At 39.3% G+C, this 111,539-nt stretch overlaps 5 protein-coding genes across 6 annotated transcripts; 2 read left to right on the top strand and 3 right to left on the bottom strand.

Moving 5' to 3' along the window:
- Positions 1–4,682: 4,682 nt before the first annotated feature.
- hsf4 (heat shock transcription factor 4) lies at positions 4,683–26,174 on the bottom strand. The gene is made up of 13 exons (XM_062421017.1): positions 26,049–26,174; positions 23,650–23,758; positions 23,414–23,541; positions 22,832–22,956; positions 19,509–19,584; positions 17,100–17,167; positions 16,211–16,310; positions 14,351–14,469; positions 13,850–14,080; positions 13,586–13,703; positions 13,335–13,400; positions 8,152–8,244; positions 4,683–7,274 (listed from the first exon to the last, which is right to left on the bottom strand). The coding sequence occupies exons 1-12, from the start codon at positions 26,172–26,174 to the stop codon at positions 8,185–8,187; spliced, it is 1,326 nt and encodes a 441-aa protein (XP_062277001.1). The 3' UTR covers positions 4,683–7,274; positions 8,152–8,184.
- A 1,931-nt stretch (positions 26,175–28,105) lies between these two features.
- On the bottom strand, positions 28,106–36,299 carry LOC133982149 (cytochrome P450 2D15-like). Its single transcript, XM_062421083.1, has 11 exons — positions 36,065–36,299; positions 35,536–35,698; positions 33,687–33,851; positions 33,415–33,575; positions 32,701–32,769; positions 31,779–31,883; positions 31,556–31,694; positions 31,359–31,444; positions 31,140–31,241; positions 29,255–29,396; positions 28,106–29,067 (listed from the first exon to the last, which is right to left on the bottom strand). Exons 1-11 carry the CDS (start codon positions 36,224–36,226, stop codon positions 28,880–28,882), a joined length of 1,482 nt encoding a protein of 493 aa, XP_062277067.1. The 5' UTR covers positions 36,227–36,299; the 3' UTR covers positions 28,106–28,879.
- A 1,632-nt stretch (positions 36,300–37,931) lies between these two features.
- LOC133982150 (cytochrome P450 2F2-like) lies at positions 37,932–47,850 on the top strand. Its single transcript, XM_062421084.1, has 11 exons — positions 37,932–38,190; positions 39,304–39,466; positions 41,028–41,180; positions 43,714–43,874; positions 44,200–44,268; positions 44,384–44,488; positions 44,578–44,713; positions 45,873–45,958; positions 46,294–46,395; positions 46,606–46,747; positions 46,860–47,850. Exons 1-11 carry the CDS (start codon positions 38,032–38,034, stop codon positions 47,045–47,047), a joined length of 1,464 nt encoding a protein of 487 aa, XP_062277068.1. The 5' UTR covers positions 37,932–38,031; the 3' UTR covers positions 47,048–47,850.
- Positions 47,851–49,257: 1,407 nt separating this feature from the next.
- On the top strand, positions 49,258–60,495 carry psme3ip1 (proteasome activator subunit 3 interacting protein 1). 2 transcript variants are annotated; one of them, XM_062421086.1, is made up of 8 exons: positions 49,258–49,330; positions 52,514–52,650; positions 52,811–52,909; positions 54,332–54,454; positions 56,783–56,921; positions 57,500–57,582; positions 59,310–59,510; positions 60,064–60,495. In XM_062421086.1, exons 2-8 carry the CDS (start codon positions 52,524–52,526, stop codon positions 60,066–60,068), a joined length of 777 nt encoding a protein of 258 aa, XP_062277070.1. In that variant the 5' UTR covers positions 49,258–49,330; positions 52,514–52,523; the 3' UTR covers positions 60,069–60,495. The 2 variants fall into 2 exon arrangements, with proteins under 2 accessions (XP_062277070.1, XP_062277069.1); XM_062421085.1 differs by lacking the exon at positions 49,258–49,330 and adding an exon at positions 52,235–52,383.
- A 3,742-nt stretch (positions 60,496–64,237) lies between these two features.
- On the bottom strand, positions 64,238–105,774 carry cpne2 (copine II). Its single transcript, XM_062420140.1, has 15 exons — positions 105,598–105,774; positions 97,964–98,143; positions 97,739–97,813; positions 96,761–96,832; positions 96,007–96,090; positions 95,640–95,729; positions 95,423–95,521; positions 92,958–93,044; positions 91,305–91,364; positions 80,045–80,178; positions 79,167–79,221; positions 78,675–78,726; positions 75,901–76,034; positions 67,578–67,814; positions 64,238–64,345 (listed from the first exon to the last, which is right to left on the bottom strand). The coding sequence occupies exons 1-15, from the start codon at positions 105,772–105,774 to the stop codon at positions 64,238–64,240; spliced, it is 1,644 nt and encodes a 547-aa protein (XP_062276124.1).
- Between the last annotated feature and the right edge of the window lie 5,765 nt (positions 105,775–111,539).

Here is a 111,539-nt window from a genome sequence, read left to right as displayed (position 1 = left end):
GCTTCTTTATATTCAACTCAGTGTGTACAGAAAAAATGCCTGAATGTAAGGAATTGGGAGTTTATGTGTGTGTGTGAATTCATGGGTTTGACAGATGTGCATGCGTGCTGTTCTGGACCTGACGTCTGTGTGTTTGTGTGTGTGTGTGCGTGTGTGTGTGTGTGTGTGTGTGTGTGTGGCCGGTGCTGTCTGGGGTTTTGCCGGGATGCTCCATGGAGCGCGATGAGAGGAGAGGTACTCAGGGACAACACAAGCCATTCCAAATAGCACTCAGTCTGAATAATGCAGCAGTATAGAGGAGGGAGGAAGGGGGAGAGGGTGGTGAAGAAGAAGAAGAATTGAAAAAAATGGTGTAAGAGACACCGGGGTGCAAAAGAGTTGCAGAATGAAGGGAGCATAGTGAAAGGCGGAGGACATAAGAGACGAAATAAGAAGAGGAAGAAATGGAGGGAGAAGCATAAGAGAAGAGGAGAACAGGAGTGGAGAGGGGTGTGCAACATGTAAAAGAATGGAGGAGGATGGATGATAACAAGAGGAACGGATGAGGGAGGGATGAACAGTACAGAACAGAGGGGAGGGAGGACAAAGGGAAGCCAGGAGAAAGACATACCCACTGACATATAACATATTTTAGAAGTGGGGATCATTTCCTACTTGGCTGTAGTTATGGTGTTACAAGAAAATGAATTCTTCCTTCAAAGCCCTGCTTTCCCATTGGAGGAGCTGAAATCCCATGTCAGCAGTTTTGACCAACAATAGCAAATATCACCCTATGCACTTTGTACAGTTACTGTAGTGGCAATCCTGTCAGTGCCCTCATGCTAATTGCTTATACTGTGTTGTAACTCAGCCTGGCTCTCGATATAATTGTTCCCATTTAAAAAAAAAATCTGGTTCTGTTGTCAGACCACAAAACTAATATGAAATAGTATTTTAATCGGAGCCCATAAGGACTACATTAATACATTACAACACCAGCAGTCATTTCCAAACTTCTGCACTGCCCTGATAACATCCTTATTTTATCATTCTTGGTGTTGTCGGACAAAATCAACATAAATATAAGTTAATGACAAAAGCTGTGCTGTTGGTCCTGCTGTGTGAATATTTAAAATGATCAATCACAGAGAAAGTTTGTGGAAACAGAGTCTTTCTTTACTGACATGCAGGCTCTCACTGTCGCTGGGCTACATAGTAGCAAAAGCTCTGTTTGCAAGATGTATGATAATTATCGTATTTGTACGTTCGTTTCGCCCTATGTACGATGTGCAATCAATAATACCAAAAGTCTAATAATGTACGATCATTTTATCATTTTGTGACACTTAGCATTAGTAGTTGTAATCAGTTAATTAATTTCCCAACACAATCAGGATAGTAAAATATGGATCCTATGTCTCGGTTTATGTATCTCTTTTCAGGTGACGTCTTCCCCGCCAATAAGCGCTAAACAGGAAGAGCTGAGGTATGCTATGCTTTTGTTTTCAATGTTGGTACATTATTATTTAAGTGAGTCCCAAAAGACTACCCCCTTCCACACATCATATAACTATGTCAGCAATTTTTTTAACATAATGGCTAGATTTGTAGGTGGTGTCAGATCTATTTGTTCTCCTGGATATGACTCACGTTCACGTATGATCATTTTCTTCAAAGTACCATAACTTTAAAACTTTAGTACGATACTTCTTATCTGGCAACGCTGCCTGTACACCAATTAACACATTTAAAAGAGTTAATGTGAACCCAAGATGGTGAACACATAATGACTTGTTCATCATAAAACATAATCAGTTAAAACATATTTCCAAACATAATCATAGAGTAAAAACTGTAACTATAATCAAGAAAGACAAGTGGAAACAAAACATCTCCTGTTTTGAAGCCTTGAGTTTGCATTTTGACCATTGCCATCTTGGATTTTTGGAGCCAGTTTTGACCATATTTGCACAAAGGGGGGGAGCTGACCTTAACACTAGCGGCTAGCTTGGTTAGCACGGTGCATTTACCATCTACGATTAACAGTAGCGAGCTAGGGAAAAACAACAGGCTTAAAACCATTCAAACAAAATGTACTTACTTACTTAAAAACTGAACCTACAACTCCTTAGAGGATCTTTTGATTGAACCAAAAACTGAACAAGACTCTTTCTGGCGACAAAATGTTACAATTAACTTTCATGAACTAAAAAATATACTGAAATAGCAATAGTTACGATTACGCCCTCCGTGAATCTGGAGTTAGCCATACCCTTAATTATGCATAACTGTAAGCTTTCATAAAAATGTAAATAGGTGAGTTATATACAAATTCACCTCCCAACTGAACAAAACTGTTTTTTGTAGCAGACTGCATTTTCACACGGGGGTCTATGGGCATTAAATCACTTTTGGAGCCAGCCTCAAATGGCCATTTGAGGAACTGCAGTTTTGGTGTTTGGTTCATTTTACAGCCGTGCAGGTTGCCGCTTGTTTAAGACACTGCAGCCCTTAATAACCTAAGCTGCTGCTACTCGTGTAGCTATAACACCAAATCTAGAAGGCCCAAACAACCAGCCAAACACAGCACAGATGAATCTAGGTTGTACTTTTTAAATATTTGCCACACTGCTGCTGAACAAATGCTCCAGCTCCAACAAACTAGTTCATTTTGAAATGCTAGAAAAAAAACAATGATTTCTATGTATGAATCATTCAGAGCGAGTACATGAATGGCATAATTTAAGGATAAATAATGGGCTGCTAAAAGTAACAAACATAAACATTGATAATAACAGCTAATGAGGGTGCTCTTTTGAAAGGTTCATTTGATAAAAGCATTAAACAGCAGCAGCTACAACAAAGATATCAGCAACATTAAAAACAAGATAAATGACAGCCTGAAGTGCACAATTTAGAAATTTCAAATTTATGCATGCAAACAAAGGAACAATTAGAAGATTTTCTATTTTGTCACAGCATATCCTAGGAGGAAAGCTTGCTTCATACCTGACTTCGACTCTGATGTGCCAGTCATCAGAGAGAGAGCAACATTTTCTCTGACATCATTGTTGTAAGAATATTTTAGACAGTGATTTCACCACTAACACTCTCAGGTTGATGGCTGGTTAAAAGGGCTGAAATCTAATTTGGAAGATTCACAAAGGGAATATCTGCTACATCAGAGGTGTAACTGGAGAGGAGTGCAGCTCAACCAGCATGAAACAAGACAAGAAGAAGAGAACCTGAGAGACAAGTTCAGAGGAGAGATAATGATATTTATAGCAGCTGTACCTCCGTGTGTGTGTGTGTGTGTCTGCATATACACACATGCACATTGGCTCTAAAGCCCTAAAAATGTGATGCACCACACAGTATAATTTCTAGTATAAGTAATCTGCAAAATTCACTGGATCAGTGTTAATGTCGCATGAACTGGCTGATGTCCTGATTTGAAATCAATGAATCAGTTTAATGTAGCTGCTATTCCCCCCCCCCCCCCCCCCCCCCCCCATCTCTCCCTCCCAAATTTGTTTGATTGAATCAGCACATATAGTCACACTCCAATCACAGCCATCCTCACAACAAGGCGGTCCATTTAAATATGACTCCCCTTTACACTGTTCCTGCTGGCAAAGCTTGTTTCAAGGTATGAAAGCTATAACATTGAGCCTCTACTGCGTTATCTCATTGCTTACCATCTCTGCGCTTGTCATGACGCTTTTTGGGTTGGATGATGGATCTGTTATTGGATGATGTGTATTTGAAGAGAGCAGTACTGTCCGTCGTCAGCTGTATTTTGTGATGATCGTAAATGCTGCATTTAAAAGTGGTTGGCTGAGTTTCATTGCCAATATACGTAGTAAGACCTCTCCTGGGTTGCGTGCTTGCATCCTTCTCAGAAGCAGTTCGTACAGCTATGGTCTTCAGCATGCTTGCTGCTACACATTGATTTATCCATAGTCTGGCTGATGCTTAGCATGGGCGTTATCTAGGCTCGGCGTTGGGTTCCATGGTTTTGAGGGTTTTTGCATTGCTCTCCCTGTTTTAGCTCAGAATGCTGCTGGCTAATCCAGAGAGCATCTTAGAGTGGAGCCTTCAAGCTAAACTGTATTTCCATTTGTTGCAATAAATGGTTTGATCTATGACAAGAGTGTTCCTGACTGAATTATATCTATTTGAAGGTAAGCAATGCCACATTTATAGGATTGACTTGTGTTGATTTATAATGTTAAATGTCTACTTTTAAACAAGGAACTGTACCAGATTGTATTGAATACTACCAAATCAAATCATACCGAATTGAATCACACTCAATCATTCCATTTTGAGATGTATCGTCCCTGAATCGTATCGTACCTTCATGTATCTAGATACATATTGGATCGTTTTATATTGGAGAGATGCACACCCCCAATAAATGGTAATCCATGGTTGGAAATGTGAAAGAACAGCAGCCTCCTCATGGTCATAGTTAATATAGCTGCTAGATGGCATGTGTCACTCAAAGGTAACTAAATGTCGTTTTTGGGGCGGCTGACTTTACAACCTGTTGTGTTGTTTGTCTTTGGAAAACAGTCTCTTCCACAGATAGAACACGCACATACAAATGAATCCAAATATCTCTTTCAAAAGTCTTTCTTTCATTTTATTTATGTTTTTTTTTTTTTTTTTTTATATTTCATTCACAGTTGGAATACATATTCAGTTTATTTGACTCTCTGTAACAATACACTTTAGTCTTTGCAAAAAGCCATTTAAAACAATTCACATTTTCAGCAGATCGTGGCCCACTTTCAAAAGCATCTGAGCACTAAGATCGTGTCTTTGTTGCAACAGGAAAGGGATTTTCTTTTTTTTTGGTGATATATGTTAAATATGATGTGTATATACAATGTATGTAGTGGGCAGCTCTCTTTGTTTTTTTTATGTCCGTTCATAGTGCAGAGTTGCTTTTGAGATGCCAGGCTTTGTTACAGCAGAGATCTATTCACTCATGGAACAAAAATACTTTGTTATCTATCTGCAATCCTGACAAGCATAAATGTCATTTGAACACACATCCGTTCATTTCCAGTGCAAATGATTAAATGGAAAAACAGAATAAATTAAGAACACAACAGCAACTGAATGTGTGTATCCATCACTCTTTTGGAAAAAAAAAAAAAAAATCATGAACACTCATATTATTGTGAGGAACAAGGATAAATGCTATGTCTAAAATGTACTGTATACTCTCAAATATCATACAACTGTGATTTTTTTAGTGCAATTTCACGTGTCTTACACCACAGCTCGCTTTCTCTCCCTCCTCTCCTCGAAACATGCACAGAGAAGGAGGCTCAAAAATGTTACCTGCAGTGAGATAAATGCAGGGGTGGCAGTTTGCATTAGCTTTTTAAACAGAATTCAAGATAAACTTTGGCTAAATCTACAGAATATTAACATACTCTATGTAATATAGTGGCTCTTCAAGCTACTTTAATCATGTCAGTATCAGATTAATCTCCTTTTTGACTTTTAAATGGGAATCGCACGGTCTTGAAAGTTGTAATAGTTGTGTCAATATGAAAAAGCAGTAATAATAGTACTCAGATTTTTAGCTCTTTTCAAAAAGCTAATGAAAATCGCTGCCCTGATTCTCAGCCCTGCAAGCAGCAACACTGCAGGTCTGTGAGCAGAGCTGCCGGTCGGAGCTTCAGCCATTCGGCTCCAATCGCTTTGGTCCGACTCAGTGTCGCAGGCTAGCAGGGCTTTTCCACTCGCAGGGCTAACATTATTCCTCTGCAGTGCATCTCACTATGGTGTGTTCCAGTCCACCACTCACAGTTGCTGTTTCCTACATTCCTATGGTCATCCATGTATTGCAATTATGTGAGTTCTCACAGTTCTGTACAGTATTGCACAATTCAACTCATCTCCAGGAAGCTTTCCCAGAAGTATATTTAGCACTAAGTTCACCTTTAAACTGTTGCCTGCAACCAGTGCTGAGGAGTAATATATTACATTGAATGGCATCATCAGTTACAGTTATCAAGCATTATTTTTTTTAGTAATCCAGAGAATAAATCTGCATTTCTTTTAGCAGTTTTATAACAGATTCAATGCTCATGTAACCACCTCACCATACATTTAATGAAACACAGTCAACCGTAATGAAATTATTTTCAAAGACTGGCTGGTTGAGGTTTTTTTTTTTCCTTTTTTCTTTCTTTCTTTTTCTTTTTTTTTCTCTTTTTTTTTTAAACAAAGTATGAAAGGCAGTACTCCACTCTGTTGACTGTTTATGAGGGTTTCTCATTATCAGATTGATTAAACCCTGCCATTGAGGCCAGTGTGTGTCTCTTTTTTTTCTTGACATGCAGGTGTAGAATGCTGGTCATTTACAAACAGAAAATGAATGACCTTTGTCATAACTGTATATAACTAGTGATACAGATTGTGCAAAAATGCAGTGGTGTTCTTGGTTTTGTCAAATGAGAAGCGTATCATTTCATATTGCCTTAAAACTTCACATTTAAATGGACAGAAGTAACTCTGAAGAGAAGTCTCTGGCTACATGTCAGGCCTGTGCAAAATACATTAGATGGGTGTTTAAATGTGTTAAAACCTCCTATCATGTTGTACTTTAAAAACTAAAAAAAATAAAGGTTTCTTAATGGATTTTAGAGTGGCTTGAATCCATAGTTTTGCTAGAAGAACCTTTCATATTACTGAACTCACCTCTCATCTATCTTAACACATTTAAAATGATTTGAAATGCATGAAGTATATGAGGAGCCCTTCAATTTTCTACACCCTTACACAGACGGAAAGAAAATAAAAATAAAAATAAAATCACATAACTTGTAATATATGCTACAATGCCCCTCCAAGATGGTTTTCCACAGCGACTATTGTGCCAAAGTTTGCTCTTGGGTACAAGTACAGTATTTCTGTGATAAGGATAAAATAATAAAAATATTCACTTGTATACATCCGTAATAGATTCTTTATAGGAAGAAAAAGTCACTTCCACAAGCAGGAACTCCCTCTCACACAAAGACTAAAGTGCTGGAGCCAAGAATGCACTGTCTGCATCCAGCTGGCTTAAATACTGGAGTCTTGATATAAGAACTTTGATCAGTTCGTTTAAAAAAAAAAAAAAAAATCTATACAGGCTTTTTTCATTGCTGCATTTTGTAGGTATGTGGATGTAAAAGAATGAAAGTGAAGCCACGTGTGTGAAACAGCCTGGCAGGGCCGTGGGATCAAACTCATGCAGGGTGGAATGAGGGACCAGCAGCTTCTGTGGCCTGAGGAGAGAAGTACAAAGGGATGGTGGTGTCAGTGTGTGGGCATGAAAAGAGTCTCCATATGTACAAATATACTATGGCAAGCAACAGTAAGCAGAATAATATGTAACTCTTGAAGAAAATACAGTAAGATCATTGTGTTTTTTAATCAGTAATGGTGACCTTTTTTCATGAAGGAGGCTTTAAGTTATAGTTTGAATTAAGTTAAGTTAGACCAGATTTATTTCAAGTTTTTCTAAATATAATACTTACATGCATTACATGTAAATTTACAATAATATAAAATCTGTAATCATCCATCCTTCAACACTAGCCATGCAGCATCTTCAACATAAAAATAATTCACAGCCCTTTCAACCGAAGCTAATGTGAAAAAAACAAAACCATCAATGAATTGATGTTATTAAAAAGTACTGTCTGTGCAGCCAGTCATTCACATATATTGATTCCACTGTACCATAAAGCTCTATCTTTGTTCAAAAGCTATTACAGAACACATCAGTGAACCACAATGTTGCATTGGCTGACATGGTTTTTCATTATAATGAACACATACCATGTCCTGCTGCAAATACTCATTAGTGTATTAATCCATGACTGAAGATATTCCTCGTCTAATGAAATATTGACACCTGTTTGATGAATGTTTGTTAAAATAGCAGTGTTTTAGGTCATAATTATTCGATTTTGTGGAGAAAAACAGGACTGTGGAAAAGTATTTAAAGATCGGCTAACACATAATTGTTTTTTTTATTGTTTTTATGTGACATGTTGACATTATCACTCTCAACCTTTAATGACTGTCCAAGTAGTATGTCCTCCATCTGTTGAAATAGTGACCACTTCACTAACAGAAGTCTCAGGATTGTTACCTTACACTTCAGAAAGGACAGTCCACAGTTCAGATCCATCACTGTTCCTCGCATCCAGCAGCTGGGAAAGCCTCCGCTTCCTGGTTCTGGAACATGTACTGCGGGAGAAACACACACACACACACACACACACACACACACACACACACACACACACACACACACACACACACACACACACACACACACACACACACACACACACACACACACACACACACACACATACACATTTAGTACCTTAACCCCAAACCTTTCATTTTATAATTTAAAAAATGAATGCTTGTGCCTATAGCGGTGGTTCCCAACCTTTTTCCATAAGGGAACCCTATTTTAACCATCAAGCACACTGACGACTCTACCCCCCTGTAGGCAAGTCATTTCTTAATGACGTCATCGTTTGTGGGGTAGAAAATCAGCCACAGGGAGGAGAGACTGCATCATATTCAGTAAAAGCACCAATGCATTATAATCCCTCCAACCCCCATGTCAGGTTTTCCTCATGGCCAAAAACAGATTTAAGTTGTGCTGAGGCTCCTATGGTTACAGACAGTATGACTTTGGGTAAATATGATAAATTAGCAGAATATGAGGCAAATAAGCCACACGCAGACTGTGACTGGAAGTGGAAAATTCTGCATCACTCTCTAATTACTGGGAGTAGTATTGACTGCCAGCTGCACAAACAAAACCAGTGAGTAAGGAGAAATGAGCTCTCTTTTAGATAAGACCACACTCAACATTGAGAATCGTGAGTTTTATGCAGAAAATTAAAGGAGCAGTGTGTAAAATTTAGGGGGAAATTGAATATAATATTCATATTCATAAGTATGTTTTCATTAGTTAAATCATCTGAATGTAAGAATCTTTATGTTTTTTTAAGCTTAGAATGAACCTTTTATATATACATAGGGAGTGAGTCCTTGTTATGGTAGCCCAGAACAGACAAACCAAACACTGGCTCTAGAGTGGGTTTTTCACGAGTTTCACAGCTACCGTAGGTTCTCCTATATTCTTGGAAGGGAGGGTAGAGGGCATGGGTTATCAGTTGATTGCATTCTGCAACATCACCACTAGATGCCACTAAATCATACACACCAGTCCTTTAAAGCTCTGAATGATGGATGATAATTGTACATTTTGTAGGTATACGCAACAGTTGGTGGTGTACTGGGATGAATTATATTAACTGGTGTTCCTAATATTTTGCCCCCCTCATGTATGCTAATAAGGTGGACAAAATATTAGGAACACCATTCAATATAATGGGTTAGGGTTAGGTCTACTACACCACCATCTCCCACTATGACCTCAGTAATAAAAATAAAGTAGAATTATCACCTTCCCGACAATGTTAACAAAAACTGAAAATGTATAAACTTCATTAATATAGAATTTATAGCAGAGCTGTTGTATTGGATTGAATTGGATTTGACAGGGGTACCTAATGAAGAGGCCACTGAGTGTATATAAATTGATTGATTGAATTGATTTTGCAGTGCTGCAAAAAACCTGATGTATCATTGCAAAAACTTTGGCTATTCTTGAAGTTCCCCTCCACTCAGAAATGTGTTTTGCTTATTGTTACTTCACTTTCAATGATTGAGCTTCTCTGTGCAAAATGATCAGAGGTTCTCTGTGCTTCATTTAAATCTGAGTATAAAGATCCCATCCATACTAGATTGTTTTTCAACAGAAAGTATAATTATTGTGTTAAAATGTATTCCTTCTCCCTTATTAAAAGTTCAAGTGGTTTCCAAACTAGTTGTGATGTCACATATCATAATCGTAAGTCCACCCTTTAAAATCTGATTTCCAATGAGCAAAAAGAAACTTCCCACTACCAGGAGAGCAAGATGAAAACAGCTTTCTACTGTCAAACTCTGCACATCCATCATTCTGTACAGCGTGTCTCAAACATCCAACTGCAGTAACAAGAAGAAAAACACAGTTTTAAGAGGAGAACAACTTGTGTACAACAATGGGCATGATTTGTGACATAGTCTGCAGTCAACTGAGGTCCAGTGTGATGTGGAAACATAAAACCAACAGTGCACATACACTGAGAAACCTTTTTTTAATCACTTTACTGAGCGTAACTGGAAAATTGATGTTTATTGCCCCTTACTATTGACTTATTGACATTTGTTACTACTAATTTAATGGCTAATTAGAAAGTGAAAAACTCATTAGCTTGTTAATGATGGGACTATTAATGGTTAGCCGGAAAGAGATTTTTCACAATCTGGAAGTGTAAAGGCTCCTATTAAATGCTCTGATTGATTTATAAAGCACTAATGAATGTTGCTTAAAACTTAATAAGGGGTGCTGTATGAGAAAGTGGAACCAAAACATTTTTTGGGAGCTTACCTTGCACTGCTCATATCCTTAAAGGAATAGTTCAACATTTTGGGAACTATGCTTATTTGCTTGCATGCAGAGAATTAGATGAGACGACTTTAATGTCTGCTGCTTTTTAAAAAAAAAAAAATTTTAAGTTTGTTTTATTAGGACTTCATTTCAAAATACAATTATTTTCAATACAGGTATAATCGTGTCCAGTTTAGGACTAATGTCTGCTTCTTAAGTATGAAGTAAGAGCTGAGACAGGAAAAAGGGGGAAACAGCCAGCCTAGCTATGTACAAACTTTTAATGAACCTATGGACACTTATTTGCTTCCTCTTAGACTTCCCCAACCACTGGCAACACACTTCCCTATTGAGCATCTACTCATCATGCGGTCAGATAAACGAAGCAAGATAAACTAATCTTAAGAAATACTCCATGTCTCAGTCCATTTCACTACCTCACCATTTGACTCATAGTATTTTTAAGTGCATCAATGACAAAAAATATTCTCCAATCAGCAAATATCTCAAAGGAGCAACAGGAACTGAAATATGAGCGCATGGTGGGGAGGATTCACCGTCTGAAGCCACAGGTGTCGCAGCCCATTTCCACGACTCAGGAGCCGTTACACAGGAAGAGAAAATATCGTCAGGAAACGGCTGAAGATAAGAGTGCAGCTGCCACGTTTCATAACGCAGTGCTTTATGTCGCAACTGCATAATCAAAGATTCGAACATTACAAAACAGGAAGAAGTATTTAAGGAACTAACTGCTGCTTTGGGGGACATCTCACATGGCTCATATGGCACATGTATACCATGAATTGAAACCAGTTTGCAAATTAGCTAACCTCTCTCTGCAATTTTAAAATGCTGATGCAAAGCTTTTTTTTTGTTTTTTTGGAGAGGATCCGTACAGTATGTTCTCCGGCACTTCCTGTGAAAGTTCCTGCTGATGTGAGAGCTTTTCAAAAGATGAATTACATGAAAAGTTATCTAAGGTCATGTCATACAGACTAACCAGCTTATTTGTTCAATTCAAGGTGGTCAGAACATTGATCTACAGTTAGATTATTGATTACTTTAGTAGCAAGCAAAGGGCTCTCTGACAATGGTGGTAAAAAACATTACGTTTTGCAAGATAAGACTCAAACTGGACAATCTGATATTCATCCGTAACTGCTCAGGAGACAGCATTTATAGTAGCTCCTCAAAAAGCAATCACACATTCCTCAGACATTACTTGGTAACATTAATGATGTAGTTCTGTTTATTTCGCAGCTGTTGAAATGTGAATCATGTAATAGTGCTATTAGCTGAATCTGACAATCCTTGACACTTGTGATCTGTCACTCAAACTGGACCGGCAGCAAAATATGCACAGCCCCATGTGTTTGTTTTAACAAAGCGCTATTTTAGGTCTGAACAAGACCTCAAAGTGAAGGCCTGGCAGCCACATTGATGTCCACTCTTATTCATTTAACACCGGACCCGATAGAATGACTTCTCAAGGGATTGTGGGGGCAGCAGCTGACACGTAATTGGCGTGACTGTGCAAGAGAAAAAGGCTGGGTCCAAAGTTTCTATTTTCATTTTAACAGCAGATCAATAAGCTTCATGTAAGGTGAAAATCGCTGACGTTATTGTCACCGTTTGGGGTTTTTAAAATTAAATTTTAACTCACCGTTTTGATTGACCACACAAAATTGCTCTGTTTTCATTTACTTTCACCTTTTCTCGTCAACATTGTTTCCAGCAGGTGGCAGTTTTCAGTGAAAAACTCCAGCTCAGAGTTAGGATGTAGCTTGTGAACATAGTTGAGCATTTAGCACTTTAAGAGTGAGATATTTTTCTCAGCAGTTGGTGGAGACCCAAAGCAGAGCTAAAAGGAGAGCGAATATAGGACTCATATTCATCATGTGTCCAGAAACAAACACTCCAAATGAATGCTAATGTTGCAATAAGCAACTGACAAGTTTGCCATATCAACTTTAAGTGGCGATGTCAACTGTTACCGCAGGTTAAAAGAAAACAACTTAATGCAAATATATATATATACTCATAGGTCTCTTCATTAGGTACACCTGTGCCATCTAATTCCAACCAATACAACAGCTCTGCTATAAATTCTACATTTATGAACTTCATAAAAGTAGAATTTATAGCAGAGCTGTTGTATGCATTAGATTGTACAGGTGTACCTTATAAAGAGGCCGGTGCCTGTATGTAAAATAAGACCCTCTCCCAACAGTTGGAGTTTTCCTCCTTTGCTACTGAATGTAAGCATTCAACAAATAGTTTCTACCAATAAGAGTGCTGTTGAATTTATGGAGAGAACAGTCACTCTTCTCTGTGGTTTGTCATGAAAATTGAATTTATTATTTATGATTATGGCAAATTTTCCTGCAGTTTCAACGAATGCCTAATGCTTTTGTTTTCTGGTAAGAACTACCCCCATCTAGTCTTTAAAAGCTTGAAATAACCCGAGGGGTTAACAGCAATTGGTATACAACCCTTTCCATGTTCAGACTGAATGTTAAGTGAATTTTAGATATGGAACGATTACATACAAAGTCAATGCAAAGAAACAAGAAAGAAGAAAGTTGCCTGGAGCAGTGCACATTGATTCAAAGATGCGTTCAAGTTGAAAATGTATAAAAAATGAATGGCTGCATGAGTCTGCTTCATGAACATACGCAGGGAAATAACAGAAAGAAGCAGAGTTCTGAGTTCAGTCAGAGGCTGGACTGAACACAAACACACACACAGAAACACTCTTACAGAGCATCTTCCCTTAAGCTTTGTTCACATGTTATCTATACAAAGTTATCACACTTACTGATTTGAGGTTGGACTCCATTTCTGTGAAGTTCCACTCAGTCAGAGGCAGGCTTAAACTGAAGGGCTGCAGAAAGAGAGAGAGAGAAAGAACAGAAATGTATTCATTTAGATGAGTGTTTATTCAACGGCCACTGTGTGAAATTTCAAATGTGACACATATCTGAATCTAGAAAAACACACACTGACAGACGACTTGGTGAAGTGCACATATACGTGTGTGTGATGGTGCGTCTGTGTCGGCCTACTGACATCCATAACGGCGCTGGTCCCAGCTTCCACAGTGCTCTGTTGGTGGCTCCTGAGCAACAGCTGCTGCAGCTCCTCCAGGCTCATATCCACGTTCTCCACTGCATCTGAAACCTCCACTCTGCACACGCACACACACACACACACACACACACACACACACACACACGTAGTAGTGAGATACACAGGATTGCTTGCCTATACAGTTCCTTCTGTATGCGTTTGTATCCACTTTTGATCTCCTGTCATCTGTATGTGAGCGCTTACCTGTCCAGGGCAGGTCTCTTACTCCTCCTCTCTATCATAGAGGCCGTCGAGCCCCTCCCCTCCAGAACAGACTGGACCATTGCGACGGGGAGGACAGGAGGTTCTGAGGAGCACACCTCACAGGAGGAGGTCAATGCTACAGCCTCTCCTCCTCCTACACTTCCTCCTTTCCCTCCTCCTCTCACTCCTGGACTCACGGGCTCTTCTTTGATAAGCATCAGGCACTTCTCCCTGTTAGCAGAGTCAAAAGCAGAGCTAACTGTATCAGCTTTCTTCAAATTGTCACATCACACACATCTATATAAAACCTGTGATCGATTTGATGAATCAGCACATACTGTATCATCATACTCATAGTACTCATTAATAAACCTTCTAGAAAAAGTTGATGCTGGAGGTTTATAATGGGAGACATGAAAGAAATCTATTTAAATGTGGATTTTTTTCTATTGTAGCTGTTGTAGCAAAATTAATAATATCAAAGGTATTATCATTGCTCACCTGGTGTCATCAGGCTGCATCTGGAGAGCCATGCTGGCCTGAGACATGTCAGTTACATCTGATATGATTGGTCCTCCTGTCAGCCCACTGGTGGAGCAAGAAGCGGTGTCACTGGATGGCTGTGGAAGAAGAGGAGACTGTGATTCATGTCTGTTCAAGGCTGTAAAAACTCCTGTGCTGCCCTAAATGTTTTAAATAACAGATTTACAGGCCTAAATGTGTTAAATACATCATTTGGTTGAAGTTGAGTAGAAATTGAAAAATCAGAATCGGATATTTTTTACTTCTGTTTCACCATATGAAACAGTTATATCGTAGAGTTATATAATTTCCATTAAAACAGCATAACATTTGCAAGTAACTAGAAAATGGAGTTAAAAATCATGTCAAATCGCTGTAACTGCTCTCTGGCTGTATGCTGAAGGCTTACTTCAATCTGCTTGTGCAGTGCTGCTCAGACTGTAATAAATGTTCTATCTTGGTTATATTTGGGTTGTAAATCCCCCCCCCCCCGCCATCACAGTTACTGCACTCTCACAGAGGAACAGACGACTACACCAAGGATCATTTCTCCTGTTCATACTGGCTATTAAAAGATCTCCTTCAAATATGCTTTCAGTGTAAGTGAAAGAATCCACAGTGCGTCCACACTTTCCAGTCATTTTGTGCAAAAACGCATTTAAAAGTAGCTTTGAAGCTTCTGCAGTCTGAGTTAGTCATATCAAGAGGATATCTGACATATTTACAATCTTTTTAGCATCAAATTCCTTCTTAGTGTTTCCCTGTTGAGCTGTGGTGGAAGTATAGTAACAAAAAAAGGGACTTTGGCACTAAAAACACTGTAACGATGAAACATATCTACTTAATTTGACTCATTTAGATGACTGAAGCTTCATATTAGCTTCAGATAAAGTTTTAAATACATTTTTGCACAGAAGGAGGACTGTGGATTTTATCCCCCATCACTTACATTGTAAGTGCATTATGAAAGGATCTTTTTAACGGTCAGTATGAACAGGAGGAATGATTACAGCAAGAAAAACACTGACTGAAAAATGGTGAATCTGTTCATTAAAAGAATAAAATGAAGACATTACAGCCTTTCTATGTGTATGCATTGTTTCTGTAGTTGCTGCTTTGTAAGGCAGTATGTTTCCCTTGTGTGACTAGTGTTACAAACTAGGACACAAAAATAGTCAATTCATTTCAATCCAAGTCTTTGTTTCTCACACACCAGCGCCCTCCAAATCTGTCCCTGCGCACTGCTTCCCTCTAGTGTTGTTAAAACACAACGACTACCCTGATGGCAGCAGGCTGTTAAAGGAGATTTATGTACAGATAATACATTAACTATGATGTAGTGGATACGCCACGTTTCAAGTACACTTTTAAATTTTGATTTGAATAAATGTCTTGAGCCGCTGAAGAAAGCGATCGCTTCCGTATCAGGAATGCTGTGGGCGCTAAATCAAGTGGCTTTAAAAGATAAATTTTGAAATCCAAACATGGCAAAGCACTCAGAAAGGCCAGGCAGGAACTACAAAGTTGATGTTTACTGCAAGTGGCTGCCAGCACCATTTGTGCTGAATGTGGAAGGTCAGCAGCACAGTAGAGTACTAATTATAGTTCCCAGCGAAATGACAGAGTGTCATTAAAAAGAGGCTGCAGAACACCGATAAATCTACAAGAGCTTCATTTTTGGAAAAGAGACACATTTACATGTTGTTAATTTGTAAAAAGACCTAAATTAAGATCATCATCGTGTAGTATCCATAGGGGCTTCAGTGGTTATGAAGCAACTACGATATATTTTATCACCATAGTAAACACATTAGGTGTGTAATTTGCATATTTTCTCACCGACTGGATGTAGAAGGGCTCGTGCATGGCCTCCATTGGGTTATTATGACTGAATTTGGAGGCAGGAGGGCTGGGAGAACCATCGTCGAGCATCAGGGGCCTGGAGGGATCATTCATTTTCAGTTAGTCATCCTGAGTCATAGCGGCTATGCAAAGTCAATCAAGTACTGACTTTTAGCATTTGTCCTGTTTTTTTTTGAAGGTGCTGAATGGTCATTTGAATGAATTATTAAAAGTTGAATTATTAAACAAGATGTAAGGACGTGACAACAAATGAGGAGAAAGAAAGGGGTTCTAGTTAATCTGAAATGTTGTGATGTCAGCTTAAATACTGTAAAACTGAAAAAAACAAACACAGTATCTAACTATCGATAGATATCATGTCTGTGATATTCAAAATAACTGATGTGTAAGTTTAATAATATGGTAACTATCAGTAGGAATATATAGTATAATATAAATATAATCGCACCTTCACCAGGTAACACAACACTGACCCTGAAATACATGTTTCTTTAGTACTTTTGTGTTCCAGCGTGCCTTTCCTTTCTCATATCGGCCTTGTTCACACTCAGCAGCAAAGCTGAACCAGCATTTTACACACACAGGCTGTAGCAGGGTCATGCACTCTGCTCTGCCTTCACTGTGTGTGAATGTGTGTGTGTGTGTGTGTGTGTGTGCGTGTGTTTGTGTGTGTGTCCGACTGACTGATTCAGCACTTGTCTCCATTCACTGCGCTTGTTGAGTTAGATTGTTCAGTTTGTCAGCTGAGCCAGCCCTTCCCTCTGCCCCACTGTGGCCCTATTTGTCTCACTTTTGTTGATTGCTCCCCTGTGTGTGTGTGTGTGCGTGTATGTGTGTGTGTGTGTGCGTACGTGCATATACTCACAGCTTTCTCTTTAGGCCCACAGTGCTGGGTGTGTTGGACTGCATCTGGCTGAACAGAAACTGAATCAGCTGGCAAAGAGAGAAAAAGCACAGCATGAATCAGCATCCTCTTCACATACACACTCGCACAGAAAACACACACACATACTGTCCCATTATTTCCTTCTTGGAACATAAAAAGGAAAGTTAGGAAAGTAAATCGCATGACCCATAAACCGCCCCTCCATCCCTCCCCTGTGTCATCTTATAAAATGATGATAGGTTGACCATTTGTGAGTGATACAAGGAAGGAAGTCACAATGAACTCCAATAAAATCTCGGGATAAAATCCAATGACTGATATCTGACAGTGAAATGATGCTAAATTTCACACAGTGGCAGAGTTAGTCGAGTTGTAACTGAAGCAGTGTGTCAAGGTAACATAAGAGTGCTCCTCATCTCTGCTTGAGGCTGAACTGTGGCCTTACAGTTGTATTGTGGTTAGAGATGTGCCGGTACATTGTTTTAACTGTGTGATATTAGATGTCTATGTTAAACATGGTTCAAAGTTCCAAAGCTTGGAATTGTATTTGATCATGTCAAAAGTCTACATTTCAACCTGCTTTCAATGCGTAGTTTGTGGTGTTTTTTTTTATACCGTCCCTTCAGCTCATCAAGCACGTCCATTAAAAGCCATCTGTTCCGTAGCCTTGGTAGCTTAGGTGTTGTTAAGGTTTTTCCGTGCGTTGTTGTCATTTTCCGCTTTCATATTTTGGATCAGATTTTAGCTCGAGCTTGTTTGGATGTATTTGAGAAGTTAACATTTTGAGTAAAGAACAAGAAAAACCTAATGAAATCATTCTGCTATAGTTGTTTCATAGTTTGTTGATGCAGCTGGTGGATGTCTGCTAAGGGTCATCTTCCAAGATCTGGTCAATCAGGACAAAGTGTGGAGGGGGGGTCTTGTAGAAGCAGGTGCTAAAACGGCCTGTTTCAGACAGTGGCTGAACCATCGACTGTATATAGGAAGGATTTAGCGAGGTGTGATGTCACCCATTGGTTTGCATTGGAGCCAGTTTATCATTGTTTCCTTTTGGAGTCAGGACCTTCCTAAGAAGGAGTGCTACGTACTTGCATGTATGACACTGCCTATAGGGCACCAAGTACCAGAGGGGGCAATAAATATATTCAGTGGTCCTGCACTACCCCGCTACCTTGAAAACACGGAGAGGTGCACACTTGAGCTAACATTAGCCATTAGGGACTTTAGCTAAATTATGCTAATACAGCAGGTATCGTTATCAACTAACATTAAACTCACCAAAATATTGCGACAATAGCTCAACTCAGTGCAAGAAAGACAGAGAAATTGGTACTATATGAATCATTTGGAGCCAGGGATTTTTTGGAGCCTGCATCTAGCAGACGTTGGTGGTATTGCACTTTAAGGAACCTATGCAATGTGTCTTCAGTCTCAAGTCATGGTAGTTATTTAGGAGTTTTTTGAATTGTAAATCATGCAAAGATATTCCACTAGAGCCCCAGATTAAAATATAGACCCGGAGATGTGCCTAATATGTCTCCTTTGATGATCTGAATTGATGTTTAGCTAGTTTATGAGCACTGAATCGATGCATGCAGTGAGAGAGAGATGAAGCTGCATTTTACGTGACTGACCCTTCATCATAGGTCAGGTGAGTGGATGTGGTGTTTGTTAGCAGTGATGTGGAGAAGCTGTGCTGACGGGCTATAATGTAGATAATGGAAACTTGAAGCCTCCAGTGCATTACCGTGACTTTACTGAGACGTAGGAAAGCAGACATCTTGTGTCCGATAATTAAACTTTAATTAAAATTAAAATTATTATTGATTTATATATGTATGTATAGATTCTGGACTTTATAATGAGGGGAAAAAGAATAGATGTTATGTAAAGGATTTTAATGAGATAATTTCACTTTGCTTGTGGAAAAAGGTATCAGGCACAATTATTATTAAAAGTAGAGCATTTTATATTCATGTTAAGAAATGTCAGGAGGGGATCTTTAAAGTAAGACATTAGTTAGAAAGTAAGTCATTAATAAAGTGAAACCAAGTGTCTCACAGTGTTTTAGGGGTGCAATGCTAAATCAGTGGACTCTTTTAAAGATAGATATACTGGAGGACCAGATATACAGATATGCACCCAGCGCACGCTGAAGAAAACCTGCACAAATCTGCACCCTGACTGTAGGAGTTCCTCCAGATGTGAGGCTCTAACTACAGTGTAAAAGGCGTAGAAAGAACAGCAAGATCAGATATGTCTTATTGTTCAGGGCACACACACACACACACACACACACACACACACACACACACACACACACACACACACACACACACACACACACACACACACACACACACACACACACACACCAGATAGACTGACCTTGTTCATGACTTTCTGTTGCTGTGTGTGGTTCTGTCTCAGTGACACCACCTCTCTCCACAGCACCTCATTTTGCCTGCAAAGAAAGACAGAACATGTAGACAGTTGTTAATTATAGCAGAAAATTGGATTTGTTGTAAAAGTTAATTTCATTTTGGTAAAAAAAATAAAATAAATCTGGAGCGTGTTAATCTGAACACATTTGGTTTTACATCCTTTTACCGCTCATGCTAAATGAGCTCATGCAAAAACACCCTTAACTTCTCATAGTCTCTGTTGTCCCTGAATTCCTACTCATATTAACCCAACATGAAGGAATTTGTGGCTTTAATAAGATTTGAATTCTTCCTTCTTTCCTGTAATATGTTTGAACTGAGTTAACAGAAATCACTGCACAACATTTAATGAGGATTCAAGTAAGTCAGCCGATAAGAATTAAAACAACAGTCAAACTAGATCCCCCTATTTTTTTTTCTAAAACCTACTGTGCACAAACACATAAAAACGCACACAAATAGTGTGTTCACAATTCAGCCTCTAACCTGACACCAAAGAGTGTATCCATCACACCAACCGCTACCCTGCACCACAGAAAGTATTTCATTAAAGGCTTCAAGGATCAAAGAGATCACTGCATGTCAGTTGCTATGTTACGTTTTGACTCCAATATGACATAGTGCTTTATGTTCATTGCACACACACACACACACACACACACACACACACACACAAGGACATTTCACCCCTCCTAGCCTGACACTCAATCGTCCCTCTCCACTGCTCTTTGATATATAAACCTCATCCACTTGTCCTCCCAAACAGAAGATGACAGTGTTGCTATGGATGGATTCATCACAAGAGAGTGTGAGCTTTTACTCTTGCTGTCCAGAGTTGGTTATAACAGCCAGTTTGCAGCAGCAGCCCTTTATTGTATCTGTCAGACAGAGGCCAGAACTGTTTGAGGAGACGACCGTGTGTTTATATAGTGTCTACTGTGCTCAGGACACCCTCTGTCAACTGTCCTTCTATCTCAAGACAGTCCATCCTAAGGTAGTGCACATGCAATCTTTTCTGATTTCACTTTATTTCCATTGCAAAGCTTGAGAGAAGCGCCCAACACTTATTTTCTAGGATGTGCATGTACAGCCAGAGCCTCTCAGTGTAATGCAAAGTGACTGGACTTTCAGGAGGAAGTGAGGAGAAAACAACTTATGTCATGAACTGAAAAATCAACCCAGAGCTCTCTGTGTTTGTGCACAGCTCTTCCAGCAGCTAAATGCATTCTATTGCCTGCCTATGTACATAGATAATTGTTATTATACATGTCTGTAGCTGTGAGTACTGACATGGAATATGGTGAATGGGTAAAGCTTTACTTTAGCATATATAAGAAGAATATTAACTGCTTATTAATGGTTAATAAGTGGTCAAGTTATTTTACCATATGGTAAAAGAAAAATGAATTGTTGACACCCACTAAAGAGAGTACTAACATTTTTGAATAAGGCCCTTGATTTTTTTATGTGTTAAAATAATTTATTTATTTTTTGTAAATTTTTAAATCAATTAAAATTTGACCACAATGTGCTGTGGTAACTTGAATCAGTATTGTGAATATTGTTGCTGATTTGCCTTGGCTAATTGCCTATATAACCTATACTATACTATATTATACTATAGTGTGTTGTAAACAACTTATTAAATGTTTATACTACTACAATGTTTATAGAAATGTTAAATAGCAGGACTTCAAGTATAGTGTATCCTGTCTATAGCACAACCAATGCTGGATATGAGTATTCAAGGCCCGCCACACACTGTTGCATTGCTGGACCCTTTGTGAGACTTATCCAGCATGCTCAGTGGAGGGGTAGTGACATTGTGCTCGCCACCTTCTGCTCTTTCTGAAGAGGCAGGTGAAGAAATGTTTTAATTCAAGACGATAACATAAGACGATTTACAGTAAATCAGGCTTGTTTACTGTCATGCTGGCTGCCCCTCCTCCTTCTGCTTGGCAGGTTGGACGGGTGGAGAGTGGTAGCTTGCTCTGAGTCTTTATGACAAGGGTGGAGTTAAGCTTAAAGACACCAGTAAGATGGTGACAACCTCTGTTATAAGGAAAAGCAATTTAAAAAAACCTCCGTTGACTTTGAGCATCTCAATGTGTGAATTTAGATTTGGGCTTCATATCCATTTTTTAACTAAGATCTCACATAAAAAAAGACAAAAGTTTGCAGTGGAATATTTTTTTAAGAGCATTGTCCACACGCAAGGCCATACAGGAGCACGTGTCCACATCTGGTCATCCTTTTCTAAGAATGTCTTTAGTCAATATTGGCGTGTGCATGTGTGTGAGCGCGTGCGTGTGTGTGTTAGTCAGGTGAGCAGGTGAACATTCTCTCCTCTCATTAGCAAACAATACGGAGCACAAAGCAGCTCCGGCACACAATGGAGACACAGCAGCTATTTTCAGCAACAATAGCCTCTAGAGAAAAACTCAGTGGGTGATTTGTTCCAACTTAGCAAGAGGAATAACAGACACACAATTTACTATCTTTGATTTTTTTTTTTCAGGTCATGCAATTTCTATTGGTGTTCAAACCCAACAAAGCCATAGTTACAGAGGACAAATTTAGGTCTGTTTGTGAAGTATGTATTGAAAAAATACTTAAATACGAGGGAATGCAATGATTTTTTAAAGAAAAAAAAGAATGTCCTGATTTACTGCCGCCGATTTCACCCTGTCACTTCCAAGTTCCTACTAAATAAAATGAACACTTTAGACTACTGTTCAAATATTTGCCCAGACACCCAGAAACCAACCAGTAATTCTAAAAAATACTTGGCACCAGGTTTTGTCTGTGGCAAGAAATGAGGAACTATTTAATTAATCACGTCCTTATTGATATATAATATGTACTAATGCTCACACATGGTCAACATTACAACCATTACCCTGCTAGTGTTGCTCATACATCAACAGTAGGTGATGGACATGGATTCTGTTGGAAGGCTAACTGCTTGTGGGGTCATGGCACACACACACACACACACACACACACACACACACACAAACACACACACACACACAACCACACACACAGGTTCACTTTAGTCACTTTTGAAGGACTCGCATAGACTTACACTAATTTCCTGGAAAATTCCCCTAACCCAAACCATAACCACTGACCCAAAAATCAGCGTTTTACCAACTGGGTACACAGATACCCCCAATCCCCAGTCTCCAACTGGTCTTAAGTCCCTGCCCTCGACCCACCCCCACCGCCCACACACACACACACACACACAACCTCTCAACTCACTGTTTCATGTCCTGCATCTGACACTCCATGTTGTCCTGTTGTGTTCTGAGAAGCTGAACTTCATACAGCAGTTTACTGAGGTCCTCCTGACGAACTTTGGTCTCTTCACTCTTCACTATGGATACCTGCACAGTGCACACACAAAGTACAGTCCGGTCTGTCCGCTTTGTTCTCAGCAACTACTCCCCCTTACTTTTCCTCTAGCACCACTTGCAGTTGGCATTTGTGGTTTTAGGTGTTATCGACTGCTATTGTATCGATCATGTCCCTTTCGAGGCAATCTGAAAAGTTGCTTTTCTGTGGGTTTTTAATTATATTTAACCCTGCTAAAGAAAGTCCACCTTTTCTGTTTAGGCCACTTGGTTCCTTCCAGTTAGAAAGAAGAGTGAGGTATGAATAGCTCACCGCACAGCTACACCTTATAAGCACAGTTGTATGTGGTATATACTATCAAGCCCTGTGATTTGTGATTATGACATTTGACAATTGCATTATTGTAAGACATCGTGTATGTGTGCATTTGTGTTTGTATGTGTATGTGTGTGGTTGTGTGTGTGTGTGTGTGTGTGTGTGTGTCCATACCTTCCTCTTGATGTGCTCCAGCATGTGTTCGTGTCCCTGGAGGAAGTACAGATGTTGGAACTCTGTGTCATCTCTCTCAGGCTTCACCAGACCGCTCTGCTCGATGTTCACCACCTTACGGAAACCATCTAGATACACACATAAAAGCAAAGCACACAACGTAGAAATACATACTGTGATGAAGAGAAGAGAAGAGAAGAGGAGGAGAAGAGAGACGAAGAGAGGAGTGTACTTACACATGTTGAGCTGTCGAACGAAGCTCGCCATATTGTTATGTTTAAAGTACTTTGGCAGAACTTCCTTTGCAAAGCGTCCCTGGTCGAACACATGGAAACTCGTCCCGGTCTGAAACAAAGAACATAGTTAGGAATAGAGTTAGTTCAAATGTTGACATTTCTGTTAATATCTCACACTTAAAAATGTGGATCCTGGTCTTGACACACACAGTTTGTGTCATTGTGACACAAACTTTTGCCCCCCCCCCCCAAATAAATTTTAATTATCACATGCAGGGACAAGAATAGCCAGGTTAATTTTTCAAGGCTCATAGGCCAAAATTGTGAGATGAGTCATAACTGGGTTACTAATGTTCATGTCAACATAAAAAGAGAGAATTGTTTGACTTCAGCACACTCTACATTAGCTTTTCTGAGTCACTTTGTTATCATTTTTGCCCTCACTGTTGTTTAACCCAGTACAATATGTCAGTACAAAAAAGTCCCTATTTTTATCTCTGCCTGAAGCATCTCATTTAATAACAGCATGTCAGTGACAATGTCCTACATCACCGTCATAAACATGACTCGACGCCTATCGACTGCCGAGGAAACACATGTCGGATGGAAGCAGGTGAAGTCATGTGAAAAGCAATCTGAACGCTAAAAGTTGTTTTGTGAGGAAGTATTTTTCCTACAGTGCAGTATCTACTCATCAGCAGCTAAATTCAGCTCAGTCAGCCAATCAAACATACTGTGAGTGATGAGTCACGCTCTCTCTCCAAATGTTACACTCTACTAAACAACTGCAGTAGCTTTGTTTTGCTCTAAAAAGCAGTTTGGATGTAAATGCTTTACATATCATCTACATCTAAAGAGAGGTATAACAAAGCCCGTTTGCACAACAGGTGATAAAATGTATAAAGTTTAGACAGCTGTAATAAGATGTTGCTGTTACCTTGTATATAGTGATGCATACTTGCCTACTAATAGTCTGACAATGCAACAGCTGATGCTGCACACTCTAACTATAGATGTCATGGGACTGGACAGCATCTGTCTGTGTGTGTTTGTCTCCCTGTGAAGAAGAACAGCTGTCCTCTTACAGCTCATCACCGAAGCCTCGGCTTTGTGTCACATCGATTTTTTTGCATGCCTCATACCCGAGGACAAAAAAAGAGTAAACACACAGTGTCCAAAACAACATAAACAGCTGTAAATGTGCTTTTTCTTAGGTTTTCTAAGCAATGCTATCAACATTTATAGATGTTTCTTAATGTAAAAAGAGGAAAGTTTGAGTGAGTACTTGTAATTGGGTTAAATTTATCTGATCATCCTGGGTCAAAGGTCAAAACTAAAGTATGTCATGCAGAGGTGAGGTCATCAGGGTGCCAAAGAAAGCATTAGACTTAGGCAGAGGATAAAAACCAGTTAAATGTTATAGTAGATTATATAGCCCAGCCATTCATAAATAAGTGTACCCTTCATAAGTGGCACTGTGATGCTTATAATCTATCATATACAGAATGCATCACATAGGCGTGACACAGGTGTTCAGATACACCCACTTTATGTAGGATAGGGTAACTTCATTGATACCCCTAGGGGAAAATTCAAAATTGACACAACAGTATTTTTTAAAAGAGATTAAAAAGTAAAATAGAAATATACAATAAAAACAATCTCCAAATACTATCAACAATAAACAATAAATATACAATACATTAGTGGGAGTGGGAGGTACTGGGAGCTGTGGTGTTGTACAGTCTGATTGCTGATGTTATGGAAAAAGCCCCCCAAGGGCTTTGAGGCACATGCCTTTATACAGATAATTGGTGCAAAAATCTTAGAACCACCAAGGCAACCTGAAGTCTTCTTGTAGGACTCTTCTGAAGTTCATCTTTCTAATCTGAAGACCCCAACATACCAGGGGTTTACCATCAGAGCAGCAAGACTGCTAAAAGCGTCTTCATAAACTGTCTTTTGTACAATTAATCCTATTTTTGACATATGTATTGCTCTATTATTCTGTATTCATAGTTCATATTACCCTGATTGCATCATAATTACATGTTACTTGTTTATATGTTGATAATCAGTGTCTAATGTTCAAGTTGAATGTGTTTTTAAAAAAATATATGACACTTTTAATAGGTTAGAATTAGGCTTTGTAAGTGGTGTGATAACATCAACACATACTTATCATTTTCTTACTGTGTGAAAAGTAACCAAAACTAATCCTAAATAGAAAAGAGCAGGAAGGATGATACCAGAGTAGCACTCGGTGTGTTCACTGACAATAAATACTGTAACTCTGAGTTGTTTTTTAACTGACGTGACTTTTGACAAATGGAAAACAGATTGACAGGATTGTAATGCCACAACTGTACTGTGGATGTTTTTTTTGCGGACTGACTCACAGCGCTCCAGCAGATGAGGTGGTTTGTATCTGGATCCTCCACCAGCGTCCACAGCTTGGTGAGAAAGGCTGGCACGTTGCTGGCGTAGCTGCCATCTACCCCCATGGCACCTGGAGACTCTTGCATACTGAAACCTGTCCACTGCCAAGGCCAACAGGAAACCAAATGTGGGTATATATGTGTGTGTGTATGTGTTTGTGTGTGTGGAAAGTGTGTGAATGTGTGTGTGTGTGTGTGTGTGTGTGGGTGTGTATGTGAGTATGTATGTGTAGACTCCCAGATTAGTCCATGTTTGTGAAACTCCTCTTCTGATGATCCGTTACTGATAATCCCAAGTTTGTCTCAGTCTCGTTGATTCCATTTCAGTCGAACTGTCTCTGTGCGTCCTTGTCCAAACAATCTCACCGTCTCTGTATTTCACTTTTTTTTCTTTTCTTTACTACTTCTCCTCACTGGACTTGCCTGTTCGACATATCCTCCTGTGTGTTTGTGGCTCTTTCAGTTTCTTTTTCTCTTTCCCTCTCCTCTCTCGGCCACACCGGTCATCCAACTGAATGTCATCACAGAAGGTCCATGTCAGCACACACACATACAAACACACACACACACACACACACACCATTCAGGCCCCCCCCCACCCCCCCACCCCCCTTACCCCCGGCCTCCCGCTGACAATCAAGAGACCGCCCAGTAAAACAATACAGCATCCACACAAAAGCTTCAATAATACACTGATGTCCAACCATCAAAAGGCCACTGCTTAAACTGAGGGCAGGGTTCAGTATGCCTGTGTGTCAGGTAGAAAATAAATTAGTAAAAGCATTATCATAAATGTCTTGATGTTGTTATGAAGTGGACATACCACACTGTTTGTACTGTAATACCACAGCAACTGTGCCATAACCACGTATTCAACAGTTTAGTTAACTGTTATAGGGTCTCTCAGTGTGGGATGACTCTGTGTGATAATGTGAGGTTGTAAAGTGGAGATAACACCCTCAGTGAATCCATCACTTTGGTCTAAAACAAGCGATATTGACAATTTCAGTCACCATAAGATTTTCTGTGTCTTCTTATGAATCTGCAGAGGATGAATGCAGATGATTTTGATGATGCCCTGATTTTTTGCTCTAATTCATATTCATGTTGGGTTTTTTTTCGGTAGATAAACACACTAGCTTTAGCAACACCCTCGGGCCATATTGCAAAGAAATTAGGAGACGATATAAAAGGAGTTTCATGAAATTAATATGTACAGTGTTCCATAACTTACATCATACATTGGCATACACTGGATCAAACTAGGCTTTGAGGTCATTGTAAGGCCACACCAAATCTTGGTGTCTCCCCTTGAGACAGTAGGTCTGCTACTGTCTAGGCTAGGTCTAGGCCTTTTGGGGAAAACAGGAGGCACCATGATAGTGTTGCTATGACAGCAAAGGTCAGAGATGTATTTGCCTGTCTCTCTGAACGGAGGTTACTGTAGTCAGAGGTTGCATATTTTGGACAACGAGGACAAGGGTGCTGAGCTGCTTTCCCAGACATTGTCCTCATCTGTAGACCAATAGACTAAATTCTATATACTATAGATGTGTTGGATCCAGTGGCGTGCACAGACTTTTTGAAGGGCAAAATAAAAAAGGGCACATACAGCGCGTTCTCTCCACTGAAGAGGGCACTTTGGCGCACGTTTTTGGCTCCCAAGAGGGCACTTTAGCGCACATTTTGGCTACCAAGAGGGCACTTTAGCGTACGTTTTGGCTACCAAGAGGGCACTTTAGTGCACGTTTTGGCCACCCAAGGGGGCAGTTTAGTGTGTTTTGCCAACCAGGAAGGCACCTTAGCACTCGTTTTGGCTCCCAAGCGGGCACTTTAGCGTGCGTTTTTCAACAATTGGGCCACAAGGGGGGGCCACCACTTTCACTTATGACATTATCTGCATGGCTTACTATAAGACTATCCTCAAAGGACCGAAACTCCACAAATGTACTGATTGTTATTCATTCTTCTTGATCAAGTCACAATAAACTTTTTCAGCAACATCTTGGACGAGGCACTTTCTTTACAAACCATTCTTTATTGACCAAAATGACAAAGTCAAACATGTTCTGATGATGTTACATTTAGTTTCAATCCCACAAATTCATTTTGACACCGGCAACGTGAGAAAAAGTGAATTTTGGGAAAAGCTGTTTGTAGTTTCATGTGATAAGATATAATTTTATGGTTCACACCACAGTTATGAGTCACAATTAGCAGCTTTGTTGCATTCAGTAAAAGTCACAGTGTGGTTTATAGAAATCTTTTTTATGATGTTTCAAGATGAGTTATTATTGTTAACATGCTATGAGACTATTTCTCACCCTGCAGACACTAAGCAACATTAGCACTCATTATAGCGTTTAAATATAAATGAGCTATCCACTCTTTCCATATGTTTTGGTCTCCTGAAACTCTTTAGAATAATATCTGGATCTTTAGCTGCTAAATGTTCCGCTACCTAATCCCCAACTTTGTCTGCCATCTGGTGCTGGGCAGGTAAACAGCTGCTGGAACACTGTGCAACCACAAATTGATATCAGTGGTGAGACTGAAGTAAAACGGTGAAGCTGCGGACTGTGAAATCAAAACAATTTTGTGAAAGACGTGAATATTCTTCGTAGAGCTGAGGGGAGCTCGCTATAAGCAAGGCCATACTTCATATACAAATAGCAATTAGTGCGTCCAAAACTGGTTTTATATCAGAACATTGAATTTCATTTGATATGTCAGTAGGCCAGTTATAGTATCGGGGGGAAAGCTTTGTCTTGGAAGTGTGTCATCATGACCTATCAGGTTGTTTTTCTGAACTGGACCTTCATGAGATAGGGTTTGGGCGTCTGGGTCGTCCCATAAACAGGAATGTAGTCTGGCTCTCCTGCATCCTCAGGCCAGATGAACTTGAACCTCCTCAGCAGAGTCACCAGGAAGAGGAAGAGCTCCATACGAGCCAGACCCTCTCCGAGACACATACGAGGACCTGTGTTTAAGAACACAAGAGTGAACTACTACAACTGTCTTTTCTACTGGAGCTACGGTGAATGTAAAATTTGATTGTACGTGTGGTGATTTTCTTTACTTTTCTTTTGCCTGGTGATATTTTCTCAATCAAACCTTCTCCATCAATCCTCTGTGTATCTGTGAATCTAATAATCAATGTCACGCACCTGTAGAGAAAGGCATGAAGGCCTCTGGTTTGACAAACTCTCCTTGGTCATTGAGGAAGTTTTCAGGGTTGAATTCATGAGGGGATTTCCACTGTCCCTCCTCAAACAACACTGACGACAGGTTGGGAATGATGACGGTTCCCTGAAGAACAAACAATGAAGAGGAAAAGAGGTCTAATAAACCTGTGAACACATCAGATAAACCTTGTGGGTATCAGTTATGTGGAAAATGTGAGCCTCCAATCAATGAAGGCGTAGAATATGACACATGTGAAATAAATATTGTGGGTATGAGTAATAATAGATAATCAAAACATATATTTTTACACCAACACAATATTCACACATGAATAAATACTCACAATTAGGCCTGTTGTAATAATCATCGACTTATCGTACAATAACGTAATTATCAACATCATCACTTCTATATATGAACCTATTGTATGATGCATTGACATGACCTTGATCATTTTTTTACCTCAATATTACCACACTTCACATTAGCCGCTAAGAGGCTATTCATGTCACATTGGCTAAGAAAGTAGTGTCCTCCATTCCTCACTGTGTACGTCCTGAGTGGAAACTGCAGAAGTGAGCAGCGCAGCTTATATGGAATTAAAGGTAAATAACTCTGTCCTGGCCTATAATGTTAGTCTGTGTTTTTACAGAAGTGTAGCACCCACTCTCCAATCCCATGCCCCACCCCCCGTGCCTTATTATGCTATTATATTATCATTATATAAGTGGTATAAAATTACAATAATATCGTTTATCGCGATTATTTCTGAGACAATATATCGTCTAACAAAAGTAGTTATAGTGACAGGTCTACTCATAACTTTCCTATAAGTAAACTACACAGGAACCTGCTAATACTCTACAACTAAAACAATGAGAATGATAGGAAACGTCTGAGAATTTTTTTCTGTCATTGTTTTACGTGACATGGTGTTAAAGTTTTCCTCTCTTCAGTGGTTTTCACATCATCACAATAAGACACTCGGTATAGACATAGTTATAGTCGTCTGAAGACATAACATGACATCTTTTCTCAAATAATTATACATACAGTTAAATGTAGAGCAGCTGAAACTCTGAGACAAGAGGAAGACATCAAATAACAATTCATTCTTCCATTCATAAACAATGTTGTGCTGGGTTTGCCAATTCACAATGTTCAATGCAAAATTGATCAAATTGTCATTAATAATGAAAATGTGACATATTTATGCTGCAACAACACTTCATATCAGTGTTTGCACTTTTTTGTGCTGGAGTTAAAATGTTGAAATAATCAACTATTATACTTCTACAGAAACCACTCTTTTGTTTTTTAAAGAAGAAGAAGAAAAAATATGGGTTTGAGATTGCCACACAAAATGTGCATTAATGTGTGTAAAATCACGAGTTAACGTCATAAACTCTCGACTTTACCCTTAAACGCATTATACAGTACATTTTCTTTACATTTAGAAATCTTTTCACAGTATCATACAAGGATACTCCATATCTGCTCGCTCCAACACTTCATTGGAGCCATATGATGCTTAAACTGAATTATATATTGTATTCAAACCCAAGAAGTCCTGTTTTCATGGCTGCAAAACTACATCAACAGTCAAAAGGTCTTCTTGAATCATTTACATGATCTCTACCTGAACTTCACATGAAGTTCTCTGGCTTTGAACGGTGCTGAGAACCTGAGATGGGAAAAATGTGTATAAATCACTAAAAAAAAGTTCCTAAATGTTTCCCTCGGAAGTGATTTTGATCTGTAAGTGCTCAGAGGAATATTAGTACGATATAAGTAGAAGAAGTTTTCTTTAAAAATATATATATATATATATATATGATGGCACAAATGATTTTTTTTTTTACTTACCCTGGGTATGGAGTATCCCATCAGCTCTGTGTCATTAGTGGTAGAGTGGAAAACAGCTAGAGGAACAGTGTTAGCCATCCTCTGGATCTCATGAATGACAGCCTGCATGACAGAGACAGCTGTTACAATATGTTACTGTAGCATTGCAACATCTCAGATATACAAAACCATTTCTATGATGATCTAATAATTTTTGTTGTATGTGATTTGAATCCCTACCTGCACGTAGGGCATCTGATGTCTGTCTTCAAAACTGGCTTGATCCTTCCCATCCAGAACTTTGTCTATTTCCTGCTGACAGCGCTCTGAGCAATATAGAATGAAAGAGAGTGTGACAGGAAGAAGTAAACTATGCAAGATATGTCTCAGTCTGTCATTTGAGTGTTTCTGCATGTGTCAGCTGATTCCACAGGTACCTTGTATCTGCGGATAGTTCATCAGATAGAGGAAAGCAGTGAGCATGGTATTGGCGGTCGTGTCAGTCCCAGCAAAGTGAAGATCCAGAATAAACGCACAAAGCTGGTCCTCTGAAAAGGATGAGCCATCATCTCCTCTCTTTGCAGCCAGATAAGAGAGAAAAAGAGAGAGGAAATACTACAAAGTGCTCCCTCATCATCAGCTCCCAAGAGACATACACACCTTATCCATTTCATCCAAGTAGCAGTCTATGAAATGTCGTGGTTTACCAGGAACTCTGCTCTTTTTGTTCTCAGCCAACAGCTCCAGACGTCTCTCATGTGCCATCTGTGAGGAGAAAAAAGGTTAAAAAATGTTTTTCAATGAATTTTGACTTAAGATGTAATGTCTCTCAAGGGCACAGATGTCTTTTCTTTTTCTATTCAGTATAAGTAAGGCTTTATTGTCCAAAACTGAAACTTACTTCTTTTCATGCTCTGCTGATTAATATGAATTACATTGACAGAGACACACAGCTCCACTTAATGGCCAAAATATCTTGATATAATTATATCATAGTTATTATAGTACATTATAGGTGAAACTATAAATGATTTTCATTATCAATAAATAACATGTAATAACAAATTAAATTAACACATTTGAGAAGTTGAAAACAGCATTTTTGCTCATTTTGGACATTTTTGCTTAAAAAACTATTATTCATTATTATTATCAAAAGAATAATTGATGAATTCACTATCAATCAATCTTTATTTATATAGCATCAAATCACAACAAAAGTCATCTCAAGGCACTTTACGCACAGAGCAGGTCTAAAGTGACTGTGAAGTTTTGCTGTTGATGGCATTTTAGATCATACTTCTACTCATGTGTCATAGTTCTTAGTCAAAAAATGTATCTTTCTAATCACCTTGTCACAGCCCTGTGGCCTGTTCAGGTGTCGAAGGGATCGTTCATGTTGCAGTGTGCATACAGTTTATATATTGGCGCTGTAGACGTTCTAATTTTATTCATTCTTTCCTTCTTTCCCTCTTACTGTCATTGGTCAGGGCATTTCTTCTGCTATAGCCTACATAGTGGTCCACCTACTTAACTCATACATGGTTGCTGGAATTGGAAATAAAAGCTTTACAAAACATACCTTAAACAACTTAAAGGCTTTCTGGAAGGGCAGTGGCAGGTTTCGCACCATGGGAATAGAGTCATAAATCTGTATGAGAGAGAAAAATCATTAAAGATCCCCTCCAGGCCTGTTTTAACACATTTAAAAGACAATATGATTTGAATCATAATTGGCGTACAACAAGGTTTTTCCATAAAAAAGTGAGATTAACTCGTTAGAAATTCTTAGAATCTCTCATTGAAATCCAGAATTTATGTTTAATATTTAATTAAAAGTTTAACTGCTGGACACAAGATGGGACTTTAATACTTGAATACATTTATTAAACAATAATAAAAGGTACAAGGTAATGTTTTAATCTTCTAGGTCATCCACATTTGAAATAAAAACTTCAATCAGGAGGACAAATGAAAGTCTTTCTGAGATGATTATTGTCAGTACTGTAAGGAAAACTTCAGACAGTCTAGATTACACAAATTTCCTAGATTTTATTAATCCTATCTGTTTCATCAACTAAAGTACATGTCAGTTGTATGACTGTGTTGGGAAAGGAGCCACAGCTGTTCAATTCATCCCATGCCAAGTAGTATTAAAACATGATCCATCTCCAAATCCACTTCTTTTTGTTCTTACATGTATGATACATAAACTTATCCTGTTATACTATCTCCACAGCTATAGTAGGGATGCCTTGTTGTTTGATTGGTTTTTGGAGTAAAAAATGTGACTCACCATACCCCAACGCCCATTGATTATTTTAGAGGTCTCGTGAAAAAGGTCAACAAAAAACTTCATGAACTCATCGTCGTACTCGAACTGCCTCGCAAACAGAACTTGGCAGATGATGTTGGAGGCTGCATTGTGGAACAGCAATTTAGGGTTTATGGTCTTACCTGGAAACAAAACAAAAAAAACATGAATTAAACTTGACCCGAAAGAGTTGTTAAAGGTGTGAAGTGTAATAAGATTATGAAAAAGATATAATAGGAGAGAAGCTGACATACCGACACTCTGCTCCAATGGCTTTATGATGCGATGTATCTCTCCCAGAATCCTCTGCTCCATGGACAGTTTCCCTAGACCAAGGTTTCTCAGGGTCATCAGACCAAATCGTCGTTGCTCTCTCCAGCCGGGGCTATAATCTGCTAGAATCACTCCTGGAGCGTTAGCTGCACACAAAAACATGGACTTAAAACTGAGATAGAAGTGCATCCACATTCAAATCTATGTTAAATGAATGAATTTGCAATGATTTCATTACAATTTTATTATATGTTGAAGCTGCTAATGACCTCCTGTTATAAACACATCAGATTATACTGATGGCTCGAGTGTTGTATGTGGAAAAAGTCTATCAGTGTCATTATTGATGCTACCACTAGATGGTGCCATAAAAACCAACATGTGGTCTCTAAGAGTGTTTCTGTGATTCATTAGCTTTTCTTTCTGTGTGGAAAAGAAGGAGGATATTTACTTGCTTTGCCAGTTTAGTCAGTGGTGGAAAGTAACTGAGTACATTTACTCAACTACTGTACTTAAAGCATTTTTTTTTTTAACTTTACTCAAGTATTTCCACTTCATACTACTTCATACTTGTACTTCACAATTTTCGGAGAGATATGTGGTTGACTTTACTCGATGATTCATGATGAATTCAGGAAATCTCAGATTCAAAAAATCTCACAGACCAAGAGGAATTACAGCCAGAAGTGAGGCTGAACTGTACCTAATTGGTAACGTTCAGATTAGTGGGTTCAACACTAACACTGGGAGCTTGAGAAGCTCCTGCACTGCTCTGCACCATCTTGAAATCAAAATTCATAATGCACTTACAATTTAAGTCATGGAGAGACAAAACCCCCAGTCCTCCTTTCCTTCTGTGCAAAATATATATTTAAAAGTTTTTCTGAACTAATATGAACCTTGAGTCATCCAAATTAGTCAAGTCAGAGGAAACACAAAGAGGGAACTTGATGCTAAAAAGACTGTAAATGTGGCAGATATCCACTTGATATCACTAACTCGAACTTCACATCAACTTTTAAATGCATTTTTGCACTAAATGACTATGTGGACACACTGTGGATTTAGGCCTCCGTCGCTTACACTGAAAGTACATTTGAAGGAGTTCTTTTAATAGGCATTATGAACAGGAGGAATGATTACAGCGGGGAAAACCTCTTACACCTCTGACACCTGACTACTGTTTTAAGACAGACTTGAAAGTGAAGCTATTCTTTAAGATTTTATATAAAAAACTGGTAATTTTACATAAAGCATCGTTTAGATTAAAGCAAACAAGAACTTTTCCATTTGATGCTTAACATATTTTTCTGTTAATACATATGTAATAAAATAATGGATGCATGACAGTTTTTACATTGTGGTAAATGATCTATATCAGAGCATAATATTGACATGATCACTGAGATTTGTGCCTGTCTCACACACTTTGGACTTTGTTGTCCTTAGTTTAACCATCTGCCCCCTGTAAGTAAACATGCTCATTTTAGTTTTGGAACATACTGGAGTTTGTATAAAGAGTGTGTCTGCGACTAGTAATAGCAGGAACCTGGCTCTCTTAGACCTAAATGGAATGGAACCTTAATTAATAATAATATTTGATAATTAATGTTACATTAATTAATCACATTATCACAATAATTTCATGAGAAGAAGTAAAAAATATTTTATTCCAACTTTATGGGCAACAGTGTATGATCCCAGATGATCAGTAACATTATTCAAAACCAGCAAATAGGTGTGATAGGACATACCTACTGTATTTATAATGAAAGTTATAAAAATAATCACTGCTTAGAAAAAAAAAAGACTTAAAACTTGCTCTACAACCTTTCACCATTATAGCATGATTGACCATTAGGTCCTGTGGTCTGCCGGAGAAGTCTGCAGCTTTGGTGACAAAGGCTTCTTTCAAGGCCTGCAAGCCATTGACGACGACTGCAGGCTTGGGCCCGATGTATAGGCTGTACACGTTACCATAGTGCTTGGCTAGCTGAGGACAGAGACACAGAGTAGATCATAGCAACCGTACATAGTTGACATGACCTATACTCAGTACAATCGGGTCAGTGTAATGAGTCAATTATTAACAAGCTGTTATTATTAGTAAGAGAAGACAAAATGAGCTAAAGCACTTTTATTCCTCTGGATTTAAATGCTGATAAATGATACACAATATGAATATGATGACAGAACCCAACGGTATATCGATGTAATTAGTAATTTTATATATCTTTATAGCTAATAAACTAAAAGGGTTTATAAATTCACAAATGCAAAAATAGTGACCATATTTATCTTTAAAGATGTGTGGTAGTCTGTAGTCAGTACATTCATTATATTAATATCCACTCTTTACCCTCTCCAGGTCATCGATTGGACTCTCCAGATTGAGCTGCAGCATGTTTCCAAAGATGGGGATGGGTCGGGGGCCAGGAGGGAAATTTTTAGGCCTTTGGGTCCGAAAGAGGAGCAGCAGAAGCAAAACAGCCACCAGGAGAAGAGCCACAGATGCAAACATGATGAAGCTGTAATTTTGACTATTTCACTTGCTTCCTTTCACTCTGTTATAGCTTTACTAACACACACAACCTTTGCACACTCTTGTGGCCTGATTACATAATGTCAATCACTTGTTATCATGTGATTTTGACCTAAAGATCTGCAGCAATCAAGAGATAACATTTTAGAGACATGCCAAATGTAATGCAATCTTCATGCCACAGTCGTCAGTCCTGATGTGAGCAACCTTCCATGATCCTAATTCACCTTCCTAAGGTCCTAATAAACATAAATCTAGCGCTTGATATTCTCAACAATTTTACTTAGTATGGGTTCAAATACACAGGATTATCATCTTCTAGACATTTTACCAACATTTTACCTGTCAATCTTTACTCCACATGTATGTAACTCATCCATCCATGTGATGAAGTATGATGAAGTCTGTTCTTGTGTATGTGTGATGGTATTATCAAATAGGTGCAGCGCTAGCATCATGGCTACAGTCAAAATTATGTGAGGAGGACTGTGACTTATTACATCTATCTCTTCACTGCTGGAGACCCTCCCAGCAGCTGAGCTCAGGCCTGTCAACTTCTCTTATAGCCTGAGGAGATGTCATCATTTGGAATGATGAAAGTGTAATATCCAGTCAGACACTTGTTGAACTACAGTAAGGATTTCACCACAGTGGCTAAAATAATGGTCTGAGCTTCAAGCCAGACACAGATTTATGTATTTTCCTCTTTATACAAACTCATTAAACTTTTTATTTCATATCTAGATATAAAATACATACAAAATGGTTTTCATGTTCAAAAATGTATGTTGTTGCATTATTCAATTCCGTCCACTTGAGGGAGCCATTACCTACTATTTGTCCAATCAGTGCAGTGGTGTACTGCTGTCTAACTGTTGCAAATGCCATAATGCTGAATAGCAGCGGGGGATTCTGATAGGGGAGATGAGGGCAGTGGCATCTTACTGGGGGTGGCAAGGGGTGCAAGCGCCAAAACAAACAAACAAACAAACAAACAACCCCCCACCTCAAAAAAAACAAAAACAACAACAAACAAACAAAAAAACAACAACCATGTGGACCAATTAACCTTACAGTGGGCGCTCTAAAAAGTAAAATCAGTCACTAAAAATAAATAAACCACTATTTATAAGTGTGTTGTTCTATTTGTATGTTTGTGTGATATAGGATTTGTGAAATGTATTTTTTTTAATATTATTTGTTTTTACTAGCAATATGTCATAATTCATAATAATGTCATTCTTTATTTAGACAATAAGGACAAGGTACAACTAATAATGATACAAATTATGATATTAAAAAAAAGATAATTATGATTAAGAGTCGGAGTGTATCTCCTGTCCTTTGCAAATCTCTCCAAGTCCCTGACTGCAGACAGGAAACCTCAATGTGGAGAGGTTTGAGAGCCTGATGTTAAAACTATTGTTTGATTCAATTTTTGTTAACTTTAATAAATGACTTTCATTTGAGCTCTTGCCGTGTGGTCCTCCCTGCTTTGTTGTGCTCTCAAACGAGCTGGGCATAACAAGTGCCCCTGGCTGCATGGATTCTCAGCCAAACGGACTGCTGAGCGGGAGGTTGAAGATTCGGCTCTCTCCGACGGGCATCTGCTCTTCTCGTTCACTACAAATCATCGGCTCTTACAGCCGGCTCGTTTGCGAACGACACATCACTAATACAAAGGAGCAAAGTACACAACAAGAAGAGGATGGGCTAAGAGCTGAGCAACTGCTTTAAAGCAAATCAACCATCCACCCTCTTCAGTCCAGCTCAATCCATCCAACATGTTGACTTTAATCCTCCTATGCTTCTGTGTTTGCTTTCTCCTCGCTCAATTCATATCTCGGAGGCCAAAGAATTTTCCACCGGGACCCACTGTCCTGCCGTTTTTGGGAAACGTCTTGAGCTTAAGCCTAGAAAACCCCTTAAGTGACTTTGAGAGGGTAAGAAAATCAATGTAATGCTCTTCCAATGCATCAAATTGTTATGTTATACATGTAATGACTATTATTAGTACTTAAAATGGGTGTAGATCAGTTAAATACTTACACTTGTGGCCAGTTTGTGCAGCTTTTCCTTACAGTTCTAGTTTCAAGAGTTGCTGTTTCACTAAACATACACACAGCCGTTTTCCTGTGATTGCGTAATATGTGGTGGTTGTCTGTACAGAGTTGACTGCCCGTGCACTTTGACTAAACAGTACAGGCTATACACACTAGGCGTGTTCAAACTAATGTCAAATACAATTGATGAATGGTCTTTTCAAGCCAATACACATAAGACTGTCCTTACAGAAATGTGGCAGAGGTTAGTCTACAAACCTGGCTGTTGCAAGTAAACTTGATAAGGTTTCTAGTAAGATATATTTCTGTTGATTTTTACAATACAATCATAATTTTTCTATTCTCTGAGCACCACAAACAAAATACAATGTCAGAAGCCCATAATTGGTTGCAGAATTCTCACAATGATCTCAGGGCAGGGCAATTATAACCAAAACTATCTGAATTCCTAGATAACATGAGCTGTAGGTGTAAGAGATATATACAGCTGTGATTTCTGTGAATTGTCCCTTTTTAACCCTTACACACTGTTCAGGTAGAATTTGACCCTTTTTGACATTTGAAAGCCACATAAATTACATTCTTTAAGCCTGAAATGTTATGACCTTTCCTACAGTGGCCTAGAATGTCCAAAAATGCAAATATTTTTTAAATTGTATGTTTGTTTGTTTTGAAAGATAATCATGAATCCTAATATTCAAATATTAATTAAAAAAAATAATTTAACAGAAATAATTATGGCTGTTATGTTCTCATTTTAGATTTAATATAATACGGTGTGATTGTGACTGTATTTTCACTATAATAGTGTCAAATATAAAGAAAACATACATTTGTGGTTCAAAATTTGGTATAGGTATTCATTAGAAAGGAATACTTACGATGGGTCAGAATATGAACGGTATGTAAGGGGTTAAAGAGTAACATCGGTCTGATATGTGATATTCTGAACACATATTTCAAAAACTGACAAGCCATGTTGTTTTGTCTCAGCTGAGGAAGACTTATGGAAATGTCTACAGTCTGTACATCGGCAGCAAACCCGCTGTAATCATCAATGGATTGAAGGCCATGAAAGAGGCGATGGTGACTAAAGCTACTGAGTTTGCTGGACGACCCCAAGACTTGTATGTCAATGACACCACCCAAAGGAAAGGTAGGAGAGACGTGAACTGTCAAAGGAGAGGTATCAGACATTCAGAGGAATATGTGGCAATAGTATATCTCCTTCTGTGGATGTACTGCTTGTAGGGATGGGACAGTAACCACCACCACTAGGGATGCCTCTTAAAACCAGTTTCAAAATGAGGAAGAAGTATTTTAAAGGTTTTTTTCAGTGCTAGATCTCTTTAATAAAATAAAAACCAGATAATTTTACAGCCATTAAGATAAAAAATATCGTGTTAGTGGAAATTATAACCCTAACCCTAACCCTTAATCCTTCAACCCACTTATCAAGTACAAACAAAGAGGATGCCTATGAGGTCAGATTTAAAGAAGAATTGATACACTTTTATTTAATTGATTGTCTGATGCTGAATAGCCTAATAAATTAAGATTAAGAAGAAGGTGGTCTGCTTATAGTGAGGAAAATATACAGGTTCAACTTTAAATCGTAACCATGAAGATTTACACCACACATCACTGCAGGCATGAATTGCTCATGCTAATAGTCCAATGCACCGTTGTTTGCCATTTCCATCATACTTGGCTGGAATGATCAAACTTTTTAAAATCAGCACACACTTACATCATCAGCATAATATATCATCTGTATGTGCTTCCACCTCAGAAATACTCTGCAGAGACTGTAGAGCACTTCCTCCAGTTCAAATCACTATTAAGGCTACAGCTATTGATTATTTTCATTATCTGTTATTTTTCTCCATCGATTAGTTGTTCGGTCCATAAAATATCAGAAAATTGTGAAAAAAGTTGATCACATTTCCCAAAGTTGATGTATTCAGTTGTCTTTCTTCGTGCCGACCAACAGTCAACTACTCAAAGATATTCAGTTTCATGTCAAAAGAGCTTTGAGGTATATGTCTTAACCAGTAGGCTACTGGGGCAATCATAGCGCTCTGTTTTAACTCTTATAAACTGTTTATATTCTGACTCATAATTAGTCTCTATACCAATTCACATTCATCAATTCCCCATGAGTCATTAATAAATGTTTGATTATTAAATGTATTGATCTAATGAAAAAAAACACATTTGCAATCATTATTTTATGGTCCAGGAGAACATTTTATAGAATATGATAAATACATGTTTGAATGCTGATTTTTGCATTTTTAAAAATAAATACAGGTCAAATTACATTTGCATATAAAAATGTGTATCTGCTGCACAAAAATGAAAAAATGATGCATTTTATTACCATTTTGTATACTGTGGGCAACATTAAGAGACGTCTGGCTAAAAGAAATTTGTATAGGGTGTCTTTACAGCTCTCAAATGTAAAAATGGGTCAAATTTGACCCTGAACAGTATGTAAGGATTAAAGTGTAACTTAGTATGGACAATAACTATCATTAAAACTCTCCAATCTAAATCTCAAGTTTGAAAGTAAATAAAGATAATACATTAAAGTACTGCAGAGAGAAAATGATAAAACAGACTGGAGCAGACTGATGTTTTGAGAAAATGTTGCCTTAGATGACCTGTTCACATGTTCATACTGTGCGCTCTTTATGACAACGCACCTGTTGCAGGAGTGATTCTGGCAGATTATGGCCCCAGTTGGAAGGAGCATCGTCGCTTCGCCCTGATGACTTTGAGGAACTTTGGTCTGGGGAAGCAGTCCATGGAGGAGAGGATTCTGGGAGAGACACAGTACATCATGAAAACATTGGAAGAGCACATTGGTATGTCATCTGTAGGTCCACGCAACCCTCATACAGCTTTAATCAGTACAGGTGTACACTAAAATCTCCCCACCAACAGCAGCAGTTTCTTTACATAAAGCAATTGTTTAAATATTACCACATGGATTCTAATTTATTAGCATGTGGATATCCGCCTACACTCTGTTCCTGTTTTGTTCTTTTACATTTTTGTACAACACCGTGTTGTACTTAAGACTGTGATATACTTTTTACTAATCCAGTATCATGGCAGTTTGTGAAATAGCCACAAAATGTAATCTATAGATTCATGTATGAATTCTTTTCTTCCATTTCCCTTTTTTTTGTGACACTCTACACTATTTTCAAACTAATGGAATTTATTTGGAAGTATGTTTCATGCCTGCTTCGTATTTTTTTCTGTATTTGTTCTTTAAAAAAAAACTATAACAGCTACTCAGTGTCTAATCACAAGATTTCATCCCTGGCTCTATCTCTTTCTTCTCAGTTATTGACAGAGGCGTAGGCTACAGAAGTGCATTGTGCTGTGGGTGCGTTGCACTATTGTTTTGGGTTGTATACTGTGGGTTGGTTTCATTTAATTTCAAATTCCCACCACTACTGCCTCTGTTTAGAAAAGGCATTTTGTGTGTGTGTGTGTGTGTGTGTGTGTGTGTGTGTGTGTGTGTGTGTGTGTGTGTGTGTGTGTGTGTTTGTGTTTGTGTGTGTGTGCGCGCGCACAAAGATGTTATCAAAGTGGACTTTACATCCCTCATTTAATCCTTGAACTTGTCACTTTCATTTATTTTTTATCAAGCTGAACTTTAGATCATGCTTTACATTTAACCTCCACTGTTACATAATTGAATTATTTATGTATAATTCAATTATTTATGCACATTTAATTGATGCCCTTGTCATTTCATATATTTCATGCACTTCATTTCATTTTGAGGAGGTCTTTTGTCCTCAGGCCATCTAGCTTTATAACTCCACACTGTAGGAGAGGGATGACTGACTTCTTTTTTTTTCCTTTTTGGACTGAATGACTGACTGTACTGTACGACCTGACTTAATATGGGCTACTGAATGCCTTAATCTCTCTCTCTCTCTCTCTCTCTCTCTCTCTCTCTCTCTGTCTTTCTCACTCTCACTCCTCTCTGTCTCTGTCTCTCTCTCCTCTCTGTCCACGGCACACGTTTCATTACAAGTTTTATATCCCATTTCATTTACATTTACATTTAGTCATTAAGCGACTTACAAGGGAGAAGAAAAAATTCATACATTCATACATTTCAAAACTATTATTATTCCATTACAAAATATTAGAATTTAAATTAAATTTTAATATTACTTTTTTTACTTAATTATTATTAATATTACCTTACTTTTGTCTATTTTTATTCTTCAGTGTTGCAATTTAACCATACATTCTTTGTATGCTTGCGTTGGTTTATGAAACAGATTCTGGTTGAAAGGACTACGTTGTCTCTAACATAAAATCCCGAGGGTTATTTAACATCCTGAGAATGAGAATGGGTTAGTCTATCAGTATTGTAATCCCTGAAGGTGACTAATTTTAGTCATTATTTCCACTAAAAAAGAAAAAAAACAAAACAAACGAGGCCTTAACTTAAAACTTAAACTGAACCAAATACATCATTGGAAAGGTTTCGACCTGGAGAGTATCACCTATCAGTATGAAGATTCTCCATGGCTTATACTGACCTTTAAACCTTGACTTTGATGCATGTTTCAAGGCCTATAATTTAACAACAGAAGGGGCTACAGACAGAGAGCTCTTAACAGCTGCTATTGTGATTATAGTCAACAACTGGGGGTATGGTCAAATAAAGGTAAAATATGGTTAAATTTAGTTTCCCCCCATTTAACAAGTAGATATTGAAATATTGAATATTTACCAATTCAGTATTTACAACTTCCAATTCAGGAAAAACTCTCATATTTTTTTAAAACTACAATTCCCTAGAGTTGCGCCATGCAGCTTGATTCAAATCAGCACCGCAGATGTAGTTCTTGCAGGTAAAACAGGGTTGCAAAAATATATATTTACTGAAACTATCAAATATCAATCATATACAATGATCTAGTAATTACTCTGCATCTAGATGATCTATGTTAAGAAAAAGTAAAGATGTTGGTTTATTTTAGATCCGCAGTCCTCATACAACACAAAGCTCTTGCATGAGCCACGATAGTAAAATAATTATAAAAGTGATGGCTACATTCATGAGACATGTTGAAGATATCATTAATATAAACAGTGAGGAAATATTTCCTCAGTGAGTGATATGGGCCAGTGACTGTACTGATAAAGTTAAATTAAAATAAAAAAACAAGGATAAAATCTTGTGATTAAATGTTGAGTAGCGCTTATAATAAGAAAAAAAAAGAATTACAAATAAGAAAAAAAAGACACAATAGAGTCCCTGACCAAAAAATGTCATGAAAAAAAATGTGTGTCCATGTACACGAATCTAATAATTATATGTCATGACTAAGAGCTGCTTTAATACTAGCTTTCCTTTGACAGGCAAAACCTTGAGTCCTCAACTTATGTTTCATAACGTGGCGTCCAACATCATCTGCCAGGTTCTGTTTGGTCGACGCTATGACTATGATGATGACTTCATCAAAACGATTGTTCAGTGCTTCACTGAGAATGCCAAGTTAGCCAATGGACCGTGGGCTATGGTGAGTCAAAGCATGGTTCCGGCTGGTTCCAGCTAGTTTTTCAGTTGCCCACACTAAATGTTTTAAGAATAAAATCCAAAGATACCTGAACTTATGAACTTTGAGCATCCTCTGGCATTCTGGTATTCAGAACTTTTTTCTGATCCTCATTCTCACACCTGGTGTAGCTGTTAAGTGTGTCACAGTCGCCTGCAAGAGGGTTTGGTCTTGTTCTCCAGAAGCTCCTTGAGGCTGTCTGAAATCATCCACACTCCTGTGACAGTGTCACATGTGATACTAATATCATCTAGATTCAGATAAATTAATGATGAATCTTTCTTTACAGTTGTATGACACCTTTCCGATGATTCGTAGCCTTCCGCTGCCCTTCACCAAGGCCTTTAAGAATGTTGCGGTATGTTCATAATAAATTATAAAAAAAAATGTAATTTCAAACTCTTGCTGCAACAGATTTTTTGCTCTAACCTCACACAGAGAACTTCAACCAACAAATGATTTATGTGTTTCAGACTTGTCAGAAAATTGCAAAGCGTGTGTTGGCCGAACACAAGAGGACCAGAGTCAATGGAGAGCCACGGGACTTTGTTGACTGCTATTTGGAAGAACTAGAGAAGGTGTGTGTGTGTGTGTGTGTGTGTGTGTGTAAGGTATAATGTTGCTTGATGTTTGCTTGCTTTAAAATAAATGTTCTCCTCTTTTTTAGAGAGATGACACTACTACATTTTCAGAGGAACAACTCTCTATGTACGCTCTTGATATTCACTTTGCTGGGACTGACACGACCTCCAACACCCTGCTTACTGGATTCCTTTACCTTATGACCCACCCACACATACAAGGTAGGCATGCAGGGATAATCATGGATTACTTCTTTTCTGTCACTGACTCTATAGTTCTACCATTGTTTTTCTATCAATCTAAAGTCACAAACAGAGTCGGCGTCTATCATGAAAGACATTTTGACGTATGTGACAAAACAAAATCCGTGATAAAATGTAACAATGAAAGAAACAATACCATGCAAGATTACATCAGACTTTTTGTTATGAATATTTACACAAGGAGTATATACATCGTAGCAACTAGAGCCAGACCGATATATCGGTTAGCCGATATTATCGGCCGATATTGGCTTATCACAGACATATTGGTATCGGCTTATTTGTTGTCCAATATGCACGAATATTTTATATAAGCATAAATTATATAGGCAGTGTTTTATGTATATTTGATCCTTTTTCTTAATTCAAGTTTAATATATGTACATATGTTTTTTAGTTGTATGTTTTACAGTGAAGTTTACAGTTTCAGTGCACTGTGTTTTTAGTTAAACTGTAAAATATCATGCCTCCATCACATATCTTGTAATTGACAAGCACATTGCAAACAATGTGCATTTTATATACATATTCTCTATATGTAAGACTATCGGACAATATATCGATATCAGAATTTTTCACTCCCGATATCGCCGCCAAAAATCAAGTATCGCTCGGGCTCTAGTAGCAACAGTCCTGAATCTAAGGTGTGACAAATGTCCAACTTGCAATGTGGCAGACATTTTTACATGTCATAGTACAAAAAGAACAGGTGTGAATAATGAAATGAGCATGGCTGAATTCTGTTTACTGCTTCAGTTTATCCTATCTTCAGGCATCTTGTAGCTGCTGTGGCAGTGGGCCAATCACATCTTGCATTAAATCAAAGAATGCTTGCGTTGATTGGCTGTGAGCCAGTCCATACAAATAGTCATATTTTCCTTCTCTGAGTGCAAAACAGATCGATTGCAGGTATCATTTGATGGGAGATATTTCCATACTACTTGCTATTGATTTATTTCGGTTGATACCATGAAGGTATCAAATACTGATACCCAACCTTACAGTGGACACAGTGGATCATTCATGCCATCATTCTGCCATTTAACTGCACTGCGAAACATGGAATGCACCTTTTTTTTGTCCCCACTCAACCCCCCCCCCCTGCTATATTTTTCAGAGCGTTGTCAGGAGGAGATAGACCGGGTGTTGGAAGGGAAGGATCACGCCAGTTTCGAAGACAGAAACAACATGCCTTACGTGCAGGTAAATCATTGGGCGTCAGAGTAATTTCACTTTAATTTCATGTGCACAACTGGCTCTCACATGGGTATATTTTTCAGAGTGTGACACCAACTCTTCTAAAGTCAGGGTAGTATTCGCAAAAGTGGATTTGGAAATCCCTGCTCTTTTTAAAAAAAAAATTTTTAATTTTTTTTTTTACCTTTGACCACAAACCTCTGAGTGTTGCATCTGTAACCACACCAGGCAGTGATGTCATGGTGTCCTGGAGTACATATTTACATCACTGCAGGAGTTACACCACTAGAGGTCAGCAAATACTTTTAACAGGGGGTTATTTAAATGTCTTTTCTTCCAAGGCTGTGCTCCATGAAGTGCAGAGGGTCGCCAACACTGTGCCACTCAGCGTCTTCCACTGTGCCAGGACAGACACGGAGCTCATGGGATATTCCATTCCCAAGGTAAGAGGCAACAGCTGTTCAATAGTTTTGGCATTAGTGACAGTAAAAGTGAAGGGTTGAAGGAGGAAATCTCACAGGCACACCCGGACTCTTCTGCAAGTAATGGTTCGTAATTAATCACAGATTTCTTGATTTCACTGCTTGTTAGAGAAAACTGTTGTCTGTCAAAGTAGGTAACAGATTTTCCAAACTTCTTCACTTTCTCCTCAGGGTACAATGATCATCCCTAACTTGACCTCAGTGCTGCATGAGGAGGGACAGTGGAAATCCAGTCATGGATTCAACCCTGAAAACTTCCTCAATGACAAGGAAGAGTTTGTTAAACCAGAGGCCTTCATGCCTTTCTCTGCAGGTACGAAAGCATAAAAAACAAACATACGGGTCTTGTTGCATCGCAGCTGCAAGTTTCATGCACACACAGGATGGGTTTAATCAATAACTTTGAGATCTTGTTCGTGTTTCAGGTCCCCGTATGTGTCTCGGAGAGGGTCTGGCTCGTATGGAGCTCTTCCTCATCTCGGTGACTCTGCTGAGGAAGTTTAAGTTCATCTGGCCTGAGGATGCGGGGAAGCCGGACTACACTCCAGTCTATGGGGTCACTCTGACTCCCAAACCTTATCGCATGAAGATCCAACTCAGGGAAAGGCAGTAAAGCGGTCTGCAGAGACCGCTTTACTGTTTTAACCCAGTTAAACACCAGCAACCATTTATACCTAAAAACAAATATGATGGCTTTTGTGCAACCTTTACTGGCCTTTAATATATACATGTAAAATGTGCCAAATGTTGGGTGAGCATTCCAGTGGAATATTAATACTTAATATTACTCAATTAATATTACTCAATTAATTGATTAGTTATAATCAACTTTGTATTGCTACTTTAGGTATTGGTATTCTTGCTAAGAAAAAAAAAACCCTTTCTGTTGTTTGGATATTGATTCATTATAATATGTATAATACTACTGACACTTATATACCTCTTTTTATATTATATATGAACACTAATAAAATAATACAGTACCACTCAACAGTTTTTACTGTATGCTGTATATTATATAATGTATATGATATATGTTAAATGATGTTTTGATATATTGTTAGATCCTGCAGTGGGTAGCAGGCTACGCCATCAAAAACTTTCTGAACCCTCTGATAATCAACATTCTGTAAACCTGACATAATGTACCTTTAAACTGGTTTTGAGTCTGGCTTTGAAACTGTCCTGATAGGAAGTATAATCTCAATGATTCCCCTATTTTTCTAGCTCCTTTAATCTTGCATATAACCACTAGTTATATTCACCACCACATCTACCATTAACTAACTGGATTGTACTGGATCTCTGTATTGGTAGGAAAATGGATGGGACCATTATTGGTATGTATTGGTACTCTGAATGACATTGTCATGCTCTGTACGCCTCTTCTGAATAAAGAGTAATGGGGTATCTTAACCTGGCCTGGTTCCTTTACAAAAAATCCTCTTAACTCTACATTCATTAATATTATACTTTCTAAAAAAGAAAACACAAATATCCTGCCTCTGAAGTTTTTGTTTTACATTAAAAAATCCTACATTTCAGTCTCAAATGATCACCACAAATCAAACTAGAGTCACTGGCTGTATTTCTGATACAGCTTTTAAAATTAATTTCCTCTCATTTGGTCATTTATTTAATATATCTGCAAATTCAAAGAGGATAATTACCATACCTGTCCAGCAGAGGGAGTCCACCGTGCTTCAGCTTCTTCCTCTGAATGCTTATTTTCCTTGATTTTGTTTGCCAGAGCACATGTTCACAAAGCTGTGTTTAGGTTAAAAGCTTGCAAAACCACAGGTGCACATTAGCCATTTCTTCTTCATCTTCATGCCCCATAACCGTTTTCACATTCAGCACATATTTTAATCAGACCTTTATAACATATGATCATAATATGATTCCTGATTGGTGGAAAGATTAATAGTATAAAAGTGGTGATGTCAGTAATTTCAACATCTACTATCCAATATCTAAACTTCCTTCCTTTGTAAAATCTCCATCACAACACATGTTCAAAACATGTACAACAAATGTATAAAAATAACACTAATATTGTAGAGTTTTGAAAACTGAGCAATTTACAGAATTGGGAAAACCCATGATTGTGAAATTTAAACAAAAATGAAAGACTTCACTGGTGCAGTTTTACACTGTTTCCCAATGCTTACATCCTGAATCTTGCAGATATAAATAGTTAAAAGGATAAAATTGGGAATAAAATAAATAAGTATAGACATGCACAAATAGGAATGCAGAAATATTAAATAACAAAAAAAATTCAGATATACACAAATAACAACAATTAGTAAATATCCTTAATGAAATATTATTTATTTAAAGAAAAATCCAAGACATAAATTGCCCTTTTTCATTATCAAAATATATTTTTTAGATTGACTTCTCTATTTAATTTCTGCATTTATTTTTATTTTTAAAATGTATTTAATGCTTTATTCTTTGTTGCACATAATATACAATAGAACACACAACGAATATACAAACATCATTCCAGTTCCTAAATAAAATATAAATAATACAAAATGTGTAAATAAGATAATAATAATGTCAATAGAAAGAAAAAGGCATTTTCAATTAAAACATTACGAATAGATTTTGATTATAGATACATTTTTCATATTTTTTATATATTGTAGAGACTCAAAATAATGTTTTATGTCAATTAAAATATCTTCTTTTTGTTCAATACAAATCTTATGTAAAGAAGTCTTCATTTATTTATTTATTCGTGCTTACGTCATTTTTTGTGCTCCATACTATTGTGACGACGGCGAAGAAAGAGTCGGAACTAAAGACGCACGTCGGTAATCGCGTCGAGACATATATACAGTGACACAAAACGTCATTGATTTGGAGTATCGACGAGCAGAGCTTGGTAAGTTCAAGGGGCACAGTAATTCTACATTGCATTATATATGTTCATCTATGAAATAGTAGTAAGCTGTATCTCGAGTCTGCTCGGCTTTTGAAAAAATATATTTTCTAACATGTAGCGATGTTTGGCGGACTGACAGCTCTCCTGGATGCTAATGCAGCTAACGTTAGCCGTTGTGCAGCAAGCAAGCAAGGCACCCGTATGTCCACAGCGTTCACACAACAACTCACTTATCCGAACCACGGCAACAGATTATAATATATCTGACTGTTATATTGTAGATTGGTTGTTATATTGACAGATTTTTGCGTCGACAGCCGAGTGTGCCCTCCGTCTTAAGACGCTAGCCTTCTGAAGCGGCTAACTTCATGTTATTGTTGCCGTATGAGGCTGGAAAGGCGACTGATATAAAACAGAAAGCTCAGGTTTATTAAAGAGACACATGTCGTCACCTCATTGCACATGACGTGTTGTATCCTTACAGGGTTCCTGAGCTGGTGAAGAAAAGTTCCTTAAATAGCTTAGCTCTCAGTTTCTTGTGATGGTTAAAGGTGGCCGCAAGAGAGAGCCAAAACCTCATATGTTGCATTCAGGTTAGCCCTTGAATGTTTAAAAAAAAAGGTGCCATACATGCAGTGGTTATCTAATGTCCTGTTGGTCACAAACTATGACTTAAACATTTAGGTTCAGTCTCAGTAAAAATTATAATTAATTGTTTATTTATTTATGTGAGTTTCTCTCCTCTTTGTCTTCATGTGTTCCCAAAATTATTCCAGTTATCCTCCATATCAAAAACAGGTAACATATTTGTGACTGAGCCTCTCAGAGATTTGAACTTAATGGTTTATTTGCACATTTGTAAAATAAAAGTCAGAGAAAAATGGTAAATGAAAATAAAACACATGTGCAGGTGATGTAGAAAGCCATTATAGGCTCATCTAGTTGAAACCTCACTTGTAAGACATAAAACACTAACAATGCAAAGTAAAATATCAAACTAAACATAAATGTCATTAACCTGATTAAAATTACACAAACATTGCAAAATAAAATAAAGCAAAAAAGTTTAAAAAAAAAACAAAATACCAAACAAGACAGAGAATCAGTTAGTAGGTGTACATTTCTATTCCATAATTGAGCTCCATGGTATCTTATTGAATACAGTCCTGGAGATGTATGGTACATTGGTAGTTGAATAATAGTTTACCTGAGAATTACAAATAAAAATAAATCTTTACTCATGTGTTTCAACTTCATAATAAAAGTACATATATGAAGAATATTAATATCATAAACAGTTAATACATTACACTGATCCACAAAAGTGGAGCATCACAAGAATTGGAGAAAGTTTCCATTCTGACAAAACGTTTCTGCACCTATAGTATTTTAAGAATAGATGTGGGGAAAGTGCTGACCCATACAATATCACATTACATTACATAATTGTGCACGTGACCTTAGTTCATCTTTTGTAATTGAATTCTACTGCTGATAAAATATAAATGACTAGTAGTGATTTTATGAAAATGCACAGATCTGTTATGGGACACTCTGACTCTCTGTGCAGAACTGAACTGCCTTCGACGTTGCATTAGTGACATTAGAGAGGGATTAACACTGTCCAGCTTGTCTCGCTGAGAGCCCTGCTTAAGTTTTCTGTGGCTTACAAGAATGTTATTGTAGTCATACAGAAATTCAACAGAAGACAATTAAGAATAAACATCCAAATGTCAGGAAAGTTTATACTTTTATTGACAAGCTGATAATGAGACAGAATAAATGTAACATAAAGAAAAGGAATAAAAACGATGAGAAAACAAAAGCTAACAAATTAAATTACAATGCATGCAAGAGAAAATAACTATGATAATGATAAATGTAAGATAAAATAAAACTAATAAAATAATTGATTATTCATCCAAACAAATGTTGTATTTCCAGTTTATCAAATATGAATGTTTTCTTTTTCTTTTCTTTTTTTGTGTTTTGTTAAAGGAGCAGTGTGTAGAATTTAGTAGCATCTAGCAGTGAGGTTGCAGATTGCAACCAATTGATAACCCCTCCCCCTCCATGTGTGTAGGAGAATGTACTGTTGCTGCAGAACTCATGAAAAATGTGAAAGCCTCTCTAGAGCCAATATTTGGTTTGTCCGTTCTGGGCTACTGTAGAAACATGGCAGTGCAATATGGAGGGCTCCATGTAAGAGGACCCGCTTCCTATGTAGATATAAAGGGTTCATTCTAGGGTGACGAAAACACAAAGATTCTTATTTTCACGACTGACATAATTCTCCATTTTCTGACATTTAATAGACCAAACAGCTAATCCATTAAACAAGAAAATAATTGACATGTTATTCAATAATAAAAATGAATTGTTAGTTCCAGCATTTGAAACGTTATTACCTGTATTTATTCAACTAGTCTTGTCTTGTCTTGAGTGGATAACATTCACAAATGAGTAATGGCTACATGCAGCAGTCTGTAGCAGTGCTTTTAAAGGAGCGACGGTGTTGCTCTGGGGACACAAGCTTGAGTTTCAATAGATCGAATAGATTGATTTATTCCCTTGCTGGACTACATAGAAAAAAAGAATACATCGAATGAATCCATGAAGTGTCCGTGTCTATCTCTGGAGGAAAAACACCACTTTAGACTTCTTCACCTAGTAGTTTATAAAGGGCAGAGCAGAAATCCACTGTGTCCGCTCCATGGATTAACAATAAGGCTTACCTGGTGCTGCCTTCCCTCGCACACAGCGGACAATATTGGCACGTGCAGTAGACCAGCCAACAATGGAGTAAGCTAGTAGTGTGATGCATAAAACAAACACCCCTCAGGATCATGTGAGCTCTGTCAAATAAAGGAATCAGTGGAGCATTCAGTCATTTTTCACCGCCGTACATAGTCTGGAGAACGACAAACATTAAAGAGGGAAATCAGGAAGCTCGAGGTGGAAGAAATGAGTCTAAAAAAAACACGTGTGTGGCATCGGGTTAGAGAGTCTCTTCCATTATATGACAGACACTGTGCTGATTGAAAGAATGACTGGTAACTTATTGACCCGCTTGTATGATCTAGCAAGTGAGAAAAAAAACATTGAACCTTGCACTCTTGAGTGAAAAAATGATCCTGAGGTGTGTGTGTGTGTGTATGTGTGTGTGTGTTTGTGTTTGTACAGGTCAGCTGTAATGGCAGGGGGAGGGGCAGCGGGCGTCGACCTCAGCAGGAAGTTTGTGTCGGAAACAGAGCTTGACGAGAAGAGGAAGAAGAGACAGGAGGAATGGGAGAAAGTCCGAAAGCCTGAAGACCCGGAGGGTAAGAACACACACACACACACACACACACACACACACACACACACACACACACACACACACACACACACACACACACACACAGATCTGAAAGAAGAAGAAGACAAACGATACACACAGCTGTGCACACACACATCGTGTTTGTTCTTTGTACTCCTCAGAGGCCCCGGAGGAGGAGTACGACGCGCGCTCCCTTTTCGAGCGACTGCAGGAGCAGAAAGACAAGAAGCAGGAGGAGTTTGAGGAGCAATTCAAATTCAGTGGGTCTTTTGTCAATCAGTGTCTTTGTTTTAAGTGTCACTTTTTCTCCGCAGCTACCACCGAGACAAAGAAGCAGTGGATCCGTGATATAAAGATCAGCAGTCATCATCGGGATTTGTTATCAGCAGAACCCTTATCACAACTATTAAATGCTGACACTCCAGTTATTGCTTTACATACACATCATTTTATAAGCTTAAAATACAGTACAATGATAAAACAGTGTCCAGTGACCTTGTGTTACATTTCTGGTACCACTTTACAATCAGACTACCCTTATAAGATAAGATTTATAAATAGTTGTGAGTTATTAATTAGATTGTAAACACTTCATAAACCATTAATTAACAGTTGTAAATGAGTTATAACCTAATTTCAGATACATTAATGTTGGGTCAATATTTGGCAAGATGAAGGTATGCTGTACTACTGTATTTGTATCCATTCAGGTTAAATAGGCTATCAGAGCTTTGTCAGTCAGCAGATTCTTCCTCCATCTATCTTCATGTTTCTTGTCATCTCATTATGAGCATTAATTCACGAGTTATAGATATTTATAACCGCTAAAAAGGAGCCTTATAAAGTCACACACAAACATGCAACAAGTTAGAATTACGTTTTTTATTTGTCAACTTGTTATAATTAAGTTATTTTGCGACCTCCTGGTGCATGGTGATATGTTTTACACTTTGAAATAAGGCTCCCTTTTAGTGTTATAATAGTTTGTAACTCATAAATGAAAGCTCATAATTGGATGCTACGAAACATGAAGAGAATCCATTCAACAAACAGTGGAAACCAGTGGTCTCCAACCCTGCTCCTGGAGAGCTACTGCCCTGCATGTTTTAGGTATCTCCTCACTCCTAACACACCTGATTCTAATAATCAACTCGTTATCAAGCCCTTTGACGAGCCTCAGCTGCTTGATAACGAGTTAGAGTGAGGAGACACCTAAAACATGCAGGGCAGTAGCTCTCCAGGAGCAGGGTTGGAGACCACTGGTGTAAACCAAGGATGCTGCCTGACGATGACGAAGCTAAGAATACAATGTGAGATTTAGTAATACAGATACATATGGGATCACTATTTGGCAAGCAACTGGTCACTATTACTCTTTTTTGCCACATATTTTGCAGCAGTTCTTTACATTTACATTGCTGCTATAAATGTTTCACTCAGTGAATGATGGTGAAACGGTATTTATCTTTTATTACTTTAATAGTGTTTTGGTAAAGAGGCAGATCAGGAAACAACTCCTACTTCCTAAAAAAAAGCAATCCTAAAACTATTTATTTATTTACATTCTAGGCAACAGTGATCAATAAATGTCTCACACCCATTTATAAACACACGTTATTGTCTTCGAAGTTCATCATTCGACTGCCATGTGTGTGAGAGCATGTTTGTTTCCATGGTGACAGAGAACATGGTGAGGGGATTGGACGACGACGAGACCAGCTTCCTGGACGAGGTCTCCCGGCAACAGAGCCTGGTGGAGAAGCAGCGCAGGGATGAGGAGAAGAAGGAACTGTTGGAATACAGAATATCCTTTTTTTTTTAATCATGTGTTTGTTTATATATATATTTAAAAAAAATTTAATTAGCAGTTATTGGTTATTTGCCTGAATATGTTCATCTTTTATTCCACATTTTAGTGAGTGATATCAGATTATTGCATTTATAATGAGCAATGAGCATTTGTTGTTTATGAAACGACAATTCAGAGAGACTAGTCATGGAGAAAAAAAATTATATCAAAACCAATATCAATTCAAAATTGATAATTAAACCCCTCAGAAAGCCTCCAGAGGAAGGCAGTCCAATTCAATGCTTCCCTGAACTGAACACACACAAACTCTAATACGTATCATCACACCAGTAACAACCCCCCCCCCCCCCCAATAATTTTAGTGATGCTGAGCTTACCCTCCAACCTGCATGCTCCCCACTGACCAAGCATGCATTAACACATAGCCAACATTTCACAGGTTCGGTGTTGTGTTACAGCAGCTGTTCTGTCGGGTTTCAGCTGCATTTTCTTGCTCGCTCACTCATCCCTGTTGTGAAAACATGACTTCATTGTTTGTCAGTGACAGGACTAATGTTCTTAGATTGGTGGGCGGTATCAGCTGGGCCACAGATCTGATAGTGTTGATGCAGTTACTACTCCTTTCTGAAAGAGGATAGGACTCATAGATTATTGTGTTGCACTTGTAATACGCCGCTTGCCCTCAACGTCGAGGTAGCCGCTTAAAGAAAACTCGTGGGAGTCTTACACGCGTTGTAATAGTTCTGAGCCACGGATGGTGTCCTAAAGCCAGTGTCCGCGTTGTGGTGAGTGTGATTGTGAAGTTTTCTCTGTATTGTATATATGGTGTAGAGTTTCTCAGTGTTTTCAGCGTTTCCCCCCCTAAGCTAAACATAAAGCTGTTTTCTGCTCATTTTGTGCACTTCATGCCGTTTAACAGTTGAAGGACATGCATGCTGCTAATATGGGAGTGTCTTGGTCCATGTATGATAAGCAGCTTTATGTGAGTTGGCAGAGGCGGGCACATCTCCAACCGTAGTCGAGCTCCAGCTGGCACCGCGTCACCACGCACACACCTACACTTCTATGTGTTGATACCAGAACGTGTGAAGAGACAGTGAAGGTATCTGTCTTTTATCTGCAGGACTTAATCATTACAGTTAATGTGAATCTTCATTCAAATATATATTTTTTCACGTCCAAACTATTCAATAAGGGGCCTGCTGTGTGGCTGCAGGTTTTTGTTCCAACCAATCACGAGCACATGCGATTCGACCAATCTGTGATCAGTTGATTAAAGAGTCAAGCCTGGTGTGCTCCTGATTGGTTGGAACGAAAACCTGCAGCCACATGAATTTTAATGGAATGGTTTGGACACCTCTGCTCTAACCAATCAGTAGCAAGCAATGCGTCCGGTCTGGTCTACTCCACGGTAACAGTTGCTAGGAGCAGTTAACTAAACATTTTTCACACTGATCATAACAGCACATACAAGAAAAAACTGATATACATCTAATTAATATTAATATGGTAATCAGTTTGGAGGAATTGAAGACAGACTGGCTAAATATAATATACAGAGCTTTTATAATGTATAGGTGCTGTAAATAGTCCATTATATGAAATTCTTGCATGTCCACAATGTACATTGGACCATGTGTCCAGTAGTTCTGTTTGTTAGTTGCTCTCCGTGCGTTTCATGTGTCACACTCTCTTTGTCTTTGATGAGAATGGGTTGTCGTGGAAACTGTATCATAGGCTGGTAACTACGGTGACGATTTAAATCAGTCATTTGCTGCTGTGAACGAAAGGTACGCAGGCACACAGGCACACACACACACACACACACACACACAGGTGCAGACCTCAGTTAATGCAGTGAAAACTCAGAGCTGCGTATATCCAACGCCCCGCTGTGTGTTCGCTCCAGGCCGTCCACCTGCCCCCCTTTTTTTTGTCTCGAACCTTCACAGCTCTCTGTCTTTGTGCGTTCCCCGCGTCCCTGTGCTTCTCCATCGCTGCATCTCGACCCCGTTTCGCGTCCCCTGAGCTATCTCTCGTTTTAGGCTCTTTATCTGTGTCGCTCTCCTTGTCCCTACTTCCCTCTCTCCACCTCTCCGCCTGAGTGCTTTTCTGTGCCTGTCAGAACTGTGTCACTTCTTCTAGAGCGCTGATGGAGAGCTGTAATGGCTGCCCCTGAAGGGAAGACACACTTGTTGAATGGGACTGCTGCTGAACGGGTCATGTGTTTCAACCTGCCCCTGAGCCCTCCACCACCACCACTCTTGTGTTCTCTCTTCAAGGCTCCATTATGCTTCATTCACCTTAACTCTGTGCCATCACAGCGCTGTAGCGAAGCATGCGTCTGCTGACAGCCGCCCTGAGCCGGAAAAGAAGACAGCGCCTAAACACTCAGGGACGGAGCAAAGGACCAGCCACCTGTCTCAGGCTCATTTATTGGCTGGAGCTGTCAAGAGACGCAGGTAGGCACAAACAGACACATGTTCATTTTTTTTGTTTTTTTGGCCACTTGGGGGCAGCAGAACACGCTGTACACAAAACATAAGTTCGTTATCAACTTATGAAGCTCATATGGGGAACTTGTTAGCAGGGTTAGGGTTCCTGTTTACAAATCCAGCAGACACAACACACTTTAGCATTCATTTGGAGTCATGTATTTGTTTACCTGATGAATGTAAATCCAATTTTCACTTTCCTTTTTTAGCTCTTTTTTTGGCCTCCACCAACCGCTGAGGGAAAATTGACACCTAAATGTAGTACTAGCTAGTAGCTAGTTACTAACCTTATCAGTCTTTCCTCAAGTGCTGGACAGGAAGTGAAGTGTGAGGAGTTTTTTTTTTTGCTAAAAGCAGCAGTCAACTGCAGCTGGAAACTCCGCTGATAAGTGAGACAGAACCCAAGCAATGAGCTGAGAGTCACTGTAAAACTCTAGTCCTGAGGGGAACTGTAGAGTGTAGTGATAATTCTGTGATTCATCATTAATATGAAAATATTGATCAGAGCAGCTTTAAATCATTCTGTCTTTTGTTCTCTCACCCAGCTCGTCCCAGTCTTCAGACAGCAGTAAGAAACAGAAGGTGGAAATCACAAAGGCGACGACAGGAAATGAAGACAGACACACAGGTGGGCTGCAGCCTGAGGTCTAAAAGAAGGAATGTGTTGTCTGTAGTGGACAGGTTTTGAGTTGTGCACCATTTGGACACTTCCTTTAGTTGTTTAATGTCTGACCAGGAAAACACAAATGGTATCCATAGTTTTCTTCTTCTACAAGCTGGAATCATTATTATGAAAAGGGTGTTTAAAAAAAAAAAGTATATTATAGTGGAACCACGCACTACCTCATAATAAAAACCTAAGAAAAGAAACACACAAAGGCCAACCTATACCTGAGTCTACATAAAGTCCAGGGTTGGCGTTGAGGTGCATTACCGCCACCCACTATGTTGGAGTGTGAAGTATTTAAAGTTGGCATTAGCGTTGCTAGGAAACCGGTGGCATGTACAGTTACAGTAAGTGGAAAAGTGAGCTGGTTCTTTAGAAGGCTGGCTAGTTAAATCAACTACAGACCAGCACAGGACAGTGGCACTCAACAATGTTAGATATTAATTATGTATTCGCCACAGTGAGTTGTGTTCAAAGTAACACTATTTGTAGATATTTCCTATTTTATCACCAAAAACTGAATATGTGCACATGTCAAGTTTCATATTTCTGTGTCATTTTTTTAAATTTTTATTGTAATACCAGCAAATAACATGTCGTTGAATACATCGAATTACTCTCCTTAACCCCCATCCCCACCCCCCATTCCTCACCCTCACCAACCAATAAGGTATTATTACCTACACAGGCAGAGGGGTCCTTTAAGTTAGATCAAACTTGTCCACATTAAAATTGTGTTCACTCTTGCTGATGATAGTTCCAAGTAAGAAAAAGCTCTGAAGCCAGTGAGCACTTGAAATGTCATGAGGTTTGCAGTCAGGCCAGACTTTGCATGTTTTTTTTTTTTCCATAAGGGAAAGGTGGGAATCCTCATTTAAAAGATGTACAACAGTTAACACCTTTACTGTCCTTTTCCCCAGGACCTACAACCATTCTGATTTTCACTTACTGAAAGCTGTTAATTGCATTTTCATTCTCTCTCCCAGAGCAGTTTTTGCAACATGCAAGCTGCAACTCGCAACGTGAGATTGTTTCCTGTAGCATTAATTTTAACATATTCAACTAGAGCCCGACTGATATACCGATATTATCGGCCTGTATTAAGGTGTCCGGTATATGCCGATATTTTTTCAAAGACATGAAGGCCACATTTTATGTATATTTAATCCTTTTTCCTAATTCAAGTTTATTATACATATTAAATTCCCAGTGAAGTTTACTGTTTACAGAGCACTGATGTCATTTTATAAAATTAAGTTTATTCTTAAACTCCAAAATATCATGCCTCCATTTCATATCTTGTGTTTATGCATATATGCTGTATATAAAACATCGGCCAATATATCGATAATCATCATTTTAAAACTTCCTAATATCAGTATCCAAGCCCCAAAAATCCAATATGGGGCTTGGATACTGATACTTCATTTAACCAAACAAAAGGAAAACCATACTTGCGACCAATACAGGGGGACGCAAGAGGCTTGTTGAGAGTGCCGATCATTTGAGAGTAGCTCCGTTTGCGATCTGCATGTAAGCAATGCTCGCAAATCACACACATAGTTCAAATGTAACTGAGTTGTCTTCTCTCTGCATTTTCATCTCTGTCCTTTTTTGTTAAGAAGATCCTGATACAGCAACGTCCGCATGAACGAGCTTTGAATCTGACTGTATGTTGTGCTGTTCAGAGCAGGAGGGAGGAGCAGGAGGAAGAGCAAGGGGGGCTGAAAACCAACAAACAGTCCTCACGGCGAAGACCCCCGCGGCTCCCCTGAACTCCAGTCAAGGCGTGTTGCACTTGCCGTCGGCGGCCGTGTGCGTCGGAGTTTTACCGGGACTCTGGGCTTATTCCGGCAGCAGCGACTCTGACAGCAGCTCGGACAGCGAAGGTAGCGTGGATGCAATCATGTTGCCGTACCCCCGGCTTAACAGGGCCTACAGATAGACACACAACTGCATCCATATCTATATACACACACACACACACACACACACACACACACACACACACACACACACACACACACACACACACACACACACACACACACACACACACACACACACACACACACACAACTTGGCTTGCAAAGTCAGGAAAGGTAACCTCATACAAGATATGCACACACACAGACAGATTAAAAGGTAAGACACACACATATAAAAGCATGCACACACACACACACACACACACACACACACACACACCTTGCAACCATTTTCAGTATTCCTGTTGTTTTCACAGCTGTGAGTTGAACTGTTGCTCTTTGTCACCCGACAAAGTTCAGCCTAGTAATATAATCCTAATAACACTAAGATTAAAACCAATTTAACCTCTATTCTGAACTTTAATCTGTGTATCTCTATTTGTGTTTTTTTTGCTATTGTGGCACTCAAACATGACACCTCCACCCTTCCTTCCCTCAATCACATCTCACGCAGTTTAAGCCGAGCAACCAATCCCGCACTGCCTACCCCGACGACATCCCGCCCCCCTCCCTACATCCCCCCTCCCAACCCAAGCCACAGCGACTGCAAGCTGTGCTTTTGGCTGAGGGAACAGTGATTGACAGCTGTGGAGCGAGGAAGAGACTGCTTTAGACTGTGTCACATGATTCACACCTTTTTTTTAGTTATGAGCAGCAGAGGAGATCAGAGAGAGAGAGCCGAGGCGGGACAAACGCTTCTCACTCTCCTCGGGTTAAATGCAAAATCTGACTTATTACAAACAATAATATTGTGTGTGATGTAATGTGTAGTTTGTTTCTAAGTCACATCATTCAAAGATGCTGGACTGTTTTGCTGCTGTTTCAGGCGTTGGAGCTTTGTTTTGTTGGTCAAAGTCTGAGCAAAGAAATAAAGAGCTTTCCCTTTTACTGTGTGTTTACTGTGTCACAAAGGGCTGGTTTTTTGGGGGGGGGGGGGTACGGATAGTGTGTGTTCCCTCAAAACATACTTCAGTCACAGCGCTGAGCTAAATGTTAAAATCAGCATGCTAACAATGATAATGCTGAAGTTGATCAGGTTTTATGATGATGAATTTGGCCAATTAGGACTAAACACAGAGTCCATTTGAGGCTGATGGGAATGAACAATGTTTTTTAGGTATTTGGTCATAAATCTAAATGTTGGAGAAGCAGAATGAAAAGTCAGAGGATCATCAGGAACTACAATTCATCCTGACAGGATACATGAAGGTATAAAAAAATATATTGTGTCTCAGATCACATACTTATGTACACTGCACTCTGTACTTACTTGTCTAGTGCACTGCATTTTTCCATACTGTGCACTCAAAATATGAAGCAGAAGTACCCAATTTGAGATACCGCACAATAGTCAATTAGATTTCAGCCTAGACCTCTGTGGAGTCTAAACAACTACCATGGACATTGATAAATGTGAATAAATATAGTCAATTTGCGTTTGGGATTCAGTCATCTCCTAACTGAGCTTTCCTGTAAACACAATTTAAAACCCGGAGCTGAACTCCGTGATGCAGCTATTAATCCTAATCAAATAAAATGTAAAGCTGTTGTGGGGTTTTTTTTTTTTAGTCATCTTGTTAATATGTAGTGTTGCTCCAGGTTGACACGACCTGGCTGGAAGGAGGGGAGCCCACATAGGTAATGACTAAAAATAGGATTCATTTAAAGCAAAAGTCAACTAACAATAAACCTAACACACATAAATCCATCAGGATAGGAGAGAGAGAATAAGTGGCTGACTGTATGGCTTATAACAGAGTAACCAGTCAGTCAGGGTGACTCTGCCCACCAGGCTCCTGCAGAGAGTGAGTATGGGGAGCAAATACTGTTCCAGCTCAGTGGCCTTAAATACTGTGGCACAAAACACATCTTACAAAGCCTTTCTTAAAGTTCATTTTAACAGCTTTAAACTCTAAAGAGATTTAGTCTCTAAATTTAACCCATCACAAGTACTCAGAGCAGTGGGTAGCCACTATGCAGCATGCAGGGAGTTAGTACCTTGGTCACTGACAGGAGAGTTAACCTAACATACATGTTTCTTTGACAATGGGAGGAAACTCATGCAAGCTCCACACAGAAAGGTCCTGTCCCTGCAGGGTATCAAACCCAAGACCACCTTTGTGTGAGGCATTAGTGCTAACCACCGACCCACTGTAGCACCTGCATTTGCCTCTTTGGGTGTGGCAGATGAATGCTCAAAAAAAATCTCTTCATCTTCACCTATAAATCACTATCTATATATCACTCTGCCAGTTTGTCAGGGGTTAAAATATCTTAGATGTAACTTGGAGCGACACCTACACAGGGGCATAAAATGAATGTGTAAAATTGCACTGGATCAGAACAAATTTGGATAATTGGATTCTGGGATGCGTATTCAGTTCCTATTAAAACCTTGGCAGGAGAAATGTGCATTTGGAACTGAGTTCAGTTTGCTGATTGAGATGGAAAAAAAGCAATGCAGGTGAGATGATATCAAAGTGTAAAGACTGGCAGCTTCATTTAACAACACAGGCAGTCTCGTGTTTTAATTCTGTTACTGTGAGGCTCAAGGTTTGAGATTTGGAGAGGGACCCTGAAATGGACCCTCACGGTTCACAAGTCTTTGTAAACATAGCGATGACGTGACCAGGAGATAATTTAGTGTTTGTTGCCGGTAGCGAGCATTTCAGCTTGTCTGAGGACAGTTCACTGACATCATTAAATCAGCCGTAGTTGGTTTCACGGTTTAACCGACAGATGAAGCTCAATATCACTGGTGCAGCTGTGAAAGTAGTTGCTATGACAACAAATAATATAAGCAACATACAAAAAAAAATATTAAAAAAAGATCAGACCAGGATTTGAGCTATGAGGCGTATCAAATGCAAGCATTTAAGATGAAAATCAGTCCTTAGCAGCCAGGTTTTTGTTTTTAAATCTGGCAATTATTACAGCTTGTTCAGGGTGGGTTGTGCCAAAGGCTGCAGCACTAAGCCAGAGCAAAGGGAAATCCACATACTGCCTAAAAAATGAGGATGAGATCTGGACTGAATTCATATTTACTCTCATTCTGTCACCTTTGAAAGTTTCTTTAATGCCACATTTTGTGTAAGCTGAATTTGCTCTGTCCGCTCTGATTAACCGGCTGTAAGTCATGATCTCTTCAATCCGAGCAAAAAGCTACAAAAAAAAGAGAGCTGAGTCATGTAGAATTAAACACAGACCTGTTGGTGGAGTGTTTTTTTTTTTGTTTTTTTTTTCCACCACCCACCCCTCTATTTTTCTTCTTTCACATCCACAGACACAGAGGACGTAAGACATTTCAGTTAAGTTTATTAACCTGAGTGTGGACATGGACACAGTTTTATAAAATGAATAGCAACACATTTAGTACAAAGATGCACGGCAATACACATAGTAGTATAAGTACACAACTCCGCACTGCATAAAAAGTACATTAAAAACATGTCAGAAACAGGAACGGCATTATATAAATATACATTCGATATATATGCATATCAGAAACTCCTCTTCTGCTTCCGCTCAGGTAAACTCTCTGCCTTCTCTGACATCTTTCTTTGCTATTATTTTAATGTAACGCTTCCTTCTTGTTTAAACAGAATCTCCTTTAAATATCTACAAAATCTCTGATAAATACGTCATTTGAAAATAAATAAATAATTCATGCGTTTGTGATCATCAGCATCGGTTTTGTAAACAGTGAGTAGATATTGGCAACATGCACGGTGAACCAAAGTCATAAGAAATACAAGGGGTTTTTGCAAAAGCTGGCAAAATGGCCCCATATTTAACAGCAGTAACGCCTCATGAGTTCACACAGTATCCCACATCTATGCTGTGTTTGTGCTACAGCGGCCACTGCAGCCTCGTCCTCCTCCGATTCTGTTCCCTTTGAATCAAATAAGCATAGTGGAGCGTTGAACCCCTCCTCTCGAGACGACCGGCGACCAAAACTTCAAATTGAGAAGTTCACCCTTTGATGACGGAGGAGGGGGGGTGAAGGAATATGTGCTGTGTTCAGGTTCAGTCTGTGAATCTGCAACACGTGAGCACGAAAGCAAACAGCCTTCATCTGATCTGCTGCCTGAAGAGGATCCATATGACCAATGGGAAAGGCGGGGGAGGGGGGGTGGGACTGAATATACACTAAGTTGTTCCAGCTTGGAAGGGGGTCATTTACACCAAAGAGTTGTATTTATCACATGGTATCAATCACAAGACAAACACATGCAAAAAGCAAATATAATTTAAAAAAAATTCACATCCTGATTAATCAAGGTATTTTCCATTCCTCTAAAAAAAAAGAGCAGTGTTTGACCTGCATATTCATATCATTAGGAGATACCTGCCAATCACTGTGGACATACAAGGTCTAAACATTATCATCACAGCTCTGGAAAGCTTTAACAAACACAGAATATCACTTCTGATGGATTCACACTGGATATTGAATTGATCAAACATTCTTTAACCAGTTTCTTCACTTTTTTTTTTCTCAGCAACTCTTTTTTTGTTTTGTTCACAGCTTATATACACACTTTCTTTCTGTATCGTTTGATGTGAAGAGACGAAAGGTTTTGTCGAGCTATTGTACAGCGTGCTGGGCTAACGTCTTCAGCTGCGTTTCACTCCGGTGCCGTGTTGTTGGGTGGTAGATTCCGCTGTTTAAAGTACTGAGTGACCTGCTGAGGCAGTTCAGCCAGGACTGACTTGGCGAGGGTCTCCTTGGGTGCCTAATGGAGAAAGAGAACAAGAGAGAACATTAACCTCTTAAAAAGACTTAAATACTAGTTTGGCCCTGCTTTGACTTTTCCAGTCTAGTCATGATTTGGGTCAGGCGCCGTATATATAGTGAAAGATCAACAGTATGATTCCAATTGCATGCCAACAGTTTCCTGTTCAGCATAATAACACCCTTGTGCACAGAGGAAGGTTCTTAGAGATAAACTGCAACTCAAACTGCTCCCAATATCAGTGTTGGACCTCATTAATGTTCTGGTGGTTGAATGGCAGCAAATACCTGCAGCCTGGTTCCTAAATGCTGAGGAAAGCCTGCTGGAGATCAAACCAGTGTAATGTTCAGGTGTCCACTTATTTTTGGACATGTAGTGGATTTTCCATATGCAGAGGCTATCGGAGAAAAAAATCAACAGGAGTCTGGCTTTTACCGACAAGTAAATGAAAATAAAGAAATTACCTGGATGAAAACATACTGCACATGCTCTATGGACCCCATGTGCTCATAGAGCATGTGTAGTAGAGACTTCCGTCAGCTGAGATTGCTAAGTAAGGATGAAACAATTCAATCGTGCGTCTCTTCTAGTCTTTCGAAATGTAACTGGATCAAATATTGTCAGTTCGCAGGGGTTGTCACACTGTATCTACCATTTTACAGCTGCTCTTTTTCCCGTGACTGTGTGCAGGAAAAAGGCTTTTTTGGGCCTGTTAGACCCAGATGTTGTAATTACACGGTCTGACCACTATGTCAAATTGGCTTCAAAGCCCAGCGCACTTCCTGGCGGTTTGGTTAGCTTGATGAGCATCACCAATTTTTTTCCTCCCTCAACAATCTGTCAATCTTGTATTTGACATTTTGCTTCATGAATAAATCTTGCTAACATGAATATTGATAGCCTTGTGTAATTGGAACACCCAATACAACAAGATTGAAAAATAAACTTTACAGCGCTCTCTGGTGGACAAACTATATAACAGCAGCACTGTTTCTAAACGATCACAACCATATCTTTAGCATTTCTGTACTGACTTTTCTTGTTGCTTATGGACAGAACTATTTACAACAATACCAATATATCTGTAATAAACTTTACCAACTTTATGAAGATAATACTTTGTAAAATAATTTAGCAACGGCTCATCATTTCAGGTCACTCTCATTATTACGTTTCCTCTGTCTCAGCTTCATTTCTCACACTTATTCTCTGTTGTCTGTTTCCGTCTCTCACTCTCACACCAACAAACTGGAGTGAAGCCAGCAAACACTGTCTGTTCTTCCCACTACAGAGGAAGTCAGCTCGCCCACTACCAGCCTACACACACACACACACACACACACACACACACACACACACACACACACACACACACACACACACACACACACACACACACACACACACACACACACAACTACAAACATGACAAGAAAATAAAACAAAAATACAGATGTACACACTCTAATGAAGCTGTGTGCTTACCTACAGCACACATATACAAACACTCACATGAACACTTTTTGCCTACAATGTACATTTATCATCACATTACATCACACACACATGCTTATAGTGTCTCTGTCGAGTCTGATATAACCAGGCAGCTATCGTCATCTGCATGTTGTAGTGCGTGAGTAGCTACAATCTGAGCAGCAACAGGCTGGCATTTGGTAACACATTCACACTCAGACAGCATGACATCATGTCATTAGGTAATGCCTCTGCTGCAGAACTAAAATGGAGTCAAACTGACACTGCAGTGTATTCATGTTTTAACACATTTCGACACTTTAGACTTTAAGTGTGTTACTGAATTAAACATTTTAAGTGGTCGTATTTTGGCATTTCAATTTCTTGAGTTTTAGCCCCGTTTTGGTCACCACCAACTCCTCTTTAGCTGCTAGATACTACACTATGTTCACCAGCTGGTCACTAACCGTCTGCCACTTAGTGTTGGGAAGGGTTTTTACGGCTAGATGAGAGCTGAAATGAAACAGAACTACAAAAATGAGCTGAAAGACACAAAAAAGCTCTGCAGAGGGTTAGGGTTAGGGTTAGGGTCAGATTTTTCTGTGGGTTTGTCACCATGAGTGACCCCTTTCACATTATATGACCTGAATATTGATTATTGCCACTTTTTGGTTTAAACTTGGAGCATTGAAGCGACAAGAAACTCAAATACGTTTTAGACCTTAAGGCTGTGCATATGAATATATCACTTCATATTTTCATGTATCACTGTAAAAGGAAACATTCTTCATGATGTATTCATTTGCATTAAAACACTGAAGTACACTATAATGTAAACATTCTACTTTAACTGAAATGAACGTAAAGACTTTCAGTTATGACATTGATATTTACTGAAGTGAAGTTCAGAAAATTCTTTCACATCAGAGACTTTGACTGAGAAACACCTCTGGATAGAAACTCATCTCCAATCACTATGAGCGATGGCTTCCTACATGAACACGAGAGTCTGCCAAACCTACATCAGTTCTGGTTATTTCACATGAGAGGATTTCTGTCTATGTTGATTGTACAGGAACTGGAAAAATGTGTGTCACTTTTTTGTTAGCAATATTTGAATCTGAATCTGGTGACAGTTGTGAGGTTGTTCGCTAACGTTGCCAGGAGTATGAAAGAATAATCATTACACGCTCTGTCCTGATGCTCCACTCAATTCTGGAATTTTGGTCCTTTATGGATAGTCTTCTAGTAAACCACACAGATAATGCCACAGTGGAACCACGCCAAAATATGGTCAGATATACAATACATCTACAGCATATAGAATTGAGTCTATTGGTCTACTACTAAAGACAAGCGGCGTAAGAATGTACAATGTCTGAGAACCCAGCTCAGCACCCTTGTCTTCTATTCTACAGGGTCAACAATATCCAACCTCTGACCCACAGTTACCTCTACTCATTCAGAGAGAGACAGGCAAGCACACCTCCGACCTTGGCTGCCATAGCAACACTATCAGGGTGCCTCACAGTCAAGATTTGGTGCGGCCTTACAATGACCTCAAGGCCTAGTTTGACCCAGTGTGTGCCAATGTATGATGTCAGTTATGGAAAATTATGGATTACGCGTACGTATGTATAATAGTATGTAGCCAAAGACTTAACTTACCTGGCACCAATCTAAACTGAGCAAACCTCAACCATTTAGTACATGAAGCAGATCTATTTTCTAATTTTTTCAGCCTGGGAGTGATACTCACATTCCGGAAATCCCTAAAAGGAACAAACTGCACAATGTCCCGAACAGCTTCCTCTCCTGAATTGGACCTCAAGACGCTGGCATCTCCGTCTAAGAACTCCATGGCTGCGAAGTCTGCATTGCCCACTCCAATGATGATGATGGACATAGGTAGCTTAGACGCCTCTACGATGGCGTCACGTGTTTCGTCCATATCGCTGATGACGCCGTCTGTTATAATGAGGAGAGTGAAGTACTGCTGCAGAGGGAGAGAAAATCAGAGACAGCGGGGCTTTAAGTTGAGCTTCGCCGTGTTGTCACTGGGTGAATCAGTTACAGTTATGATGCTGGACAACACTGAACGAGCCAGAGAGAAATAGACACCAGAATTAAAGCTTTTCTGCATTACAGCGTGTCGGGCTCCATTCATATAACAGAGCACGCCATCTGTTCCTGGAAGAAGAAAAAAATGACGGAGGGAAAAAAGAGAATCAAGAGATGAATACGAGAAAGAGAAGTGAATGACGAATGACTGAATAAGAAATTCTAAGGAAGAACAAAACAGTGAATCAGGAGGGAAAAGGATCAGCCTTTCGGATAAGACGGAAAAATGCATTTTCTCTTGTTCTTTCAACACATGGATGACAAATTAAAGCACAAATCTGACTAAATGAGTGGAAAAACATAATGAATCCACGCAGGACACAAGCAGGCAATGAATGATCTGATCAGTATGAAAATGTGTGTCTAAACTGGGAAATAAAGAGGGAGAATGTTTCATGGCCAAGTCTGGTGATGAAATTGCAGAGACAGATGGCACTCATCCTGTCTCCTCTCTGTCATTTGTATTTAGAAAATAACAAACATACACAAATGATAAATAAACCACATATAAAAATACACGTCAATAAATGTCAGCGTAAAAGAGGAGAATTTTATTTTCCTGTCAAAGAAGGCCAAATATCATAAAGAGAGTCAGGATTGCAACAAATTCAACCAGTTTATTAACAAAATAACCTGTAAGTTCTAACTAAAATTGATGGGGCGCCTACACTGAATAAACAGAAGCACATGAAGGGCTGAAGGATAAAAAAAAAAAGATATATATAAAAACATTAAGCCACGAAAACAAGACTACTGGACCCATCACACACACAGAAAAGTAACAAAGACAAAGAACTAACAGGTAGCACGAACACACAACGGATTGCTGCTGGCAAGGCCGGGAAGTGAAAGAGAGTGTGAGCTCGGCACTGTCACAATCAGTCTGAATCAGGGTCACCTGGGAGGAAATACACAACATATAAATGAAATATCATGCTGTACAAATCCTATCCAGCAGGGGGGATAGTACGTAACACAGCCCAGAAGTGTATACAACTCCTGACTGAGAATAGAACTCAGAGGTCAAGCAGTACTCTCAACTGCAGTGCTACAATATGTTTTCACGGATTTCAAAGCAGGAGAGGTAGAAAGCAAATGCATTGTGGGGTTACAAGAGAGCAAAACAAACACGCTGCTGAAATGCTGCAGCAAGAATAAGAGGTAAAGATACTATCTCTGCCTAAGAAATATGTAAAAGTGTGCTGAATTTGAAAATGGATTTAAAAAAACTGCACATTTCAGTTCATGTACAGGAGCACACAAAAGTTTGGACACAATTCTCTTTTACTTGAATTAGAAAGCGTGTCCAAACTTTTGACTGTCATACTGTATATTTAACAAATGACACTGCACAGAAACGTCTCCATCCACAGCTGCTCTGGAGGGCAATTTTGATGATTAGACATGAAGGTTTTAAATGATGAGGCATGTAGTAATGTGATATCAGAAAATGCATCAGACAGATTGACTGTGAAGTGATGTAATCAGATATGAAACGTCAAACAATTTTAATAACAAAAGAACTGGCCAATCAGAGAGGCAAAATCAACAAAACTGTGAAAAATAGTCATAATACTAATAAAATGATAGTTTTCTTTACTGTCCCACTGCACAGACACAGGAACACACACACACACACACACACACACACACACACACCTTTGCCATTTCTACAGACATTTTTAATGAGCGTTAACCTCACAAAAATGAGGTTAGGGTTAGTTTCCACCGGATGCAACAACACTGACAACAAACAGGGGCAACCACATCTATCTGTGACAAGTCCACAAGTTTCTAGTTTTTAAGGGCACTCACACACTCACACAGGAAGTCTGTTTGCCCAACCCCCCCCCCCCACACACACACACACACCAGAGCTGGGGACTCGGACTCGCGACTCGGACTCGAGTTGCACTTAAGTCTCACTAAACTGTGACTTCAGACTCGACTTGGACTCGAGGCTCGAGACTCGCGAACAACCTTTATTTCATGTTATTATTATTCTCATTATTTATCTGTCATTAATCTTTTTGTATGATCTCTGGCTCTGAGCTAGATGTAAACACCAACGTCATGCCACGCGCATGCGCCATGTGTGAAGCGCGCATCTTCAGTATCAGACATTGACAATGGCGAGTGCGATAAGTTCAGCAGGAGTGCCTCAGATCATTACGTTTGGATACAATGCCTTCACACTCCCGTTTTTCCCTGGTTCTCCCATATTTCGAAACCATCTCCCGCCGCCCTCCCGTCATTTCTCCCGTAATTGACAAGCCCCAAATTTGTTTGTTAATAATAATAAGAAGCGCACAATAGCAAAGGTTTTATTTTGAAAGCTCAGACAGGAAACCACTGCAACTCTTATTATGCTTAGTGCCACTAACTTAGTGGCTCCGCTACTAATTATTAAAAAACACAACGTTGCGTTAACTATGGTCATTTTATATATATATGTATAAATATTTTTTTGTTGAAGAAAATACAGTTATGGAATTGAAATAATTCTTAGTGTATGTTTCTTCACATCACATAGAGTAGATTCTCTATAGTGAACCTACCATTGATACATTTTCATACTGTCCTATATCAAGGTCTAGGTCAAGGTAATAGCCGAAGGTAAATTTGGTTACAGTTTCAGGAGAGGGCATCTCAACATACAAACAGATACTTACATACAAACTTCAGTGACAGCACACCACAAAAACAGACATGGGCAGGTGCTCGCAAGGCTAACTGATCAGGATGAAAGATTGTACAGCTCTAAGGTCAGAATTTGAATTTGAATTAGTGTTGGCGAGAGACCTGAGACTTGACTCGGACTCTTGACCAGAGACTTGAGACTTGACTTGGACTTGACCCTCAAAGACTTGAGACTTGACTTGGACTCTAGCTCAAAGACTTGAGACTTGACTTGGACTTGTAAAAAATGACTTGTGAACAGCTCTGACACACACACACAGCATAGAACATGCATCTGTCCTGCGTACTGCACAGTGAATGGTTATTCTATGATATGAACAGACAAGGTGAAGACTCACACTGACTTTACTCTGAACAAAATCAAACTTCCATGTTATACACACGCACACACGCACACACACACACACACACACACACACACGCACACACACACACAGAGACACACACACAGGGAGAGCTCTGAAGCCTGCCTGTTTAATGTGGTAACAGCAGCGCTCATTAGAGAATCATTATCACACAGACAGACAGGGCCGCTCACACACTGGGACACGCACAGGCTGCACTGGCCTGCAGCTTGTGTGTGTGTGTGTGTGTGTGTGTGTGTGTGTGTGTGTGTGTGTGTGTGTGTGTGTGTGTGTGTGTGTGTGTGTGTGTGTGTCAGTAGCGGGAGTGTATTCGTACACAGTCACACAGTCTGCAGTCGGAGGTTCTCTCATTATCTGAGGAACAGGAACACACTGAGGGAGAGCAGCCGCTGATTTGTGCAGCCTACACCTACCAACCCACACACACACACACACACACACACACATACACACACACAACCCCACACACCGATCTAACCACTGCCCCAGTATGAGGTCCACACGCACTTCTGCTGCGGCTGTCACATCTCATTGTCTGTTACTCCCTCCTATGTTCCACTCCTGTTTGAACTCACTGTAATATAAAACAAGAAAGGGTCCTGCAATCATTTCCTTACAGAAACAAAAGGATTCTGGCACAAAACACACAGACGAGTACCATCCTTTGTGTATATTGCTCATGTATTTGTTCTCCACAGGGTGACAGGGTGCAATTAGGGACAAAAAGCACCGTGGGAGCATAATGATACCCAGCTACTGCACTCTCTTTAGATTTAGGCAGGAGATGTGCCACTGGATTCATACAGGCGGGGTTACATGTACAGTACCATTTGATGAAACTTTGTAGGTTTAAAGCTCCTGTGACTGTCACACATGCATGTGCATTTGTTTTTGTATGATGACCCCCGTCGTGCTGAGCCTCACAGGTGATGTAATTCCTAAACCCGAGTCTTGCTGCCTTACGGACGTCAGCAACGTGTGCGAGATCCGTTTGTGCCCACACTTGTTTTGTTTTAGCTGCAGTGTAGTCACGCTGACAGAAAAATAAACCTGAGTGCGAGACATCAGAGAGCATAAGCATAAATTGAAACACGCTGATCCGTGGACGGAGGAAAGGATTCTAGCAGCCTGCAAGCTTCCTCCAGCTGCACAGCCCGCTATTTAAGATACATAAGTTTGAAATTAGAAATGAAAATAAACACACTGGCTCAACGTGATTCTACTGCTGAGTCAGTTGAACCTTTCTGGGGGCTTGAACCCGCGACCCGTGACAGCGCTAACCACTGCTGCCTCACAGTGAGCGAAAATCTGTGGCTCAAAGTCAAATACTTCTCTTTAGACTTTTGTGTTAGTGATAGATTTAGAAGCTGCTACAGCAGTAGTGATTACACATTCAGTTGTGATCTGAATAGTCTGTAAGAAACGCAGGATTTAAAACTTCTGTAGAACCAAATAGCAAAAGAAATGTGAAAAAGCTGAAGAAAGTGTGACAGAACGCTGTGGAAAAAAGCGAGACATTTAGCGCACAAACAATGAGGTGTTAAGTCTTACATCAGCCTGACGATGAGAAGCATGTAATGCAGGAGGGGCCGAAATTAGGCTACGATTAGAGACCTGAAAGAGAGTTTAAGAAAAAATCCTCAGTGTTTAACACCAATGCAGAAGCTAGAATATGAAATGAATGCTCCTTTAACATCACCTTATGAGGTTGATAGGGCAAATATTTTAGCAAAAAAAGTTGGAAGTGTTTCTGGCCACCCGGTGAATGTAAGTCTCTTTCTCTGCTTTCATCTTCCGTTCATTCCTGAGGGAAACATTTGGCTCTTTTTAGTTGTTGACTGGCTCCGCTATTTCCACCAGCTATTCGCTTACTTTGTCTGGTGCTGGGCGGATAGTGTGCAGTGAGATTATTAGAGCTTTTTTTTGCTGAAAACGTCGGCCTGTCGCTGCCGGAGAACAAAGCCGTTGGGAGCGGCGAGAGTGAAACGAAAATGCAGGCTGTAAACAAAAACAATGGGGTGAAAGATGCTGTAAAGCTCTGCAAAGCTGTGGGGAACCGCAGCAGTCGGGTGATAATTCTCTGTGGGTTCATCACATCGAACAACCGCTTTCACCTTTTTACAATTTCATCCATTGCTATTATAAAAAATATTGATTAGAGCAGCTTTCAGGCTGTATTCAGACCAAACAATAGTAAAACCTCTGCTGGTGCACAGGGCTTTGTAACAAAAAGGCAGGGTAATCTGGCAAATACTGGACCTCTTGGTTCCTAATCAATTTTCTCATTGGTATCTGTAGCAACACACCAACACAATTAATGAGATGGTCCCACGGCTCGAGGAATACTGTATGACTTCCTGCCACGAAATGCTACCAAAATAGAAGGCCTTTCTTGGGTGTGAGACAGAGCCTGAGGCTTGCTCTTAATTTGGATTCTATGTGTTACTGCCTCAGATAAATAACCCAGTTGGAAGTACAGTATGCTGCAAGTCACTGCTTCATTTCTCAAATGAGACACGGATCAAATAAGCTGATTGATTGGCTCCTCTATTAAAACTTGACCGCTGACTGGCAGAGATGACTGTGGGGCGTGCCAGTAATCTTGACTGACGAAGCTGAACGCTAAAGGAATAAAATAGAGTGAAATGACTGCATGAAAACATGAAAAGTGGCTTCAAGTTGTATTTTAGGAAGCAAGCATGGATCACAATGCTGGTAGAATTCACAGGTTAGGTCCATAGTTACCTATACACACACACAATACACCAAAAAGTAATTGAGTATTCCTATGGAAGCCCAGTATTAATGTTAAATAATCTTTTGACTTATCACAAGGCCCTGCAGTGGGTATCAGGCAGTAGTGTCATATATCTATTGAGCCCTCTGACAGGCGACATCATTCCCAAACCCTGACCTACCTTATCTTTAAAGCGAGACTGTAGAAAGACACACAACATCAACTTTTATAACATTCAACTTTTAAAACATAATCGGCAATTTCAAGACTGTGCAATTACTTATCTTAACTGCCTGTGTAAGGCTGGACGCCCTCATGCCCAATCTAGTTAAAAGGGACAAAACTGATCTGCCGACAAAAACCCCTACAACCATTCTCCACCCGACGGACCTTTGGTTTCCAACATTGTTCCTCTGAATCTGCTGCCAACTCTGCATATCTAGTTTCTCTCACTGTATCCTCCCAAATAGACAATACACTGTGTTTCTACCCACTTGGTCAAACTTTGGAGACAAGCTTTTTTTTAAAAACTGTGACAGATTTTGTATCCTTAAAAAGTGACACAAAAAAGTAGAGCATGAGATGAAGGGTGTCATTTCCCTTGTCATGTTGTTCAGTGTGAAAATGTGAGAAATGACCGATGTCAGTGTATCAACTGAAAACGTGTCAGAGGGAAGAGGAGAGGACAGAAGTCGTCACTCCGGTCTGTCACCCTTCTCCCTGACACGCCAGTCGACACGCCAACAGTCCGAGTCAGCAGATGCACACACTTGTTTGTCCTGTCAGTCATCAAGCTGATAAACAGAGTTCATAAATGATGAATGCAAACTGCCCTAAAATTACTCCTGACTGCTGTTTCTACTTCTGGTCAGGAAACATTATTATTGAATGGTATGGTTGTGATTCAGTGGTTTAATTCGTCTTATGGGATGATAATAAAGAACAATATGATCACACCACAGCCTGGGTGAACCAATAGAAGCATGCACTTTATAAATTTACCAGGCAGAACAAAATGTCAGTAGCCCACGTAAACATCTTGAACATTTTAGTGCAAAAGAGCAGGTCGTTCACACATGGGGGAAAAAACAAGAAAAGAAAAAGGCATCGGAAGATGAAAGATAGGATATCAGCAAAGGGATCAAGTGAACCTAAAAAGCTGTTTGATATTACTGAGAGGGGTAGAGAATGCTATGATGAGATGAAATAAAAGAAAGGAAAGAGCATTTTACAGACTGTGAGCAGTCAAATCATTGCTCATCAAGGAGAAGAGCAACAACAGCAGGAGCAACAATCACTTTGAGAATAATCAGAGGCAAGGAGTTTGAGATAAAGTAAAGTGATGTGAAAATGATACAATATTTCTATGCACCCATAGTTAGACACAAACCTGTACATCTGTGTGCAGTTACTATATAAGGTGTATTGATTAATGTATGGGTGTAAATGGGATCAATTCACTTTAGCAGTAAAGAAAAGAAGTAAAAAGTAGTAAGTAAAAGCAGTTTGAACCATATGTAACCATCTGTATTTACTTGTCTTTATCATTTAGCACTTCAAACACATGAGATGGAAGATGGAAACGCCAATGTTATTGTGTATGGAAAAAGTGGAAGATTAAAAGCCACCTCTAATATTGAGCCAAATATTGAGAAAATAAGTGCACCCCACCTGACCTTTGCCCTTTTGCCACCCACATATAGCAAATTTCCAACTCGAGCATACATGTAACAAACCTTAAAATCTAACGAGCAAATCACCACGTTCTCCAGAGGCTCTCTGTGCAGTTTGGTCATGATCTGTACACTTATTGGCAAGATTGGCTTAACATCTGCAGTCAATATTCACTTTGTCCTGACAATGAAGCCCATTGAAGTGGTCTTTCCTCTAGTTATTCTTAGATTTTTAACCCTAACTTACAAAAACAACCGTTAAGAATGGGTATCACCACAGCGGCTGTTTTTTTGTGCAGTTTGTGTGTGAGATGGGTATGTGGACTTTTTATGGGTAGGTGTATTGAAAGAGGAGGATTGGTAAATAGATGGCTGCGTTGATATGGAGTATAATTATGGGTTGGGGTCACATACAACTGCTCCAACATCTTCTACCTTTAACTCAGAAGATGAGGAACACATATCCTGCTTTGTCTTGTCACCTACCGCTGCTTTCTCTTGTTGAAGGGCCTGGGCGGCAAAACGTGCTACGTGGCTGATGATCGGAGAGAAGTTCGTCGGCCCGTAGAAACGGATGTGAGGCAGACAGGCGGAGTAGGCCTCGGCGATACCCTCCACACCTAGAGACAGAGGAAGACAGAGAGGAAGGATTTACATTTCAACACACTTTTATTACTTTTAATGATCGCTAAATTAACATTAAAGAAGAGATAAGTAGAAGTAAGACACATATGGGAAAACAAGGCTATTACCCTCCAGCTTAAATGAAACATTTCCTTTTAAAGGCTCATGATAAACATATTGTTTTTCATCAGCATCGCTATTTTAAACTTCAATTAACTTTAACAACAAGACTATTGCATGTGTGCCCAGACAGGGTTCATTTCCCCAATGACCTGCATGTCTTTTTTCTTGCTTTAAGAGAACTGTAAAGTAAACTCTGTGACTCAAAGACAGCTGTTTATTTATCATGCGTCCTATTCTGATATGAAAATCATACCTGTTGTATTCTCCTCACTCACATCTCACTGATTTGACAAAAATGTACACCTCCAGTCTAAAACATGCCACGATGTTAGAAAAATGTCAATAGCTCAAAATACTGTATATTAATAAATGAGGGGGGGGGGGGGGAAACAGTTTGGCTGAAATATAATACTTAATTTGCATGCAACTTCGTTCACAAAAAGGTTTAATATAAGAAATAATGGCAGCATTTTATGACTGTGGTCCTCAGAATCAGGTTTCATTGTTTGGCCTGGAAGCTTTCATTTCAGAGCGCTGTGCAGGCTGCATTGGCCTTTTCTAATCTTTATAATGCTGTTTGTAAGTAGTTTGTAGAGAAGCATTTCATGTGCTGACCTGAAAAAACTAATCATGCTTGTGGAGGCAGATGTTTTAATAATAAACTAGCTGTAAATATATATTGAAGAAGCATACCAAAAGTGAATGTCTTGACACAGGTCTCTTTCAGCAGAGGGCTGAGTATACATGTACTGATTTAGAACTGACCTCCTGCCTGTCAGGCTTAAATATGATGTTACACTATTTCATTCTGAGTCTCGCAGTTGTGCTCTAAGCTGTTGGCGCTCAAGTTGTTCGGCATTAGTCAATAAACTCATTTGCATCCTACACATTTCAAATGCTAAATGGTGCATTAGCAGATACAAACACACAAATGTTAAAAACAGGTGCTTATTAGGGGGGTGCGAGAATGAATATGAATAACACTGAATATGCACAAATCTGTTCAAATCTAGCTAGATACTTTGAAAGTGAGGAAAGGTTAGCTACAGTGTGTATTTACGCAAAGTGACGTTTTTGCTACTAAGCATGTTTATAAAGTGCTCATTCCAAATCAGGATTTTATCAGGTGTGCATTGCTAGCATGCAGAGCATGGTAGCTTGATATTAGCCTGATGCTAATTTTGACTACATTGTTTAAAAATCTTGAGGTCTTTCTGCATGTGGCAAAACTGTGCTAAATGGCCAGAGAGAGGGAAATATCAACCACTTTATCATATTACTATGTTAAATGTAGAAGTGCTAAGTCAAAGGCAGTTTGAGTTACTGTAGAAGACTGAAAACATTTTTGCTAAAAAGCTTCTTCAGTTCTGACTGCTGTAAAACGCCCTAAGGCGAATTGTGATATCTGACATTGGTCTGATACAAACTAAAACTGATTTGACTTGAATGACTGGAGGGTAGTTCAGGGCATTTCTCCTTCCGCCAGTAAATACATGTCAATGCGTTTATCTGGATCTTTCATTGGCCTGAACTGCCAGGAGCAACTGTTTGATGCCATAGTGTCCACTGGTGGTCATACAGTTGAGAGGAGAACCATCCTGAGTAGGAAGTGTAAGTGAAGTGTGAAGGTGTTATTTAGTCAGACTCATCAAGACACTCGCAGACTATTGCAGCATGTATTTCTGTCATGTGATCTGGAGATGGCATGTCTGATTTTTTTATTTGGTGTCCTGCATTTATGTTTTAGTGCAATGATGATGAATTAGTTCTGTCCCTGCAGTGCTCTATTTCCACAAAGTCACAATGACATTGCAGCCCAGTGTCCTACTGTCCTACTACTTTAATTATGTCTCAGTCTCTGAAAATGTGGTTGCTTGATTTTTGCTGTCACGACACTAGTTTAGTAATATTTTAATAGGGACCCGTATTCCCTTTTTACTTGCAGTATGAGTGACAAATAACAATTTTATAGTAGGCTTACTATAATAATAAATAAATCATCTTCAAGAAACAAAAAAAAAGAAGGCAAGAAACAGCTATTATAAATTATATTAAAAGTTCAGCTGATTCTGCTGAATGGTCAAGTGAAGTTAAGTTTATATAAATATCACAATACAATGTGCAATTGGGCTTTACATGCACATATTAGCTGGAGTTTTTGAAATAGACAAAGTTTCTATGAAGACAGACATATTAACTGATGTCACTCAATCGGCATCTGCATATACTTTTATGCTGGGAAAGAATTTAAGTGAAAAGACCAGGAGACAAAGATATGTTTTGAGGTAGATTCAAATCTGTGACCCCATCACCAGAGAGTCCTGGCAAGTTACATCATGCTCAGTACATATACTTTGGCCCCATGTCTTTAATAACCAAATGTAGATGTTCATCAAAAATGATCAGTCCAATAGACAAAAATAGAGCTGTGATACAAACATATGAATATTTTCAGTGGTTGCAGCAGACTCATCGATGACGACTGTAACTACTGCACACACACACTACCTTACCTGAACAGAAGGGGTTCGTTGGGTTAAAGTTGATGGCAAATTCATGTGACACCTGATGAGACAAGAAACACAGACATTAAGTTAACACTCATCCTTCACTACACTGTAAATATTATTGAGAGATACTGTCCATTTCTCCCACACTTTACCCTTCCCACCCTCTCTCTCTCTCTCTCTCTCTCTCTCTGCTCTCTCTCTCCTTTGTCCTTTTCATCAGCTCAGTGCCATGGCAACACAGATGGGTTGACAGTTGCGTAATCATGTGAATATGCATGTATAATGCTTACAGTTGTGTGTATGTGTGGAAATGCATGTGTAATACAGGCTTGCTTTCACTCTAAGTTTGCCTATGACCCCCCGCCCCCAACACACACACACACACTCACACACACACACACTTTGTCTCACACATGTATCACACATATCTATATCTAGCACACACATACACACACACACACAAACAACAGCAGCAACACTAACACACACATATACCTTCCAGTCTGGTGGGAGTTGGGCTCCAAATCCCAGTGCAGGAAACATTTTGTCACTGAGGAGGAAACCATGACAACAGATTGGAACGTTAGTTAAACCTTTTTTTTTTTTTTTTTTTTCATCCAAGTTCAACGAGCTGGATTTAGACAACAGTGGAAATCCTATTACCTTTTTCACAAAGAAACACATTCAAAGACGTTAACTGGCCGGTAGAGGACTGAAACAATCTGGTAAAATGGCTTCCCACAAATATGGACACTTTTTTTCTAAGGGCACGATACATAAAAATGATGTCTCTGACCTGTATTGATTTTAATGACACCTTTAAAATAACTGCTGAAAGAGATCTTCAATATGGCATTTAGATCTATTTCATGCTGACCACTGTGTAATTATTGATGGTCTCAGTATGTTTAAAATGTCACTAAATCAGGTTTCTACTCTGGAAAATATTAATTTTACCATATAAGCTGTTGAAATAAATGGTTGTGTGTGTTAATGTTAAATGGACTGTACTTATATAGAGCTTTTCTCGTCTTATTGACCCCTAAAAGCACTTTTACATTACATGTCTCATTCACCCATTTACACACATTCATACCCTGATGACAGGAGCTACCACACAGGGTGCCAACCTGCCCATCGGGAGGGAGAATAACCATTCACACACATTCACACACTGTTGGCGCAGCCATCGGTAGCAATTTGGGGTTAAGGATTTTGCCCAGGGAAACATGGAATCGGACCTCCAATCTTCTGATCGGTGGACAACTGCTCTACCTCCTGAGCCACAGCCATGGCTTAATATGTTATGGTTCTTGGGCAGATGATGGGATCAAGATGAATATTAGGGAATTGATAAAGCAGTTCATACTCACGTATCGTAGTCTTGTATGATTTGTCCCACAGCTAAAATGGCAGCGAGATACTCGTTGCTGCCCAGCGGGTTAATGTAATGGAGGGAGGACGGCTCTCGAGGGTTACCATTGGACGCCGTGAAGTCTATACCGACCTATGGAAATACAGAGAAATGATGAAATTAGAGGTCATCTTGGGAACCTGTTTTTCACTGCTCAAGATACTGTAACTGTTGTATTTGTATGTCATAATCTGTTTCCTTTGACCACTACAAAGCACAGTCAAACTGAAATAATGGAAAGACAGTTTGATGTAGGCAGCGTCAGCAAGACAGCATGAAATGTCAAAAATCGGGATTAATTGGATCTGTTTTCACATGAAATAAAAAAGTAACAGGAGGAGCCAGGTCTACGTGTTTTTATTGTTTTCCCTTCGGACAACGGTTTGCTCTGATCGGAAAAAGAAGGCAGAAGAATTCATCTGGCAACTACAGTAGATATTTGAAAAAAAAACCACCAGCTGTGAGTTTAAATATGTTATTCAGTTTAACTCCTCTGTATCTCATCTACAATAGATGTGGGATGAGGCACAAATGTGGCACATGCTGCTCTCATTGATGCACCAGTAGATTGACTAGATACACTAATGGTTTGGTTTATTTTTCTATTTGAAGTGTAGCAACCAAAATTATGTAAAACGGCCTTGCTACAACTACTGTCTTATTGTTCCTTTTTTGAGAAAGTGGAGAACTGAAACTGAACACTGAGTTTGAGAGAGCAGTGCTTTGTCCAGAAAAAAGCTGGGCTCACCAAAGCTTCATGAGCCTGTTGTGTAAGGCTTACTGGCATCACATTACAGGATTGTCTGCATGTTACTGTAGGCCACTTGCTTCAAACACTTGCTTCATACTGGTTACATTGTCCCATTTTTCTGAGAGAACACCTCGATAACTCAGAAGTCACTGAAAACATAAAATGTCTTTAGATCCGTTCAGATTATGCTTCAGTATGAAACACAACTTCAACTATCACAAAGTAAAGCGAAGGAATGAAAGAGAAGCTAGAGATGCTGTTAAGTTTGCCTGAGCTGGAACATCATTGACTGTCAAGAGTTCGGAAGGACCGGCTGGGCTCCCGCTTTGCACCTTATTTGAGAGCCAGTTGACATGACTTAGTTGGTACTGTTAGGCCTGTTACAATAATTACATTATCGACTTATTGTACAATAACGTCATTATCGACATCATCATGTCTATATATCGACTTATCGTATGATACATGGAGATGATCTTGATTATTTTTTTGACCTCAACGTTGCCACACTTCACATTAGCAGCTAAGAGGCTAATTATGTCACATTGGCTAAGCAAGTAGTGTCCTCCATTCCTCACTGTGTACGTCCTGAATGGAGACTGCAGAAGTGAGCGTCGCAGCTTATATGGAATTAAAGGTAAATAACTCTGTCCTGACCTCCCGACCCATAATGGCAGTCTGTGTTTTTACAGAAGTGTAGCACCCACTCTCCAATCCCACCCCCTTGCATTATTATCATTATATCAGTGGTATATAATGATCTTCAAATGACGATACTATCGTTTATCGCGATTATTTCTGAAACAATATATCGTCCAACAAAAGTAGTTAGCATAAAAAGCCTAGGTACTGTGTTGAATTTTTCAGCACCACAATGCCTGTCTTGGCTTTTTTGTATCACAAAATAACGTGCCACGATACATCGTTACAGCCTTCTGTACCTGCTATTTGACATCTAACTAGATATAAAATACACATGGTCTACTGGATCTACAATGCATGTTTTGTGGTTCATCAAACATATTGAAAATGTAATTCTGAAATTTTAAGGTCACCAAGGAAAGAATCAATCCTTTTCTTAATTCTTGGACAGACAAGGTTTTCATCTGAGGACAGAAAAAATACTGTAGTGCAGTCGTGTCTAAAAAAGAAAGAAACCATATGGAGGGATATTTTTATCACAGATGACCACAGGGCGACACTGCGTTGACATGCTGTATATTAAAACACACACACGCACACACACACACACACACACACACACACACACACACACACACACACACACACACACACACACACACACACACACACACACACACACACACACACAGTCTAACATAATATGAGATTAAGAGTGACAAGCTTTTCTTCAGGCACTGAGTAGCGGTTTGTGTGCTGACAAGAACCCGACCCAGAAACTCCGCCTCCCTCCTCTCAGCTTGAAGATGGTCTAAACCATTTCTCTCTTTGTTTGGCAGCACAAGGAGTGCTATGAAACAACAATGTTCTGGTTCAATAGAGAAAAATGACAGAGGAAAGAGAAAATGGTCAAGTGGGAAGACAGAGAAAAGGTGGTATATGTGAGTACAAGAGAGGAGATTGGGCACACGAGGTAAATATTAGGGGGTAGAGAGAGAGGATGAAGCATAAGGAGCAGCAGGAGTGACGGAGAGAGAGATGCAGGGTGACAGAATTAGGGTGCTGCTGTGTATTTTGTACATATGTGTGTGTGAGTGTGTTAGTCCTGGAATGACATATGTGAGGAAAGAATAAACCATACAGCACACTACTCTTCAGGGTGTCAAGTGATCAAATTATCTTTAGTGTCATTTCAGCAAGTTACAAACCCAATGAAACACTTAGTGGGGATTTATCACAGTTGTGTGTGTTGCCTGTTTGACTTGAGAACATGCTTTGATACTGGTGGCTCAGTCTTTCTTAATCTTTGAACTGCAACTCTGTCCTTTTGCCAAAGCTTGACATTTATGCTTACTTGTGTTTGCTGTGTATCATCCCTACCAACTACAGTCGCCCTTCCTTTTTTAAGGTTTGGTCATAATTTCATTTCAATGGAATTGCTTCAATCAGTGGATTCACTCATGAAGGCAAAGTCAATTCTTTCAATGCTTTAATGCTCAACTTTGGCGTCTTGGCTGCAGAAGGGGTCCGAAAAAAAGGAAGAGTTATCTCATTAGCTTCTGTCACCAGCACATTCTATAGAAGCCTACTTTGGAGACAAATAATGAGCAACATAAATAGAGCTGTTCTCTTCATTTCCAGCTTCCCAACAACAAAACTAATCATTCCCTCCAGGATATTGGTATTTTTTCAATCGCAAAGTCTTTGAAATTTGCTGGGGTTTGCAATTTTGCGAGCAGTAATAAAGACACTGAACTTAAAAGTAGGCAGGGATTGGTCGTTACGCACCGTGGCGGCCCCAAAGACTCTTACAAATAAGTTAAAAGAGAGCTTGAGCGTATGACAGCAAGCACACATCTCTGCACTGACATGGCTGTGTGTGCGTTACGTGTTCAGAGACGGTGTCACTGATCGCCAAACACGTTCAATACTGAATGAGTCAGAGAAAACTTCAGACTGAGACTTGCTCTTGTTTTGTGTCTGGCTTGCGTTTGTAAGCAGAGCGATTTCCAGTGTTTCAAGCTATTCTCCACATTTCAGCTTCACAGATTGGTTCATAATAAAAAGTGCAGACAGCACACAAAGCCTCAAATTGTGCATATTTAATGCTCACACACACATCAATCAAACACAAAACCAACTTTCATGTTTCATGTATTTTGCTTCTTTTACAAGAACATAAAAATGTCAAAATACAGATATTATTAATCATTTTTGATTTCAATAATCACAAAAAAAATCCATCATTAGTGTGTGCAAATGACCCTCTCTGTGTCGGTCTCGCATGTGACCTGACAGTCGACCCCAGAGGAACCCCCAGTGGTCTGAGTCCAGTGGGATGACAAGAGACAAAGCTTCCTAGCACCTTGTCCACTTTCTCACAGAATGAAGAGTAGTCCAAAAGAGCCACAATGCGTTTTCTAGTCACAGCACCACAGCTGTGACTATGTTCATGACTCAAGCTCTTGCACCAACCATGGCTTTCTTCACCCAGCAATTATGTTGATTTTTAATTTTCTGTAGAGCTACATATCCCCCCCCCCCTCCCCCTCTGGGAAATGAATTTAAAAATTGTGACAGTGGCAAATGCAAGATCATCCCCAAACTATAACTTGATGTTTCCTCCAATGCCCACTCTAGTGACAGACATTATTACTTTGAGGGCCGTGAACTCGATGACAGTGGGAGATGACACCATTCTGTTTACAACTTAGTTCTCGCCCTGAGCTATTGGTAATTGGTAGAACACAAGTAGACTAAACACAACACGACATACGCACAGTTTCGATAAGCTAAAATGAACAGGGGGGGGGGGGCAACAACGCAGCATCTCATTACTGTAAATTTCAGTCTAGAGATGTAGCAGAAAGCGTCTGTGACTGCAATAAATGAGAGGGATTCAACCGCTGCCAAATTACTGTAAAATAATTGACATCCTGACATTCACATGAGTTTTCTCAGCCGTGCCTTGTCGAGTATCGGCCAGTTCTCACGCCGGGACCTCCCAGACTCATTTGCAGTTAAACAGCCAGAGAGATGGATGGAAAGCTGGCTGGATGGATGAATGTGTAAAAAGCCTGTGTGAACATCTTCTGGAGTATTCTCTGCCTCACTCGGAGCTGGTGTCCACTGCCAGACTCTTCATGTGGGACAGTTTATTTTTGGTTGATATTTGTTCCTGTGTATTTTCATGCAATGGATAAGCCATATACTGTGATATGAGGAAATGGATACCATAGATCATTTTAATGAGGTTGCCTACTGTCTTCAATGATATATCACATATTTTCAACTTCAGCAAGACCGTGCCTTTCCCTGTTTTTATATTTATATTATATGATCATATTTTTTAGTAAGACATCTCCCTGTTTCTCTGATCAGCTCCTGTTCCATTTGTTGTTGATACTGTGCAGCTTTTTCATTGGTGTTAAGTTATTGTGTTAAATTCAACACATCCTCTTCTTACATTACGAGCCACGTGGTATGCTTTTAATGTGAAACACCTGCAGGAAATGGGTCCCATTGACTAGTATGAGTAGCTGAACACACCAATCGAAAAATCGAATCCGGACTTTTACTTCACTAAAATATTAGTGTACAGCTACTGATCATCACGTTGCCTGCCACAGAAAACTTTAAATGAGGTTGAAAGAGTCGGTCAGTTTTAGTTAGGTTTTAGTACTAATTACTCATTTATTTTGTTCTTTCATAAGCACCTTCTTTCTTTTTTACCTATGGTACCATAAGGATTGCTTTCAATTTTATTGTACATTTACAATGAGAAGAAAGACTATTCTTCTTCCCAGAGAGTGTCACTCCATATGTAAAAGATTTTTTAACACATTTTAAATTGTATCTTCTCATGGTGCAAAATTCACTTCCCATTCATGTCTATGTGGAACAGGGCGAGACACCAGTTGCAAATTGATTACTGCTGATTATCACAATGTATCTGAGGGCACACATGCACAGCCATTAGTGCAACACATTTTACAGAATGTCTTTTAATCCAGGACAGTTTTATCTTTCCTCCGTCGACTTAACAGAGCCTAATGACTCACTGCTTAGATTACCTAATGATGCACTATCTATCTAACTATCACTGATGAAGCATATGATCTGCTCTAATGTCAGAAAACACACTAAAAACATGCATCACATTAAGACTGAAGCCCAAACATAACTGTAAAGACTAAGAACTCAACTGAAAGAGAGGAGGAACCTTTCCACAATCACACAGGTATTATTTCAACTGCAACGTGACATCAGATACTGTCAGGGTTTGGGATTAAATAACTATATCATGATTTATTATTTTGTCTCACTAAATAAAATGATAAGGCCCTGAGATATGTTGAAGACTACAATATAGAGCAGGCGGAAACTGAAAAAAAAAGAAAAAAGGCGGCTCTCACAGAGTCTTGATTGATATAATCTATCATAAGTTTGTTTTCTCCATGAATCCACAGGAACACAAATGCAACGTTTGTGATTTAAAAGGGTGAGCTGAGGGCGTCTGTGACCTACTATATCCTGTGTTGTTGTTGTTTTCTCCCCTTTGGCACTGATGGATTAAACAGTTTACACAACAGATATTCTCTTTCACTACTATAAGCAGCTCGTACCTCAGGAAGTGGTCTCTTCCACTGTGGTGTGATCTATACATTGTCGCTTCTATATTCTTTCTACACCTCTTACACTCTTAAATCTGCTCTCCACTCACCAAAATCCCTTGTGAGCAGTTACGCTCTACACAGCTCTGAATTATATCAAACTGAAGATATGAATAATAGCGTCTTTTCAGTTTAAAATCAGTCGTTCCCAAACAGCCCATCAGCAGTATCGGGCTGTCTCTTTGTGTTGGAGTGTGTAACAGAGAAATGTTGCTCTCACTCTCTCTCTCTCGCTCTCTCTCTCTCTCTCTCTCTCTCTCGCTCTCTCTTTCTCTCTCTCTCTCCTCCAGCTCCCACAGCCCCGAGGAGAGACTTTCCCTTTCGTGGAGATTAGGATTAGAGCCATACTAAGTCTGATTGAACACCGCAGAACTCGCTCTTACTGCATGTGTGTGTTTCTGTGCGGGTGTGTTTTTGTATGCGGCTTCTTCTTCTCTGTGTTTATGTAAATTCTTTGCACGTAAGCGACAGTGTGTATGTGAGAAGGAGATGTCATCGGCGGTTGACCGTCGGTGTGAAATCATGTGCGTTTGTGCGTAAAGCGGGGCGTGTGTGTGAGTGCACACCTGCAGAATACGTGCATAAAGTACGTATACGGATATGTAAGCATGTGTGATAAAATGTCTGTATGAAGAAGATCGGTCAGAGTGTGAAAGCAGGAGAGACAGCGTGACGAGGATATTGTATGTTTGTGCTCACGTGTGTGTATGTAAATGAGTTTGTAAGCAGGAGAGAGGAAGTATCTGTGTTAAGACAGTATTACGTATGCGTGTGCGAGCGTCGCCCGAAAAGAGCTGCAGGTCTGTGACAAAAGCCGAAAGATTAGGTGTGAGCGGCGGCGAGGATTTAAGAGTTCCCATTCCGCCTTAAATTTGCTCATCTCGTCGCCACCGAAACCGGTAAATGTTCCCGTTGCACAGAAATTCCGCTCATTACAAACAAGTGAGGATCTGGGTGCGGAAATGATTCAAATGTCGATTGTGAATTCTAAATTTGATGATATTTCTGTTTTTAACGCAGTATGTTGGATTTTGGCAACATCCTGATTCACTAATACTTTAAATATTTCCCCTGGCTGAGAGCTGCCCAACACACTCGACTGCTGGCCGATGACTGACGGAGAGGGTGTTTATCATTCACCTTGGTCATCCAAAAGAGAGCAGGCTGGATGTAAGAGAGTCCTGAATGGTTATAAACTTCAAAGCTGGCAACCACAGGACAAATCCCAACTGCACATTGTGGTTTTAACTGGTCATGAAGAGGTGACCAGAGGAATGACTTCTTATTACAGTCATACTCTTTTATCATTTAGTGAATACTTGAATCGGCAGATTTTTTTATTTTTTTATTAAGTGGGACCTTCATTACAATATGTAGAGAGTAAGGCTTTGTGATTTTATGTCCCATCTAGACGCTTCTTCAGTTGAAATGTGGTTACAGCTGACTGCTCAACAAACCCCCGTGGTTTTAAAAATGTTTCCAGCTGGCTTATTTTAATGCGAGAACCCTGTAAAAAGACCTCTTAAATATACACTTGATGGCTACATACATGGTATCATGCTTATACACTGAGGATGAAGCTGCATTTCTTCACTAGGTGATAAAAAACATAGTTCTGTTTTTTCGTGGTGCTGGCAGCTTTATTTTGTAATGATATATTGATCTGATTGGTCTGTCATTGATGCGATGGGTTTGATTGGTTGTGTGGTCCAAGATAAGGTTTTTTTCCTAGCTTGCAATATCCGTTGATCATTTTAAAGCACAAATAAATAATTTACTCAGTGACAGATGAATATGCAAATATAACTACCTACTTCATTTAAACCATTTAAACCACGTGAGTACTTGTAATTTGTTACTTCCACCGAGAGCTGGGCATTGTATCGATATTATATCAATATCGTGAAATGTGACTAAACATCGTCTTAGATATTGGATATAGTAATATCGTGATATGGTACATGTGTTGTCCTTTTCTTGTTTTAAAGGCTGAATTACAGTAAAGTCATACTATTTTCTGAACTTTCCATATTTTTCTAGCTGTTTTATTATTTGCCTTTACTCACTTAGTTATCAAATCCACATTTACTGACAATTATTTGTGAGTAATCTCTTGTGAATATTTTGTGAAGGCACCAATAGTCATCACTACAATACAATACAATACAATATCGATATCAAAGGCTTTGGTTAAAAACATCATGATATTTGATTTTTGTCCAAATCACCCAGTCACCTCCACCTCTGCTTTTTGTTATTTATTTATTTCTATGTGCATTGTTTTTGGATAATTGTTAATAAGGACCTAAATAAATTACTACAACTACTACTAATGTATGCAATAGTCATACAATGCAGTCAAATTCAATTCTGCACATCCAAAAAAAATTGGCTCTGGCTCTGGGTGCTCAGGCCAGATTTAGTCAACTCCTAGATCTGACCCCTGACCTGTAACCCTACATACATGACTAATGTAATGTTACTACACTAAGGTAATGTAGCTGGCTAATGATATGTTGCTTGGCCACCATGTACACTATTTCACATTTGGAGAAATCCAAAGTTTGACTGACCTGCCAGTTGCTGAGCTATGATTGCCACGTTTGCTGCTCATTCCATTCATTTGTGAGGTTTTTATGCATCACTAATTTAAATGACTAAAAGTTAGTCGATTAAAAAAAACATTTCTTCATTAGCTGTAAACATTTTGTCAATTCAAAACTGAATGCTGAAAGTATATCTACTGTGTACTGAGAATAATTGTGAAGATAAAATCCATCCTCAACTGACAACCCCCCCCCCCCCGCCCCCCCCCCAAAAACATTCATCCTGCTTTAATGCCCTTTTTCACTCTCTTGTACACATTTTTCTCCCTCACTTATTAATTACGGTGCAAACATTGTCATCAACAGCACAAAGAGTCACTATGGCAACACAACTATGCTCTTTGTTTTAAAGCCTCATTTCTAACAATAAGATAAGGTGAAAAATAACAGGCTGGCAGTGAACGTTGTCACTGTGTGTGTGTGTGTGTGTGTGTGTGTGTGTGTGTGTGTGTGTGTGTGTGTGTGTGTGTGTGTGTGTGTGTGTGTGTGGGGGTAGGTGGGGTGTGTGCTCCTTAACAATGCCCTGAATTTCACAGAGGATCTAGCAGCTATCTGCCTCCAGGAGTCAACCAGAACACGTCCTCTCATAATGACAGCACCTCTGCACAACAGCAGGAGCAAAGTCACCTCTGCATGAGAACTCTCTGGCACCAAAAAAAAAAAAAAATACCCCACATGATCACAGCATTACTTTCTACAAGAAGAAAAAGGGTACAGGTGCAACATACAAGATGCTACAAACGACACTTGTGTGTAGCTGTGTTTTCTAATAGAGCAGTAAAACAGCTGCACAGGCCTCCACAAGCAAATATAACATTCATTTTTAGTAAATCAACTGGCAACTATTTTGATCATCATTTTTGAATAATTTTTAAAGAAAAGAAAAATTTCAATTTCCAGCTTTTAAATGCAAATATTTTCTGGTTTCTTAAGTCCTCTATTATGGTGAACTGAATATCTTTGAGTTGTTTTTGGTCTGAGGGTTTTAAAAAAAGCATCTAAAGCTTTGTAAAACGGTGGTTTTCACCATTTGTGACCAAACAACTAATCACATAATTGAGAAAATAATCAACAGATGAATTGATAATGAAAATAATTGTTAGTTGTACAGTAGCCCTACTACACACAAAGATGTCAATAAACGTCTCGAAATGAAATCTAATGAGATAAAATGTGCAAAACTATATGTATGTATCTTTTAAACAATGCCTTGGATTGACGGCACATTCAGTACCAGAGTAGCACATAAGAAAGGACTACATTTCAACTATTTTCAGATTTGATCCCTAAGTATTTAAACACTATTATAACAATGTTTTTGACATCTCATTCCAACATTACCCAAAAGAAAAACTACTTTGTTGACATGAGATGCCAAAAACAGCTCATGTCAACATTTACTCCAATTTATTGGAGTGACGTCTCCAATTTTTAAGAAAATGACTGCAATGTTTATTGATGCATATTACTATACAATGTGCTGCACAGGTGTCAAATCTAAGAACACACGTTGAGAGAAATAACACAAAATCAAGCATGTATCAAACTACATTATCTGCACCGTGCTACACCTGGAGCCTGGTTCTAGCTCACAAAGCTGGGAAATTGTTGAGAGATAGAGATCAGGAGAAATGGACACTATGCATGTATGTGTGTGTGTGTGTGAGTGTGTGTGTGTTTGTGTGTATGTGTTCTCTTATTGTGATGATCTGCACTGTGAGTGTGTCTTTGCATTTTTCTTGATGTGCGAGCGGGTTCAGATTTTGTGTACCTTTGTGTGTTTGTTGCAGTAACAGCAAGCCAGTCTGACTGATCCTGAGATATATCAGCAAAGCGGTTGTATTTTAGCTCTGCTGGACAAAAACACCCCAGATAATACTAATACAGCTGTTTGTGTGTGTGTGTGTGTGTGTGTGTGTGTGTGTGTGTGTGTGTGTGTGTGTGTGTGTGTGTGTGTGTGTGTGTGTGTGAGAGAGAGAGAGAGAGAAAGAGAGAGAAAGAGAGAGAGAGAGAGAGATTTGTAAAATAGGGCTATCTTACATTCAGTTACACACAAAGGAGTGACATCACCAGGGACACACAAGAGTTTCTCCCAACGAGAGACCAAAATAGACTCTCTCTCTTCCTCCCTCTATAAAATACCTTCTCTTTCCATCCCCATATCCTAATCTCACACTCACTTTCTATTTCCACCATTTCAAAACATCAATTTGTTGTATTTCCGCCTGCTCTCTTTCTGCCCTCCTGTTTTCACATTTTCAAAAAAAAAAAAAAAAAAAAGTACCATATTTCAGTGTATCACAACACCCCATTACTCTCCTCTATGCATTTTTTCCCTGTCTCTCAGTACCCTCCCCCTGTCCCTCGCGCTCTCTCCTCTCTGTATGCAAATGATCGTGATCCAGCCGTAACCCTGGGAGATGAAAATAGACATTCTACGTGTTTTTTCCATCCGTTTTGAGAGAGAGAAAAGCGCGCTGAAACATGTATGTCATTATCTCATCATTGCAGAAGCAGAAAAAACAGGCGCGCTAATATCATACTCACGGTAAACATGAGCTGGCATCCTCCCAGTATGTAATCCAGGAAAGTGTAGTCCCTTGTAATCTAGAGACACAAGAGTCACAGGCTACGGTAAGACAATGAGGAAAATAACTATCGCCGGCAAAAGAAGAAGAGAGCATCGGCCTATTAAGAGACGCAGAGGCAGAATAATAAACATTTAATTACTTTAAAAGCATTTTATTCCTCGCTAATTGATCGTGTCTTTATTCTAACACCGACGGCTGTGACGTAAACAACCCGACAGCACGCTGAAATAGTAAATGAATGGCTTCTTTTTCATGAGCAGAAGCCCAAAATGAGTTTTAAAATGACAAAACAATGCCTGTTTATCCTGATATAAGGTACCACCAAAGGAGCACCATTTATTATCTTGTTTGAACACAATTTTGACTCCAATTACAATGACTATTTAGCATGGATTTTTATGTCATTAGTCTAATCCCTGCCGGCAGCCAACAAATATAATTACTGTATTAGCAGTTTTGTGCATGTGTTTGAGTGTGTGTATGTGTGTGTGTGTGTACATGTCTGTACAAAGGCAGGAGGAAAAGAATCAATTATGAAGGCTTGTCATCATCGGGACACAGCTTTAATGTAATGCCAATAGGCGTCTGAAGACTCGGCGTTCCGGCTTAATGTGTCCTCTGTGGGGCTCAAAGCTGCCGCACCAATTAGTTCGGAGGCAGTTGCGACGGCCCAGTTAGAACTGTGTCAGCTGATCAAAAACCACAACGGTTTAATCAAATGTTTCATCGAGTCGTGCCTGAGATGGGTCATTACGAGGTGACGAGACGTGAGGAGGAAGTGAATGATTGTCTCACAGTTGAGAGAGTTATTTTTGTTCTTGGATGTAATCTATTGTGCTGATATTTTAAATATATGATAAATACCAAATTTCATTTAAATATCAGCCAACTCTGTAGCCATGTGCAGGTTTTCAGCTCCATCAGCTTCTTCATGGTTAAGTCTGAGTGTCAAAGTAAACAAATGTCTGGTATGATATTTTTCCAGCTGGTGGATCAACCAAATCAGAGCTGAAAGGAAATGACTTGAATTTATCAGCTGGCCAGAAGCACAACTGCAGTAGGATGACAATGTGTTTCTGAAGGTTTATTTTAGAAACGTTCTGCTGTCTACTGGTCAGATGTTACTTAAAGCAGCTTTAAAGATGGAGTGCAGGACTTTTGTCTGCCCGTTCTGGCAGTGAGAGTAATTACAAGAACCCTGCTGATGTGCTTGCATCATGGTCTTCGCTGTAGCCTTCTCCATCGCTACTGTTGCGACTGTAAAACGGTGGTTCCATTGTTTTCAGTGTCACATAACCCCCCTGAGAAATGACCCAGTTTACTTTCAGAACTTCCATTTAAGTTTGAGAGGTGAGGTTTGTTTTTACAATGTTTTTCTAAAACACAGAAATTTTGCATTTTTTGAGCAACAGTCTCCTTCCTGAAAGGCCTTAATGTTGTTTTATGTTGATTTGTGAGCATGTTTTATACAGTAAGACTTACTGTGAATATCTGTGAATCCTTAAGTTGCATCTTGCCAAATTTCTATCTACTAAACTTTATTATTTTGAATAATAATAAATAAATGTATACTGTATACTCAAAGCTACATCTATTCATCCATCCTCACCTTACATGACTTGACAATGATGAATCCAGAGTTTTTATAATTCTTCTTCTTCTTCTGTTTCTTGGGGTTGATGCAGTCAAATTCCACCTGAAAAGACATTTAAAAAAAAAAAAAACAGTTGGAGAAAAAAAGAAAAATGCGTACGGGGAAAAGCGGCAGAAAAGCGGAAAACATAGAAAAAAGTTAAAAGAGTAAAAAAAAGAAAATGAGGGTAAGAGTAGAGATGATGGCAGAGTTTGAAAGAGGTGCGGTGAGATGAGACTGTGACTTACATCTTCATGTATACCACAGTGACAGTCAGACTTAGAGCTGTATTATAAGCTAACTAGTCCATAGTTTTTTCAACATTTCACAGACACAAAATATCTTTAAATAAGTTATAATGGAACATAAAGGAATAAGAGGAACTGATAGTGTTTATAATAATCACTCACTGCAATTTTATATATGAAGATAAAAGAATAGTGAAGCATACATACACAATACTACACTTTAGATAGCAATGTGTGAATTCAAACACACACACACACACACACACACACACACACACTGCGCAGTTTCAAATGCTGTAAGTCAGCTGGTGATTCATATGACAGGTACTGTATCTCTAAATGCCTTGTCGTGTTACTAGGGCTCAGCTAAAGGCTGTTTTACATCTCAAAAGCACCTCTCGTTTTCTTATTCTTCTCTTCACACACACACACACACACACGCACACACACACACTCTCTCTCTCTCTCTCTCTCTCTCTCTCTCTCTCTCTCTCTCTCTCTCCATCTCCCATCTCTCCATCCTGCTTCTTGTCTTTTTCTGCTTGTTATTTTGTTTCCCCCCCCCCACATCATTACCACACATGAAGGGACTCAGTGGGAGAACAAGTCATGATGGTGTTTTGGCACATGTACACACACAGTTTCACAAATTAACACACACACACACACACACACACACACACACACACACACACACACACACACAATTAATGAATGAATAGTTTTTTGATCCCCACATCTTTTCATCTTTAGCAGACCAAAACCGAAAAGTGAAAAGAATAAATCTCAACAGTATTTCTTAATCATCATCTCAGGCATAAGACTCAACCAAATCCACTGTGGCCGTAGTGTGTGAAAAATGCAGCAAAGCAGATCTATGCCTGATTATTCCAACTTCATTGTTGTTGGTTGCATCTGAATGCATTTAAACTGCAAATTAGCAAGTACAGGATGAAACTGAGATTTCTTGAGTTGATCTCTCAGTTTTTCTGTGAAAGATCAGATACTGTTCACACTGTTTAAATGTACAAAATAACTGCTTTATTGTTCTAAAATGATTCAGATGGATTCAGAAGCTTAAGTGTCACATTGTAAACCGGATGATGTAATGGTTTACATCCAGGTAATGACCTCTGCTTTGTAAATGAAGCTACAGCTAACATTCTAGTAATGCAGGATTTGCTTTAATGAAGTGGAAATGAGAATACAAGTCAGCTGATTAAACACCAGCAAAGAAACATGTTGTGTTGATATAAAATTGGGAGAGAAGAGAAGAAAAGAAGAATTTGATATTCATAGATCTTTACTGTGAGTAGGGGGGGAAATGTCAACTTTAGCCTGAGGGTGGTGTAAAAGGGAACAGCATTTGTTACCTAAATCAAAAGGGTTTATTTGGTGTTTTAAGACTCAGACTCAGCTTATCAGGTTCAGCTCTATATTATCTGATTTTGTTTAAATGTTGGGGTATGAAGTCTGCCTCAGCTGTTACTTGAGCTCTGCTTTGCTTGATACTGAATGTAGATTTTAGCAACCCGTAGGCTAAGAAACATATTAAGCATATTAACACATATTACCGCTACTACTATTTCATACATGTGAACATGCTGATACTGAGTATGTAACGTATAGCATGTTAGCATGTTATGTGCATGTTGTCTCCAAGTAGAATTGAGGCTGAATTTGGCCACTAGCTTTCTTTAAAACTTCATATTGTGAGAGACCTTGATCAGGTTTCACAGTACCAGGGTTACCCTGGTAACCACATGTTTCACAAGTATCCAGTCATCAACCAAGTAGTCGGATAACTTTAAATGTTCAGGTCTAAGCTTTACTTAAACACTGACTAAATGAAAGAACAGAGCTGCAACCATCAGTCAATTAGTTGCCGACTATTAAATTCATTGGCAACAACAGCTTATTAAATGTGAATATTTTCTGGTTCCATGATAATAAACTGAATGTCTTTAAAGTTGTGGACTGCTGGTCGGGACAAAAGAAGACATTTGAGGATGTCATCTTGAGCTTTGGGTGTAAGTGATCAACATTTTATAGACCAAAGAACTAATAATTGTCAGTTTAATCGATAATGAAAATAATTAGTTGCAACCGAGATCATCATTTTCTGTACTCGTGTATAGATAACATCACATCAAAATGACAAACACACACTTTTAATGTCAAACATGTTTTTACCTCCACCGCGTTCTGGGCGTCACTCATCTTGGAAACCGTGGTTAGAAACTCTCCTATAAAGTCGTGGCCTCCGTCGTTATCGTAGTCGTAACACAGGACCTGTCGTGGTGTAAAACACACCATCAACCATCGACCTGATGTCACAACTTGATAACAAGTAACTGTAACAAGTAGTAAAGCCATACATAACCAGTTTCATAACAAGTGAAACTCTAACCTTGATGTTTCTCTCCACATCTCCATTGCAGAGAGAAATGAGAGGCACGGTAAAGGTTTTCCACGCTGGGTCTAAAGTGTTCTTTATGACCTGAAATCACACACACACACACACACACACACACACAGAAACAGGCACGTAATCATTCAATTATACAGTAGCACATACAGTATGATGCAGCTGTATGATGCACTAGGATCATTTAAACTTGGGGCTGTAATCAGTTTCACCAGCCTTCTGCTCACTGTTAAAGTTACAGTTGCATCACCTTCTGTATTAGCAGGTTTAGCTGGCAATGACAGCTCATGGTTGACAGTAATGACGTAATGTTAAATAAAGGTGGTTTTAATCTCTGCCGGTGACTCACCTCTGTCCTGTGCACCAGCATCCATTTGCCGTCTTCTCCCTGTTTGTGAAACTCCAGATAGGGGTCTGACTTCCCAAAGAAGTCCTGCAGAGAACAGAGACACTGTGAGGTAAAGTTCTTTTTGAGGATGAAGCCTGTTTTATCTTCTTTTTTCCTCTCCTCAACCAAACTGCAACACAAGTATCATGACAATTTCACCACTGTTGATGGTGAATTAAACTGCAGTTGCCACATTGTGCTTACACTTTATTAACTAACGCAGTCTTCTGTTGCGGCCCTCTAACGCTTGATCGTCTTGCTTCATTTGTAAGTCGCTTTGGTATAAAAGCGCCTGCCAAATGACGAAATGTAAATGTAAATGTTGAATGTATCCTGGTGGTTTCGACCAGAGGGTGCACAGCTGGCACACACCAGCATGAGTTTAAATCACAATTCAAGCTGTGACGTCTCTCACCCGCTGTCATTCTTCCCTTCAGCATTACACCAGCAGCAACTGGTCCAAGATTAAAAATAAACTGTTATAAAAATAAAAAAATCATTTCCAACCATCAGTGCACCTGGTAGCTCATTAGTTGGCGGACAAAAGTGCAGGGAGTGAAAACATTTACTGTAAATGTTGTCTGTGTGGGCTTGGCATGTGTGTCCTACAATAGTGTGTGTTGCTCTAATGCACTCTGTGTGTGTGTGTGTGTGTGTGTGTGTGTGTGTGTGTGTGTGTGTGTGTGTGTGTGTGTGTGTGGGTCTAACCACCTACCTTCTTATCCAGTTTACGCCCACTCAGGGTCAAAGTGATGATTCTGTTGTCAGACAGCTCCTGAGCTGTTATCTAAAATAACATTACAGCGCAACATTAGCTGCAACAAAAAACTACCGGCAACCATTAACAAGAACATGAACATCAGCTGGAACGACAGCAACAATGACAGTAATTGGCAACGACCTTAAAAAAACATCCCTGCCATCCAGGGACGTTGGAACTATTTTCTGGGAGTGCTGTCCAACACTGAGGTGCTGATTAGACTGAGCTGTTAATGAGCCTGAACCAAAGCTTTAATTTCAAATCATTTCAGAAGTAAACATCTATTAAGAAAACTAAAAAAATAGGATTTAGATGTTCCTAAAGTATCTTCATTATAATGATAAAAAATTGCTCTTATTTACAGAAGCATAGCCTACATCACCAATTCTCATGTCAATCATGAAACCTTAATATAATCCTAATTAATTAATGAAAAAATGCAAAATCAAGAGTCATTAGTCCAATCATAGATCACCAAAGGTCTACTTGAATAAGAGACCACTTTTGAATGAAGGCTGGCTAATACATACAGTCATTTATCGTGTAGAAATAAATTGCTTATCCTTATCATTTCTGCCAATCACATTACAAAGCTATGAAAGCATATTTTCTTTATGTTGTGAGAAAATATGAAAGACAGAAATAAAAGTCAGTCAAATTTAAATTTAAGCACCAATTCTTTAAAAAAAAAAAAAAAAAGAAGTTTGGTACCGTAATGGGATGATGTCACACCCCTCACACTGCTACTTCCAACGTCTATGCTGCCATCATCATCAACATCAGCAACCATGAAATTATCTAAACAACAGTGACTGCATCTACATGACCCACAATGACCCACAATGGCCCACAATGGCAGTGTGCATGTGTCTGTGTCAACAGGAAAGAAAACAACAAATAGAGTTTAAGATACAGAGACTACATGATCCTTACTGTAATGGATCCTTTGCCAGCTGGCTTCCCATTGGCTAAGATCAACGGTCTGTGCAGTTTCTTATTGGACACAATCTAGTGGACAATAAAAGAGAAAGACACAGCACAGGAATCATTAAGAAATGAATCAGACAGAACACAAATACATAAAGAAATATGTGTTTAACTTTTACATCATTTAATTCAGAGTCAACTTTGGACTGAAAAAGAGAAATCATTTCATACCACTCCAAGTGTGCAAATGAATTCTCCCAAGAAGTCGTGTTCGTAGAGCTGCGTAGCACACTTGTCTTCATCGAACATGGCGAAACGAAGCTTTTGGATCTCCTCAAAGTGGTAGTCCACCTGAAACTTCACTCCAAACACCGGGTTCAAGTTGTTCACAGCTGTTTCGGTGCGGCTGAGCTACAACACACAACAATGAAAGAGAGAGAGAGAAAAAAATCATATTAACAGATGTTAAGCCTGTTAAGGTTACAATCTGTCATTTATTTCAATATGGCAGCTTTATATGAAATTGCTCATGTTTACATGCATAGTAGTAATTAGGAGTCTTACCCTGGTTATGATCATATTCAAAACATTACATTTAACATGGGAAATAGAGTTGCCTGGTTACATCATCCCATTCTCCTAACATTATGCAGGCTTCTGATTGTGTAAGTGCAGCCTCTCTCTGTCATATCTGCACACTGAGTAACATCTACAGTGGAGGATGAACTAACTTTAGTTCCTGGCTGCCTGGACTTGGCCTCTACATCTTACAGTCAGTAATAAAAGACAAAAGTGTAATTGAATTGAATTGTAATTGAATTTAAATAGTCACCAGTTAAGATGTTTAAGGGACAACTGTAGGGCATGTGATAACCTGACAATATCAATATGAAGGAATGGATTCTGCTTATATGTTTGTTATACTATTATTACACAGCTACTAGCCTGCTGCTAAAATTCTGGTTGCCCTTGTCTAACTGGCCACATCGACCTGTAACATCAGATCCTGTTAGCGGAGGTGCTTACAGCTGTGCCTCGAGCAACTTCTGCACCGATTTGTTGTTCTTTCCACCATGACACCTGACACCTAATTTTTCTGCCAACCCCTGAGAAAAAGTGTCGGGGTCTTCACCTTCACCATTAGCTAAATGTGTCTGTTTGGTGTTTGGTGCTGTGCAGGGAGTACACAGTGACAACACAAGTATAAATCAATCCAAAACAAAGAACTAAAAGAAGCTGAAAAGCTCAGTAGAGTTAAGATTTCTGAAGTAGTTCAATTCTACACTATAAAAAATGTTTCAGAAATGTGGATTATTGTAGATTTGAGACCACATTTCTTTTCCCAGGTGGGTCCAGCTTTGAGCTATCACAAGTCATAAGTCATCGTGCCCACCCCCCGAAAACACCACACAGCACACAGACAGATCAGAGTGCGTGGGCGTCTCTGAGAGTCATATTATTTGCTCTGGGTCCTCTAAACCGGGTGGTTGGATGACTAATACTGTGTGACCGTGCTACTCTCAAGTCTGACTCACCCAGAACACACTGTGTAGTGTGTTTATCCACCATTAGATTAGGTCAGTATAGATCTAACCTCTTACCACTCCTGAAGTAGAATGAACATAGAATACCTTTTTGAATACTTATTGGACTAATACACTGGAGATGGCTGCCAGGAAATGTCAACACCCTAAGACTGAATTATATCTGTCATTCTACCCATTCACAGACTGTAAGCAGTGTACTTTACATTACATTGTTTACTGTCATCTTTTACTATAGTGTGTGGTGATGTAGTGTTTCAGTGTGGCTTAGTTTAACCGAGCTGATCTGAACTATACTCAACTTTTACACTTTAGTTTGTAACCAAATACCTGCAAAACTGTTCACGTCAGCCTCATCAGCTGTACTTTTTTTTTTTTTTTTTTACAGCATTTTGTGTACATTGTGTATTAACTGTTAAAGCTACAAGGTGCCTCTGCATAACGTACAGCACCTTTTAGCACGCCATTACGGATGCTTTTATCCCAAATATCGTCCGTTAGTAGATATTGTTATCTCTCAAGAACCAGAAAAGAGAAGCTGCAGACCTCAGAGGGGAAAAGGATTTTAACTTCAGCCTGTGAACAGGGCTTACAGCACTTATCCATCTGTCTGACGCATGTGAAGAGAGCAGAGCCAAAACGGCTGCACTCTGTAGCCTAACACGACTAGATCAAAAGCTGCTATATGGCTGGACTGTGTATGAAATGCTATAGATTGGTTTTAATTTGTGCGTCACCTTTAAGTTTATTTGTTCGTATATCACTTTTCATACAGTAGTTGGAACTCAAGGTGATGTCCACATAGGAAAAACATTAAATATACTTAATATTTATTTCAGATTTGGGTGTAGACTAATCTATGAAATAAAAAGGAATGTCAAACAGTCAACAACTATGTTCTTGAACTTGCTTTTCACCCATAGATTAATCTTAAAATACTCAAAGAACAACTTATTTTGAACAATTACTTAAGAACCATTTAAAAGAGGTTCTTTAATGAGCCAGTTAGGGTCAACAAAGAACTTTCTTGAAAATGGTCCCATAAAGAACCTATTTTTGCTAATGTTCTTTGGAGAACCATTTATGGTGCCTCAAATCCAGTATACTGTATCTCCAGTACAGTGTGTTTCATGTGTTTAAATGTATTTGTTAATTTGCTTTAATTTATGTGAACATTGACAGGAAGTGACACTGGTGACAGCTCACTGATCCTCTCCTCTCAAGTAGGCTTGATTTGGATAAACTGGCTGCATGATGAGAATCTAAAACTTAATAAAGCGACACATTAAGAGTCCTACAGCGAAAATAACATCAGCTTAATCTCTGCATTTGCTGCCGGTTGGTGTGACATGGATTCTGGGAAACTAAGGTGCAGCTGGCCAATGGTGTAACTTCATCACTCAGTCAGTCAGTCAGTCAGTCAGTCAGTGATGGACAGACACACGCTGGTCATTGCTGTTGCTGTCCACCCAAACACTATAACCGGGGCATCATAGCAGCCCCGCAGGCTCACCGGAGGCAGTTTCTCTGTTCTACAAATGGTGCAATATTAATTTGAACAGCTGGGTGCAACGGCGGCTTCTTACAGAGCTGTGATAACAATAATGTCTTGAGACTGCAGTCAAACATGAAAATTAAATATCATATAATCCTCAGTAACATCCCAAAATGTGTCCACTTTGCTCGGCCTGTTCTGCCACACGTTGGTATAGAATTTGTGGAAAATTCGTTGTTGGCTGATGTTTACTTAGAGGTTGTTTTTTCCACTTGTGGAGCCGATACTGTCAGAAAGTGTTTAAAAATAGAAAATGCAGACTTGTATGGATGTGGTGTTTACAGTCACACAACTTAATTTACACTGTTTACTGTGCATAAAACCTTTCTGACTATGTTTATTAAATGTGTGTGTGCCTTTGAGCTGAATGTGCCCTTTAAAATATTGTTAATGACAAGTATGAACATAGTGAGGGTTAGAATAGTTTCTGATGTTCGGCACACTGCGAGAAAAAACAGACTCCACATCTTAAAACTAAAAGGCTGAATGAATGAGACGGGAACATGTGGCTTCAAAAACTCCGACATCAGAGAAGATACGGTTAAAAAGGATTCAGTTAAACAAACCTGCAGCTCCAAAACAAACACATAATTGCGAAATAATGTCTGTTAGTGTTTCAATGTCAATAATTGATGTTTTTTTGCAGCCCAACACTTACCCATTATTTGAAATGGCCAACTCTTTATCTGAACTGAAAACAGCTCTCTGTGCTACTGATGAGAGCCACGAGAGTCAACCAAAACAGTTCAGATGGGAGCTGGAGTCGGATGACAATACTTAGTGGTAACTTAAAGTATTCATTATGTTACATATATGCTTTCTTCCACAGTTAGAGGAATTTTGCTTGATAAATAGATTTTTATTTTGCATTCATTTGTTTTTCTTTCATTTGCATATGGCATGTATTGTATGTATATTATGTCTCTGCACATATTGATTTGTGTTCTTGCTGCTCTCCAGCAGTTGTGACTACAGCTGCAACCATTAGTTGATGTATTGATCATCAGAAAATGAAATGGCAACGATCTTGACAATTCAATTATTGATTTAGTTGTTTTTTTCTAACAAAAGGCCCAAAATGATCTGGTTTTGGTTTCTCAAATGCGATGATTTGATGCTTTTCTTTGTTAACTGAACACCTTTGAGTTTTAGACTGTTGATCACTCAAAATAAGACGTCATTTTGTTTTAAGACACAAAACCATTAATGTAACAATATTAGTATATGAATTATTAGAGAAGATTTAATAGGTTCATGTTTATGTGAACTCAAATTGGTTAAGTTACCAAACAGAGGAGACAAACGTTTGTCTGGTGACAGTTCTGATAACGTACCTCATCATTTTGCTAACTTTACTTATACTCCTCATTTAAATTTGTATAAATAACAGAGCAATGTAACTAAAAATAGTGTTCAGAGTTGAGTATTAAAATTTGAGTTAAAGCTTAAAAAAAGATATTCAGCAAATGAGGGTGCACTTTATTGTAGAAGGCTGCTAAAGATGTGATTTCAGAATCCCTGCTGTATGTGGGAAACATAACACTGCCTCTGAGCTCGCAGTGTTACAGGCTGTGTCCATGACACGTGTTGAGATTAGTATTAGGATTTGGAGTTCGGAGAGAAAAAAAAATCAGAGGATTTAGAAAATAGCCCAAGTAGTCTGCTAACTGGCTGCCACGTCATTTGCATAGCTGAGATCCATATTTATGCAGGCCCATCATGTCCTTCAGAGCCTCTCTAACACCAGTGTTAGTTGCTTTCCTGTTTTTCTATCATGGTTTTCCCCTCTCTGTCTGTCTCTTCTCCATGGTCTCTTTCCATCACTAATTTCCCCTCACCGTCTCTTTCCCTTCCCCCTTTTCTCATCTCTCTTTCTCACACCTCCTCTCTCTCACACTCTTACCCTATCTCGCTTTCCCCCCCTGTTGAACCAAGCTGCTTCTCACACCTCTAATGTTTCTCACAAGACAGATGAAGATAGACAGAAAGTGAGACAGAGGAAGACAAAGAGGGGGAGACTGGTGACAAAAAATGAGGAAGACAATCGGAGAAAAGGAGGAGAGAGAAAACAAAGATAACAGGAGGAGATCAAAAGAAAGTGAGAAAGCCGGAGTGTGAGAGAAACAGCGAGCTGTGGATAATATCCGAGAAAAGGTTTGGGCCTCATTTCGCCTCCTCCATCGTTCCCTCACTCCAGGAGCACTAAGCTTTTGTTTCCCTACCTGTTACCATAGTAACCGGTGGCAATTTCACATCGGAGCCACATGCCCTGCTGACCGACAGCTAGCTACAACCCGAGGCACTCGCCTACACACACACAGGCATACACAAACAGGCGCATGCACAAAAGCCAGCTTGCCCTGTTGACCAGCTGTTCGCTATAGAAAAACCTTGAGGCAACATCCTACACACACCAAAACTTCATTACCATGTTCCTCTCCAGTAACTTCAACACGGTGCTCATGCATTTTGTTTTTCTACAATATGAAAACACATCATATACCAGTTTTCTTTGCACATGGAACCATAAGGAGGCTGAAGGCGATCCAAACAGGAAACAGATTGCCCGATGATGCTGCTGATGCCACTGAATGGTTCCATACATAAAATCTACATCTGGTCTTCATTTGATCTATTATGACACTGATTCAGCTCATCCTGTGCAGGGTCGTCACTGACTGGAACCTTTCCCAGCACACAGTGGGGAAGAGGTAGGACCTTGGATATGCACCCTGTGCTGTCAATCACAGGGATAAACCACACAGACAGACAAACACATTCATTACAACAGGCATGAACTATTTCCTCATTGATGTCATACTGCAGTTACCATAACTACCAGTTCCCCACTTGTAAATCGCATTCACGTCAACATCAAAGTTGTGATTATGACTAGGAAACTATGGGGGAAGTTACCTTCATAAACATGTGCTGTGTTTCAAATCACATACTTCTGCGTAGTACACTGTGTACACTCAGTACTTACTGTAGTGTGCAAATTTCGACAGGTTAGTGTTGTCTGAAATCAAACGTGGCCATTGCACACTTAGTAGAAATGGCAATCATCAAGTTAGCAAGCTGGCATTAGCATTCACGTTATCGTTTCCAGTACCAAATCATTACAGACTGTTAACCCCAACTTAACCCAAGAAACTGACTGATGGCTTATGTGTGACAACAGTATAGCAGTGGTTAGCGCAAAAAGGTTAGAGTTGTCTCAAATCAAACACGGCCATTGTGCACTTACAAGAAATGACGATTAGCTAGTTAACAAGCTAGCATTAGCATTAGCATTTGCATTATAATTCGCAGTACCAAATCATTACAGATGGCTAAATTAACCCAACGATAGTGGTACTTAGTGCAAAAAACGCATGTAATTTACATTTTTATAGTTCAGCAATGTCCTCGCCTGCCTTTTCCAGTTTGAAAAGTGTTCCTTCCCCCTCTGCTACAAAGCTAAGATGGCGACCATTGAGGTCGACTTTTTGACTTTTTTGAATGCATCATCCAGGTACTCATAGTACACTGCATTTTTCCATACTTCTCAATGTGAACACACTTATGCATTCAAAATATTAAGTGTAAGTATATAAGTACGAGATTAGAGACACAGCAATGGTGTGAACCACACTCTGGGTCTGTCGTATTATGTGCACACAAAGCAAAGAATGCAGAATGTTTTCTTAATGAATCTCCAGTTCTGTCCAACCTACTGAATGCAACCAGAATTCACACCACCATGCGAAAGAAGCAACAGGTGGAGTGGGAGTGTGGTTTTAACTTTAAAGGAGAAGCCAGACAATGTGTCTGCTGCAGAACGCCAAATAAATACACACTGAAATACTACAGTTCACAAAGTATAAATTAATTTTCTATGAAAATTGAAAAAAGGTTCATCCATGTCGTGTAGTATTCAGCGGTTTACATCTAAATTAAATAAATAGTGAAGGAAAAAAAGTCAAACTGAAACCTAAAGAGGCATTTTGCACTGGATTTGGACGACATTGCATTGTTTATATTCAAATGATGTTTAAATATCCAGCTGCTACATCTGGATTTCACTAACATTGGTTTATCTTTACCCGTTCCCCTGCTTTTCCAACACATCCATGCTTTTCTTTTATCCACATGGGTCTTGCTGCATAATTAAAGGTTTGTAATGATGATACATAGTGGAAGTGCCTGATATTTCAACGTGAACCTTATATTATTCACTTTAGAGCCCTAATAGCACTTTTAACAAGGTCTACTACAATCAGACTAACACTGGAACAACACAGCATCCTACTAGGCTCAGCACGCCACGGCTCATGCCAGCTGTTCAATACATCATGAGTTTGGATCTGGCTCACAGCGTGTAATGTCTGCAAAGATATGAAGAACAGAGACACCGATGAACTAAATCCTGTGGTCTTTGCAGGAGGAACCAGCATGGTGGACGTAACCTTGAGAATCACAGTCAAATCTTCAACCTCCTAACAATCATCTTTTTTATTTTCCCTTCCCTTTTATCCTCTTTCCTCCACCTCCCTGGAGTTGCAGTACACAGCGTGGAGAAACACCAGAAATGTGTTTGACTCCTCGTGATCCAAACACTAATTTATCATATCTCTGTTCAGCCTTTTCTCCTAAATCTGCCATTTTCATCCTCCATTGATTTATCTCCATGTTCCACCTGACAAAACCTGCCTCTTCTTCACTCCTGCTCCTTTCTCTTTCTGTCTGTCTTCTACCTCTTTTGCCCATCATCCCACCATCCTTACCTCTACCCAGTTCCCATCCACTTCATGGAAGAGAACGCAGAACGGGTCCGACTTGGAGGCTACATCTCGGTCCAGCAGGCTGGTTGCGGTGACGGACATCTCCACCCGTGTGACGCAGTGCTGAGGTCCGACACTGCGCGTCTGGCCCTCAGTGGCCGAGCTGAGGGTGTAGGCCATTATCTGAGGTCGCAACTACTCAAACTGAAGCAGAGAAAAACAGGGAGAAATGAGAGATTAGAATTTCATATACACCCACACACAGTCCCACATGGGCTGTTTCTTGGCTAACCATGGGTATCTTAAGACGGTACACCTAAAAATGTTGAACATTTGGACTATATCAATGCCAGTGGCTGAAACCAGAGAGTGAGAATGGACCAAACTCTTTGTATAAGAAGGAGTAGGCCTGTCACAATAATAATCAACTTATTGTACAATAATGTAATTATCAACATCATCATGTCTATATATGGACTTATCGTATGATACATCATTTACCTTGATCATTTTTTTTTTACCTCAATATTGCCACACTTCACATTAGCAGCTAAGAGGCTATTCATGTCACATTGGCTAAGCAAGTAGTGTCCTCCATTCCTCACTGTGCACTTCCTGAGTGGAGACTGCAGAAGCGAGCAGCGCCGCTTACATGGAATTGAAGGTAAATAGTAATCAGTGGTACAGTATAAATGATCTTCCAATGACAATAATATTGTTAATCGCGATTATTTCTGAGACAATATATCGTCTAACAAAAGTAGTTATCGTGACAGGCCTAAGAAAGAGTTTGGTAAACTACTAAAACAAACCAACTCAAACTCAAACTCAAACAGCTGTTCTGTTCTGTACTATGAATGTGACCAAAAATATGAATGCAGGCATTAAAAAAACCCACACCTTTTATTTCTAGAGTGCTTTTCTAGATAGATTGTAACATAACACATTCTGCAAATTTAACACCACAAAACAAAAACAAAAAAACACAGACATGGCAGCATACAGTATAAAATGAGTCGATGAATTCATTAGTCAATCGGCAGAAACTTTGTCGACAACTATTCAAATAATCAAGTAATTGTTTTAATCATATAAAAAATTATGATTTTACTCATTTACGATTTGAATAAAAACATCAACTCTTCCACTCACAGCAACATGAGCCACCACACATATTCAGAGATGGGGAATAATACTGATAGATACTTCAACTTACTTATTCATATATGTGTGTATAGGCTTATCTACATGTACTGAATGATCCCTATTGATTGAGTTATTTTTAGAGTGTAGTGTGGAGCTTATCCTTTGATATATATTCAGTTCAGTGAAGGTCTCTGACTGTATTGTTAAAGGAACACAGGCTCTCCATATGTGTTCTTGTAGCTGTTGAACAATATTGAACAAAAATATCAATATTTTTGTGAAACTATGGTAGTGGGGGATCTTATTGACTGTTCAATTCACTGCCATCCGCTGGTCTATCAATTATAATGTAAAACAAATGAATTGCTCTAATTAACTGCTCTGTTTGTCTCTATGAAAGCAGTCTCAGGTTGGCACACGCTGTGCACGTTTACGGCTGGTGTCCAGGGTAACATGCAGCTTCTCGTTAAGAGTCTTGCGTAACTCTAACACTTTACAGGAGCAGGTGTGTGTTACAGCATGTGTGACGGCTCACAAAAACATAAATTACTGGAAACACCAGCGCAGAGAGAAAGTAAGAAGCAGCTTTCCAGTGTTAGTTATACCACCTGTGGTTTTACAGCCCTTAAGACCCCTGTTTAATGAGACTAATTATACTGTTTGTCTGGAAGTACACACAGATGTGAGGCCAATGCCATGCAGGATGACCCTGGTGTAGGTCATTACTGCCCTCTGGAAACTACAGCGATATCCAGTATTAAACATTACAAGACTAACCCTCTCCACACACACATACACATGCACAGACACACACACACACACACACAAGTAGTGCCCTGAGCCCAGATCAAAGCCATTACAGAACCTCTAAAATGGAAAAGCCTGAGGCACAGACATACAGAGAAAACACACACACACACACACACACACACACACACACACACACACACACACACACACACACACACACACACACACACATCTTAAAGCACTTTTAAAGGTGTAATAAAAACTATGAACATATTCTCAGCAACAACTTCATGACGATCATATTTGGAAGATTTGTCTCAGCTCTAAGGACAGACAAACAGCACAGCACCTCGTGTCCACAAAGGTGTTTTTTCTTCTTCTTTTTTTTTTTTTTTCAGAGCGGCATGCTAAAAGGATGCTGTCTGTTGCTAAGAGACTAATGTGTCATAACCAGCGTGCTCCTCCCGTTCTGCTCCCGTGATGTCACACTGGTAGTGGTGATGCACTGAAAAATACCAGCGCAATATTTTCATTCATTTAACTCGCTCATTCAAAAGCTTGTTTAGATTCGGCTGAATGACTTTTAACGAATTCATTCATTGTTCATGCATTCATTGGCTCGGTGGCCTCGCTCCTGTGTTTACTGATTGTATCAACAACGCCGGTCAAATCAGGGGACTGCTGTCAGTAGAGTCCTGAACAGACAGAGAGATAAACTCAGCCTTCTGCAGACACCTGCTGCTCCCTTCAGCATCCCTCGCATGGCTCGAATGAGGAACCCTTAAAACAAAACATGATGAGAAAATCTAAAAAATAAAAAAAATGGAAAATGACATTTCAAAAAGGTTATGTTGTCCTGCAGGGATTTATCTGTTTATAACACAAACTGCCTCTCACCACCTGACATTAACAGACACAACAAACACAATGCATGCATTATTTTGTCATTGCATGAGGGCTGATGTAAAAGCAGGAGATGGTAGAAATTTGGATATGCATCTATCTGGAAAGAATTTTCAGCAGCTTGTGTAGATTGTGCTCTATTATTTGGTTGTTTTAATTTTTCGTTACCAAACTGTGAAAGCTGCAGGGAGGAGGAAACATCATTTTAACATCTTCTGATGAAAATCTAACAGCTGCAAGGTGCCACAACCTGCTGTAAATAACTGACTGCAGCTGTAAACAACATTATCTCTCTCTCATGCCATTATGTTCTGACCACTTGTTGTTTTTTTTTGTTTTTTTTGGGTGTCAGAGTGGAGCAGTTACATCGCATGTGTCATTTAACAGGGCATTACAGGTGAGCTTGTAATTGTATTTGCACTGCTTTAGCCATTTTCACCTGACCTGTCACCTCTCTGCAGGGCCAGAGCAGGAAGATCTGACACACAGCGCAGGGTTAGGTGTGACTGAATGATGAGCAAAGCAGCACAGACTGTTTCACACCTGTTAATAGCAGCTCCGCACACAGTCATTAAGTCTAATTGCATGTCCTGTCTTCTGTATTTGTGACCTCGCTGACCAATAGAAATGGAGCACAGACTGTAAACAGTAACCATTTAGAGATTTGACAACTTAAATTGAACATGATCAAAACAGCAACAGCAACTGTCTCTTTAATGACACACAGACGCACCTGAGCGTGTTTCCTTTGATATTAACAAGGTGTTCAGCAAAATGTGCCATCCATCCATCCATCCATCCTTCCTTTCTCTCACTGTTTCTAAGCTCATTCTGCACATTTTGCCTTTCTGGTCATTTTAACAACTGAGCGCATCTTTGCTGCCTCTCAAGTGCGCCTCTAACAGCAAACACCACACACACACACACACACACACACACACACACACACACACACACACACACACACACACACACACACACACACACACACACACCAAATAACTGTTCAATCTCTGCAGATGAATATTAAAGCGGGACAAAATGTGAAAACTGATGCCACACTCACCCCAATGAATGACGTCCAACTTCTACACTGCCTTTTAGTTGGGCAATTTCTTTAATTGCTGCGCACAGTGAGGAGGAATAAAATCTCCCAGAAGCCGATTTTTCTACAAAAGAGTGAAAACTGAAGTTGTTGTTGCCATTTTTTAACCCGAGTGTCCTGCACAGAGCAGCAGTGAGTGAGTGGAAATCATCCTAGTAGGTGGACCGTCTCCTCTCTGCCCAGCAGTGCCACTGATGGAGGAAGCTACGTCAAGCTGGAGGGAAATAACTAGCTCCAAACCGGATGTGCGACGACTGCGCTATCACAATAAAAGCGTTTACTGTTAAGCACGCACAAAGCACTTCCGTCCCAAGTGCTTGACTGTATAAAAATAGTGGTTCTCAAAGTGTGGTCCGGGGACCATAAAGGATCCTCGGAAATAACTAGTTTTCATTATATTTCTATGCCAATTTTGGTCATTAGTGTCATACACTTTCTATATTTAAAAACATTTTAAAAGTCAATGTCTTTTCAGATGGGGACCCTGGGATAAAATCTTATCAAATGGGGGTCCATGGTCTAATTAGGGTCAGGTTAGGGGTCCTTGATCTGAAAAAGTTTGAGAAGCGCTGTTATAAAAAGTATGACCGCTTATTTTCACTTGACATTCATATACATATATTCTGTGTGACTGCAGTACCATGTGATGCTTTTCATCAGTGTATTCAAAATTACAGTCACATAAAATATATGTAATATTCATATGTGATATGTGGCCCCATTAAGCCCCTGTTTCTCTGTGTCATTTGTGTACAGGATCCAGTTCTGCTGTCATTTGATTCAACACAAATTAATTTAGCAATATGTGCACTTTATAAGCAAAACATATAATATTATCAAACTGAAATAATGAAGCTTATAGAACTTGGTTTCGACACAGGGCCCTTCTATAAGACAGGGCCACACCATCAGGTAATAAAGCTGGACACACCTTCAGGCCCCCATGACATCAGTATTGTGTTTTAGAGGTGAATATTGTGAAGAAAATTAATTAATCAAACAATCACAAATCAACTGCAACAAAGTGAACCTGAGGCATTTGGGCAGCCCTGGGGTTCTCGGGCCCCTGGTCAGTTACTCTCTTTTCCCAGTTGGGTATCCAGGTGTGGTAATATTATATTCTATTCTAAAATCTAAAATATGATAAATGTATTGTTCTTGTGGCACCCTCTTGTGGTTAACACAGGTATCACAAATCAACTTTTTTATTTCACCAGCAAATTGCATTCATGCTACCCTGATTCACCCAGATACCGCACAACTAGTTCTGTTATATATGTGCAGTACAGTAATGTGCTTTTTTGTAAAGACTGTGACAAACAGACATTATTAATATTACACAGTAGTAAATTGTTTTGTATTTATTTAATCCCGTTTATATATGCATTATTGATTTTTAAAACTGTCATTATTATTAATATAAGTGTAACTTGCCATGAAACATATGTGATCACTGTGTTAATGTTTTTTGTCTTGTTAAATGTGTGTATATGAATCCTCAACTAAGATAACTGTGAAAGTGGCATCGCATTTGCACTACCAGCCTTCACCACCAGAGGACGCCAAATGAACATAAATAAAATGTACTCCTATGACTGTTCAGCAAACTTTATTACTGGAAGGCAGAGCTGCCATTTCAACTGCTCCTGATGGTATTATTCAGAATCAGTGGTGAATATTTAGACTCAACTAAAATATCCCAAGTCTGACAGGCTGGATGTTAGTCTTAAAACCAATTTTCCCTGTCTAAAAACTTTCTATTTTACTAGAAAATAACCAACTAAAATAAAACCATGACCTGCAGGTGTCTCCACAACTCTCTGGGTACAAGTATAAGTGCCTCTTTGAATCCACTCATACAGTAATGTGCATATTAGGGACCCTATGTGACTGTGGGGCTCCTATGCCTTACAGACCCTGTGAAGGAATTTACCTTACAAGCCAGACTGTGATGGAAATCCAAAAAACACAAGCTTACCTACATGTTTCTGCAACTGCATTTTAGAGTGCAGTAGTATCTTTATTTTATAATGACAGCAGG

This window comes from Scomber scombrus, chromosome 6 (assembly GCF_963691925.1).
Source record: "Scomber scombrus chromosome 6, fScoSco1.1, whole genome shotgun sequence".
NCBI classification, from domain to species: domain Eukaryota; kingdom Metazoa; phylum Chordata; class Actinopteri; order Scombriformes; family Scombridae; genus Scomber; species Scomber scombrus.
The sequence above is the reverse complement of the archived record's forward strand: the minus strand, read 5'-3'. Positions and strand labels throughout refer to the sequence as shown.

Bases quoted from the DNA above. Each gene is read 5' to 3' on its own strand.
- hsf4 (XM_062421017.1), bottom strand. From the start codon at position 26,174: ATGCAAGAGTCTCCAGGTGCCATGGGGGTAGATGGCAGCTACGCCAGC. The intron at 17,168-19,508 runs GTCAGTCTATCT...TCTCTTTGCCAG, and splicing joins AACAGAAAGTCATGAACAAG to CTGATTCAGTTTCTGTTCAG. The intron at 8,245-13,334 runs GTAAGTGTGATA...TTTCTCCCGCAG, and splicing joins TGGAGTCCAACCTCAAATCA to TACATGTTCCAGAACCAGGA.
- LOC133982149 (XM_062421083.1), bottom strand. From the start codon at position 36,226: ATGTTTGCATCTGTGGCTCTTCTCCTGGTGGCTGTTTTGCTTCTGCTG. The intron at 31,445-31,555 runs GTACCTGTGGAA...TATATTGCTCAG, and splicing joins GAACTATCCGCAGATACAAG to AGCGCTGTCAGCAGGAAATA. The intron at 29,397-31,139 runs GTAAGTAAAAAA...TTTGTTCTTCAG, and splicing joins TGGGATACTCCATACCCAGG to GGAACCGTCATCATTCCCAA.
- LOC133982150 (XM_062421084.1), top strand. From the start codon at position 38,032: ATGTTGACTTTAATCCTCCTATGCTTCTGTGTTTGCTTTCTCCTCGCT. The intron at 46,396-46,605 runs GTAAGAGGCAAC...CTTTCTCCTCAG, and splicing joins TGGGATATTCCATTCCCAAG to GGTACAATGATCATCCCTAA. The intron at 46,748-46,859 runs GTACGAAAGCAT...TTCGTGTTTCAG, and splicing joins CTTCATGCCTTTCTCTGCAG to GTCCCCGTATGTGTCTCGGA.
- psme3ip1 (XM_062421086.1), top strand. From the start codon at position 52,524: ATGGCAGGGGGAGGGGCAGCGGGCGTCGACCTCAGCAGGAAGTTTGTG. The intron at 52,910-54,331 runs GTGGGTCTTTTG...CCATGGTGACAG, and splicing joins TGAGGAGCAATTCAAATTCA to AGAACATGGTGAGGGGATTG. The intron at 57,583-59,309 runs GTGGGCTGCAGC...TGTGCTGTTCAG, and splicing joins AAATGAAGACAGACACACAG to AGCAGGAGGGAGGAGCAGGA.
- cpne2 (XM_062420140.1), bottom strand. From the start codon at position 105,774: ATGGCCTACACCCTCAGCTCGGCCACTGAGGGCCAGACGCGCAGTGTC. The intron at 97,814-97,963 runs GTATGAAATGAT...ATTGTCCACTAG, and splicing joins TCATTTGCACACTTGGAGTG to ATTGTGTCCAATAAGAAACT. The intron at 91,365-92,957 runs GTGAGGATGGAT...TTGTGTCTCTAG, and splicing joins TCATTGTCAAGTCATGTAAG to ATTACAAGGGACTACACTTT.